At 48.2% G+C, this 107853-nt stretch overlaps 5 protein-coding genes across 11 annotated transcripts; 4 read left to right on the top strand and 1 right to left on the bottom strand.

Moving 5' to 3' along the window:
• The first annotated feature begins 14928 nt into the window (after nucleotides 1-14928).
• On the top strand, nucleotides 14929-55321 carry ZNF592 (zinc finger protein 592). 6 transcript variants are annotated; one of them, XM_061349845.1, is made up of 10 exons: nucleotides 14944-15030; nucleotides 16019-16130; nucleotides 19060-21380; nucleotides 37627-37805; nucleotides 42432-42608; nucleotides 44465-44624; nucleotides 47500-47778; nucleotides 49190-49302; nucleotides 52764-52899; nucleotides 54226-55321. In XM_061349845.1, exons 3-10 carry the CDS (start codon nucleotides 19068-19070, stop codon nucleotides 54742-54744), a joined length of 3876 nt encoding a protein of 1291 aa, XP_061205829.1. In that variant the 5' UTR covers nucleotides 14944-15030; nucleotides 16019-16130; nucleotides 19060-19067; the 3' UTR covers nucleotides 54745-55321. The 6 variants fall into 6 exon arrangements, 5 of the variants coding, with proteins under 5 accessions (XP_061205828.1, XP_061205830.1, XP_061205831.1 ...); XR_009724945.1 differs by lacking the exon at nucleotides 16019-16130 and having other exon boundaries at nucleotides 14929-15030; nucleotides 52764-54143; nucleotides 54226-54348; XM_061349844.1 differs by lacking the exon at nucleotides 16019-16130 and having other exon boundaries at nucleotides 14929-15030.
• Nucleotides 55322-56190: 869 nt separating this feature from the next.
• On the top strand, nucleotides 56191-63437 carry SEC11A (SEC11 homolog A, signal peptidase complex subunit). Of its 2 annotated transcripts, XM_061349849.1 has the most exons (6): nucleotides 56191-56346; nucleotides 56437-56546; nucleotides 58426-58575; nucleotides 62263-62382; nucleotides 62922-62979; nucleotides 63141-63437. In XM_061349849.1, the coding sequence occupies exons 1-6, from the start codon at nucleotides 56296-56298 to the stop codon at nucleotides 63189-63191; spliced, it is 540 nt and encodes a 179-aa protein (XP_061205833.1). In that variant the 5' UTR covers nucleotides 56191-56295; the 3' UTR covers nucleotides 63192-63437. The 2 variants fall into 2 exon arrangements, with proteins under 2 accessions (XP_061205833.1, XP_061205834.1); XM_061349850.1 differs by lacking the exons at nucleotides 62263-62382; nucleotides 62922-62979; nucleotides 63141-63437 and adding an exon at nucleotides 61629-62095.
• A 12737-nt stretch (nucleotides 63438-76174) lies between these two features.
• Nucleotides 76175-80463, top strand: NMB (neuromedin B). The gene is made up of 3 exons (XM_061349812.1): nucleotides 76175-76349; nucleotides 76711-76913; nucleotides 80183-80463. The coding sequence occupies exons 1-3, from the start codon at nucleotides 76214-76216 to the stop codon at nucleotides 80228-80230; spliced, it is 387 nt and encodes a 128-aa protein (XP_061205796.1). The 5' UTR covers nucleotides 76175-76213; the 3' UTR covers nucleotides 80231-80463.
• A 9618-nt stretch (nucleotides 80464-90081) lies between these two features.
• Nucleotides 90082-96793, top strand: LOC133210441 (dual oxidase maturation factor 1-like). The gene is made up of 7 exons (XM_061349813.1): nucleotides 90082-90251; nucleotides 91052-91215; nucleotides 92105-92162; nucleotides 92743-92877; nucleotides 93030-93243; nucleotides 94471-94685; nucleotides 96212-96793. The coding sequence occupies exons 2-7, from the start codon at nucleotides 91069-91071 to the stop codon at nucleotides 96424-96426; spliced, it is 984 nt and encodes a 327-aa protein (XP_061205797.1). The 5' UTR covers nucleotides 90082-90251; nucleotides 91052-91068; the 3' UTR covers nucleotides 96427-96793.
• A 3478-nt stretch (nucleotides 96794-100271) lies between these two features.
• On the bottom strand, nucleotides 100272-106244 carry DUOXA2 (dual oxidase maturation factor 2). Its single transcript, XM_061349814.1, has 7 exons — nucleotides 106123-106244; nucleotides 105035-105198; nucleotides 104847-104904; nucleotides 102898-103032; nucleotides 102515-102728; nucleotides 101239-101453; nucleotides 100272-100791 (listed from the first exon to the last, which is right to left on the bottom strand). Exons 2-7 carry the CDS (start codon nucleotides 105179-105181, stop codon nucleotides 100676-100678), a joined length of 885 nt encoding a protein of 294 aa, XP_061205798.1. The 5' UTR covers nucleotides 105182-105198; nucleotides 106123-106244; the 3' UTR covers nucleotides 100272-100675.
• Nucleotides 106245-107853: the final 1609 nt, after the last annotated feature.

Genomic DNA, 107853 nt, shown 5'->3' on the forward strand with positions numbered 1-107853 from the left:
TCGTCATTTGCTTTCTTGGGGTTACGCTGCCTACTGCACAAGTCTGGTTGCTGTTGGGGCTGAGGAAGCATCCCAGAGGTGTCTCCTCTCCTTGAGAGAACTTAGGGAAAGCCCTAGATGGGGTCACAAAATGTCTCTGCCGCAGCAGAATAACAGCACACATGGGGCACTGGCTAAAGCATAATTTCACTGAAGGAGTAGTTTCTGGGGAATGTATGGGGGAATATTGAACCATTTCACTTACTCGCTCAGCTGCCTCCAGCTTTTTGGAACAAAGCTCCCTCACACAAGAGTGAATTGGAATTTACTCTTTGGAAACTGGTAGGTTCTCTTCACTTTACACTTGGTAGAGATTTTCTATAATAACTACTACAGAACTTGCCAGATCATTTCCTACTTTGCATTACGGTGCAGAGCTAGTGGTGCTGTCTACTAGATACACTAGTTTGACACCTCCCACTGAAGCTGCTGTTTGCTGTTGTATATGGCTGCCAAAGTGGTGAGCTGAATGTTCTGTGCCACGGGCCAATCTCAGGCTGTTTTCTGGCCTTTCCAACCGCAGAAGCATTTGAAACTTCGCAACCTTGAGAGTTTTCTTTCTTTTCTTCCCAGGACAGCAGGATCTGTAGAGCTTCCTCATATGCCAACCCAGTTGGTCTGGGCCAGGGTGGCCTTGTATGGAAAGACATGTGCAGTATAGTAGAAAACATAGAGGGACATACAGAGAGACTCCAAGACATAATAATGCTGGTTTGTTCCTCGCTCCCTGGTAGCTTCTCATACACACAGAAAAGATCCTGAAGGCATTAGGTGGCCATTCCTCATTCCTTCCCAGGGAAGGAAGGAGCTTCCTAAAGGGCAGGTTGTCATGTTCTTCAGCAGTTATGCTACCTTTCCTGTAGGCAGTGACTGGATAGGGTGATCTCTTGACCTCAGAGAGGAATGGCTTTTTTTTCTAAAATGCACTCATTAGGTCATTAGCTGAGGGTCACTTCTGGAACACCAGGTTGTCTGCTTCCTGTAAGCATAACAAGACCATACACCATACAGTAGCTGAAGATTTCAGGGCCAGGTTGGACAGGGCCTTGGACAACATGGTCTAGTGGAAGGTGTCCCTGCCCATGGAAGGGGGTCAGAACTAAATGATCTTATGTTCCTTTCCAACCAAACCAGTCTGTAATTCTATGATTCTATAAGATACCAGGCTCAGGACTAGTAAGGAGGTCCTGAATCGCTAAATCCAGGCAGTGCTATCAAAGGCGGTGTGTCACAGATGGCCTTTATCCATCATGCTTTGCACATGGAGACACCCACGGCTGTCCTCTCTCCTAACGTTGGCAGTCATCCTGCTTCAAACAGGAGGTTGGATTAGGTCCCTTCCAGCCAACGCTTCTGTGATTTTGCTACCAGAATACATGCCCAAAAGAGTAGACGTATTCAGAGTGATTCTGAACAGCAAACTGGGAAATGCAAGACTCTTTCTTTGAAATATCACTGGGCCCTGTCCAAAGAGTAAACAAGGACATTGGCTCAGCTCAGCTGGTTCCAAATTTATGGCAGGCCTAGAAAATAAGGGAAAGGCGGTAAAACAGTTCTGTGAGACGGTTCACATTCAATTCTTCCAGGCCTTCCCAACAGCAGATTGCTTAGTAATAGAACTAGGAGAATAGTTTTAAATAAAAGGGGTGAGTGAAGCCATTCACTGCAAAGGCAATAAACCTGAGATTATCCGTATTAAACGGGAGATAAGCACCACTGACATGCATTCAGGCAAGCTACCCCTCTGCAGAGAGCAGGATACCTCTTTGGAAATCAAAGACAGAAGCCGGTTTGGTGTCATGGTGAAGTCTGCAGACTAGGATCTTATTAATGGTGAGAAATTATTGATAGCATGGCCTTTTCATATGGTCCCAGAGTTCTCTCCCTTATCAAAGATGATTTCAATGACTGTTTTGCCATTGCTACTAATCACTTGAAATTAGTCTATGACATCATGTGGCAGTGAAGAGAGAAGCGTATCAGAAAACAAATGAGAGTCCTTGAAGTGCTTGAAGTTGCTTCTTATCTTCACAGTTTGGATAACCTTTTGCATAATAATCAACAATTTCAAGTATATTGGTCATATCAGCTCCTCAAAGAGATGGAAGACACTCTTTGAAATCATAGACCAGACTTCATACACATGAGAAGAACTGACGTGGTGTCACACTATGATGAAGAGCTAATGTCTCTTTGATAAAGCTGTCTTCACTGAGTTAGATTTTCTTGCCAGGGTGTCAGGAATAGTTGACGAGACAGACGTGTTATTAAGTGGTAAAAATAAACAGATGGAAGAGACAAGTGAGAGATTTCAGCTCTGGCTTTCCAGAATGTTTCAGCACAGAATAACCTCCTGATTTACATTCCCTACCAGAGATAAAAAACAGGAGATACTTACCCAAGTGTTGTATAGTCACAGCTCCTGTGCAGCAGTGGGGCACCCACCATAACACTGGACCACAAGTCCCTTGAGCCAACAGCTTGTTCTTACCTGGCCAAAGGGCCCATGAGATGGGGCAGTTTGTGGACCTAAAGAAGAGGTGCTCGTCCCAACCTGCTGCTACTCTGCAGGCAAAGTCATCATCATGGAGACCATTGGTGGATGTCCATGTGTATGCTGACTGCCTTGCTTCCTCATGGGCATCATGACCTGTTTTTGAGACCGCAGCCTCTACACCCTTCCTCTTTTCTCACCCACCTCCCCCATCCACAGTGGTCTCTTCTCCTCAGCTTTCTTTTTGTCTCACCCCTTCCCAGTGTGGAGGCTGCAGCAGTGTGGCCAGGGCTATGCCAGCACCCTGCCTCCCACTGGGGGAAGGACAGACAGTGACAAGCAGGCTGAAGGTTTTTCACCCACTGGACTGCAGCAGCTCGAGTGCCAGCTCCTGAAGAGATGTGAGGGTGAAACAGTGTCAAGTGACAATGTAGTGAGCGTGGAGGAGCATCTGGGGCCTTACCACAGCAGGGCACAACAGAACGTTTTCTTGCCTGTAGAGTTGATAGAAAAGGGGTGTTGCTCCCACACCTGGCTCCTCCCCAGCTGCTGGATGATATGTTACTGGAAATGTAGAGGGCAACTTCTTCTGTGTCCCTCCCACCCCCACCTGCTGCCTTACTCTTCTGTGTGGCTTAATATAAATTATAAAATATTAAATCAGAAAAATACCTTTGACCTTTCTGGATGATAAGAAAAGGCATTGTTCTGCCTTCTAAAATGCCATTATTTTCACTGGAAATGCTAATGGGATTATGTAAAGGTTATTTCAGCCTCTTCTCAAGTCTGGAGATGTGGCAAAATAATCATGGTGTCCTTTGTTTATGCTTTTTTAATGTCTGCTCTTGTCTCAAGGTATCTGAGGCCTCTGCATTTCCTCAGGTCCTCACTTGTGGAATCCTTGGGCTGCTTTTGGGGGGAAACTTCCCGGGGAATATAAATGTGTCTGTGCTGTCATATTGAAATCTGGAAGTGAACTGATGTGGTGAAGAGATCTGGGACTCTGGCAAGGGTTGGATGTGTATGTCTTGATACTTGTAGGCTTGCGCCCTTGTGCATTCTGCAGTATGAGCACCGGGGAGCTCGCGTGGATTCAACGTGTTCCTGTGGTGGGTCTGCACAGCAGTGCCCGCACCGGTGTGCTCTGGTGCACCTCTGAGGTTCTGTCTTCTGGTTTCCTTTCTTCGAGGCATCTGTGTATGAGCCAGTGCAGGATGCATGCATGAACGCGTGCTACTCTCATGATGAGCAAGTGGTGTGGTGCGGTCCCTGTTTGCAGCCTCTGGTCTAGACAGACCTTCACTGCATGTGCAGAAGTGATGGGCTGAGGAAGAAGCACAGTTCATGAGCCAGAGAAAAACAGAGAAATAATCGTGATGGTCCATATGCTCTGTCCTCTGGGAAGGTGATTCCAAAAGCGTGTTTTCTTCTAATTTTTGGTTGTTATTGGGTTTTTGCCCAGGCCTTTTGTTTTTACTAAGTCATTCCCTTGTGTCCCAAAACACACCCAGTGTTTTGCAGGGGGTTTGTAATGGCCTGAGAACCTTTTTGCTTTTCAGAAAAAAGCAGAACAACAAGATAGAATTGTATCTTCTAACATCAGAAACACCAGTAAAGAACTGGTTCTCAGTGGGGGACCCCTCCATGTCCCCACCTCCATGTGGACTGATAAATACAAGTTTTTCAGTTGTTAGCTTTGGGGTCACAGATATCTATGCGTCAGAATCACAGAGTCACAGGATGGTTTGGGCTGGGAGGGACCTTAAAGCTCATCCAGCTCCAACCCCTGCCACGGGCAGGGACCCCTTCCACTGGAGCAGCTTGCTCCAAGCCCCTGTGTCCAACCTGGCCTTGAACACTGCCAGGGATGGGGCAGCCACAGCTTCTCTGGGAAACCTCTTCCCATGTCTCACCACTCTCATTGTAAAAAGTTTCTTCTTTATATCTGATCTCAATCTCCCCTACTTCAGTTTAAAACCGTCGCCCCTTGTCTAGTCACTACAGGTCCAGGTAAAAAAGTCTTTCTCCCTCTTCCTTATAAGCTCCATTTCTATAGTGAAAAGATGCATTAAAAGTGGTCTGAGCAAGTGAGGAGTCTTGTTTTGACCAGGAGGTTGGCCTGCAGATCTCCGGGGGGTTGGGGGGGAATGGGACCCTTTCACCCTAAGTCCTTCAAGGGGTCTATAACAATTGCTGTGAAATTCTGTTTAGCTTCAGTCTTCTGCCTTTTCACACTCTCCTAAAGTCTGTTTTTCACGAGGAAAAGATAAAATCAGAAATGTGGCCAACACAAGGACACTCCTCCCTGCTGAAGCTTCAGGTTGTCCTTGGTCACTGACCCAGTTGGTGGCACAGGGGAAGGGTGTGTGCAGATACCCTGGGGCTGCAGGAAGAGTAGGATGGGTATCTGCTGGTCTAATGAGATTATGCTCTCTATCTACAGCCCTTACAAAATTATACCATAGAATCATAGAATGGTTAGAGTTGGAAGGGCAGGGACACCTTCCAACCTGGCCTTGAGCACTGCCAGGGATGGGGCAGCCACAGCTTCTCTGGGCACCCTGTGCCAGCGCCTCAGCACCCTCACAGGGAAGAGCTTCTGCCTAAGAGCTCAGCTCAGTCTCCCCTCGGGCAGGTTCAAGCCATTCCCCTTGGCCTGTCCCTACAGGCCCTTGTCCCAAGCCCCTCTCCAGGTTTCCTGCAGCTCCTTTAGGCACTGGAGCTGCTCTAAGGTCTCCCCTTCAGGAGCCTTCTCTTGTCCAGGCTGCCCCAGCCCAGCTCTCTCAGCCTGGCTCCAGAGCAGAGCTGCTCCAGCCCTCAGAATCATCTTTGTAGCCTCCTCTGGACTCACTGAAGCAGGTCCATATCCCTTTTGTGTTGGGGGTCCAGAGTCCCTGTGCCTATCAGGCTTTTGAGTTCCTCAGGTGATGGATGCTTATCACTCAGTGAGACAAAGCAAGAGCCTATTTAATGCTCTTCCCTTTGACATCAGCACAGTTAATCCATCTCAACTCCCCCAGCAGGAAATTAGGAAACATGTCAAAACCCCCAACACTTCATCAAACTCCAGCAATTTCCTTCAGGCAATTCAAGTGGCGGGATCAAAGGAGTATCTCTGACACAGGAGGTCCCTGCACAGTTGTCAGAAGTGCATCAGCTCTTCCTGAAGTACTTATGTGATGCTCACCCATCTCTGCTGGCCCTGACTCTGCAGGGCTGGCTCCAAAGTCAGGGTCTCAGCCTGTCTGTAGGGCAGTTCATCACTCCCTGCTTCTGCTCCCTGTCCTGGGAAGGCTGGTGGCTACTGAAGAGAAATGCAGAAGCCTTGGTCTGAAAAAAGCCCACCATCCACTCCAGACCCACAGCACCATGCTTTGAGTGCAGATGTGTTTCAGGCTTGATATGTTGGTGCTAATCCTGAACATGGGATCTACAAGATAAACCCCTCTCTTGGGAAAGTACCTTAAAGATGGGGGTTTGTAGGTGATGGCAATAGCAGTGGCATTTGAGAGCAGCATGCTGATGCTCTGAAAAGATTCTGTCCATCTTGAACAGCATTGCCCTAGGGAAAAGGAATACAGGGATAGAACAGAGGTTCACCGGAAACCCCTTCAGCCCAGTACATTACCTCTAGCAGTGTGACATGGCAAGATGCTCCAGGAGAAGATGAGAAACCTGCTGCCTCCCATACATGCCAATTTCTTTACTGCTCACTTCCTTCCTACCCTAAAGCTGTAGGTTATAATTTTACCCTGTCTACTCCATCATAATTTTATTCTTTGTCTTCATCAATGCTTTAACGAGCCCTACTCAGCCCTTTCATAGCAGGAGGTTTTTTAATCCCCAATGCAATAAGGCTTCTTATTCATTCCTGGCTCCCCTCCACTATTTTCTCTCACAGGAAACGCTTTTGCTTCCCTGTAGGCTGCAATAAGAGCACTCAGCACATCTCTGCTGCACCGGAATGAGTCAATATGAGTTCAACCTTTGGAAAATTGTTTCTTGAAGGCCACAGACATTTGTTTGTCCTTACTTAAATGTCTTTCACTGACACATCAGAGCAACCACAAACCGTCATTTAGGATCCTGAGTGACAGCACGGTGTAACTGAGGGCCCAGTGAACATCTAACAGGACAAAAAACCCCATGAAAATACTCTAATGGCCACAGTTAACAGGGTCAAAGGGGGCCTCCTATGGAAAACTTCATTTTCAGATGACTTTTCTCCATAACAAATCCTACAATTGTTTTTGGTTTGGAGGTTTTTTTTCTGGAAAGCCTGTTTGTCACAGTCCCTTATAGTTTCCTCTCTTTCTTCACCTTTCTCCCAAAGCTTATTTTGCACAAAAAAAGTACTCAGCATCCTGCACCTCTTATGAGATGCTGTGCCTGATACACGGTGTTATTTTTTCCTTTCTTCACACCCCAGGCATCTTTATGGAAAAGTAATTATCTGAGATAGCGTCTGCTGTTAAACAAAACCTTAAAAAGCACCTTTTGGTGCCAAGACCCTGCCATATTTTGTTGACTTGTAGCCCAAACTTGCCAACAAGGTGTAAGCCTAAGAAACCTCTGCTGTGCATCCCCTTCCCAAGGAGACAGGACTTGGGAAGGAGACAGTTCCAAGGCCTGCTGACAGCACTGCAGTTCCACGTCACTGTACTGGCTGTAATTCCTCAGTTACAGCTTGACTCTGTGTTCAGGAGCTTGCTCTTTGAGCTCTTTGTTCCAGGGACATAGAAGTGTGAAGGCAACTTATCAAAGGCAGAGCAGAGACCAGTTCTGCCTGCTCAGTCTTATAATGCAGTGAGAGCCTCTGGGACACACATGACACACCACCAGTGGTCCCAGCTGAAGCCAGGTTTTAATTTAAGGACAAAGCAAGGTGAGAGAGGAAGGAGAGATACGGTGTGTTACCTCTCCCTCTAGGGTAAAAACCTTAAAAGTCTGAAGGAGAAGGAAGAGAAAGTAATTGGCAAAGAAAGATCAATTTTTAGGAAATAAATAGATTTTGCATCTAAAACTGATCCTTAGAAAGCACTAAGAGATCTTGCTGAAGGCTGTGACCTCTCCAGGGAAGTAATTACTGCTGCTTTAATATCAGCCTTCACCTCCAACCTGTTACAGCAAGGTCTACAGAGGGGCATTGAACTATGTCCTATGTAGTCCCAAGCTGAAACGGCTCTGCCCATGGCCCCTCATGTGGGGCAGATGATGCAGAAACTAAAGGTGTTACAGGAGCTAAAGGCAATGCAGAAATGAGAGACAATGCAGGAGGCAGAAGAGATTCAGGAGGGAGAAGGATGCAGGAGGCACAGGACATGCAGGAGAGAGAGGTGATATAGGAGGCAGAGGTAATGCAGAAGGCAGAGGTAAAGCAAGAGGCAAAAGAAATGCAAGAGAGGCTACGCAGGAGGCAGGGGCAATGCAGGAGGCAGGGGAATGCAGGAGGCAGAGCGATGCAGGAAGCAGAAGTGATGCAGGAGGCAGAGGCATACATGTGCCAGGCAGCAGAAGCAGAGGAGCGAGGAAGAAAGCAAGATATGTGGCAGCCGCAGTGATTTGTCTGCAATTATCCCACTGCTACCTGAACGTGGAGTAAGTGAGCCGATGTGGGGGGCTCTTCCCTCATGTATGAAATAATGGACACAGAGATGAAGGCAAGACATTTACATTACTAAAATACAAACCAGAATGAAAATTCAGCAGTTTTGCTGAGACACAGATCTTTCCTTTGATTGAGAGCTTGGTGGAAGGACTAACCAGGGAATGAGGGACAGCAGAGCACTCCTCCAGACACGTTGGGGCACCACATAAGTGAAAACCAGCTCCTAATACAAATGCATGAGCCAAACTGCATTCTGTGTTGATGGGGGATTGAAGAGCCCTCCTGGTGTTGTGAAAGGGTGACATGGATGTTGCTCACTTCCCAGAAAGCAGAGTCAAGCTCCAAGCTGTAGCCTTGCAGTCCATCATGTTGTGGGTTTTCATGGGAGAGTCATGAAGTGCACTGAATGAGTTGCACGGCAGCTTAATATTTCCTGATATGATGGAGACTATCCTGGCAAAGGGAACAGACTGGTTTAGTATATGCTCTTAAATAACCGTGTGATAACAAATACTTGGAGACTAATGATGCAATGAACAGAATTTGTACGTAAACTTTTCCAGGTTCAGCTGTGTTTTCCTACTATTGTGCTGAAAGAGAAAATAATAACATACAATTCTGAAAACAAAAATGCACTGAGTTTTTAAGTTTCAAATGAATGAAAAGGTTTTGTTACTATTTTTCAGGGGGAAAATAAAAAGAAACTATGACAGGGTGGGGATCAAGCATGAAGGGCTTTTGACTCATCCCTGGGATTCCTTGGAACCCACAATGTTTGGAAAGCAAGAAGAAAAATCCTTTGGTTGGTAGCTGTCCTCTTGTCCCTAGCTATGCAGAAAAGCCTCTGCTCGAGACTGGGTAGAGTTTAAAATCTGGCCATGCTTCTCAATGCAGGCTGTGGGATAAAGCTTCAACATGAGCCACTCTGCCTCGGGCTGGAACTGTGGTCATGCAGCCCAACTGCAGATTAAATTGTTCAGATGCCTCACAGGCTCTGGAGACCTTTCACTGTGCCCAGGGGAGGATCAGCAAGTCTCCTGCGTGCACTTGGGAACAGGCCTGAGATCACTGCAACATCAGGAATCACAAAGATGGGTGCTCACCTGTGTATGGGCTATGGCACTGTCAGTGGGGCTGTGCACCAGAAGCCCTCATGTCTGAGCCGATTTATTCTTACTGAAATGAGGTTCTGTACATGATTTCAGTTTTAGCATTTTAAATATGAAAACTCTCTAGCCAGTGAACGGTGCCAGAAGTGTCAGATTCGCCTTAGGATTATCATTGTATTTTCACAGAAAGCAAAAAGTCCTACACTTCATTTGGGGCTACATTGCACTTAATCCTTGTTTGACACCTGGAAACATATTCATACATTCTAAATCCTAAATGTCTCTCCTAGCTGTATGAGATAATTTGCATGCAGTGCAATTTCATCTACTCATCTGTTCTTTCCTACCTTACCTTCAAACATGGTCATATTGACTGCTTGTTCCTCCTGTTGGAAGAAAAATAGTCAATTATAACTAAAGGCTATTGTAACATGCAGAGTCAAGCTCTGCTTCCCCAACAGATCCGTCTTAAGAGGGTAAACATGGAGCTAAAGGGCAGACTGTTAGGGTTTCTGGGGAAGAAAACCCTTTTCATCTGTTTGATGTAAAGATTTTACTGGTAATTGGAGAAACTGATTGAAGAAAAGGCTTTATGCAGAAAGCCCAGTCTTGGGACTGAGCCTGCCCATGCTTGACTGCCCTGTTACTGTTCAGTGTGTTGGCTAAACTATGGGATTATGCAAGGGCTGCCACCAAGGCCTCAACATCCTGTGTACCCCTCAGCTATGCCTGCAACACGACTGACCTTGCACTGGCATCTACCTTACTATCTCTCTTTTCACAAACATGCAAAGCAATCTCTCAGCGATCTTGATGAGGCTTTCCAAAATACAACTGCACTGAAAGTGCTTGGAGGGTGCTACAGGCAGTTTAGGACAGAGAACTCTTACACAGTTATTCTTCTTGCAGCTTTCTCAAGTTTTGATTAAACTTTCTAGCAAAGTTCAGAAGACTTTCCTGGAGTAACATGGGCTGTGGCTTGGTGCCACTGGTCCTTCTGCTCCAGCAGCTTTCCATCTGGCTGGTTCCCATGTGGTAGCCAACCACCCCAGTCTTCACCCACACAACTGTTTATGGGGCTAAGTGCAAGCTAATGTGTGAACTCATAAGTTTAATTTCTTCCCCAAAGAGGTATATAAAGCCTGGATCAGTTCTCTCTGGTTCTCAGAGCAGTCCCACTACCATCACACGGGACAACTGGAGGCACAGAAGCAAGATCAGCTCAAACCAGTCTTGTCACCCTGGGAAACATGGGGAAACCACAATGTCCCCCAACCCCCCCCCCCCCTCCCCCCCACAGTGAATCCAGCACTCACGTGCAGAGCACTGCAAGTGGTTGCATCAGTGCTACTCAGACAAAGCAACATGAAGCCCAGGGCTTTGTGCTGTCTCTACTGTCAGCACAGAGGATTTCGCAAAGGGTCCTTGCTTGCCCAGACCTTGGAGCGTGTCCATACCGCACCAGAGCCTGCAGTTCTCGTGGGTGAAGAAAACTGGCTGGCTGGAAGTTTCTCTCCTGGCTTTCTAGTCGAGTTGTAAAACAGGTTTGCTATTGCACTAGCAGAAAGCGATATGGGAAATACGCATCCTTGCTGTATCAGCAGGCTTTGACTACAACCTCCCCATCAGAAATCAGTCCATCTCAGCACGTCTCCAACTCCATTAAATTGGAATCAGAAGCATGGTAGGGCACGAAGCGGTTCTTCTCTAACAGAATTTTGCCAAACTGGGTTCTTACTTCTATTCTCACCCTTGCTGGGATACTCGCTTTGTTCTCTTTGATTTGATGCAGGAATTTAAGGTCAGGTGTCCATCACTGCGAGTACCACAGCCTCTGACTACAAGCTGCCTTGAGCATGGATGTGGAGTAAAGGCGAGCCTTTTCCATGTTCATGGTGGGTCAGTCGTACAGAGGACTCTTTGTTGAAGAGATGTGTTGGCTCATCAGCATATGTGTCCAGAAGCAAAAAGGCAGGGGGGGAAATCTGTTCAAAGGGCATGCCCTGAGCGTCAGGGACACGAGAAAGCCAGAGTGAAAGGAGTAAATGGTTTTAAATGTATACAGATGACATCTGTGTAATTAATTACCCTTATTTAAGTTATACTGATCATTTCCTGTGTAGATAATGCCAAAGGCTATGCTGTTATCTTAGAGGAATGTTTGTGTCTGGAGATTCATTCTCACTCTGCCAGTAATAAACTTTCCCTGGAGTTTCTGAAACATTAATTATAGTTTTATAACACTCAAGTTTTGCAACCAGCTCACGGTAATTCTCTGTAACATCGAGCTCTGACAGAAACAAATTAATCACTGATTTGAAAGCTGACAGTTGCCTAGGCATGAATGCTCAGGACTTTATTATGTTTGTTATGTATAAATAAAAATAGTCCTCACTGTAGCTGCCAGCCTGCCTGCCTACATCCACTCTTCAACACAGCTAGCACCTGGGAAGAGGCAGTTTTCCCTCAGCTAAGAAGCGAGTACCAACAACTCCAAGCAGGAGAAGAAATGAAAAGTGAAGATCTTGGATGCAGCTGGACATCACTTGAGAGTATTTCATCCAGGGGCTTCCCTCACTGAGGTGTCACCAGGACACAGAGGTTCCACCGCTCCAGCCTTGACACGTCCCAAGAGCTTTGTACCATGTCTCCTTTAGATTCACAGCTTTTGCCTCTTCCACATCAAATCCTTTAGCTCAGATGATGACACAAGCCTAAAGGGACAAATTTAAATCTCAGAAAAAAGGAGGACTATTTTTTTATTTCCAGATTTGTCAAGTTACCACATTGGACTAAAAATAAATAAATAAATGTCAAAAGTGATTTTTAGCTCATACAGAAGAATATAGATTCTCTTTAGTCCTTTTTGTGTATCTGCTGTCTTGAGGAGGGGAATGTAGCTTCCTACACGGCCACTTTAGGGCTGCCTCTCCTCCTTGGCCATCTTGGATGGAGCTAAATTCCCATTGGCATTATATTTCTTCATTAGCACAATCTTTCAAATTACAGTGGCTTTCCTGCAAGCCACAACTTGTTCAGGACTGCAGCAGTTCTTTATAAATTGCGTAAGAAATGTCAGCTCTCTTAATAGTTACAACTTACAGCTCCCCAGACAGCTTTTCATAGAGTAGCAGTTATAATACTGGAAGTGTTTTCTTTATTTCCTTTGCCTTTCTGTTGGTCTTGAGGCAGTCACCTCCAAAAGGAGAAAGGTGATGACACCGATTCTAAACTGAAGTGAAGCTATGAGTGTCAATAAAAAAACCTAAGAAATGTTTTTCCCATGGGTCTGATGACAAGGAAAAAAAGAATTATTTAACTTGATGAGAAACAATGAGTTTTGAACAATGCTGCATGTCCAGTGCCAGGTGTAGATAGTAAAAATGTCAAGTTACAGGAAAAGCAAACTCAGGAAATACTCATCTTTGCTTACAACGGGTGACATGGTCACACCTGAACACAAAATACTTCACATCATCAAATGGTGACTGAGGTGGGAAGACGCCTCCAGAGGTCAATTGATCCAACCTGAAGCAAGGCCACCAGGATGCCCAGGAAATCCAGATGGCTTTCAAAAACCTCTGAGGACGGAGACTTGCAGCCTCCCTGGGCAATTTATGCCAGGGCTTGGTCACACTCACAGTGGAAAAATGTTCCTGGTATTCAGAGGGAACCTGCTGTGTTTCGGTTTCACAGTATCACAGTATCACAGTATGTTAGAGATTGGAAGGGACCTCAAAAGATCATCTAGTCCAATCCCCCTGCTGGAGCAGGAACACCTAGATAAGGTTACACAGGAACGTGTCCAGGCGGGTTTTGAATGTCTCCAAAGAAGGAGACTCCACAACCTCCCTGGGCAGCCTGTTCCAGTGTTCCGTCACCCTCACTGAGAAGAAGTTTCTTCTCAGGTTTAAGTGGAACCTCTTGTGTTCCAGTTTGTACCCATTGCCCCTTGTCCTTTCATTGTTTGCCACTGAGAAGAGCCTGGCTCCATCCTCGTGACACTCCCCCTTTATATATTTATATACACTAATAAGGTCACCCCTCAATCTCCTCTTCTCCAAACTATAGAGACCCAGCTCCCTCAGTCTTTCCTCATAAGGGAGATGCTCCACTCCCTTCATCATCTTAGTTGCTCTGCGCTGGACTCTCTCCAGCAGGTCCCTGTCCTTCTTGAACTGAGGGGCCCAGAACTGGACACAATATTCCAGATGAGGTCTCACCAGGGCAGAGTAGAGGGGAAGGAGAACCTCTCTCGACCTACTAACCACCCCCCTTCTAATACACCCCAGGATGCCATTGGCCTTCTTGGCCACAAGGGCACAGTGTCGGCTCATGGTCACCCTGTCGTCCACCAGGACCCCCAGGTCCCTCTCCCCTACACTGCTCTCTAACAGGTCGTTCCCCAGCCTATACTGGAACCTGGGGTTGTTCCTGCCCAGATGCCCATTGCTTCTGATCCTGGCTCTGGTTACCACTAAAGACAGCCTTCGGCTGTGTAGTCTTCCTTCAGCTGTCTACACACATTGATAAGATTCCTGCCCACCTCAGCCTTCTCTTCCCGGGATGAGCTGTCCCAGTGCTCACAGCCTTGCCTCATCATGAGGTTCCTTCTTCACCTTAGGCACCCTTTGTTGGACTCTCTCTCACAGCGTGAGCCCAGCACAGGATGTAATGCTCCAGGGGTGGCCTTGCCACCGCTTCCAGAGCCACCACTAACTGTGGAAGATGGGAAGCACAAACTGCTGCAGTTCATTTTTCTTTTTAACTGTAGGACTTGCTAGTGCATGCTTGGGAATTTCAGCATCTGAGGAAGATGCTGAGCAATTAGCACCAATGGTCAATACTAACAGCCTACATCAGGTTGTAAGGCAGTGGGAAAAAATCCAACCCTGTTGCACATTTGTGAACAGGAAGTGATTAATCCAGGAGACCTTGTAACAGTCTTCCAACACCTAGATGGGGCTGCGGGAAACGTGGAGAGGGGCTTGGGACAAGGGCCTGTAGGGCCAGGCCAAGGGGAATGGCTTGAACCTGCCCAAGGGGAGACTGAGCTGAGCTCTTAGGCAGAAGCTCTTCCCTGTGAGGGTGCTGAGGCGCTGGCACAGGGTGCCCAGAGAAGCTGTGGCTGCCCCATCCCTGGCAGTGCTCAAGGCCAGGTTGGACACAGGGGCTTGGAGCAAGCTGCTCCAGTGGAAGGGGTCCCTGCCCGTGGCAGGGGTTGGAGCTGGAGGAGCTTTAAGGTGCCCTCCAACCCAAACCAGTCTGGGATTCTGTGATGCTATGAATTCCAGGTCATTTTGCCTAATTGTAAGCAAAATCACATCGGTGTTGATGCAGGGTACAATGAGGAAGGAAATAAAAGACGAGGGGAGGTGACTGCAGTGGACGCCCTTCTACAAGATAGGTTTCGGTGAGAAAACGTTGAAAACGGAGAAGCGCGGGCCCTCGGAGGCGTGAGGGGCCCCCGGGACGCCCCTCAGCAGGCCCTTCCCGAGGGGAGCGGGGCACCGGGACACCGTCTGCTGGCGAGGCTGCCCCGCGCTCCCGCCCCGGGTCACGGAGGCCGCGCTCGGGCCCCGGAGGCCAGAGAGGCCGAGCCGGCGGCGCCGCGGGCCCGGCGCGGGGGGCGGTCCGCCGTGTCCCGGCCCGGCCCCGCCCCGCTCCCGGCCCCGCCCGCTGCGCTCGCCGCCATGTTGCGGCCGTTGGTGCCGGGTGCGGGGTGAGGCCTATGCGGGGCTCTGGCGGTGGCGGGGCCCTCAGAGGAGCCGTCAGCGTGGGTGAGTGCCGCCCGCTCGGGCTTGGCCGCGCCGGGGCCCGCCCCTCCCGCTCGCCCTCCGCCTTCCTTGCGCCCTCCCGCCGGCCGGGCGGGTGCTGCCGCCCCGCGGGCAGGGCGGGCGGCCCCGCCGCCGGCAGACCGAGCCCTGCGCGCCCGCCCGCCCGCCCGCCTGCCTGCCCGCCTGCCTGCCTGCCCGCCGCACCGGCTCTTCCGGCCCGCGGGGCGCCCGCCGCCTTCTCTGCACCTCCCGACCCCCAGCTGCGCCGGCAGCTCTGGTCCCGGCTCTGACTGCCGGCCCGGACCCCACGGCGGTGCGGCGCTGCGCGGCCCGGTCCGGCGGTGCTGGGACAAACTAACTTCGGCGGGGTTTGCCCACGTGCGGCCGGGGCCGCGGGGCCGCGCCGGGTGTCAGCGCCGGGGGGAGCGGGCGGCGGCCGGGGAGGCCCCAGGCCTTTGTCTTGGGTGGGTCGCGCGTGGGGACAGCGGCAGCGCTGCCACGGGCGGTGACCCCGAGTCCCCGGCCCCGATCGTACCAGGGATCCTGAACCGGGCTCCCGCAACTTCAGTGGGTGTTGCAGCACTGGGGACCGTTTGGAGCCTCCGGTTTAATCTCCCACCAGCTGCCGTTCCCTGTTCCTGTACTTTCCCCATGGCCCTGACAGCCCCTGGGCGGTCTTTGCCTTGATCTGCTTTGGCTGCTGCCAGTTGGCATGTACTGCTTGCGCTTCCTGGGGCCCTGCTCCTGCCATCCCTGCCTTCCCAGATGATTCCCTGGCAGGGAAACCCTCTCCATATCCCTTCTGCATCCCTGCAGAAGGTGCCATCCCTTCAGGAGGAAGACCTCTTATGGGCTGGTAAGAGGAGCCCTTGGCCGACGTTTTCCCATGTACCTTACCGCTGTTTCACAGATTTACCAATATTTACTGTTAACGTTATTTTCCTGTATTATTTAACCTTGGTATAATTGCATTTTCATGCTTTCCTTTTAGGTGGCAATCTTGAAGCTCCTTCTTGAGCAGCATGGTACGCGCTGGTTTGAAAGCTCCAGAGGAGCTACTGCAGAGCTCTGAGAAGCCCCAGGAATAGCACCACTAGCGAAAGGTTTGTATGGTGCATGTGTGGCATGCTGGTCCTGTGGTGCCTCTGCCTGGTTGCAACATCTTGAAGCTTAGCCACAGCCCTGAGGTTGTACAAACAGCCTCAGGCAAGTTCACAGGGGTGTTTTTGATGGCTTGGAGGCTTCTAGGTTCCATGTTCCTTGGAGAAACGTGCTATACGGAGGCTGGCTTTGCACACTGAAATACATGTGTTCCACTCTGTATCTCCTTCTTTTCTCGTTTTATTCACCTCTTCTGTTGCTTTGGAAATCTCAACCTCCATGTTTTCACAGGCAAGCAGAGAAAGAAAATTGGATTTCAAGCTTGGGTTTGAAGGCAAGGCCTTTGCACAAGAAAGATGGAGGTTTCGTCTTTCCTCACAAAATAGTTTGCAGGAGGCTTTGACATAATTTCCCTTAATGTGCTTCTGTTTGTTATCTGAGAACAGAAATAAGTGGTGTTTAGTCAAAATTTTAAATTTGTTTCACTTAAAAGTCACTTTTGTCAGCCAGGCACCTACTTGGTCTTCTCTAGAATCAGAGTCGAGTTTTGCTTTGAGAATTTTAGCTTCATGTATGACGTGTTTAAGATGCAGTTTTGAGGAGAAATGCTTGAGTAGAGACTTGTGCTGTCATAATAGCAGAGTTTAAGCTAGTCTTTCATAGGACTCAAAGATATACACGAAAGCTTCTGAAAATGCACCGTTTCTTCCAAGAAAAGCATATTTTGTAATGGTGCAGATACCTCGGGTTTATTTTGTCTGGTATTTTAAAGTAGCACTGCGTCCAAAGATGCGGATAGGTGGAAAAGTCAAGAGCTATTGGCAAACTCCTTTTTTCTCTATATAAAACTTGAGCATTACAGGTTACGGATGAAATGTCTTCCTTGTGGAAGGGTTTGTGTGCCAGAAATTTTGGGAGCTCAGTGGCGTCTTGCTCTCTCCCAGCTGGCACAGATTTTCTCACCAAAGGAAGAAGTTTTAGGTCAACATTCTTTGCCAACTGCAGTAATCTGTGATGTTTCAGAAGTCTTGATTATCAAGTGCTAGTGATGTGAAGCATATGGATAATCGTCTGAGCTTCCAGGGATGTAATGCACAGCCGAGCTACCTTGTTTAGGGATGCGATTGTAAAGTACTACACAGCTGTCTGTGGACATTCATATTTGTGGTTTAATTTAAGAATGAGAACAAGTTTAAGCTACACCACAGTGAGCCACTCTTAAGCCAAGTAAACCTCCACAGAATGTTTTGCAGTAATTAACCAAAGCAACACCTATGGGGATTGTCTGGAGGCATGGCTAAACTAAAGCTCAAAGACCATTATGTCCTCTTGTTCAAAGCTGAAGTGATTTTTTCCTGGTCCAGCTCTGTAAAGTGTTCCTCATACCTGCAGTTTTAATGTGACGCTTCACAAACATTTAAACCCAGTTGTAAATAATGAAAGCAGCCTTAAATCAGTGGCCTCTGTCAGACAGCTCCTTTGTCTCCCTCCGCTTCTTCTCAGGGTCCTTCTATCTGTGCCTCTCCTCCCAGCCCTGCTCCCTTCTCCTGGGCGCTGTCTCCCTCACTTGCCACTGCCATTGGCAGCTCTGATGCAGCCCAGGTCGAGTGTGGCAGGACTTACCTTGCCTGTGGGTGCTCTTTGCCAAAGAATTGGTGCTCTGTTGATACTCTTTATTGGGTTTTGTTTTTTTTTTTTTCCCTCCCCTGCATACAGCATGCATCAATTCACATAAATTTGGGGTTTAAATGGAACATGTATTAAATATTTGGGAAGTCTGTATATTGCCCCAACTTGAAAATATCTTGATTAAGCAGGGGAAAACCACTGTCCCTGACAATAGCAAACACAAATGTTCAAGTAATTCTATGCTGTCAGTTTTCATTATGCATCTCATCAGAGCTTCATTATTGCTGTCATAGGTTTCTGTGGTGAGCATCTAAGTCCCCACTAACCTTCTGGAGGGCTTATAAAGAGAGAGCTGGCTGGGAACACCATTTCTTGTTATGAATTGAATATGATCCTTTTTTCTGTCTTTGGGCAGTTTTGCCTCACATCCTTCCTTAATTAAGGATTGCCTGTGTTTCAGATAAATCCTGCTTCATTTACCATGCTTTAAGCTGCTGTACTGAAATATTTACTGAAGACTTCTATTGTACAAATTGCTCTGGGTGGGAGTCATCTCGCTTTTCTGGTCTGTTTCTCTTGGGCCACCTGTTTACCGCTGCCTTTGTTCCTTGAAGCAGGACTGAATTCTTCAGAGAATCTGCTGAGAAATCAGCAGTGATTGTTGCCTATTAGCTCTAAAAAAAACCCAGCCAAACAAAAAAGAAACCCAGCACTGATGTACTTCTGGATCTTTTCTGTGGAAGCTCATGTCAGTGGCTGTTTTGGAGTAGAGTTGCATCTGACAGGTTGCAAAGATGTCCCCTGCACAAGCTTGGTGTCTTTTAAAAGGTCATGTTTGAACAAGCTCTGTTCTCGGGGACTCGGCATGTTGCTTGAGCACCAGGAGCAGCTTTGCTCACAGTCCAGAGGGGGCAGGTTGTATTGCATGACAGGATTGAACAGCTCCTGCCATTCGTCACCTGCCCCTGCCAGCTTGAGCAGGATGAGACCTGAGCTTTTGCAGATCCTTCATGTGCAGCAAGGGCAGGAGAGGTTCCTTCCCTGTAATACCCTACAAATGGCACTTCTGTTTTGAAAGCTGTGTTGAAAAAGCTGGGCTGATATTTCTGTGTATAAACAGTCAATCTTGGAATAGTTAAAATGGAAACAAGTGTCTGCTGCAGATGTTTCTAGCCTTTGTACCCGCTGCGTTAGTGTTTTGGGCAGTTGTGTTTTATCACATATTTATGCAAATTAGTCTTACAAAGTCTGTCCTTGGGGAAGATGTACCTGACTAAGAATTTTTTTGTATTTTAATTCTAGCTTTCATAATGGGGGACATGAAAACCCCAGACTTTGATGACCTCTTGGCTGCTTTTGACATCCCTGATCCAACAAGCCTTGATGCCAAGGAGACCATCCCATCAGCTGGGGAGGAGAATGATAATCACCTGAAGTCATCAGGAATCTGCATTGATGAGAATGTGTCCTTATCCCACTCTTTGCCTCCCTCTGATGCTCCTGTTGTGAGTGTGATAGTGAAGAACACGAGTCGCCAGGAGTCCTTTGAAGCAGAAAAGGAGGGGAATCACCTTGGTACTGGTCTGCTACACAATGGGTTTCGTGGGTCCGATCTGCCATCAGAGGCTCACGCTTTAGTCCATAATTATGGCAAGTTTGAGTCAACTTTTATTAATGGTGACAGCTCAAGAAGTTACTCTGATAAACTGGAGCAGTCTAAGTCAGAGCCTTTGCCAACATTTAGTCAGTTTAGCCCAATTTCCAGCCCTGAACCAGAGGATGCATTCAAAGAGAACAGCATTGGTGATAAACCCAAACATGCCCAAACACCCTATTTTCCACCACCTTCAATGTATATACCAACAGGAGCTTCAGTACTAGATCATCTTAGAAAGCTACCAGAGCCTGAATTAAGCATGTTTGATCAATACTGTAAAAAGGAACAAAAGATGGAAATCCACTGCCAGCCGGCAAATAGGCCAGAAATGGGCAGGAGAGAACAAGACAAAGCAGCAGAGAGGTTTTTGGAGTCAGGCAAGGACTTGGTAGATACCAATAGCTTTCTTGGGGAAGGCTTGGTGTTTGGAGACCTCCCTCACAATAATTTAGGAGAAAAGGGGTCTGTGCCTGAGCAGAACATGTCTTCATCGATACCACCTCGCCAGAGGTTAAAGCCAACTCATTCAAAGTTGTCATCCTGCGTGGCAGCGTTAGTAGCTCTTCAGGCCAAAAAGGTTGCATGTATTCCAAAAGGCGAGCAACCAAATCTTACCAAGGAACCTGGTCCTTTTAAAGACGGGATGAAGGGAAGTCCAAAAATGCCCAAATCACCAAAGAGTCCCCGAAGCCCTTTAGAGGTGGTAAGAAAGGCCAGCAAGCAGCCTGAGAGTCCTCAAAGCGTGTGCAGTGACAGCAGTGGGAAAGGCTCTCCTTCCTTGGCAGCTGGCTCTCCGCCAGCTATTCCCAAGGTTAGAATAAAGACTATCAAGACATCTTCTGGTGAAATTAAAAGAACTGTAACTAGAATTTTGCCAGAAAATGATGAGTTGGGCAAATCTTCAGAAGAGTCGCCTGTGGAAACCTCATCTGCCGAAGAGTCTATCAAATCTTTTCCATCCCCTGACACTAGTGTAGTTATGGAAAGTGAGGCCAGCAGGAATTCAACCAAAAATGGGGCTACTGTGGCTATCCAACTGTCAAGCATAACAAGTCCTTACACAGATAGCATGAAAACAGATATTGCTGCAAACAGCATGTGTACTGTGTCTTTATCTCCACTGCCAAACTGCGGCAGTGGTGCCATAAAAGTAGGTGTTAAGAGGCAGCAGCAGGGTATCGTGATGCAGCCATCCAGCGTCACCACCTCTAGCCTTCTTCCCAAAGCTGTGCACTTGGCAAATCTCAACTTGGTCCCACATAGTGTTGCTGCTTCTGTTACGGCAAAGTCATCAGCACAGAGGCGAAGTCAGCCTCAGGTGACACAGATGTCTGTGCCCCTGGTGCATCAAGTCAAGAAAGCTGCACCCATCGTCGTGGAAGCTTTTAATAAAGTACTACACAGTGCCAATCCAGTGCCGATATATACTCCAAACCTTAGTCCTCCACCTGATACCAGTATTAATTTACCTGCCTCTGGGTACTGTTGCCTGGAATGTGGGGACTCATTTGCCTTAGAGAAAAGCCTGACTCAACACTATAGTAGACGAAGTGTTCATATCGAAGTCATGTGCACTCAGTGTTCAACTATGCTACTTTTTTTTAATAAGTGTAGCTTGCTTAAACATGCCAGAGATCACAAGAGCAAAGGATTTATCATGCAGTGTTCTCAGCTGCTAATGAAACCGATTTCCTTAGACGAAATGTTTTCACCTTCTCCTGTGAGCTCTTCAGCCTCTCTGGCTCCTCAGACTTTGCACTCGCCCTCTCCTTCGCGTAAGCCCAGTGCTGCCTCAGGAGGTGGGGTAGGAATTTCTGCTAACATTCAGCCAGCCTTGCCTCTCTATACGGACCCATGGAGACTAATCCGTCATGGACTTAAGTGTTTAGAGTGTAACAAGCAGGCACAGGATTATGTTGCTTTAGCAGCTCATTACCAGAGAACCTCAGAAGATAATGAGAGACTGGTAAGTCATCATTTTAATGTTATTAGTTAAATCTCTCTTGAGTTTAAAGAGATTGTCCTCTCGGGGAAAAACAGGCATTGTGGTGGCTTTGTCTAAAAAAGTGCTTTTGGAGAGGACTTGGGATACACACAAGCCCAGGCATGTGCGCATGAAGAGCGTTCAGTGTTGCTTGCTTGTCCTCTTTTTACCCTTTGCGCACAAAAAGAGGGTAGTAAGGAGGCAGTGGAGATCCTTGAGCATCAAAGGAAGGTGTTGGAGATCAAAGATCACTTGGATGAGGTGTGCAAGAGTGCTGCAGGGGACAACCAGCAGAGAGTTACCTGAAACAGGCTTTTGTGCTCCGAGCATGGCTGGAGGAGTTCTGACACAATTTAATGTTACCTTTTCTAGAGCTTGTGCCAGAATTTGTGTAACACTGCGAACACTGGGAGCTGTTTCCCGTTAGTGTGGTAAAGTGTATATTGGGACAGAAGTGGCTGAGAGGCAAGAGGTGCGGTGTGTAGGGTAGATGGTTGGTTTTGGTTGTTTTTGCAACTTTGAGTGAGAGAGGGACAAGTTGTGTTTCTAAAGGAGGGCTCAAGAGCCTTGTGATGTTTTCCTGCCTTGCTCCAGTACTGCCCTGCTTGGGTGTCCATCACCTTTAAGGACCTCCCTCATGGGTGCAAATGCAGGGTCTGAATCCTCTTTGAAACTCAGTTTCTACTGATGAAGAGGAGGAGATGCTGTTTGTTCTGTACCAAGACCATACACATTGTTTATGTTTTCTGCTTTGTAAGATGGGGTCAATCCTGTGTGAATGTAAGCCAACTTCAAATTGACCAGGAGGAGGAATCATTTCTCCTTATCTCTTCAGATGAGGTGAAAGCTTTCCATGTTGCTGTGGCTGCCAGCAGAGATGGCAGGCTCCTAGTGCAGTCTCCTCCACAAGCTCCACAAGCAAGAACTCTGTCAACATGAGACATTTGGGGAGATGACCACCCATCCTTGCCATGACCACTGAAGTACTTGCATACTCCAGAGCTTCCCTTTGCTTGTTAAACGGCTTGCAGGAGTGTTGAGGTTGCTGTGGTCACATTGAGATTTTTTGTTATCTTCCTCTTAAAATCAGCACCATAAAAAAAAAATAAAAATGGCTGGATGGTTTTTATGTTGTAAAAGATGGTGAAGCCAGAAGGCACCGGCACGGCCAGAGTCGCGCTCTGTGCCCAAGGCAGAGCGGCAAGCGCTGTGCTCTGCCAACACCCAAACTTACTCTTCAACTTTAATGCAGTTTTAGGAAATGTCAGCAGTCTGGAATCTTCACCTTCAGGTGATGGGATATAGTGAACGCTCCAAAATGAGCTAAAATGTTAATCGGTCACATTAAAAATGTATTTCCTATTTTTGTTGTGGGGTTATCAATTCAAGAGCATTTTAAAGAGAGAAGGAATGTCTACTAGTAAGTATTTTTAGCTTGTAATAAAATAATTTATTCTGTAACTTAATAAAAGAGTTTAACCCTCACTTCAAGTTAGCTCTGCTAGATGGGAGATTGTTTTTGTAGTATTTTTCTGTATGGAAGCATTGACAAACTGGGAAAAGAGGCAATGTTAGATGTTGTGAAACTGTCTCCTCCTCCCTGTTTGATCTTCCCATGCTTATACTCAATGGGATGCATGCGTTTCTCTGGGAGTCCTTCTCCACTGTATCTGCTGTCCTCCAGGCTGCCCGGTGGTCTCCATGCTGTTCCCAGAACATCTGTTTCAGCAAAGCTGTTTCATTTTTAAAGGAAATATGAGTTTGTACCCATATGCCTGTAATTGCATGCCTCCAGATTTAGCAGTAGCTAATGGAAACCATCCCTCTGCCTTCTAGCAGTACCCAGGGTATTTGGTGTCACTGGACTAAGAGGTAAAAGGATGGGTAAAATTCAGCGGTCTGCAGTAGATGGATGTCATGCTCTCTGAGCGGCTCAAGGGAGAGGGTGTGGATTGCCAAGTGTCTTACTTAAGTAGCACACTGCATAACAAGGCATGAGAAGCCAAAGGTGTTGCAAATCAGGGGTGTTAATGAACTTCAGTCTGATATTAGACATGGTTTCAGAAGGAGATAGACATACAGGCTGTTGGAGTATGCATCGCAAGCTCCTGAAACAGGAAAACATGAACTGGCTGAACCCATTCCAATTAGATGCTGTGGACATCCGTAACTTTGCATTAATGATGCTGATTTCTTGGGTTGCTGTGTTTAATTTGGTCAGAAAAAGGAGGAATATTGGTAGGAGGTGGAGGTTATCAGTGAGTGTTTACAGAACACTTTTTTTGTGGTGGAAGTGGTTGAAAACTCTGGTTTCCATCTCTAGAGTGGCAGTGAAACTGTTGCTGAGGAAGGCATGACTGTAACATCTGTATTCAACATAGCACATTCTTTGTGCCCCTGTAGTGGATCAAGCCATCATGTCCGCATGGCAGAAGGTCTTGATTTCTGTATTGATACTTGTAATTAAAAAATAAGGTACAGCAGTGGTTGTTGTGTACCCAGGCATGATCTGGAGCACACTGCTGTTGCAGGACAATCTGCAATGGCATTAACAGTTGTGGGCCAGGTCAGATGTGAACTGCATCCCTAGATCTCAGGAGACTATTTAGTATTTATCATGATTTTGCACATTTGAGCAAAAACTAGTGTGTGTTTCTTCCTTCACACCTGATGTTTTTCTCACTATATTCAAACACTGGTTTAGAAGCAACTATGGGATTTGAGGGAGAGATTGCAATAATTTCTTAAAGCTAACAAAAATTGCACTGTAATTTTTTTTTTTTATTTTTAATTTCTTAATCCCAGAATTTAGACACAGGCACTTTGCCATGCCTTCTTCTCCTTGAGAAAGTATGGAGTATCTTGGCATTTTCTATACAAAATTATGGCTTGATTAATGCTTTTTTAAGAGCTTCAAGAGGTAACAGGGCAGGTCCCCACTGTATTATGGCCTAAAGCTTACCTGTGACTATTCAGATGCCTGGTACCAGACTATACCAAAAAAGAGGAGTCTTGGGAAGGTTAGGTGGATGCATAAGGGAAGGAGCATCTTTGGCTGAAGATGAAGTGTGAAATTGATTTATCTGCAGCACTTGGGTTTGATTTAGAAGATGGAGACCCCTGACCTATGGAAAATAAACTAGGTGGATTTTTGATTGATGTTCTTAGAAGCTTTTCTGCTAAATGATCCCAAATCTGGATTATTAACCATGACAGGCATATCTAACGTGACCGTAACTTGAGAAACTGAGCAGACTTTGAAGTGATCAGTTACAGTGCTTTTAGCTCAAAAACCTTTATGAATGGGTATATCACCTTGTTAAGAAGGAAGGGTTGATCCAGTGGGCTTGATGAAGAAAAGAAATAGCAGGAAAAAGACTTATTTTTCAGTATGATGTCTTCAGTTACCTAGAAGCTGAAGGATGAGCAAGCTGCGGTCAGAGGCAGCAGAGATTGGACTGGAGAGGGGGAGCAGCCTAAGCTGGCTCTGCTCCATGAGAAGACTTATCCTGTGTTGATACTTAAGGCTTCTCACTTCAGCTGGCATTCCTTACCATGACTTTGTGAATCACTTTGACATCTTTACACTTCCCTGTAGCTGTTTTAAAGGTGACTGTTGGGTTTTCTGTTTGTTCCAGTTGATGGCTTGGGAAATACTTGGTATTACGTTTTTGAAGGGCCTCGAATAAAGCCCATATTAATAGGATAGATAAGGGGTAAATGACTTTTCCAGGTGTGTACAAAATGAGAATGACGTGGCTGGTTCACAGTTATTTTGGAGGAAAGCAAAGATAGGTATGTGGTTTGGACAGCAGGGAAAGGAGGAGATTTGGAGCAAGTGAATAGGAAGAGAGGGGGATGATGCTGTGGTTAAGAAGGTGGAGTGGAAAGACATTCAGAAAAATGAGAGCTTGTGGTGGCTACATGATTGAAGTTGTTCAGAGTACGGCAGGGGAATCCTACCTGGCTAATTATTATATCAAATATGTATAAGATTAAGGCAGTTCTTCTCAGCCGAATACCACAGTGGGATCTCTGTGGCTTACAGTAAGGATTCAGGCTTTGAGAACTGTGAGTTAATCCACTTCAGAAATACAGAGAACTGGATTTAGTGGATGTATGTTTCAAGTGGATTGTCTCAAGGGCTTTTAGTTACTTTGCCTTTTTTTGGAGACTGGTGAGGCTAATTTTGCAGTTTTTTGCAAGCTTGTGAATCAAGTTGCTCGATGGGTTTACTGTTTTTCGATCATAGAACAGCAAGAAGAAAGCAGTATGTGAATTCGAATATCTGGTAGGTTGGACTTTGTTCAAACTAGAAGCTGTGCTTTATGCAGACATTGTGCTTTCCCAGATGTTCAAAAGGTGGTGGTAGCAGATGTTTGGTGTAATTTCAGGTCTGTTTGGTCTGACTACAGCAGTATTACATTCTAGAGCAAGATTTTTATATTTGGGGGGGGGGGGGGGGAAGGATTATGAAATAGGTGTAGTTAATGCCAAATCAATGCTACACATCTTCTAATTTAATTTTGGAGTAGAGAAGTGAGTAGATACTAATCTCCTTGATGTTCAGTGAGCTGGTCGTTAGAGTGCCATATGGGGAACAGCCGTACTGAAGAAGTTGAATCATGAGGAGCCAGGAGGTGGCTGATCTCTTCTCCCAAGGGACGAGTGATAGGACTAGAGGAAACTGCCTCAAGCTGCACCAGGGTTTAGATGGAGCAGTTCCATCCAGGAACAATTCCTGCCCCAGAGGTGCTCAGGCATTGGAACAGGCTGCCCAGGGCAGGGCTGCAGTCACCGTCCCTGCAAGTGTTCACACAGCGTGGAGATGGGGCCTCAGTGCCATGGGTTAGTGGTGGCCTTGGCAGTGCTGGGGAATGGTGGAACTTGGTGAGCTTAAAGGGCTTTTCCAACCTGGCTGATTCTGTGATTCTATGAGGGTTTAGAGCAGAATCAGGTAAAAGGGAGATAACTGCAACTGTGAGACCTCTCAAGCGATGCGTATAGGATACCTCTGCAGTGAATGTTTGTGTTAAGGACCTTGGAGCATGAACATGTAGATCTAATTTGCTGAACCAGCAGAGTAAAAAATAATGGAAAATTGGGAATATTTTACAGGAGGACCTAGGTGATCCTGATAACAGAGTAGGAATTGGGATGAAGGAACTGAAAAGCTTTTGTTTGGTCTGAAATAACTCTGACCTGGATGATACTGATGCAGGGGATTTATGTCAACCTGCAGAACTAGTCCAGGCTGCATTAATACTCCCTGTCACCACTAGAAATAACCTAGCTGAAGAAAAGTGTATTGTTTTGTTTGTTAGGGATAATCTGGAATAAGTGAGGGAAGAGTGACCAGAGAGCTGCAAACAGGAACTCTGGAGAGGAAATTAAAGAAAACCACTTTGAGTTTAGCTTGGCAAGGGCCTGGTAAGTTAGGGTGAGTTGCCTTCAGTACTGAAGGGGACACAGTCTTAAGGTGAGGGTTGTGGCACTTTTCCTCCACCAGAAACTGTATCTGTAAGAGCTTCCTGCACTTGCAGGGATCTCCCTGGGTAGTTCCTTAGCATCCAGCAGGTTTTTGTAGCTTTCTCAGGGCTGGACTCAAATTACAGGAGATGAACAAAACCCCTGTAGCGCCTGGTGCCTTCATCTTAGATGTGGTTTTCCTGATGGAGAGTGGATACAGAGGACACTGTATCTAGTATGATGTTTATATAAAAGAGCTTTTTTAAGCTTGGGGGCAAGAATGATATAAGAACAGACTGAAATAGATTTACACTGAAAATTAAAGGATCGTCAGCATTCATCAGAGGAGTGAATTCTGGAAAAGGTTTGCAGCAGAAGTAATGAACAAAAGCCACAAACTGGTTTTGAGACAGAGCTCGTTTGGTTTTTTGACAAGGACAGACCAGTGCACAATAACGTACAAGAATTCAAAGTACTTCCTGACCCTCTTGGGCATAATTGTCCATCTACTGGTAACCAGAGATGTTTCATACTTTTCTGTGTGTCTTCTTTGACTTGACCACCCAAAATCCACCAAAGTAGGTAGGAACTTGAATGAAGTACAAAACGCAAACCTCTGAAGGACCTCTGAATTTTCTTGCATTTTTGTGGTTTTGTTCTCCCTGGCCCCCGTTCTTCTTCTGTCACCCTTTATTTGTCCAATAAGAACAGTTCAATGAGTCGTGACATATCCTGTTTATGTACCACCTACACTGGAGTTACTTAAAAGCAGTTTTATATCTGCCTTTTGTTTTTATTCTTCCTTCTCCTTCTTAAATCAATGTTTTATAATTTATTGGCTAAAACTTGCCAGAAGCTAGTAGGACCACATGCTGCAATGGTGATTCCCCAGCAGCAAAGTAGAAGGAGAAAGACAGCAGGCATACCCTTCCTCACCTGTAACTCTCTCCTCTCCATGTTATGTTTTAGTTTAGAAAACTAGAGAATTGAAAATCAGCAAAAGTTCCTTTGGCCCCATCAAGCACCGCTTTCTCCCTCTCCCAAAGCAAGGGTGGTCAATGCAGTTGCTGGGTACAAGCGAGGACAGAATTTGTTTTATATGGAAATTTTCCCTCTGGATTTTGCAGAAGGAAGGGGATGGAGGGTGTTGCAATGAAATCATGTTGAGGGAATGGAGCTCCAGGCAGAGATCGCTGGGAGCACAGACAAAGAGATGAGTGGCAGGATAGGAGCCAGAGCTTGCACTGAGCATCAGGATGAGGTGGATAAGTGGACAGGGAGGAAGAAAACTTGTGTGCAGCTCAATGGTCTGCTTAAATCAGTGTGTGATGACTTCCACACAAGGCTACAGTCCCACCCTCCTCTTCCCCACCCAGGCTTGCTGGCCTGGCCCTGGTGGTCCTACAGCCTTTGGAGGAGTGAGACCAGCTTGGGGGAACAAAATGAGCATGGGTGCAAACTGGGATCGAAGGCATGGCAAAGAGCAAGGAGGAGAACTGGAGACAAAAACGTAGTCTGTCTTGGATAGGATGGAAGCTGATGTTGGAAGCTTGTGTCTTCTGGCACTGAGACAAAAGCTCCTTCTCTCTTGTTCTTCTTCCATGTGGGCATCAGTGATGCTGCCAAAAGCAACCTGGAGAATATCAAAGCTGATCACAGAGCTCTGGGAGAGATGGGCAGGGGATGAGAGCCCAGGTGCAGGTCTGCTCAATGCTGTGGGAGAGGGAAAAGGGTGCAAAGAGGAGATGGTCCTCTGAAGTTGCTAATGCACACAGCATGGGCAATAAACATGAGGAACTGGAGACCTGTGTGCAGCTGCAGGGTTTTGATGCTGGCAGCACAGATGTGGTGGGACAGCTTAGGTGACTGAAGTGTTGTGATGGAAGCATCCAGGCTCTTCAGGATATAGGCCAGGAAGACAGGGAGGGGGTGTTGTCCTTCATGTGGGGCAGCATCTGGAGTATGTGGAGCTCTTCCCTGGGAATGGGTGAGGAACTTATGGGTTGGGATTAGAGCAGACCAGTATGGGTGACATTGTAGTGGCTCTCTGCTATAGATACATACACACACACGTATATATGTCACCTGACGAGGTGAAAAAGTGGACAGCTGGAAGCAGTTTCACATTAACAGACCCTGGTCCTAATGGGGATCTTCAGCCACCCTGATACGTGCTAGTGGGACAGCCCAGCAGGGTGTAAACAGTTTGGGAGGTTCCTGGACAGCACTGATAACAAATTCCTGAGCCATGTGATAGTGAAAGCCAAGGAGGAGAGGTTCTTTGCTGGACTTCCTGCTCACCAGTGAGAAGGACCTACTGGGGATGTGAAGGTCAAAATCAGCCTTGGCTGCAGTGACCATGAGATGGTGGAGTTCAGGGTCCTGAGGACAAAAATCAAGGTCACAACAGTGGACTACAGATGATCAGGCTTTGGCATCTTTAGGCATCTGCTTGAAACAGTCTGATGTGATAAGGTCCTGGAGGGAAGAGAAGTCCAGGAAAGGAGGTCAATGTTAAAGGGCCACCTCCTTCAGGCTCTAGAGCAATCCATCCCAGCAAACAGCAAGTCATGCAAAAATGCCATCATGTCTGCATGGATGAACAAGGAGCTTTTGGCAAAACATTCCCAGCCTGACCCCAAGCAGTGACTGGCATCTTGCAGCCAACTTCCCCCCAGTTTCTGTACTAGGCATGATGTTCCATGGTATGGAATACGCCTTTGGCTAGTTAGGGTCAGGTGTCCTGTCTCTTGCTTCCTCACAGTTTCTTGTGCCCCTCCTCACTGGCAGAGCATGGGACACTGAAAGGTCCTTGACTCAGGTAAGCACTGCTCAGCAGCAGCTAAACCATCACTGTTACCAGCATTGTTCTCAAACTGAAGCCAAAGCACAGCACAGCACCAGCTACTGGAAAGAGAATTAACTCTATCCCAGCCCAAACCAGGACTCCATACAAGGAGGCAGAGTAGTTCACTGTTGGGTGTGGTGGGTCAGTGTTGGGTGGGTGCATGCTCGGTCACCCCATTCTCAGTAGGCCCAGGGGAGAAAATGCAACCAAAGCCTTGTAGGCTGAGTAAAGGACAGGGGCATCGCATACCAACCACCATCACAGTCACAACAGGCTTGTGTTGGGGAAATGAATTTATTGTCAATGAACTGTAGCAGGGTAGGATAGTGAGAAATAGAAGGCAAGCTATAAACACCTTCCCCACCAGTGAGGAGTGAAGAAAGAGTCAGGAGTGAAGCTGAGCCCCCTTCTTGCTGGGGTACTGCGTCCCCTGAGTGGGGGGTTTGTGGTCAGTTTATAACACTTTATCTCTGCTACTCCATCCTCCTCACATTCTTCCCCTGTTCTAGCGTGAAGTTCCTCACACAGAGACAGTCCTTCACAGACTTCTCCAGTGCATGTCCTTCCCACAGGCTGGAGGTCGTCACAAACTGCTCCAGTGTGGTTCTCTTCCATGGGTGCATCCCTCAGGAGCAGGCTGCTCCAGTGTGTGTCCCACCCATGGGGTGCATCCTTCAGGAATGCTCCAGCATGGGTCCTTCCCATGAGGTCACAAGTCCTGGCAGCAAACCTACTCCAGTGTGGGCTCCTCTCTCCATGGGGCCACAAGTCCTGCCAAGACAAGAGCCTGCTCCAGTGCACGCTTCCCATGGGGTCACAACCTCCTTCAGGGTACTTCCACTGTGGTCCTTCATGGGTTACTGGGGGACAGCCTGCATCACCATGGTATTCATGATGGTCTGCAGGAGAATTTCTTATCTAGTGCCTGGAGCACTTCCTCCTTCTTCCCCCACCATGGTGTCTCCTGGCTGCTGGGCTGTCTCACATCTTCTCACTCATCTCTCCCAGGAGTTGCAAGCATTTTTTACTCTTTCTTAAATATGTTACCTCAGAGGTACTGCCCTCATCGGCTGCGGGCCCAGCTTTGTCCAGTGACAGGGCCTTCTTGGAGCTGACACTGTCCAGCATGGGGGCAGCTTCTAGTGTCTTGTCACTGTGGACTGAGAAAATTTTGAATTAAGCTTCTTTGATGTGAAATTGTCTAAGATCTGTGATGCTGGTGGCTTTTTTCCATTGCAGTTCTACTTTGTTTCGTAAAACTGTCAAGTTTCTAAGTCTACACTGACACTTTAACCAGGGATTTTTTTACATACACAGAAACATATTTTGTGTTTATTGAACAGCCTTATTTTCCAGCAAATAAGGTTTTAATTGAATGCCTTATTTTACTGAGGCTTAAGCATCCTGGTGTCCTGGGATGATTTAAATGTGTGTGTGTAGGAGTCAGTCTTGGTGAAGGTCTGAGGAGGACACAAAGTTTGTGAGTGTGTTGGGCAGTGAGTGAGGTGCAGGAATACAAATGAGGGTGAACAAGGTTGACAAGAGGAGGTGGGATGTACTGATGAGGCGGAGAATGAACAGATGAAAGGGGGAGTAAGCTGGAGGTAGCAAAAGAGAGGACGAATGTGAGAAGTTTTGGATTGAAGATTGTCTTGTGGTCATGTCCTTCAGGCTGAAGGCCAAGCAGACTCCCTCAGTGGCATTGGCTCCACAGGCTGATGTCAATCTTAAAATAGGCAACTATGACCAAGGAAATAAACTGTCTTTGCTGTGCATGGGTATGACAGCATAAGAGTGTATAGGAGTTAAGGACTGGACTTGACATGTATTCTGTCACTGAAACTTGAATACACTGGTTTTAGCTTGTCAGTCAGGTTCTGGATTTTTCTTGCTCAAATTAAGAATGTTGAGTTTCTGTTGCAGGTTTTTTTCAGCTGTAAATTCAACATGCTAGTGTGGTGATGCCTGTTCATTTAAAGAGAGCCTGGGGTGTGGTATGGTTTAGTTTTTACAATGACAGCAAGAGAAATTCTCTGCTCACCACTTCTCACATTGGTAAAATTTTGTGTAGCAGCATTGTAACCTGGATGGTTGAACTAAATCAAGTCAAAAATGATCTTCCAAGCATCTGGATCTTGGCTGTAGCGTGGCGCAGCAACAGTCATACTGGTGGAAGGTAGCAAAGATGAGCACAGAGTTGTAGAGATGAAGGTGTTGAGACCAGCTGTGCTGCCAGAGCCAGCACATCACGCTGCTGCATGCTGGAGATTCTGGAGCATCTACAGTGAAGGATGCAGGTTCCTGGCATTTATTCCAGTGAGGCAGCAGGTGAAGGCTAATATGAAGTTAAAGGTTAACTTTAAGTAGTATTTCACTGCTGTTTTTTTAACAGCAGCAGCATTGTGCTACTCTCTGTGACCCCTTGGTTGCAGAAGTATCAGCTGCTCCTGCAGCTCTGCCTACAGTAGAAAAATCAAAGCTCACAAAAGGCTGGATTTGGGAAGAACTGGCACTGTGGGGCAGTGCTAGCAGGGGATTTTTGGTTTGAATATGTAAAGGGCAAGTGTTCTTTAAAACATTTACATTCCAAAAATATAATTTCTCTTCCCCTCTGACTGTTTCATTTTGAGTCCTTAGCAAGTTTTTTTTTTCCTTTTAATTCAGAGATGGTTAGGCTTATGAATCTTTTTTTTCTTTCATAGCCTTGATCCCATGTCTTAGGGTTGGTGCAGCCCTGTGTTTTTAGCTGAAGCTGCACTGCATGATGATCATATCAAGGAGGATCTTTGTAGTCTGGAATAACCTCTTTAATAGACATGACATTCATTATCATTTGACTCTATAACAGCAAAACCACTCTAAATGCAAAGTAAAGTTTCTGTGCTTGTGCTGAAGCCATTCCCTTTCCTCTTGTGCATTACGTGTAAGTGAAAGCAAAGAGTTTCATGCCCCGAGTTAATTTTTCAGTGGTGTGTTGAAAGGGATCATGCTCTTGCTACTCACAGGCTTTATCTGAGTGAGAAAAGTGGCCTCAGGAATTCTGTGGTGATCCTGCATGTGAGAAGATGGGAGTTGCTCTGTTTCTCTGATCTAGTGGTGGTTGAAAGAAAACATGCTCATGAATGGATCAAATTTGATGCCAAGTTGTGTGATCAGTCCTGTCAATGAAACAGAAAGGTTACTGGTGCCACCTCTACCCAGCCACTTTGCAGAGCAAAACTTTGTTCACTATAAATTTCTTGATTTACAAACACGTCTGTGGCCACAGGGTTGGATTTAACAGATGAACCTTTCTGGAGCCGTGGTTTTTTTCAACCTTCATTCTACTTCAGTGAGTATTTTAATTTTTTCCCCCTTCTGAAGAAGCTTGCAAATAAAAATGGGAATAAAATCAAGTATTCTGCCTCAGCTGAACATGTGAGCATTTCTCTGTGTGTCGATGTGTCTTCTGGAAGAAAAGGCCAAATGAGATGTGGCAGGCAAACCAGAATTAAAGAAAACTTATAATAAATAACTCTTGATTAAAGCGTAGATTATGGGAGTATATGAAAAACACAGACATTACACAACTCAAAATCATATCCTGGTAACATGCTTTAGAAATAACTGGGTAATGGATGTCTCAAATTGCTGCCAGACTTCTTTGAGAAGTCATGGAAAACTAGGAGAGAGATAAAAATGTGACATCTGGAACCAAGTTACGATTTCTCATAAAAAGCAGAAGAATTGCAAAAGAAAAGGCTGCTCCAGCTCCAAGATGAAGCCTTCAGTGATGGAGCCCACAGGAGCTGCACATTTGCCCTGACAAATGCAGCAGCTCCTGGCACGGAGTGGACAACTGGGCCCCCCTGTCATAACCCTGGGCAAGATTTCTGGCCTCGCGTCTTCTGCAGGTGTTAAGAAAATTATAAGTGTGAGCATAAAAATGCTGGTTATAATTTTTAATCTCTACTGCACGTTCTCCAGCTCTTCTGTCTTCCTTGGTTGATTCAGTAAAAAAATCCAACCTGCCATTTCTTTACCTGGTCATTCAGTCCTCTATGGTCTTTTTTCAGTTCTTTGTGGTCAGCCCTTATCTGTAACCTCCTGAGTTACTGGGTTATGATCATCAGTCTTTGCCATTTCACTTCTCATTTTCCTTTCCCAGATACTTTGAGACTATTTCAAAGAGCCCAAATTCCAGCAGAGCTTCCTGGGGGCCCTCCTCCATCAAAGAACTGGCTGTTTATGCCTTTCTTCTTGCCACTTATTTATTTAAGCACAAACCATCCTCATACTGTGGCAGTTTAGTTTCCTTAAAATCCTTTCATGAAGGGTGTTGCAAAACGATTTTGGAGATCCAGGTAACCTGACCCATCTGCAGGTCAGGTCTTCCTTACCCACATGGTTGTTGACTCCTCTGGAGAGCTTGGATAGGTTTGTGAAGCAGGAGGAGAGAAGCTTGCATTGACTTCCGAAGTACAGAAGTAGTGCTTGTTAAAGATGACAGTTTTCCTTATTCTTATTAATGTGTCCTGTGACTCACCACTCTTCATTTTGTCTGTTTACTCCCCAACTTCTTGACACTTCCACAGGAAGATCTGAACTCAGAGGCTTGGACTAGTTTTAGTCCCCCCTGCAGAGCGTGGGATCAGCATGGGAATCTTCCAGCTTCTTCCCCAGCATCTGCACATGCAAAAAATTAATTTCTTTATCCTTGCAGAGTTTTGCTTTTTATTCCCATGTCATGTGTACGCACTCTCTGGCAGGCTTCCTGCTCTAGTGGAGCCTTAAGAAAATAACCACTAGTTTTGAAGCCTCTTGCTAGCTGTCCCCAAACTTTTCTGCCTTACACTGACATGGGTTTGGTACCTGACAAGCCTTTCATGTAACAAGGGAGGAGTAGTGGGCTCCCTTTTGCTGGACCTGACCAGCAAAAGGCAGCTGAAGCTGCTTCCTTTGCTCCTGCACTTGCTGTGCAGGTGGCCAGTGGCATGGACCTGGCCGTGCTGTGCCCCATGGGCCATGTATTCCTGCATCCTCCACTGTGTCTGTATTTGTTGTTATAAATGCCATTTGGAAGTAAATTCTAGTGGCTCTTTTCCACATCAGCCCTGGCTGCTGTGTTTAATCGTCCTGGGTCTACTGAGTGGTGCTGCTGAAATGCCGTGTTTCTAACAGGCACCAAACACAACTAAATGATCAGCTTTGTGCTCTATCAGCAGAGCTGGCATATTAAACCTTTAATTAAAAGTAGTTTACAGAAGAATATTACCCATGACAGAGTGGTATTTGGAGTCTGTTGCCCGCTTGTACCTTGGTGTGTGGCACGGTCAGCTGGTGTCTTAAGTCACCCCTTCACTTTGGTTGGGTGGGAGCACAAGCGCAATGCAAAGGGTGTAGGATTCATCTTTTCCACCCCAGCAGCCCATAAGCTAAAAGGACCAAACACCGTGAGATGATTTCGTTTCCCCAGCTGAAGCTTACTTTATGCTGACTCACACATGGCAGTAGTTACTCTTCAGACATAACGGTCTGACAGGGACACCTCAGAAAATGAGGGAGTTGTTCACAATGTCAGGACCACCAGGTCTGCTGCATCCAAACACAAATCACAGAGCAGTGCTGAAGCTCAGGTCTGCGAGCTTACCGCTGCTTTGCACATCCCCAAGCAGCAGTGCCCAGGCCTGGAGCCCATTAAATATGGGGTGATTTTGGCATATTTCAGATCCAGCACAAGCACACATGACAGTGAAAATTCAGGTCTTTGTGTTGCGTGCCAGGGTGCCTTTGGGGCCACGCTGGGGAGGAAGAGATGAGCCCCAGACTGTCTCTTCACAGACTTAAAATCAAAACTAAATTGCCTTTGACAAGGCAGGATCTGGACAGGAAATGTATCTCACTAAGCTACAAGGGCAAAGGTGCTTTCAACTTGTGCTTGTTCTGAGTTTGCCTTGAATGCTGGGCGGGATCAAAGCAAGGGGAGTGCTGTTTTGATAAGGCCAAGAAGTTAAATTTCCCGTTGCAAATCAAAACTCGATTAGAAAAAACAATGCCATAAACCACAATAAAACTGCCCTGGATATTATTTTCTTCTTGTACCTCTTATTTGGAGATGATTTGAGAGAGCTCTGGAAAATGTAAGGTCCTGTTCAGCAGCTCTGAGATATATCCTGGGGGCTTTTCTATTTCCCATGTTCCCATTTCTGCTTATATTTCACAGCTCAGACCATGGCTCAGTAGTGCTGGTTTTCTCTGCTGAAATTAAGGGGCTTCTCCAAGCATTTGGGGAAGGGCTGAAATACTGTTTAGTTTGTTTGAATTGCATTTGGGTGCAGGCATGGGGGTCCTATAATGCAGTTTCTTCTGCCCATTTCTCTCTTTCTTGGGGGAAACGTTTTCTCTAAACTTCAGTTGTAGCATGTCTTGGGTCACGTGTCTGAGGCTTCTGATATGTTTGGCAATTTCTGCAGTTTCCTCCTTCAAGAGCCTGGTTTTTTAAGCCCTCCCCTCCCTCCCTCCTGAACCTTTTTCAGTTTTGTCATAGCTTTTATTGCAAATGATGCTTTCTGTTACCTGCAGTGTTTCTGACAGTTCACTGGTGGATGTTGTATAGTGGAGCATCACAAAGATGCTGCATAGAACAGCAATGATACAGAAAATGGAGTTGGCTCTTAATCTTTTGTCTCTGTCAGATTTGGGTGCTTCTTGCCCAGGTTTCTGAGCCCTTGTGGCCAGCAGTGAAGCCTGCAGGACTTGGTTTGGTCCAGCTGTGTAGGCACATGCTACATTAAAAGTTTTGGTTGACCATGTAGGCGTATGCTGCGGTACAACTTGTCACCATATCTGAGCTAATGAGCCCTGTAACCTTCTTTAATGATAGTGGAAGAAATGATGTGTTTAAATTACCTGATGTGATAATCCATAATTAGCTGCTTGCTGTAGTTCCTTCTTAAGCAGGAGTTAGGAGCAGAGGAATTGTGTGGGTTTTAATGACAGAATAGAGTTTGAGCTCCTAGAAGGCTCAAGGCTGGAGGTCTGGCATCTGTTCCAGCTTTACTCCTGCTTAGGCATCAAGTAATATGTACCCTAGAGAGGATAGCTCCTGGGCTTTGAATGAGTACAGAGGAGTTGAGTCATCTGTGAAAGGGTGCAGAGGTTTGACAGCTGTTGAAACTGGGGTGATATGTCCACATAAAACACTTTACACGTCAAGTAAATGACACTTCTTCTGCAAAGTGGAATTGATAGTACGTGTGGCTCTTGGAAGGGTAGGGAAAAAGGTGGATTTCGTAAGGAGTGCAGAAATAGGGAGAGAAAGAATCCTTGCATCATTTCTAGTTGTCATGTTTCTATAAAGATGTCATAGCACACGTAGTTTGTGGTCTTTGAAAGTTCAGATTTCAGTGGTCCAGAGAAATCTTTCAAGAGACACAAGTGTGGTTTTGGTGAAGGCTGCTACATGTCTGGGCTGCATTGTGTTCAGCAGTGAGGATTTGGAGATGGGGTATAATGGAGTTTTCATGCTATTTTGGTGTGACCTTGGTGCAGGGTGGGGACTGGTTGAGAAATGTGCTTTCCTTCTCAAATGCCTTAATGCAGAAATGAAAGCAGTGACCAAGCATAAATAATATCAGCGGAGCTAAGGGTGAAAGATTTTGTTTTCCTTTTTTAAGAGAAAAAAAGGAAGTAATCCACAGAGAACGTGGCTTAAGAATGGATACTGCTGTTGGGAATGGCTAGTGTGGAAGTTGTTAGGGTTGTTGTGGAAAAAGGTGCTGAGGAGACTAGCCAAAGAGCTTCGTAGAGTTTATGTTTATATTAGAGGAATGTGCTGGAGTTTTCTCTAAACCTGAAAGTTTTCTAGGGTGGCCTGGGGGGACAAAGAAACAAATAGGGGATAACTAACTAATGTAACCTTCCTCTCATCAGACGTGTCAAGTGTGCCAGATGATGCTGCCCAACCAGTGCAGTTACTGCGCTCACCAGAGGATCCACGCTCACAAGTCTCCATACTGCTGCCCAGAGTGCGGTGCTGTCTGCCGCTCCGCCTACTTCCAGACTCACGTCAAGGAGAACTGCCTGCATTACTCCCGCAAAGTGGGATTCAGGTTTGTGCAGGGCCAGAGGGTCTGTGCTGACATGACAAGAAGGAATGAGAAACTGGGATTTAGATCTTTGGAAATGTGTTTTCCTTGCAACAGAAACAAAAGAGGATGTAGCCAGGAGCTGTTGTGGTTTGCTGTGTGATAAAATGTATTTCAAAATGGGGAATTACTAAATGGATTTAAGAGAGGTTTCTGGGAGCAGAAATTATTTGGAGGCATTTAAGCTGAAGGAACCTTGTGTTGAATTGAAGTTGCAGACAAGCGTCTCAGGATTGATATTTCCAGCAAAAAGATTGCAGATCTTAATCCTCTAAGTCTCTTTAAGGTTTGAACTTACATTTATGTACGTTATAATGGTCTGAGGGATGTACACCTGCATGAGAAGAGGATAGAATATTTTCTTATATGTGCCTACAACTCTCCAAACAGTTCTCATGAACTGAGACAAATGGAGGAAGGCTCCCAAGTCTCTGGATGTGGTTGTGTGTATGTGCCTGCATGTGTTGTCTCTTCTCCAACCAAATTGATTGCTTTAATAAAAGACATTTTAATAAAAGACTTTTCCCTACAAGGCTTTCCTTGGCATGTTTAGATCACCTCAACTGCAGCACAGCTCTTAAGACAGAGACTGTTTTACTTGGGAGATGAGACTAGTGACCTTTTAAGTTCTGTTTTTTCTCTTATTGCCATTGAATACTTTGAGATTTAAAATGGATAGGGCAATTTTTGCTCATGGAGTTGTTCTTTTAAGATGGCTGCAAATTCAGGAAGCCTGTGTGGTTTGTTCTGAAATCACACTTAGTTTTTCAAGGGCTTTTTCTTTCAACTGTGAAGACAAGAAACACATAACAAACTGAGTCTGAATTTAATTATATACAGAGAAGGGTCTTTTTATGTGGGATCTGATTGGAGGGGGCATGGCCCACAACAAAGGATTAATTCCATAGCAAATTAAATGGCCGTGATACTTGGGCTGTTTGAAAATGGGTTAATCTGAGAGAGGGAGGAAAGCTGAAAAATAATGTTTTCCCTGAAATGGAAAAATTAGAATGGAGATGTCAGAAAACTAACCATGTGTTTGGTGCAGTTCTTTGGACTTCACTGGCACCTAAGAATCCCAAATGCAGGCACAACTTCAGCATGCTGAGCTGCTTGTGCATCATCCCCATCCCTCTTGATGCCTGGATCAATAACGTGTCACAGTTACTTTGGCCCAAACTGCAGTATATAGGAAACTCAGTCTTTTAGCAGTGATCCAGTGCAAGTCCTTCTGCCTCTAAGTGATGGGCTTGCAGTGTAGAGCAAAGCTTGATCCTGACTCTTAAGTGTATGACCTGGCATCTTTTCCAGATGTATTACAGTAATATCCTTATGATGCTGTCAGCAGCGAGAGCTTGTACAGGTGTCATTAGCAAATGCCTTCTTTCTATGTCAAGGACATTAAAGAAGATTTAAACCAAGACAGAGCTTAAGAATGATGCTTGCAGGGTTTTTAGCTTCTCTAGAAGCTAAATTTCTTTAACTTCTCTAGTTTGCATCTGCTCAAGCTCATCTGTGAAAACTGGGTTTACCAGACAGGTAAACTTCTGGCTGTGCTATCTTTGTTATCCTGCCTGTCACTGCTCTTTTGGGAAAGGAAGAAATAAACTCTGGTTGCAGAACCATATGTTGATAGTCCTTGGCATCTGCTCTGTGGTCATGTAGCAACTTCGTTTCTTTCACTTTTGTTACTTGAAGGGCTGAAAAGCTGAGAGGTTCTTTTAAATCCTTCCCAGGATCAGCTCTATTTTGCTGCTTCTTGCTATATCCTTGTTTTTATTGATTTTCTGATGTGTAAGTTTGGGGTTTGTTGGGGTTTTTGTTTGTTTGGGGTTTTTTTTGTGTTCAGTCCTTATTCTATCTCCTTTCCTCCTAATACCCCAATGTGTTCAGTGAAGTTTCGAGTAAGATTGTTTTATTTGGGTTTTAATCATGGCAAGTGATTGCATTGAAAACGAGAAAGGCCTTCTGCAGTTAAAAATTAAAATCACCAAGTCTGTCCTAAATGCTTCTTCCACTTGGCTCGAAGTGTCACCTCCTTGCCTTTTCCAAGCACCTTCTGGCTGTCTCCACTGCTCTGGGGCTCATTTTCCTGCTTGGTGCCATCTGGAGAGTTGAGAGGCTGGAAGGTGACAGCACAGGAAATGTTCAGAGGGTTAAGACAACATCTTGTAGCTTTATCTTCTCTTGCAGGCTGCTTTCCAAGACTTTTACACCACCCCTCCTTGCCCTGGGGCTATCCAAGAGTCTTTGCTGGCATATTATTCTCCCTCCCCTCCTTCCTGGGGAGATGATAGCGGAATCTGCAATTTGTAGAAATTAACATGGCAAGCCTCTGACATCCTCCATCCACTTTGTTCTGCTAATTGCTTTACTTTATCAAACTTCGTCCTGCTGGCACTGGAATTCTTGATTACAAAGTGCCTGTTGTTTAAACTTCCATTTACTGTAAATTAAATCAACTTGTAATCATCTGACCTTGAGCTAGTACTTACTTCATCCCTAATTCTAATTGAAGTACTTACCAAAACTAAGCAGAATGCAGAACCATCTATTGTTAGTTCAGGGAGCGCTTGTGGAAGAAACCTGTTGGATATTCCTGGATGTACCAGCCAGACCTTACTGTCAGGATTAGCACTTGTGCTTCCATTTATACTTGGGGAATTTATTCTTCCGTAATAACATGGTTCCTGATGTTACTATCCTAGAAAGTCTCTCTCTATGTCACATGAGGATCACGCTTGAAGGCAGAGCTACCTGGGCAGGATGTTTCCATGCTTCCCCAAAGATGACACCAGCTGTTGTCATCGCTTCCCTCTCTGAACTTAAGAACACTACATCTGTTTGTAGATTTTGGGAGGGAGAGGGTTCGGCTCCTTCGGGCTGGCTTCTGCCTAATGATCTTTTGAAGTATAACTTCAAAGCATGGGCTTGATTCCTAAACACTGTTGGGAGGCTCGTTTGGAGGGAAGGATAATCTAGCGGCTTGTTTGGTTTTGATACAGGCTTGGAGCTCTTCCAGTTGCTCGGTAGCTGGGGTCCATCTGCGATGGCAGCATCTGTGCTGCGGCACTGCTGAGCACACAAACGGCAGACCTGAGAACGAGGCAAAAAAGATATTTCTAAGGTGACTTAGCTCCAGGTTTACTGGAGGAAGTTACCCTTGGGTGCCCCTCACATCCTACAAGCACAAGCATTGGCTCCATGGATTGCCCAGCTGAGCTCCACTGTAATGGTCTGCATGTGCAGTGCTGGCTCAAGTGGAGGTCTGCCACTAGTCATTCTGAGTGACTCTTCTTAGGAGAGGCTGTTCTAGTCCCTGATTAACATAGGTGCTTCTGTGGGCATGGTGAACCCCATGGCTGGTGTGGCCAAAGCAGGCGAGGACACCGTATCTTCATGAGCCCTTGCAGTGGTGTGTGGCTGCTCTCAGAGTACAGCAGGTGGGTGGGTTCTTGAGAGGAATATTAGTTAAATACAGTAAGGCTGCTGGGGGTTTCCATCGTGGGGGAGTACCAGGCAAGGTCTGTCACAGAGTGCACTGGGAGGAGAGGCTGGCTGAGACCAGTGACGTGACCCTGGTGCTCTGCCTGGCCGTGTTTTTAGCTGCTAAGAAGAATCCTTTGGCTCCACATGCAACCTCTGCTCTTCCCAGAGCATCCATCCAGCTCCTAGGCAACCACTTCCCAGGCAACACCTGTGTGTTAATGATTTTAATGAGTTTAATCAGTTCCTTCCATGTTTCTGTTGCCATTTTCAGTATCTTTGCTGTTGTCATTATTTTCTGGTGCTTAGTGGGGAATGAGAACCAATTATACAGGGTTACTGAGGATTCTGTACCTGAATATCCTTTTTGTTTTGTACTGAAGACTGACTGGTATTTATGCTGAGATCTTATCAGATACTTTTACTTTAGTTCTTCACTTTCATCTGTGGCAGAGTTGGCTTTCACAGATACAGGGCTGGTGTTTTGCTGAACCACATTTTCCTTTATTCTTCCTGGGTTGTTTTAGTTTCTGAAGGCTAATTTTATAGATCCTGTCACTAGCATCTGACAGTGACATCTGCCCAGCCTGTGAATTCCTGTGCTGTGGCTTAACCCCAACCAGCAGCTCAGCCCTATGCAGCGTCTCACTCACCCTTGCCCAGTGAGATGGGGAAAAGAATCAGAAGAGTAAAAGCGAGGAAACTCATGGGTTGAAGTAAAGACAGGTTATTAGGTAAATAAAAGCTAACACAGAGGCAAAGCAAACTGAGGAACTTACTCCCTGCTTTCCATTGCAGGCAGGTGTTCAGCCATGCCCAGGAAATTTGGGCTCCGTCACACATAACACACATCCCTGAATTATCCACACTGTTTTCAGCACAAATCCAAAGCATAGCCCCATGCTAGCTAGTACAAAGAAAATTACTCTATCCCAGACAAAACCAGCACACCTGTATTCCTTCTTGACTCTTCCATGTTGCTACTGAAGGTACTGAACAAGGACCCACCATAGCCTGGTGCTTGCCTCTGCCTGTGCCACTTTGTGTGTATCTTGGAAGCAGCACTGTGGCTGTAACTTGGCTCTTTCTTTGTGTGTCCCCTAGGTGCATCCATTGTGGAGTTGTCTTCATGACCCTCGCCATGCTCAAAGTGCACATCCATGAGAAACACTGCGAAGTCTTCCACAAGTGTTCTTTTTGCCCGATGGCCTTCAAGTCGGCCGACAGCACCACGACTCACATGACCAGCCAGCACCCAGCAGAGCCTCACAAGACTACTCAGTAAATATTTCAGATTTATCATTTCCTCTTCTTCCTTGCTGGGTAGCTCCAGGATTCCTCCTTTACCTCCCTTTTTTTTTTTTCTGTTTCTGGTTTCTGTCCTCATATGAGAAGAACTGCTGCTTTGTCTGCTGGTGTGGGTCTGTTCCTAACCACAGTGTGCTCTTCTTTGTACAGACGTGGTCCCCTGGGTAGGAGAAGAACTTGGGCAAGAAAGAGCTGACTATCATAGAATTATGGAATCAATCATAGTATGTTTGGGTTGGAAAGCACCTTAAGATCATCCAGTTCCAACCCACCTGCCATGGGCAGGGACAACTCACACTAGACCGTGTCACCCAAAGCCCTGTCCAACCACACTTTGAACACTGCCAGGCATGGGGCATTTACCACTTTTCTGGACAGCCTGTTCCAGTGCCTCACCATTCTCACAGGGAAGAACTTCTTCCTGAACTTCTAACCTGAACTTCCCCTGTTTCAGTTTAAACCCATCACCCCTTGTCCTGTCGCTGCAGTCGCTGATGAAGAGTCCCTTTCCAGCATCCTTGTAGTCCCCTTTAGACACTGGAAGGGGCTCTGAGGTAACCACGCAGCCTCTCTTCTCCAGGCTGAACAGCCCCAATGTTCTTAGTCTGTCTCCATCCATCAGGGGCTCTAGCCCCTGATCATTCTTGTGGCCTCCTCTGGACTTGCTCCAACAGCTCCATGTCCTCCTTATGTTGAGGACATCAACACTGCATACAGTGCTGCAATTGAGGTTTCATGACAGCAGAGTAGAGGGGCAGGATCACCTTCTTTGGCCTGCCTAGGACACAGTTGATTTCTGGGCTCAAGTGCACACTGAAGCCAGCTCACATTCAGTTTCTCATCGACCAACACCCCCAAGTCCTTCTCTTCAGGGTTGCTCTGAATCTCTTCTCTGCCCAATCTGTAGCTGTGCCTGGGATTGCCCTATTTTGCTTGGCTTGATTGAACTTCATGAGGTTGGCATTAGCCACCTCTTCAGCGTGTCCAGGTCCCTCTGGATCCCATCCCTTCCCTCCAGCATATCCACTGAACCGCACAGCTTGGTGTCATCACAGACTTGCTGAGTATGCATCAATCCCACTGTCACCAGCAAAGATGTTGAACAGGATCGGTCCCAACACCGACCCTGAGGGACACCACTCATTACCCATCTCCAGTTGGACGTTGAGCTGTTAACTGTGACTCTGTGTGTGGCCATTCAGCCAATTCCTTATGCACCGTGTGGTCTATCCATCAAATTTATGTCTCTCCAGTTTAGAGACAAAGATACCTGTAAAAGGAACTTAACTGTCATCTCATTGTGCAGCAGGACCCACAGTGACATTTCTTGGTAGAGGGCTCCAGAGTAATTGCTGCATCTGGAACTCAAAAGAGGAGAGTTACGCCATGCATCATTGACCCAAAAATCACTAGAGAGAAACCTCCTGTGTTTTCCACTCTGTAGCTCTCCCCTCCAAGGCTTGAGCTAGTGCCAAGATTGTACGCTTTAAGGGAGGAACTATGGAAAGGTGGGATTGAAAGTAATGCGTAGCTAGCTGGTATACTTTGAATTTGCTCCCATCTGTCTGCGCTTACACGCACACACAGAGTCATGCATATGCATAGAAGTAAACCTATTTTTAGAAAGCTGTGGTATGTGCCTGAGGCATTTTGTTGTTCTTCCTAGTTGAGTTAATGGTTAGGTTGTCCACGTGGGTGTGTGTTGACAATCCATTGAGAGCACAGCCCTTCTTAGAAACCTGTCCCTTTCTGAAGTTGCTGAGATAACTTTCTGCACTGTCTTCTTAAAATAACTAACAGAGACTGAGTTTACATTTTAATTGTTCCAGGGTGATCTACAAATGCTCTTGTGAGACGGTCTTTAACAAGAAGAAGCTGCTACAAGAGCACTTCCAGCAGAACACCAACAAGTTGTTGGTGGGAGTGTTCAAGTGCCCACAGTGTCAGCTGGTGTATATGCAGAAACAGCAGTTAATGCAGCACGTTAAGGTAGGTAATGCCCACCATTTGCTGATAGCAGATCCTCTTATTAGACTCCACAAGAGTTTATATCAACTGCTTGAGGAAATAGATTAAGGAAGTGGAAGGTTCTTGAGGAATATATTAGTGGAAAAATAAGACTACAGTGACTTACAGTATTATCTGGAAACATCAGTGGAGCATTTTGTGTTAGTTGGTAATAACGCAGGCAGTTACTTTCATCTATATGTGATTTAACCTTATGACAAAGACTCATTTTCTGTGAATACATTCATTTGATTTTTAACTGTTCTGTATTAAACCCAAGGAAGTGATTAAGCCAGAGTGGAAGCTTTATCACTGGTTGGGAGACAGGGAGAAGTATTGTCTGTCCACAGTGTTACTCAGTTTATAGAATGAGAGCTGAATCTTCCTCTTCTGGATGCTCACTAGAGAGTTCTGACTGCTTGCAGCTGCCTCAGGGAGGCTGCATGGCATTTAACATCCCGCTTCTCTGGCTGCTCCTCTCACCTGAGAACTGCACCAGATTGCAAAAGGGGAGTGCAACAGAGGCAGAAGTGATTGCTCTGGAGGTGTACCAGCCCTGGGGAGGTGGGATCCCCACTTTGTCTGTCTTGGCACCAGTCAGGCTGCTCCAAGAAGGTGGTCTGAAATGGATAGTTGTGTGCAACCCCAAAACCTGGGTGGAAGTGTCTGGAGCATGCTTTGCACCTGCTCTCCCTCAGTAATGGCTCGTTTTGCAGTAAGCACAGCAGTTGCCTCACTGTCATTCATCGCTCTTTTACACGTGTGAAAAATCAGTTATTATCCATTTAGTGGTGTTTCTGGCAGGATGTGTGTGAGGACTTGCAGATTTGCTTATCCCATGAATGTGCTATGCCACATTTTTCTGTTGTCTTGGTGAATGTGTTTCTATGGACAGTGTCTTAACAACACCGGTGTGGAAATCCTCTCAGATTTCTTGGTGCCATTCTGAAGCAAGAGCTCGCAAAGTCTTATTGCCTGTTGATTAGAAAAAAAACAAAAGTGACTTTTTTTTTTTTAATCAGTAACTTGCCTGTGTTTATACTTGCACTTGAAAAGTCAAAAGATTTATTAGTTTGCTGCTAAAAGCAAAAACCATTGAAAACTACTTCTTTGCTCTCTCCTCCATGCCTTTTAACTTGCAAATCTGGAACTGCTTTGCATGCAGTAATGAATTAAATTTTGAAGCCCTCCTATGAAGTTGATGATACCTAATCTTCCTGTATTATAGCGAGGAAAATAGAGTTGAGATTAAGGCTGGGACCTTCAAAGAGGCATTCAACCCCAATATTAAAATGCAAGCTTGAGTTGAGGTACACAACTTGCTGTGGCTCATTTCCAAATCCCCCCCCAGGGACCTGTGTGCAGCAGTTTGTGCACCAGCAGCCTGACATCTCCATAAAAAACTTTTTGTCTTTTAACTGAGAGGCTGTATTTGGCCATCAACATGTCTTTGAGATGGTCATTGCAGACAGCTTTTTGGCTGTGTCAGGACAGTAATTGCACTAACCCATCTCTCCTCTCCATCTCCTCTCCTATCGGATCCTGCTCCTTTATGCAATGGAGAGTTTATAGTCTAATGTGTGCCTAGATGCAAAATAAAGAAGCCATGTGCCTCCTCATCCTTCCTGGCTTTCCACTGTTAGTGCGTAAGAGTAGGAGTTAGAAGGTCTGGTTCCCGTTATTGATTCTGCAGAGAACACAGTTCATTTTTCTGTGCTCCTTTCTACCACCTCCCCGTGGTGTAATAACAGGAGAAATGGAGTAATGGGCACTAATGTACACTGCTTTGAAACGACTCTTGAGATTTCCGGATGGGGAGAAAGGTGAACTGTTCCTGTTACCCTGGCAATGCTGTGGAGCTGCTGTCATTGCCCTGCCATTGCATGACAGAGCTTCTGTGAACATAGCTGGATCAGGTGCAAAGCACATGGGCTTCTCAGATGAGACACTGTCTTTTGACGTTTGTTTGGTGTCTAACCCCCAGAAAGACTTCCAAAGGCGTGGGGCCTTCCTGTGTTGAAACTTTACCCGTTACTAATTACAGTGCACAATTAAACCTCTAAATTATTCTTTTGTGTGAATGAACTGTTCTTGTTCCTAGGGGAGTGTCTTGAGGTTTCTTTGGTATGTTGCTATTTTACTTGCTTTTGCTTTCCCACAGCTCTTTGCTTCTGGATTATTTTCCTTATGTTCAGTTTTCTTTGTTGAAGTAACTTCTGGGGGGATCCTGGCCTGTTGAACAACCAAAGAGCCTGGAGACATGTGCCTTGTAAGGCTGGTTTCTGGCTTTATGCTTGCTTTTATTTGTCAGGAACCAATATTTGAACCGTGAAAATGTAAATAGCAATAGATGGTGTGGAATTGAAGAAGGTGGGGTTAGAGAAACTGAGAGGTTGTCTCTTCCTGTCCCTTGAGCAAAGATGAAGCAGCTTTGGAGCCCCAAGATAAAAGCAGATGTTTCCTTCAGAGCTTACCAAAGCTCAGTGGTTTTAGAGCTTAGGCTCTTGCAATAATGACAATTAATATTTCTCTTCCATTACATCTTCCCTCTTTAACCAGAGTTCCTAGAGCTCATCCAAAATATTAAACAGGCAGCACCAAGGAGTTGCTGCTGTCATGCAGGGAACATAAATAGAAGCTTCATATTTCTCTGGAAAATCTCTTGCTGGGGAAAGCACTGTAGCCAGGTTCAAGGGGGAATGGGAAGATGTGTGGGAGCAAGACATCAGGATATTGTTTTGGGGGATGGGTGGGGTTAAATTATTAATCTAAATAGTAAACGTTATTTATAAATAAAGATGTATAATATGAATTTCATATAAATGTTACACAAGATTCCTTTATTATTGTCATCTAGGGTGTTCATGGAGTCCCCCAAAATCCTGAGGAGCTCTCAAACTTCCGACAGAAATCTGAGAAGGCATCAAGGAACCAGGTTCATGCCCCAGCAAAGGAGCTGTCAGTGGCCAATGGGACTTCCCACTCCCCTCTGATGAGGAGGGACATGAGGGTGGAAGGATACAATCCCAAATCCAAGGCCAGGCTGAGAAGAACTGGTTGGACTTGCAAGGAATGTTCACAGTGGATCCCTGATCGGGAAACCTATGTGTCCCACATGAAGAGAAGTCATGGAAGGGTAAGGACTCAGCTGAAACACTTCAACTAGGGAACAAGATATTTTGAGCAAAGGAGTCTGGTAATTGTTAATATTTGGGGCAGAAAGAAACTGTGAGTCTGTCTGCAGCTCACTGAGGAGTAAGCTAAGGGTCAGAACAAAGAAAAACTATGTAGCCTGTTGTAAGTACATTTTCTGTCCTTGATGGTATACTCTACAACCTGCATACCTCATCCTCTTTGCTGCTCCCCTCCCACTGCATTTCATATCAGGCTTCCTCTTCGACTCACCTGGGTAAGTGGATAGAATGTCATATCTTCTCCATCTTCTCCATCCTTCTTTGTCGTATCTGCTGGTTCAGCAGTCTGATCTAAACTGTCTGTACTCAAAGTTACAGAACGACACACAGTTTCCTCACGTGCTGTATTGTTTGGTAGACATCGCTACACCTAACTGGGGAAGAGTTACAGACTCATACAGTGTGCAGAGCCCTTTGCTACAAGAACTGTAAATCTCAATTTGTTGGTTTCATCCAGCTCAGGCCTTGCGTTGCCTTGACCTACATCTGTCAAGCTAATCTTCCTGGCAGAACATAGGCCAAGATATTGTGTGCAGCCAGGTTTCTTAGTACTTTGGCATCAGGACTTCTTGTTCTGTACACTGACTCACCCTTCTTGAGGCTTTCCAAATGTGGATCATAGACTTTGATTCCTTTTAGCTTTACTTGGGGAGTGGTAGATTGTTCCACTTGATAACTATCCAGACTATGGGGACAGGCTGAGAATGCTGTATTTCCTATTTGAATTCACTAGAAGTAGGAAATTTGCCAAATATGGAAGTTGAATACATATATGTATTTATTAAGTTTACGAAGACATTAAATGGAATGCATGCAGATTATATGAAGGACTGGAGGGAAAGGAGGAGGTTAGTAATGGGGCAGAGTGGTGTAGGGGGATGAGAGGAGCATACATGGCTAACAAGTGGGACTATGTGGTGCTATTTAACATCTTGCCCTTCTATTGTGCTGAATTAGGAGGAGAGAGAAGGGTAAGTGAACTTGTACTTCACACTGGGGTCCTGTACTTCACACCTGGGGCAGAAAGGTGTTTCCACTGAATTAATTCTGCAGAGGGTCCTGCAGTGAAATGAGGCCCAGGAGAAGCAGCTAATGCAATTCCTATTAAAAATAATAAATAAAAATCAAGCACGTGCTTTAAATAGTCCTGGTTTTTGTAAGATCAGTGCTAGCATTAGCCAGTGGTTGGGCTGAGTATAAGTGGGACCCCAAAAATCTCAGTGATGTTTATCAGTGGAAGACAGATTTTTTGCACCCAAGAGGTAAGGTCAAGCTGAAGATCATGGGAATGTTAGAATCCAGCCAGTGCCTTCCTCACCCTGTTATTAAAAGATATTTCTGTTCTTCTGCTAGTCTGTGAAGAGATATCCCTGTCGACAGTGTGAACGCTCATTTAATGCCTCCAACAGTCTGCGCAGACACATCCGCAATAATCACGACACAGCAAAGAAAGTTTATACTTGCTGGTATGTATTGAACACCCCTTTTGATGTTTGTTTTCAACACCAGGCTAAGCCTTCGGGTTTGGAAGCCTTTTGTAATAGATTGTGTCTGCTGCTCTCTGCTCCAGGCTATAAGTTACTGAGGGAGAGGGAGAAGAAGAGTATATTAAACATGAGAGACTTGGCTAAAATAAGTCCTTGCTTTTGACTGCAAAATGCCCTTTGGAAACTTAGGATAAGGTTTGATTTGAGATCTGCAAGTGCAAAATTCTAATTATATTAGACACCCTAGTGGAACATCCAATGTAATATTGGGCCACTCTTTTGCTACTTTGTGGTTGATGTGGTCGTTCATCACTCTTGTGCCTTTCCCATGAGAAAGTGGCACAAAAGGTATGTAAAGTCTTAATGAACATGGGCATGGGTGCTAGATCTTGCCACCACTATATACAAGCAGAACTGACTCCACAAGCTGCAGAGCAATGGAGAATTAAGCCTGCTGGATTTGCTTGAGAAGATGCACCTCAAAGTTGGATAATGGATTTGGAGACTTGAGATGAGCTTTGTGAATCAGCAGTGAATGAAAATCATTGCTGGGGAACGTTTTTTACTTGTGGATACAGTCTCAGTTCAGGACAAATCCCAGTGCTTACAAGACTGCCTCTAAAACAGCTGCGTTCTCATCTGCTGTTGCAGAGTAAGTCGTATGTGAGTGACTGTGCAGACTTGCTTCCTGTCTCATTCTGACACATCCTTCTGAAAAAAGAATTAAACCCCCACATTTGTGTTGAAGGGAAGTTTGAAGAAATGGAGGTTGGGGGATTTTCTTTATGTAACTAAGATTTTGGCTTAATGCAAATGTTTCTGAAGAGCGTCCTGTCACTTTACTGCACTTAAGTTACTAAAACCCTGTCTTGAAGAGTACATCCTCAGGTGTTTTATTTCTTTGGACTGCCTAGTGAGCTACAGTAGCTTTCAGTAAATGGATAAAGTATTGGCATCACCACTGGGGCCTGATAAGAATATATTTCTGATGCATTTTTCAGACAGGACTTCTAAACTTTTCCATTTCTTGTAACTGTGCTTTTGACTTGGAACCTCTGGAGAAGGTGAAATGTTGGCTCTCAGTATGTTTGATGACGTGGCTGATGATCTTTGGAGTTACGTGCACCTGATTCGCATCTGTGTATTCTCTCTGGATCAGTTGTTTTCAGAGTGCAATGTATCAGAACCAAAATGAACCTAAGGCCTATCTGGGGAGAAGGATTTGTTTAATAGCCTTGGACGTGCCCGCCTGCTGTCTGCATTAGCTTGTACAGGCCCTGGAGTCCAGCTTCTCTATTATGCTTCAGAGCAACACACAGTTGTGGATGCACACATTCACAGCAGAGAAGGCACAGCTAGAAACTCTAGTGAATTGTCATTGTGTTTAATTATCAGGCTTGTAGTTGCTCCTTCTCAGAATCTGTTGATGAAGTCTTAACTGGAGAGTGGTTGTGCTCTTTAATCATTGTAGCGGGAGACTTAGTGAATTCACAGCACTCTTCAAACGAAACATCTTGGAATGCTTGTCCTGGCATCTCCAACAGCTGCTCTTTGTCTCCATCTGAGGTGTTCTGTTCAGTCTCGCCTTGGTCCCTCTAAGTTTGTCCAAAGTGCTGTTGTAAAAATCTCCTCTGTGACTCTTGATTGCAAATCCTCCCATTTCTTTGAATTCCTCCTCAGCGCCTTGTGCTCTCTGTAAGGCATCACATCTTTGCTGCTCCTTTTCTTCTGCCTTGGTTGCCGGTGTCTGTTTTCGTTTTTTCCACCAGGCAGTTTGTATCAGTCTCACCTGTTACTCCCTTCGGGACTTTCGATGCTTTAACTTCTTGGCACCCTTTTCTCCTCTCCTGGATTTCCATGAGTAAATGAGTAAAATTTGTCATTGATCCAGCAATTGAGTATTTTGGTGACTTCAGCATGCTGTCTGGTAGGTCACCTCCCTCTGGCTTCTAAACTTTCATGCTGTGATTTCCCCTTCTCCCCCTGCTCTACTTAGGGCTCTGCCTTCTGTTAAATTTGTAGGGAGAAACCAGTGATAGAGGACTTGCTTGAACACCCTCCTGCCAAGCTTGTCACTGGAGTAATTCAGGTTAGGAAAGTATCTTTCTCTACTCACATGAAAGGAATTCTAAATTAGGACAAATTGCAGAATATTCTGATGTGTATTTTTTTTGCATAATTCACTTGGTTATTGTTACGAGAACTTGCTCTCATTTTCCAAGGCTTAAGTACAGGCTGTCTGGAACGCTTGATTTTCAACATGTTTATTTTTGATAAATATCACTTAATAACCTCTCATCTTTCCTCCATGAGGAAGAAAAAATCCATCATTATTAAATATTGATTTATCATCTAAGCAGTTCCTGTTTAAAAAAAGAAGTATTCAGGGAGCACGTCTGCATTTTCATATCATTACTGTCATTTAATTACTGGAAGCTCAGGAGGAATCTTCTCTCCTTTTAAAATATATCTTTGTTGCCCAGAGACGCTTCATCTCCTTGCTGATGCTTTTCATCCTTTGCTGCCTGCGTTTCAGCTGCAATTTGTGTATTTCAGAGAAGTCCAGTATAATTTGCCTCGTTGCTCAAGTCAGTGTGTAGCTGATGAACCTTCCCTGTCTCACACTGCAGGCAGCAGAAGGGTACAGTCAATCTAGGGTTTCACAGAGACCTCTGTGTACTTCACCATGCTGCAGGGGGTGGATTACTGTGTCTGCAAGACATGGCACTTATTTCCAGTAGACCTTGGTCATCTGGGAGTCAAGGTGACACATCCACTTCACATCTCCTTTTGAAATGGAAGCTCTGGAAGCGGCAGCTCTTAAGTCCTACGAAGTTTTAACATGAATAGTTACATACATGATGCATTCCTGAGTGCTTCTGCCTACCTTATTATTGAAGTTGGAAGTTCAGCAGCTATGTAAGAATTTTCAGTATGCCATGATACAGATGGTCTTGTGGATGGGATGCTGCCGTGGGCTCAGGAACACTGGCTGCGGAACCTGGTTCTACTGTCAGCCTCCTTGACGTTACACAAGTCATGAGGTCCCTCTGTGCCTATGTCTCTCATTTCAGAGTTGTTTCCCCCACCTGCGTTTTCCATCTTGATTATTTATCTTCTGTAGCATGTATCACAGCCTGATCTCCACTAGTCCCTGTATTTATTTAGTACTGGACTGTACCTAAGATATGCCCTACTTTCATTCCCATTCGTGCTTACTGTGGTAAATCCTAAACTGTTCTAGATTTCTCTCAGGGGCAATGTTTTCTTATTAAACCAGCGATTTGCTGCATATTTTGGTAATCTAATCGTACATTACTGTCCAGCATCTCCACTCCAGTGACACCTATTGGTTTGGCACAATACAAAGAACTGTTTGAATGGAAACAAAGAGCTGGGCATTTCCTCTAATAAACTTTCTTCCTTTTTGTATTTCCAAGGTACTGCACAGATGAAAATCAGACATTTCCTCAGCCGTTCATGCTGGAGAATCACATCAGCCTCATGCATGGCATCAAAAACCCAGACTTATCCCAGATGGCCAAAGCAAAAGCTCCAGAGAGAGACACAGCAGAAGTAACTGATATATTTTCATTGAAAAATAAATGTACCTGGCGAGTAGCTATTCCCTTGGGGTGTTATATCAAGCCCTCTCATCCACATGGCAGATTTTCTTGTCCTCCTCTCAACTCCATCCAGTTTGCTTCTCTCTGGCAGTGTCAGGATCAGCTGCACTTCAGCTGAAAGTGCACAACATGTCTTGCATTTTTGAGGATATTCCTGAACATGTGGCCTTATGTTTTACTGGCCTTTTTGCAGTCTGCTTTGTAACCAGGTCTAATTTAGATTATTACCCTTGTTTGCCCCTGCCGCCCTGTTCGTGAGTCTGATACATTTTTCCTCTTTCTCCCTTGTTTTTTTTCTGCTAGTTACAAAAGGGTTTTTTTTTTTTTGTCTTTAAAATACTTACTACTTAGATCCACTCCCTACGTGAACTGCCTTCCTCCTGAGTACGACTGTGTAATTTGTTTTCAGCAAGCGTAGCTGGTCAACTGATTTGATTTCGGGTCAGTTTGGAGTGGAGGGTTGGCTGATGAAGCTTCTTTGCTCCATTTACTTTAAAAATAGATGTACCTTTTCCATATCACTGTTATTTATCATTCACCTGATTTCTTGAGGGATTACAGCCAAGGCTGACTCTCCTCTGTATTTATGCTGTAAGGAAACCTGGGGTAACCCAAGAATTCATTTCCATGAGCTGGCGGCTGCTTCCCCAAACAGAGCCACATGGCTAACCAGGGACTGCCAGAGGCTTCCCATGGCTCCAGCAGGTCTGCAAATACAAGCCTATAAGCTGTATTCTAAACAAAGACGTCTCAGTGCTGCTGGATAAGGAGATAAGAAAATCATGTGAAGGGATGTATGCAAGTGTGCCATCCGCACGGGAAGAGAAGCACACTGTGGGATGAGGGGATGAGTTCATTAGAAACGCCATGAAGAAAGAGCCTGAGTGGAGAATGCTTGGAGTTAAACCTGAGAAGCATTGTCTGGGCCGATGACAATCCCCATGTCCCTCAGCTGTCTCTGCGTGGTGGGCTCCTCCTTCCCACACCAAGTTCACATTCTCTTTCCCCATCATGTTCCTGCCCAGGCACCCCTTACCAGGTCTCCTGTTGCAAGACAACAGTTGAGATCATGCATGTTGGGGTGAGGGGTTTGGGTGCTGGGTGGAAAGGCCAAGTGACACACGAGTCCTGTGGCACAGCTTTGTCTAGTTTGTTTCCAAATACCGATGTGGATTCACCCACAGGTGTCTTCAGGTACGCGTGTGGAATTGAGCACTTGGTCTTCCCGGGGCTGAAGCAGGGAAGTAACTTTTTAATCTCTTGTGTTCTTTTTAAGGCCAAATCTCCAAAGAGGATGGCAGTGGATGAGCTGGGTCAGGCAGAGACCGCTGCGGGTTCGGGCACGCCGCCAGCCAAAAAACTGAGAGCGCACTGGAAATGCGCCAAGTGCGGATTCACGACAGACGTCAGCACTGAGTTTCAGGAACACATACCTCAGCACAAGACAGACAGCTCCACCTACCAGTGCTTGTTCTGTGGCTTGTGCTACACCTCTCACATCTCTCTGAACAGACACCTCTTCATTGTTCATAAAGTAAAAGATGAGGAGGAGGAGGAAGAGGAGGAGGAAGAAGAGGAGGAAGAGGAAGATGCAAACCAGAAGGTAGAAAGGGAGATAGGTGAGAATGGACACGAGGGCTATAATGGTGAGATGAACACTACAACAGAAGAGGAAAATCTGAAATGTAAAGAGTGCGAAAGTGACTCAGCTCTTTGTGAACACAGTCAGACGTGTGGCGCGGAGGGTCCTAATAGCACCTCACAGAACAATCATTCAAAGTCTCTTAAGACTTAAAAAAACCCCTTTTGGTTGGCTGGGGTTTTTTTTGTTGGGGGTTTTTACTCAAAATACAGGGTGGGGATGGGGCGAATCTTTGAAATATTCTGTTGATTTCTTGGAATGGACATAGCTTTCCGTTAACCTCTGTTTGTAAGGGAAATTTAAAAAAGAAAAAACCCAACCCTGCTATTGCATCCTAAGCACTAACTCTCTGCCAGACCAGAGAGGTGAAAAGGGAAAGCAGGGCAAGAATCCTTGCTGGAGTTTGTCCCAACTCTTGAGGATCAAGGAGCACTTTCTGCAGCTGCAGTTTCCTTAAGATGAGCTCTCTTCCAAGTGTGCACTGCCTCAGCCTCTGCCCAGAGCCCGAGCCTTCCCTGTCGCTTTCTTTCTCCTATTTATGGCTTATTTTTTTTCTTCCCATCCTGCCTTTGTTTTACTCATTTTAACTCATAACGCCGTCTCAGCAAAACACGCTTGTCAGGACCATGCTGGCTGATCCGGGATCTTCTGTGTTACATGGGACGGGTTCAAGCTGTAAGTTTTGCTGTTTTTTCTTTAATTGCCAGAATAACAACCTTATTTTCCAAAATGCAGTTTAATGAAATGTCTCAGACCTGAATCATCCTGAAAGAGAATTCTGTAGCCCACGTCCTCTCGGGTGAGCACAGCTCAAAGCCACGTGTCCTGTTAAGGAGGGCCTGGTCCCCTTGGGGATGCGTTGGCCACGTGTCAGTGGAGTTGTGCTGCTGGAAGTTGTCCCCGGGGTGGGAGCAGCAAGGCCTGGTGCCTGGCAGCTTGTCCCAGAGGGGAGCTTGGGCAGCACAGGGTGGCAGGTTGGCACCATCCCAGCAGGGGAAAACATGCCCCCACCCCCGAAACCACCACAGCGCTGTTGCCAGCACTGCCCGGTGCTGGTGCTCCCTGCAGCTTGGGCTGAGCTGTGGCAGCAGACGGGGTCACAGCCCGCAGGGGGGCTGCCGGTGCTCCATCTGTAGCTCCCGACGGCTCAGCATTACTGCCACTTGGTAGATGTTTCCTTCCGCATAGTCATATTGACTCTCCCTCCTCAGCTGTTCCCCCATTACACGCGCTTTGTGCAGTAGAACCATCTCCTATGCCATTATTTTTTTAATTACATTGAGCCAGAACCCCGCTCATTATTGTTTATTATGACGATGTTTAAATAATTTAAGAACTATTTATCTTGTTGCATTCGGATCGCTCACCCGCTCGTCTCGACGTGTTTTGATACGAACAGTTTGGACTCTTTGTATTTTTTGATACGGTGTACGTTAGCCTAGGGGATGTTTTACCAGGTAGCCTACGTAGAACTAAGGATAGCAGGGGGCACCCCCAAGCCACCACGTATCTGTTTAACCCGCAGCGGCGCCCGTGCCTTGCTATGATGTTTACTTCGAAATATCACAAATAAAAGCATCCAAGGGTCCCTGCCTCGCGTCGTTCTTCCCCATCCGGGGCGGGCCCGGAAGCGGCGGCGAGGCGGGCGGAAGCGAGCGCGGAAGCGGGGCCGGGCGGCCTGGGGCGGCCGCGCTTGTGCCGGCGATGCTGTCGCTGGACTTTCTGGACGATGTCCGGCGCATGAACAAGCGGCAGGTCCGGGCCGGGGAGGGGAGGGGAGGGGCGGGGGGGTGCACTGAGTCTGCCCGGGCTTGGGGTCTGACCGCCCCCCCCCCGGGTCTCCAGCTCTACTACCAGGTGCTGAACTTCGGCATGATCGTGTCGTCCGCCCTCATGATATGGAAGGGGCTGATGGTGGTGACGGGCAGCGAGAGTCCCATCGTGGTGGTGCTGAGGTAAACGGGGGGGTTCGGCAGTATCGCTCCGGAGAGGGGAGGGAGGGCCGGAGAGCCGCGGGCCGGCGGCGCTGAGCCCGACCGAGGGGGTTTTCCTGAGGAATGGGGCAGCGGGAGGCTCCGGTCCCGGCCCTGGCGCACAGAGCTCGCCCTGCCGTGTAGCGCAGAGCAGCAGGCGAGGGAAGAGGAAGCAGGTAAGCATGGCCGGCAGCCTGCAGTGAAACCAGCATCTTTTCCTTCTGCGTCTGTCACTGCTGGGTTGTACCCTAGAGGGGTGGTCCTGAGGATGGGTGAAGGGGAGGAAGGGCTTCAAAGAAATAACAGCAAGAGCGAAACTCTGGATCATATCAAACCTCGTGCAGAAATGCTCGGTGGTGCAGGTGAAAGAGCCATGAAAAAGGCGTTGAAGCAGAGAAGCGTGGCGGGTGGGGGTGGGGGTGTGTTATCCCTGTATAAACACAGTGTTTGTGGCAGACCGCATCCTCTCATCAAGGGTAACTGCACTTCCCATAGCAGAAGGTGTGGTAGAACACTGCAGCGCAGTGGTATCTCCATGGTGCTGGCTGGTCTTGCCACATGGATAGGTGAAGTATCAAATGAGTCTTGGTGAGTGAAAAGGAAGTTGATTTGAGACACCAGGGAATAAAGTTTTACAATTAAAAGGATTTGCTGTTTCCCTGAAATGCCTGGGGAGTGTTATTACATGTTACAGTTCATCCTTAAAAATACTCACTAACACATCTTTCACAGTGGCTTGGTTTTCCCCTGGCCTTCCAGTAAGCTATAGCATGGCCAGAGAAAGGGGAGCCTTAGTTGTAGGGTTATGCCTCTGTGGCTGGTATGTTTTAGGTATTGCACGTTGCCCTCACAGAAATGCAGTGCAGTCGGTACCACTGGTGCTACTCCCACGCTCCTACTGCCTGGGACAGATTCCTTGGGCAGCTGTCAGCCGCTGGTGTGGATAGTGCCCAGGGCCTGTTATGTGGCTGCGATGCCTTCTCTGTGTGTTTGTGTGTTAGTGGTAATCACCATATGCCATTTAACAAAACTCCCTGCCAAAGGGTCTGTAAGTACAGGGGAGATATCCGATGCTGTTCCTGCAATGAGTAAGACAGGGTCACGTCCCTTCTTCAGCAGTGTGATCTTCTGAGTAGCACCTTCCGTGCTGCCTCAAGATAAGCCATGAATATACGTGGTACTTAAAGTTCATCGTTTTGTTTTGGACTGCATCATTTATTTGGAATGAAGAAGGTTAAGTATTTTGTAACAATTGCCGTTTAGAAGACAGGACTAAAATAAATGAATGGCAGTGCCTGAAATGAGATTGGGAAGCAAAGCCATGGATCACGGTAGCAAATTTTTAGCACACCTGTCTGTCTGTTCCAGACGGGAATACAGAGCCTGTGCGTGTTCAGAGCTTTGTTAGTGAGGGGGATCTACCTGCCTACAAAAAAAGAAACCAAATGAAATAAAAAGATTGGACTTGATGATGTTAAGGGTCTTTTCCAGCCTCACTGATTCTATGGAAAGAAGATTCCCACCACTGTGGAAGTTCTAACACGGAAGAGCTCAGAAGTCAAGAAGCTGCTGCTTGTCATCAGCTTTCTGTTACGAAGAAAGCAGAAGGGTTTTCCCGTTTGGTGTGATATTAACACCAGCTGCTGGCAGGGCTCTTTTCCCAGCAAATCTGAACTGCTGGTAGGATAGGGATTTAAAATCTGATTGTAATAGAGGTTCAACAGTGCCTGGTCTCCAGGGTGGTTTTCTTAGGAGCTCTTTGTTGAGTTTCTTGTGAGATTTTTCTTAAAGGACTGTAACCTCCAAAACCTGATTCTGAGTGTTAAATATTGTTCAATTGCTCCTTTTCTCTTTTTTTCAGTGGCAGCATGGAGCCTGCGTTTCACAGAGGAGATCTTCTGTTCCTCACAAATCGAATTGAAGATCCAATCAGAGTGGGAGAAATCGTGGTCTTTAGGATAGAAGGAAGGGAAATTCCTATAGTCCATCGTGTCCTGAAAATTCATGAGAAGTATGTTAAGAATCTGGGGGGTTGTACTGCAGGATGTTAAGCTAAATTATATTTTTCCTCATCTCCTTGGTTAAATGAACGGGTGTGATGTCAGTAACTGTTATCCAGGTGCTGTAGGAAGCAGCACAGAAGTTTCAGACAGACAAAATCTGCCCTCCTCGGTTTGCTTGTAAAGGTAATCCAGCAGAATGCAGAAGGTCTGTGCAAGTAACCTGGACTCCCCATGTCACCTAATGTCTCCTGTGCCATCATTTCCATCCCAAGGTACATCTATTGTCACCTGTAGGCACGGCTGCACTTCTGTGTGTGGTTTGTGGAGGTAGATCTGATGGAAGAAAGGTATTTTGTGTGTAGGGTGCATTATTTTAAAGTTTGCCTTTGTGGAAGAAAGCAGAACCCTCCCTGGCTTCTGCTGTCATGCAGAAGGAGAGTGTTTCTTTTCTGTAGAAAGTATGGCGGTGTTACACTTGCAGTCTCTATGCACTGGGCTGTCCTTGTCCTGTTCGTTCTCTGAACATCTGTCAGACTGCATGTCTGAAGGAATGAAGCACAGTCACTCTGGTTTGATTGCTGAACAGGGCTTAATTTTCAAGCAAGGCTTCCTCAGCAGCCACGAGCCTTTCTGTTTTGCTGGATGCTGTGACTGCTTTGGGCCAGTCTGGGGGGAAAATGAGCCTTCCCCATGAGGCATTGGAGCAAAAACTAAATCTTGCACTGCATCCCTGGCTCTTCAGGCCAGCTCGGAGAGGGCAGCAGTTGGATGGGGTCGCAGCATCTGTTTCTGCAGAGTAAATGCCTGGTGGAAGATGCATGAACTGGAACTACACCGGCACTTGGAGATCTGTTCCTAGGTTAAGGGAATCACTTGAATCATGTGTAAAGGTGGCATTTGATGACTGCTCCAGTCAAGTGAGGTTGAGGGGATAGAGAAAGGTCCCTTCCCTCAAGCATTCATGGCAACCACAGCTGTTGAGACACCCAGATCATTTGTCTGGCCCAACAAGGTCAGCCAGGTTCATGCACACAAATAGTCCAGCTGAAATCCTGGCTATGAGAGGGTGGCACCTCTCCCAGCAGACAGAGCAGTCTTTGCTGTTCATATTTACTCTCAAATCTTTTAACAGTGCCAGTTTTCAAAGTACCACTTTGATACCAGTAATTCAAAAATAAGGTCAGTATAGTTGATAAATCTGTAATCTAATGTTGTACGTGCACTTTTTGGGATGTCTTGGGAACTCTTACATGAAATGCTACTTTCCTCCTCCCCTGTTGCATGCTAAAGGCTCAGCTGGGCTCCAGTGCTGCTTGGGCTGATTATTGAGGAGGCAACAAAGTTCAAGGTCTTCTTTCTCCACTCGCAGCCACTATCTAGGAAGGGGAAACAGAAATGTGCATTCTATGTGTCAGTTCATCTCCAGATACTACCTACCCTACACTTTTTGCTTGGCTCTGTCTCAGCACTATAAAGGTATCCAGGGCTTTTTCTATTTTAAGTAACAGGCCTATAGTGCCTGTCCTTGATTCTGTGAAGTAAAATCATTCTCCAGTATTTTAGATTTCATTTAAATAAAACAACCAAATACAAACCTGAACTTTATGTTAGGAAAGATAAACTGAAAAATCCCTACAGTGACCTTAAGCCAGGAGAGCTGGAGGCAGGGCTCAGGTATCAGTTGCTTTTTTAATTATTTAAGAATACTTTTTCTGGTGCCAGTTTAGAGTTTGGGAGTATCCTCTGAATGGATGGAGTTCCCCATTTCTTCTTATAGTCATGGACTCAGTATGAAATGCAAAAAGTGAATATGAATGTGAAAAGTCTGCAAAAGCTGACAAGAGTGTGAAGCTGAGGGAAGACAGAAACCCTGTTCTCTGTGATCTTCTAGCAGTTTGGGTTCCAGTTCACATCAGTATTGTTTCAGGGAGAAAATGTTTTTTCCTTGCTGGTCTTTTTTTCTTTGTTCAGACTGAAATTGAATTCATTCTTTATCACTAAACACAGTCTGTGGTCAAAACTTCCTTGGTGGTTTTGGTGCAGGACAGCCAAAGCAGGTTTTATTCACCTTTTAGACAAAGCAACTGTGCTGTAGGCTTCTTGTGCCAGTTCATTATAGACCATTGAATCTGTTCAGTAAGGTGGTGTGCTCCTACACCATCAGTCTGCAGAGATAACTGTTTTCTCGCTATATTTGGGTATCTTCTTTTTCCAGACTGTAAGTTCTAGAGTTTGTTGTCCCTACACAGGGAGACAAATGTGCTTTGAAGAAAGATCTGTTCTTTCCCCGCCTTTTTTTCCCTTTCAAGCTTCTCCTATTGAGTAAGTAGCACATGCTGCTATTCAGGCATGAGGAAAACAGCACGAGCTCTGAAGACCTGCATGCTTTCCTGTGTTGCATTTAATCTGTCATTTCTGTGAGTAAGCTGACAGAGTCAAGCATGGAGAATGCTACTGCTCAGCATCTGCCTCCAGATGCCACAGGGAAATGACAGTGGTCACTGAACCCTGAGCAGTGGCACAGGCTGCTGCTTGGAAGACAGCAGAGCTGACTGCCCAGCAAACTGAATGGAAATGACTGGGGAAGGATGCACAGTGTGGTATGTAGAGCTAGAGCATAACAGCAGCTGTTTCCAGGTCAAAGGTTCATCTGCTCCAGGATCCTGGTTTTGGCAAGTTAACTAATTAATCTCAGGATGAATTAAAGACTAGAGAGAGTATTTAGTGATAATTTCCCTGCTTTAGCACATTATGATTTCAGGCACAAAGTCACAGTTAGTTATTAATGGCCTCCTTTGCTTTTTCACATGGAGTATCTGGTCACTTTTTGAATTGATACAATTTTTTGGCATCCAAAATACCCTTCCAGTGAGATGTTTGCGCTGTTGTTAGTTCTGCTTAGCACCTTCTCTGGCTTGTTTTAACTTGTTATCTCTGAGTTTCATTTGATGCCCTCTCAGTCTGGTATTGGAAGAGGCAGTGAAAAGCTGTGTTATTGCTGTTGTCTGTGGCATTCGTATTGGACTACCAGCATATCTCCCATCAGTTCTGTCTTTTCCAGGCTGAAGAGTCCTGGTTTGTTGTTTCTTGTGTGGAAGTGGTTCCAGACCTTGTTATCCATTTCTGAGCCTTTGCCAGTTCTTCTCTCCATTTCGAAAAAGGATGTAGGGGGTTCAGAACTGCACAGAGCATTCAAGATGTAGGCACATATTGAGTTCATGCAGTATCATAATGGTATTGTTTGCTTTTTTTTATCCCCCTTTCCTAATGATTTCTAAGTTTCAGCTTGCTTCTGACCATGACTGTGTAGAACTGTATGCTTTAACCTCAAATCTCATTTTGGGTGGTAGTAGAGAGCCCAGCACCCAACATTTGTATATGAAGCAAGAGAAGCATCAACATGAGGGAGGGCAAAAGCAAAGAGGCAGTAGCTGCACCTTTGCTAGAAATGTCTCATCCTGCTGGTTCTGTTCTTCAGCTTTGCTAGAAAGCTTGTCTGGGGCCAGAATTCATTCTTTCATTGGCAGTGTTTCTCCAAACTGCTTTCCACTGCATTTGACAGTTTCCCTTTTTCATCTTGCTTGACATGTAAGACGATTGCTTCTAAAACCTTTGTGTTAGTCTCTATGTGCTCGCTCTAGAACAGCTTTTAATGAGTTATTCTCTGACTTACCTGGCTGCCTTTCCTTCGCTAGGCAAAACGGTGACATCAAATTTCTGACAAAGGGAGACAATAATGCTGTTGATGACAGAGGGTTGTACAAACGAGGGCAGCACTGGTTGGAGAAAAAGGATGTAGTAGGACGGGCAAGAGGGTAAGTGAAGCTGAAAAAGATGCTGCTTTTTACACTGCCCTCCCCTGGTGCCATCTGTTAATCCCTCTCTTCCTCTTGAACTCTCCCTGCTGGGTTTATGTGACCTGCCTGAAAGCATTTCAAAAGGTACTGTAGAGAGTTAAAAAACAAAGGTAGTTCAGTTCTTGGCTGGGTTTAAGTGAAGGTATCAAGCCCTGAGCTGCATCCTGAGGTTTTGATCCTGGGTGGACACCGATGCGAAGTCCACGCAAGCTTAGGCATGACTGGAATTCCCATCAATGTCAGTCTGCAAGGCACAATCTTTGCAGGCAGGTGAGAGCTGAACAGGGCAGAGGCTAAGACATCCTCTGGGGCTGATTGTCACTCGGCTCCCACTGCCATGGCTTCCCTGCTTGGGAGGAAGAAGTCCCAAGCCTGTTAAGCCTGTTTCCTATAGCCCTCAGCATACTTAAGTGTCTCTTCATTTGCTGAAGTACCAGGGCAGTGCTTCTCCAATATGCAGCTTTAAATAGGTTTTAATAAAAACTTTCTTCTTGTAGATTTGTGCCCTATATTGGAATAGTGACTATCTTAATGAATGACTATCCAAAATTTAAGGTAAGAGCTATTTTCATTTTCTGTCTGCTTCTCCCACCCCAGCTAAAATTACTTCATGCGAACTTTACAAGCACAGGCAGAACTATTTGCCCTGTGTGTTTGCTGCTGCTACTGCATCTTTAGATGTGAGTGTGCGTTCTTGTGTCTCCTTTCTCTTACAGTATGCAGTCCTTTTTTTCCTGGGTCTGTTTGTGCTGGTCCATCGAGAGTAGCCTCTTGAACTGAAGTACAAGGTGAAGGTGCCATGGATTTTTTTTAGAACTATGAAAGATGAACGTTTGAAGTAGATGGTGGTCTGATGTGCCAGGAGGAAGAAGAAATCCATCCAAGAATTTCAGAGCTTCTTGGGTTTGTTTTGTTTTTTACTGCGTAAGGGGAAATGTTTGTCACAGTATTTCCAATGGTTTGTCACATTTTAGCATTTTTAGTGAATTTTTATATTAAAAATTTAAGCCAAACTGGTCAGTGTTTGTACTTTGAAGCTGAGCTTCCTCTCGAAGTGCCTACAGGACTGCTTCCAAGTCTGTGCCTTCACTGGGCAAGCATGACCTCTCCCTGTGCTTGCTGAACTGTCAAACACTGGCTGTGGAGGTGGTGTTCTTTCCAATTCAGAACTGGAATAAAGATTTTGCATCTTGCCCAGTATGATCCCTGCCCCATTCTTCGTTACCGCTCTGCTGAGTGCAGCCTCCTTGCCCTGGGAGGTACCTGGGCTTTACCATTGCACGATGACTCCTAGAGCCTCGTGAACTAACTTGCCCTGTCTTTACAGAGCAATAGCAGCTCCTCCTCATTTCTTTATGGAGAGTAAGTGGTCCTGAGCCATAGATCCATTGATATTTCTATGTTTCTGTAAATCACACTGAAATAATCTGCTTGAAGGCTGCAAGGTGTTTTGGGCAGAAGGCAGCAAAGGGTTACTTCATGCATAAGCTGGCATTGCAGCACTAGGTAACAGAAGAATTGAGATGGGAAGTAGCTGTAGCTGTTGGTAGGGACAATTTAATAGGATGCAATAATAAAATTTCCTTAGGTTTGGAAACATGTTTGAGGTCGTTGATGGTCCCTGCAGCTAGCCACCTCAGGAGCTCACCTGACAGGCACAGAAAGGCTGTGCTCCCATTGCCCTGAAGTCTGAAAGAAGTCACTTGTCACCATGTGCAAAAGCTTTTTTCTAGGCTTCTTATTCAGGATGGTGATCTTGCTTGCGTAGATGTGGTGTCACAGCAAAGCCCAAGGAAGAGAGCCTGCAGTTAGCAGCTTCAGTCTAAACTTGTGCCACTTTCACTGGGTGATTGACCATTATAACTCGTGTCTGTGGTGTTACACTGACTCATGAAACCATTTTGCTTCCCCTTCGCCAGGGCAGATCTTCGCCAGGGCAGATCTTCACAAGAGCAGGCAGTGGGAGCACAACCTCCCTCTGAGGCTGCCTGGCCCCTCTCCAGCAGTTTACTTTCTGGTTGTCTTGCTAGAACAGCTGCTGTGTGTTACTTCAGGTGCATTTCACTGCATCTTCCATTCCCTCTTCATGAGTGCTCCAAGAATCCACAGCAACAGGAATTATCATGTTTGATCATTGCTGCCCCACACACAGCTAGGGGCAGTGTGGAAAGCAGTCAGGAAAGGCAAGGACAAAACCCAGCTGGGTATTTATGGTCTATCTATGTTTCTTGCATGTGTACATTAGGCTTGTCAGGCCTGTCCCTCCTATGGAGGTGAATTGTGCCATTAGTTATGTTTGTGGGACCATTTTGCTTGATGTTCAGAAGCTGGGCTGACTTGTAGTATGCCAAGATGAGTCAGTTTAACCAGTTTAGTTTGTAACCTGAGTAGCATGAAGCTAAAAATCATCTTATGTTTGACACACTGCAGAGTATATGAACAGGTCCAGCCCCTATCGCTGAGCTTTGGGCCTGTGACTCTGTATAATCATAACTCAGTAATAAAAAATGGTAATAAAATCCTTCTCTCCCAGTGCTGGAGCTCTTGGGAAGAGAATTTGGATACCGTTTCTCCAAAATCCTTGGGTCACAGATGGAATATTTTGTTTTAAAAGCCAAACCTGGGCAGCAGTGAGGGAACACAAAACCACTCATAGAGCTGCTCTCACTGTGGAGCACCTTCCTGAGGACTTAGAGCAACATTTCTGCCTTTGCAGGTCACGCTGAGGCCAAGCCTCTGTTCCCTACTTTGCCTTTAGCTTAAACTGCTTTTGTGCATAAATTGGTTTTTAACGGGCTCACACAGAGGACTGAGTTGAGCTCTTCTGAAGTCTGCTAATCAACACCTCCCAGTGAAAATGTGAGTGCTGTTGTTGCTGTTCTCCAGGTCCTCTCACTTTCACACCTTTTAGCAAAGATCAGAGCATGCAGAAGCAGTTGTGCTACTGTCAATGAGTTAATTTAACAAAAAAGTCTAAAATAAAATGGGTTTATGATGACACAGGAAGGATCAGCTCCATAATCCTCTCTCCAGAGCAGCTGCTGAATCCCCAGTTCTGAGAGGAGAATCAAAAATTGGTCATTTTGAGATGCTAGGAAATGGTAAAGTCCCTGTCCAGCTCACAGCAGGGCTACTCTGCAGTGTCACTGGCTATGGGCAGTGTGGCTGAGGGCCATGCTCATTGCAATGTGGGTGCACACCTATGCTTGGGCGTTTGAAGGAAGGTACCTTGTGCAGCTCTGCTTTTGCATGGTGCTTTGTGAAGGAACTGAGCAGGAAGCGTTTAAAAGCCGTTTGCTTGGACTAAAGGGTGGGATGAAGCCAGCTACAGCCCCATTTCAGCAGATTGCTCTCTTCTGGGTTTGCTGGCACTTTAAGAACAGAAACTATTGCCCTAAATCAGGGGCTGTGGTGTGAGATTTGGGAATTAATCTGTGGCCCATGTTCAGCCTATTTTCAGCTCAGTGTAGCTGAGAATGTGCTTCTGTGTTATCAGCAGTCTTGAACTGAGGTGTTGGCTCTAATTAAAGTGAGGATAAATAAGCAGTTAATCCACTCACAGCCTGAAAACCAACCAGCTCCCACATTGCCTCCCACATCCCAAACCACATCCTTGTAACGCCTTTCCTGCTACTGTGGGAAGAGAGGGTGCTAGGGATGAGCCTGCGCAAGCTGGAACCAAGGGCATGGGGGCAGGATGACAGAGTTGCTGCTGGTTCTGTCCCCACCAGATTTACTCTGCTTTGCTGAGCAGAAGAGCTACAGAGCGTGTGGGATCTGGTTCAGCTGGGCACTAATGCTGAAATGCTTGGCAAGCACTGCTGTGCTCCTGCAGCGCCAGGGGGTTTGCTCTTACAACTTGATATATCTCTGGATTTTGTTTCAGTTTTATTCTTTTTGGGTTTTCTTGTTAAAGTGAATCTGCCTGGCCAGCTCCAGCAAAGCCTTTGAGACTTAAAGTGTTGGAGATGGATGGAGATCTTTGTGTCACAACAGGAATGAGATTTGTTTGTAAAGTGTGTGTTGAAAGGGCTGCTTTATAAAGGGAAAAAAAAAGAAGATAAAATTCTGCCAGGGCCAAGATTGCCGCTGTCTCTGTTGTGGTTACAGCTAAACAACAGTTTTTCTGGTTGGCAGTTTCATTGCTTAATTACTGTTCAGTTACATCCGCAGCTGAGGGCACAGATTCCTGCACGAGCAGTAGCTGCTTCACACAGCAAAGCAATCTGTTGCTAGCATTTGGTTGGGTGACTCTTTCATATCAAAGCCAAATGAAGAGTGTGGTGGATGGGAGGTGAGCTGTGAGGAGCAATGTGCTGAAAGTTGAAGCTCCTTGGGACAAAGGCTGTCTTTGTATATTTATGATGCTTGAACACATGGTTGTCAGTTAAACAGTAATAAGCATTACACTGTTTCATCCAGGCCTGGCACTGTGCTTTGCTTACCTGGGTTTCTAGGGCTTGAGTCTGTAAGATGATCAGTTGCATGCTTTCTTCAATGAGACTGTGTAATCTCATGGTGGTTTTCCTGCCCCTAAAATCTGAACAGGACAAACTTATTTTTTCAAGGAGACTCTGCAAGGTGAGGTCTTGTTTGTGCATGGCCAGAAGACCACTTCCTTCTGGAGAAAGTCAGGAATGCAGACTTAGCTCCTGGACTGGGCTCAGCTCACTGGGCAGGAGAGGAGACTTAGCCAGAGTACATCACTTGGGGTGGCTCCTTTGCTGGAGCGGGGGGAATGCAAAGCAGAGGTTTATGTATCCCAGGCTGAAGACCCACATGATGTCAGTGACTCAGTGGCTGAATCAGATGAGGAGTGTCCTGGTTCCAGTCCTCAGACTACAAGATGTGCCTGGGTGATGCCACAAAGGCACAGCCCTTGCAGTTCCTGTCAGTGTCAGCAGCTTCTGGTGGTACTTGATGCATAATAGATGACTGATGTGACCGTCTCATCAATGGCTGCTGGGAGAATAGCACCTACACTGTGCTTTGAGCCACTTGAATAGTGTCCTGCCCCTTTTACCTTCTCCCTTCCCTTGCAATACCTCCATCCCTTTGTCATTTGCACCCAGGTGTTGCTGCTTGCTCATGCACCAGGAATCTGCAGATCTCTGCAGAGATAGTTCTGCCAGCCTGATGTATGTTGGATTCAGAAGGGGCACAGTGGCTTTCCTGGCAAACCTAGCTTGTTGGATCTACTTAGCCATAGTTGGTGTCTTCACTGCTGGTCGGTAGTCTGCCCAGCCAGACTGGGCAGCAGCTTTTCTGCTAATGTGTGGTCATCCCTGCTTACCCCTAAGCTTCTGTAAGAAAACCACCAGCTCCTTCAGACACAGCCCTGTGGAGCAGGGCCTGCCAACGTGCTGGGTTCTGCTGGTTGGGCACATCATGAGTTAAATCTGTTCCTGCTCATAGGGCAATTTGTACACGTGCACAATTCTAGCAGGTCCTCTGAGTGCTTGATTTAGTAGGGCTAAACTTTGGGGGAAAACAAGTATCTCCACAGAGAGTATCTGTACCCAGCAGTGCATGCTTGTGCCCAGAACCCACCATGTACTGGGCTGTATCCCCAGAGCATGAGCAGCAGGTCAAGGGAGGGGATTTTCTCCCTCTACTGTGCTCTGGGGAGAACCTCCTGCAGTCCTGATTCAGCTCTGGGGCAACAGCAAAAGAGGGATATGGAGCTGCTGGAGCGAGTCCAGAGGAGGCCACAGAGCTGCTGCAAGGGCTGGAGCAGCTGTGCTGTGGAGCCAGGCTGAGAGTGACCTGGGTTCAGCAGTAGCAGTCAGTTTCTCCTTCTTAGTAGCTGGTGCAGTGCTGTGTTTTTGACTTTCAGCCTGGGAAAAGCACTGGTAACACCGATGTTTTTAGTTGCTGCTCAGTGATGTTTACTCTGACCAAGGACTTTCTGAGTCCCATGCTCTGCCAGGGAGGAGGGGAAGCCAGGAGGAAGCAGAGACAGGACACCTGACCCAGACTAGCCAAAGAGGTATTCCATACCACAGCACATCATGCCCACTATATAAACTGGGGGCAGTTATCCAGAAGGGCTAGATTGCTGCTCGGTTGGGCTGGCTATCAGTCAGTGGTTGGTGAGTGGTTGTATTCTCTTCCCTTGTTATTTCCCTTATCATTATTATTATTATTGGTGGTAGCAGCAGTGGTTTTGTGTTATACCTTAGTTACTGGACTGCTCTTATCTAAACCCAGGGGAGTTACATTCTTTTGATGATTCTCCTCCCCATCCCGGGGCAGGGGGAAGAATGGGAGGGAGTGAGCGGGCGGCTGTGTGGCTCTGAGTTACTGCCTGGGCTTAAGCCATGACAGAGAGCTGGGCTGGTTCAGCCTGGAGAAGAGAAGGCTCCTGAAGGGGAGACCTTAGAGCAGCTCCAGTGCCTAAAGGGGCTGCAGGAAACCTGGAGAGGGGCTTGGGACAAGGGCCTGTAGGGACAGGCCAAGGGGAATGGCTTGAACCTGCCCGAGGGGAGACTGAGCTGAGCTCTTAGGCAGAAGCTCTTCCCTGTGAGGGTGCTGAGGCGCTGGCACAGGGTGCCCAGAGAAGCTGTGGCTGCCCCATCCCTGGCAGTGCTCAAGGCCATGTTGGACACAGGGGCTTGGAGCAAGCTGCTCCAGTGGAAGGGGTCCCTGTCTGCAGCAGGGGTTGGAACTGGGTGAGCTTGAACGTCCCTTCCAAACCAAGCTGCTCTGGGATTCCATGGTATGTGTTCAAGAACAGTCTAAATCGGGATGGAGTAGAAATGCCCCCTCTGTTATCCAGGATACAGCAGACTCTCTGCCTCCTGCTCTCTCTGCCCAGCTCCTCATCTCTCAGCTTTCTTTGCTCCTTCTGTGTGCTAATTGAAAGCCACTTTGTGGAGCTCTCACTGCTGCGCAGATTGATACCACCTTTCTTTCCTGTCTCTCCTTCCCCTGTCGAAAATAACCTTGTGAGGGTTTCAATTTGCAGAGACAGAAGTAAAAATAATGTGGAGAATATGAACTTCAGTCATAATGTCTCTGAAGCTCAATAGAGTCAAAGTGGGATGTCAGATTTCTGCCATGTGATTCTGGCTGGGATGCTTCTGAGCTGGGTCGGGATTTGCCTGCAAGGAAAGATTCTGTTCGCTAATTCTTGCAGAAGTTATTTGTACAATGTCCAGTGGGTGCGGAGTGAGTGGGAAACCTCAGGGAAAACCACAGCTCATTTACAGCTTAGATGAACACTGAAAACAAGATGTGTGAGATTTCAAATTTTATCTTTTATAAACAACAGTTGTTGCCTGTGGACGAATGAATGTAACAGAGGGATTTAATCTTTGTAAACAAGAGACAAATGCATCCAAAGGGACCCACAGGCGTATGGCGAGACTTCAGATTTGACCTGGCTTTGGAGAAGCAGTGAAGAGGCTGAACAACTTAACCACTATGAAGAGGTTTATTGGCAACAGGAGCTCTGTAAAGGGACAAATGGGGGGGGGTTGAGGCTTTGCTCTTTGTATCTGTTTCTTATTAGAGCTATCAGTTTTGAGAATGCATTTGCCTGCCTAGGTGGGTAGCTGCAGGGCCTGGGAGTGCCTGAGCTGTGTTTCTGGAGCAATATAGCTCAGTCTCTCCAAGGCTTTACTCTGGTCACCTCTCTGGGAGATGCTTTAGTCAATGCCAAGGTGTCAAAGCATAATTGAACAGAGAAGAAACAAAATGGACCTTGCTTTAAGACAGTATCTCCACCTTGGTCTGTTCTGTTTGTCCATTATTAGCTCAGCATTATCAAGGTTTTAGATGTGTTTATTTTACATAGTTATGGAAAGTTCTTTTTTTGTCTGGTGAAATATTTCTTCATCTTTAGGTACATTTGGAGGATTTGCTAATAGTGCCTGCTTCACAGGTCTGTTACTACTCATATTAGCCCTACATGGACAAAAGTTGCTCTTTGACAAGGAATAGGACACCCCATGTGTCCTATGCTGCCATCAGCTCCTGGACACCAGTAGTGGAAGAGCCATACTCTGAAGAGACTCACACCTGAGGGTGTTTACCTATTTGCCATGGCAAGCACCCATTCTGTCAAGCCCACTGTAGCACCAAAGGACAGGATGGTGGTTGAGGTGGAGATGCAGGGATCTGTGGGCTATAAACTAGATCTGTGGACTGGAAAGGACTGCTTTAAAGAGTAGACTTGAAGCTTGTTGAAGGAGTTAGGAGGTGTGTGGGCGAGGTGAGCCTACTGGGATTATCCACCTGGATTTCCAGAGGTATTTCGCAAAGTCTCTCAGGAAAGGCTCTTAAAGAAGGGAAGCAGCCGTGGAATAGGATGTGAGGCCCTTACAGGGAGAAATAATTTGCTAAAAGTTAAGGAACAAAATGTAGGAGGTAAAAAGCTGTGCAGCAGAAACCACTAGGGAGCTGTGCAGGGGCTGCCTTCAGCATACTCAACAATAAACAGCAAATGCAGGCAAATACTGAAGTTTGCTGCTGATACAAAGGGTTGTGTGGATGAAGGCCAGCTGTGGAAAGAGAGTGGGCAATAAAAAAGATGAAATTCAAATGTACATAAATATAAAATGGTGCACAGGGGGAAAAAACAATTTTAACCCTATTTATAAAACAACGGGTACTGAGTTAAGTGTTACCATCTGGAACATTGGGGCTGGAACAGATTGTGCTATGAAAATGTCAGTTCAGTGGTCAGTAGCCGTCGAGAAAATAAATTGTGTGCAAGAATTACTAGGGGAAAACAGAGCAAACTAATCACTGCTTCCTCCAGCTGGAGGCATCTGGGAAAAGTAATGGCACAATTGAGGATCCCTGGAGCTTTGAGGCTGTTTTGGGTGAGAGGGACCTGTGCAGGGCTGCAGAGAGGTGGCTGCAGGCTGCTCTCACCCAGCTCTAAGAAGTTAATCCTACTGGGAGAGGGGATGGTCAGCTCTGTGGAGTATGCTCTGCCACAAGGACATGCCCATGTTCCACAAGCCTGGTGTTTTCTGAGTCATCCCTGTCCTTCCCTGGCTCCGTCATGAGGCTCTCACCGGAAGCTGGTGGCCACCAGGCTGACCTCCTACACCACTTGCGGAAGCCGGAGTGGTGACCTTTGCAGCAAAATCAATTTCTGCAATAGAATTTGTAATGCCTGTTTTGATAGATAAGCTGGGAAATTCCTTTGGTGGCTGGGAACAGTTGCGGAAGTGAGAGAGCAAGCAGAGGAGGAGCTCTGCAGTGACAGTTCCTGCTCTGGGTGCTGATTGTCTCAGTGGGCTCCAGACCAGAGCTGTCAACTCAGCAGGCTCCAGCCTCCTCTGCCACCGAGGGCTGTCCCATCACTGCGTGGCTGATGGGGGTGCAGGCAGTGAGGGGAAAGCAGAGGCAGAAAATCTATCACAAGGCTGGTGACCGGGAGTTGCAGTTGAGGTTGTGGTGGGTCCAGGGTGCCAGTTACTTTTCCCAGATTAGGAACAACATCACCTCTTACAGACTAAAACATCCAGAGGAAACCTGCCCTCTGTACGAAAGGCCACTTGTATTGCCACCACCTTTCAGGCTGCATTTGCCCAGACTCAGGGTGACGAGGGGACAGCTCTCTTGCTTTCCCAGGAAGGGAGGAATTTGGGCACTGTGCAATCAGCCCACTCCAAGTCCCATACGGCTGAGATGTAGTCCTTATTCCGAGGTGCAGGAAAACACTGTCTGGATGGATCCCACTCATCCATGTCTGCCCAGGGGCTGCTCAGCACCACAACATGTTCACTCGTAAGCTCACTCAGCTATGACACCACTGAAGAGGGTGAACTGCACTGAGCCTCCTGCTCAGGATCTGTCCGTGTCTGGGGCTGGTTTGTAATGAGGCTTCTGCAGAGGATGGAATAAGTGTTCTCAAAGCCCTGCCTGCATTACAGCCATGCAGTTTCCTTTAGCACCAACACTGTTGCACAGTCCCTTTCACAAGCTGTATTTTACCACAGAAGCCTCACTGGGTGCCCTGAATCGTGCTCCCACTTCCAGCCTCCACAAAGTCCCTGAGCAGCTATTCCATTGCTCTTCTCAGGCTTGAAATCGGTGTTATGGGCTTGGATTTCCCACACATGCCCCGTCTGGCCAAGCCTCCATATTCAGCAATTAACCCAGCATCCTTTCAGGAGCCCCCTGATTTCCTCTTCTCAGACTCTTCCAAACATGCCTTGAAGTCCCTCATCAGAACTACAGAGATCAGAAATAGCTGTTCCCCCTCTCCCAGCCTGACGGAGGTGAGGCATACAGCCTGCAGCTGCCAGGTGAACAAGAGGGAAGCCGTGTATCGGTTTGGTTGTGTATCTAATTAAACTGAGATCAGCACAAAAGCCTTCACCCTATTTGAAATGCTGTGCTGATTGCCACTGTCCCCTGTCCCTGGAGCTGCCTGCTCCCAGCCAGTTAATCTCCAAGGAGCACTGTGCTGCCCTGCAGGAGCCGGACTTAACCCCTGTCACGCTTTGGTAGGTGCTGTAATTGCCTGGAGCTCTTTTCTCTCTCTTCTCTGTAATTGGTATCACTTTATCCCTGGCTTCATCCTCCATAATCCTACAGGTAACCCATTGTCTCACTTTTTCCTGCTTCTGGCTGCTGGTGTGCAGGGATGCAACAGCTACAGCAAGCACCCGATAGACCCAGCCCTGACGCACCACTGTGCAGCCACCTTGAGTGAAGCCATGGCATTTCGGGGAGAAAAGCAGTGGACAAGTTGTTTGCATGAGCAGTGGAGGCAGCAGCTGCAAAGCACCGGTGGAGGAATGCAGCTCAGCTTCCCAGATAACGCCCCTTCCCCAGTCTGAGGAGAAATCACTCTTCTATGCTGGTGCTGGGCAGTACCAGGCTCCTTCTTCATGGGCCTCACATCCTCCTCCTCCTGCCCTGGCAACATCCCAAGGCTTCTCCAGACACTCCAGATTCCCAAAACTTTTGCACCATGAGTGAATTTAAAAGGTTAGGAAAAAAAAGTTTGAGATCATGTCAGTCCATTTCAAGCCATGGTTTATCAGTACATAGTGACAGTGCAGAACATTGGAGGGGGGAACATGGTCTGCAAGAGAAAATAGAGAAGTGTGTGTGCACATGTACGTGCATGCGTGTGGCAAGCACTGGCTGCTGCAGCAGCCTGCAAATACCCAAGCCTTCTGCAGAGACTGGGCCCTGGCCCTCCGGACATCAGCCTTGGTGTTCCTCCTCTCACCCCCTGTCCACGGGAATGTGTGCAGCCTGCAGCTGCCAGCTGAAAAAGAGACCAACTCCTTGTCACTTCTGGTTGCGTGTCTAGCCCAACATCGGATCCAGGTGGAATCATGGGCATCACCTCAGGCAGCCCAACCAGACACTGGTGAAACTGTCCCATAAGGCTTGTGAGCATTAACAGGGGACGGAAGAGCCCAGGCAGTGCTCAGAGCCACCTAGCACCACCAGGACATAGGGCCTCAGGTCTCCTCTCTCAGCTGACTTGATGGAGGAGATGAACACGATGCAAGTAGGAGAGTCAGGCCTGCGGTGCTGCAAATGCAACATCCACGGTTGGGCATCGTATTCACACACCCCATGGAGTACATGGGGAGCACCCAAAAGGGCCATCTCCTTAGGAGGTGAGCAAAGACTTGGCTCAGCACTGCCCTGCTCAGCAGTACTCCTGCTGAATGTGTTCAGGGGAGGAGTGTGGTGAGAAAGTGAAGTGAGATTCCACGTTGCATCCCAGGCCCTCCAGCACACGTAGACACAAGGTGATGAGCAGAGGCAACCGCCTCCCTCATGGGTGGCAGACCAACTAGAAAGCAGTATCTTCTGGTTGGCCATGCCTATCCTCATGGCACACCCCCCAGACAGTAAGGGAGTACATGCCAACTAGCCAGGTAAGCACCAAGGGGATGCGCGCACTGTCTGGAAGGATGCACATCTAACATGGGAGTACATTTTCGTTGTTTTCCTCCCCATAGCATGAGAGCTGTGTTTGCAGTCTGGACTCTAACCCCCTGCTCTTGAGGGGGAACAAACCTCCTCTAGCCCTCTTCTCGTGAACAGCAGTAAATGCTGAGGACACTGCTAACACATCTGCTCTGTGCCAGTTCCCCAAAGAACTGGGTCACCTCAGGCACAGACCTCCCCCACCAGCCAGCACCTCCTTGTAGAGTTTAGAAGCTGGAAACTTGGCAGAAGCAGGTGGGGCCCTGAGGACACTGACAGGCCTGAACGGGTCTCACCTGGGGCCTCCACCCCCATTTAAGCTCAGGCCTGGCTGTTTAGTATCACACTAACCTGTCTTGTAGAAGCATTGGCTTCCAGCACAGCAGGGCCTGCCTGCAGGCTGGCTTCACCTGCCTCATCACTGCGGATTTCTCTAAGCTGTGTCTGACCCTGGGTACCCTGCTAGACCTTGTCCTGATCTGCAGTTTTTCCTGGGGTCTGTTCATCATCATGAATATTCCTGATGACCTGGACTTCCTCTGAGACTGCTCTGCTTGCCTCAGGTACTGTGGCTGATGAGAGCTGCCTTGCTGGCCACTGCTGAGCCTGGTCAGCCCCCAACCCTTCAGAACTTCTGCCTCCAGAGAGTGGTCTGTGTATGCAACACAAAATGGAGGTAATTTTAAGCCCAGCTTTGCTGGGTGAGATCTCTGGGTGCTCTTACACCTTTCTTCTTTGCCATTTCAGACACACAGGCTTTCCCCACAGCAGTCTGAGAGCACCCTACAAGGATGCAACCTGGAGAAGTCTGAAAGTCCCTGTGGGCTGCAGGCAGGTGACAAGAAGAAACAGCACAACCTGTGTCTTGGGGCCCTCTGATCAAATGCTCCAGTCTTACATGGATTTCATTTCATTTGAGCCCTGGGTATACGTAGTCCATGTGTCAGGCCCCCGCTGTCTCTGTCCATGGCATGGCTGAGCACAGTTCCTTTCAGGCTGCTGCTGGGAATGCACAGCTCCATCCTATAAATGGAAAGGGAGGAATTGTTCTTCCCTGTGAGGCTGGTGGGAAACTGGCACAGGGTGCCCAGAGAAGCTGTGGCTGCCCCATCCCTGGCAGTGCTCAAGGCCAGGTTGGACACAGGGGCTTGGAGCAAGCTGCTCCAGTGGAAGGGGTCCCTGCCCATGGCAGGGGTTGGAGCTGGATGATTTTAAAGTCCCTTCAACCCAAACCGTTCTGTGATAGTAATTCTATAGTTACAGAAGTACTACTTCAGTTATAGAAGATCTGATGTCCCTTGCACACCTGACAAACACCTCTGGCTGTAGAAGGGTGAAGAAGGAAGCTCTTCTGTAGGGCACCACTGCAAAGGGCAGTGGACACGGACAATGCTGAGGTACTCCATGCCTCCTTTGCCTGTCTTCACAGCAAGCGCTCCAGCCTGTGTCCCCGGCTTCAGAGAGAAGCAGGAGCAGTGGACAAGGCCCAGGGTGGTTGTTCCAGGGAGAGCTTGGCCCGTTAACATCTGTGAGCCCCGAGCGGCCGTGTCCAAGTGTGCCATGGGTGCTGGCTGCCGTTCCGGCGAGGCCAGTTGTAGCACCGTGGAACACTTCGCTATGCAGAGAAGCGGCAGGTAACGGGGAGTCGGCAGCCTGGGCTGAGAGGGGTGAATGGTTCCTGCGATGGACCCATGGGTTTGTGAGCACAAGCAGCGCAGCCACAGCCTTCACTTGGGCGGCGGGGGACAGGGAGCACCGTGAGCCGCCCGTGGGGCTCCGAGGGCTGCGGCTGAGGGGAGGGCGGGGCGGGGCGGGGCCTGTCCCCGCGCTCTATAAGGGCGGGCGGGCGGCGGCGGGTCCCGCTGGGGTGGTGATGGCGGCGCTGCAGTGCCTCCTGCTGCTGCTGTGCGGCGCCGCGCTGGGGCGCGCAGTGCACCTCGACTTCGCTGAGCACCGCAGCCAGGCGGCCAAGATCAAGGTCAACCCGCGCGGGAACCTCTGGGCCACAGGTACCGATGGGGGGAGGGAGCCCTGCAGGCACCTGTGGCCGCTGCCTTCGGGACCCCGCGGGGCGGAGGGGGATGCTCACAGGCGCGGGGTGAGCAGGAAAAAGGCAATCTCCTCGCGTGTCCGGCACTGCTGCAATCCCAGAGGTGCCGGCGCAGGAGGGGGAAGTTTCCCAAGTGTCCCGTGTGGAACGAGGACCTGGGATTTCTGGGGTTCTCACTTCGGTGTACTTGGCTAATTCGTTAGGTTTGCTCGGTGTGCCTTGTTGCCTTGTGCCACTGTGAGGTGAGGTAGGAGGTGACAGCTTCTCCAGAGCCACTCTCCCCCTGTGCTTGTGCAGACACCCAAGTGTGTTTATTGCAGGTCACTTCATGGGGAAGAAGAGTGTCACGGGCTCCCCTCACCTGGAGCCGCCAGAGGAGCCTGCAGTGCCTATGGTCTTTGGTCCTTCTCTCAGAGCCTTGCTGGAGGACATGATGGAACTGCTTACCCGTGAGCTCTTGAAAATCCTCTTGCAAGAGAGGCTTTTGTATGAGAATCAAGGAAAATACGACCTCACTGACCAGGTGAATACTGGCTAGGAGGGAACGGGATGCTCAGAATAGGGAGGTGGTGGAGGTCTTAATCTGTAACAGCCAGTTTAGCTGGGAGCATCTGAGCTGCTAGAGGTGTATTTCCCCCCTTTCTACTCTTGTTAATCCTCCTTAAACCTCTGCTTAACACCAGTCATAAAGGGACAGAAAAGTCTCCCTAGGCTCGTGCCTAGCTGGGCAGCGGCTGGTAGTCCTGAATGCTTGGGAAGGGTGTGAGGATGAGTAAGAGATCCTGCGATGGAGCTGTAGCAGTGGTGATCTCTAGCGCAGGGTTTGTTAATGAGCTGCTGGGTCTTCCTTGGGCAGATGCAGACTAGGATGGCTGGCCACTGTGGCTGTGAAGAAAGGTCCCCTTTTCTAGTCACTGTAGGGGCTGGAAGATTCTTCTTCCCCTCTATTTCTTTAGAGAGAGGTCAAGAGGGACAGAGCTCCGTATGTGAAGGGAAAGGAGTCTGTCTTGCAAAGAGGTCTTGGGTTGAACCCGACTTCCCCATCTTGGCTCTGTGTTGCTATGATCAGGATCCCTCAGTACTGAGCAGCACATAGCTCTGTGAGCGTGCCTGGCAGAGAGGAGGTGTGTGTTAGTTGTGCCTCTGCAGAGCGGGTCTCGGGGTGCAGGCAGGAGCTCCGGTAGTCCCGCTGTGCATCAGCAGGTCTGCAGTTTTGGTGTGGCTTTTGCCTCACACAACTCTAATCGAAAACCTGCCCCTGGGGGCAATGCACACACACAGACCCTCACGCAAGATGGAATTGCTCACTCTTCGTGGCGCTGCTGTCGGTCACCTCATGCATGCCTCCCTGGTGTCTCGCCCTTTCGAGTCACTGCAGGAAGTAACTGAGCGCCTAAAAGGGATGGAATCCTCTTAAGTGGGTCCTATGCGTGCTGTCCCACTGAGCTGCTGTACTCTAGGAGCTATTCATTAACACTATACGTGGGTAAAACTACTTCTGTTGTCCAGGTGTAGGCAGTGCTGGCTTCTTTCCACTTTTTTGGGAAGGAAGGCACAGGTGGAGCAGAGTTGCAGGGCTGTAAGCCTGAGTGGCACTGGTTGTTCAAGTGCCTTCTTGACTTGGTTTCAGTAGACTAAGGTAAACTGAGGCTTTTGAAGAGGGCTTTCTCCAATTAGGATACAGCACAGCATGAGCTGAAGACACCAGCCTTAAAATGCTGTGTGCTGTGGCTGCTGTGGCTTTTACTGCTTGGATGCAGCTGGAAGGGGAGAGAGGGCTATGAAAGTCCTGGACCCTCCTCCATCCTCCCTGAGGATCCTTTGAGGAGAAGGATGTTTGCTGTGTTACCTGCCCAAGATGATGAAAGGGCTGGTGGATGTGCCACTCTGCCCTGTCCACTAAGATGTTTGTGAGCATGTGGTGTGAGTTTGGTAAGTGGTCCCTGTGGCTCTCCTCTGTGTATGCAAGTCCTGTGGTTACTGCTCGCAGTGCAGACATGTTTCAGTGCAGGCTGCCTCCAGCACTGGTGCTCTACCTTAGGCGGCCAGCTGGGTGCTGGTGCCTTCCAGCACTCACTGGCCAGGGGTAGCTACCCCCTGGCCAGGGGTAGCAGCCAACACTGACATCAACCTTTGGCATGTGTGTGCTGGGTGTCAAAGCTTGTCACTTTGAAATCGCAGTGGTTTCATCACTGCCCTCATGCCTCCCTGATGGGAGGTGGGATGTTCTGAACACATGTGGCATCACAGTTTAGGTGCCTGATGTGCAGCTGCCTCATATCCCTCACCTTCTCCCAGCCTCTTGTTTTCCTTGGCCAGTGCCCTGCTGTGCTCATCCTTGTGGCTGTGGAGAACTTACTGGGTGATAGGTCTGGTTCTGCCCTTATAAGCACCTCATGAAACTCAGCTCCTGCCCTCCTGCTCCTTTCTGCACCACCCATTCCCCAGGGCATCCTTGCTTCTGAGCTACTGGTTGATATTGCAGGACTGCTTCTCCTGGTGCTTTGAGTGCTGTGTGTGTTCTGCTTTTTTGATGGGACCTTATTTTTCTTGCATCTGAGAGTGACACAGTGCTAATGTGAACTCCTGCCATCCTGGCAACTTTTCCCCTCAGTGTGATTTGTTGGACATGTGGGGTCAGCATCCACTCTGTGCTTGAGGTGGTCTGTGTGCTGTGTTCACCACCTGCCTGATAAGCCTGTTTAATAGCTCTGCCCTGTTAAACTCTGTCTGCCCCCAGCTCAGGACCTGTCACTTGCATCTCAACTCAATTTAGAAAAACAAAGGTGCTTCTCTCTTCCTTGCCCCCCATTGTCAGCAAGGCAGGAATGAATGTGCTGTCCAAGTGCTGCTCTGCTACTGCAGCAGCACAGAGGATCAAAGGAACTTTTGTTGAAAAACTGAGTGGAATTTTCCTTTTCTGAGGGTGTCGCTGATATTCACAAGTGGGTTTCTGCATTCTGAGGGGTGCTTCTAGGCATGAAATAAACCTCAGGGCTTGATCTTTTTGCTTGCTCTCCCTTCACATGGGTTAGTCCTGCTTGTTGCACTTTGGTTTTGTCTCAGGATATTTCCCATGCCTTTGCAAGATGGGAGTACACATGCTGGTCCATGCTTGCGATGGCAGAAGTCAGACAGAGCAGAAGGGGTTTGCAAACTGGGGTTTCTGTTTTGCCCATTTAACCACATGTGGCAGGCAGGGCTCAGTTCTCAGTGTGGTGGGGCTTCATGGTGTCTTCCTGTTGCTATGTGTGACCAGGATTTGGCTGGCAGAGGAGGATTGTCCCCATCCTTTGTCACCTTCTTGGGTGTAAGGCAGTATTTCTGTAGGAGATGGGGCAAGACCATGTGTGGAGTAGAATAGCTCTATGGGTGTTTGGAGAACCCCTCTGCCTGAAGGTGCTACTCTGCACAGCTCTGGGATCTCTGGGCAGTACTCAATCCCAGAAAATCCCTCTGTAACAATTCCTTGCTGTGGTTTGTGTCTCTCTTTGCCTTCTGTGCTGAATTGAGCCCTGAGACTGCTCTTGTTCCTGAAGCCCAACCTCAGTGGGTTGGTGAAGTTTGCCTCTGATGTCTGTCAGCTGTGGTCCAGCTGATGGAGCACAGGATGGGAGGTGGGAACCAGGCTTCTATCTCCTGTCCTTTCCTTCTCATACGGTGTCCCCAGCCACCCCTGATGAAAGTGGTCCAGTATGGGACATTTGTCTGATCTTCTGCCCTGTGGTACCCACAGATGAGATTGGTATAAGCTGTGTGTGAGTTTTCTCACCCTTGTGCCTTTTCTTGTAGGAGACAGGGCTTTTAACAAAGGTGCTGGAGAAGTATTTTTCAAGCTAAGGAAATACAGCCGTGGAGGATGAGATCTGCAGCTTGGCCATGAATTGGCACACAGAGGAGAGCATCGTGCTTGTGGGTCACTGTAGCAACATCACTTTTTATTTATTCTCTCTGTAATACTGTTTCTAGTGAGTGCTTGTGTGAAAAGGGGAGCCTCCCTGTATATTGCCTGTGTGTTTTCTACATTCCTCATGTTTGATGCACCCCTGGGAATAAAGCTGGCTCTTTGCACAGACTGGCTCCAATCTTTCCATGGGTGTGGGAAGGTGGGAAGGCTTGTTGCAGGGAGCATGGGGAGAGGGAGCAGCTCGGTGGGTGATGGAGGGAAGCTCCTAGCTCTCAGCAGCCAGGAGGGGGGTGGATTCAGTCCCTGCAGTCTCTGCTCACTGAAGGAGACTCTAACTACTGCATGACAAAATTACAAGCTTGGATGAGCTGATTCCACCACTCACTGCTGGAGCATCTTTATAACCCTCTTTGCTGGAAAGATTATCAGCATTACGAAAAGCATCTTGGTGATGGCATTGCTGGGATTTCTGGTTCAAGCAGTGTCCCTTCCTTGGGAGACCCCAGGATTTACTAGGGGCTTGTTGGCCTTGGCTTGCTCCTTGAACCTTCTGCTATCCCTTGTGTGCTGAGGCCTCTTTATGTGCCTGGTTTGGGAAGGCTGCACCTTCACCCTGTGCATGTAGTTAAGCACTCACAGGGGCAGAGGTAGAGTTTGGTGGGTAAACCTCATGTCTTACAACTCGATTGCCCTAAACATTGCCTGCAAGAGCTGATGCTCCCCATCAAATGCCCCAGTGCTAGGGCCCTCATCCTTCAGGAGAGCAGGACCAAGCTAGTTTTCCAGGAGCCATGGTTCAGATCATGCCAAGCATGATCTCTGCCTCACTGGAGCAGTTGCACAGCAGCAGCCCTTAGGGAGAGTATCGCCTTGCTACCTCTTGGAGCCCTCCCAGGTTCTCCAACCTGCTGCTGAACACTAGCCTCTAGCATCACAGCAGTCTCTGTTGCCTTTTTGTATCCTTTGTGGTCCCTGACCCACCAGCTTCACTACAAGAGGTATCCCACTGTCCTGCAGCCACTTGAGCCCAGGACAGCAGAACCCTTCCTCCAACCTATGTTGTTTTGCCCAGGCTTGCTGATGTGTGCTGGGATGCGGGTGACCCCCAGCTTGCCTTTCATTAGCTGTAGCAAAGCCTTGGCTTAAAATTAGTTAAAAGCAACAAAAGTAATGACATAAAGTATTGTGCTTGACACTGGAGCAGACCAGATGCCCCTTAGCCAGCAGTGTGGTGGACTGACAGACTAATGGCATTCCTGTCATGCTGTCATGCCATAGGGCTGCCAGCTCACATCCCGCCCAAGCAAGCTTATGGGAGGGCAAGCAGGTTTCTGACCATCACAGGAGAAACCTGCCATGAGATACCTGAATGAGATCCTCATTCTCCCACTCACCTAGCAAAAGCCTGTCTGTCTGTCCCCCATGTCCTCCCATCGCTATCTTGTGGGTTGAGCTAAAGATGGGGGGGGGGGCACTGGGTAATTACTGTCATGGGCAAAACAGACTCGAGGAATGAGTTTATTGTCAGTGAATATACCATGATTATTTGAGCACTGATTCAGGTTTTTGGAAGCAAGCAAAACCCCAAGAATTTTCACACCTCTTCTCCAATTTGCCAGTCTCACCATTGCCCCAGCACCACTCCTCCTTCTGCGGGTTACATGCAGTCACGCTGGTGAAGGAACAGGCAATGGCAGGGGGGTGCAGTCAGGCCACAGTAGGTTCCTCTTTGCTGCTCCTTCCTTCTTGCTGTTTTCCTGTGACCGCTCAGCACATATCTTCCTTTGGGGGTGTACCTGTTCTGTCATGGGCTAACCCACAGGCTCCAGCATGGATCCTTCATGAGCAGCAGTCCATTTGTGGAGTGCCTGCTCCATCATGGAGCCCTGCTTCATCCTTCTCTGAACTGCTATGTAGATGGCTGGAGCAATGTTACCCCCTGAGCCATGTGTTACTGAGAAGCAAGGTATCCAGCACCTGCCTTGAACACGAACCTAGAAGCACAGGATAACTCAGGCTGGAGAGGACCTCAGCTGAGGTTCAGCTCTGGGGTCAGACCAGGTTACTCAGGGCTTTGTCCCATCAGGTCTTGAAACCTCCAGGTATGAAGTCTGGGTGACCTGCTTCAATGCTTAACTATTCAGTGTTTCTCCTTCTCCCACACAGTCAAGCAACCACTCAAGCCCAAACCCACCAATCCCTCTTCAATTTACATTGCAAACTGAGAGGGACAGAACAACTTCAGAGGGATGCCATGGTTTGGCAATTTGCCTGCTCTGCCCTGGCATCTGCCAGCACAATGCCGCATTGCTCACTAGGTCACATGTGTTCTTTGGGGATTTCCAGGAGCAAAGCTGGGGAAAGGGGCAAATTCTTCAGTTTGTTTTTTGGTTTGGTTTTTGCCCCCCCGCCCACCCCAGTTCTGCTGCTGTAGTTCAATGCTCCTCTGTGCTGCTGCATGGACACCAGAACTGGCTCACAGTGGTTTGTTGCTTCTGCGTAGCACCATCAGAGATGCGGCGAGGCCACTGACTCAACTGAGGTAGCACAGAGCGTGCAGCACAGATCCTCAGCAACAGTGACAGTTCAGAGCATGGATCCATGCTCCTCGCTGCTCTCCCAGACTTCCCCACAGCCTGTGGCCATGGTATGACCCCAGGGGTGGGAATAAGGTGTAAAGTGACATAATAGAAATGGAGTCAAGGCACCTTCACGACATTAGCTTCTGTTTACTTGTCAGACTGCCTCCTGAGGAGGAACTGGCTCAGAGGGATGTCTGTGAAAGGCCACTGCCACCACTTGGTGTCATTGCTGACCCAGGCTTAGTGAAGTTCTTCCTGTCATTCATTCACACAGGACTGCTTCTCCCGCTATGTCCTCAGCAAAGCCATCAGACTCCATGCTGGTGTGCTCCTTCCTCTGAGGTGTCTTGAGACCTCTGTTCATAGGAGGCCAACAAACTAGGCAATGAAGGAGGGCAAGAAAGAGACAGAAAAGAAATTAGGTTGCTATCAGGAAACAAAACGAAGGTCCCCTATGTGACCCTGCTCAGGAGGGTTTTTGTACAGCGTGTGTGCACCAAATGCTGCTACTTGAGGCTAGAGAACTGCACAACCTTTTTTATAGTCTTTCTTTGCAGCACTTCATCCTGGCAGGCATGACATGTTAGTCCTCAATGAGTGAAAGCAGTTCTAGGGCAGTAAGACAGAAACCAGCCATGGAGCTGGGTGAGAGCCCTCCTGTGATAGGACCTTCTACACAGGGCTCCAAAAACCATCAGGGAGAGGAGGTCTAACACAATCTCACTTCGATTTTCTGGTGCAATAATTTTAACCTTTGTATGGTGCTGAGAACCAGTCAGGAATGAGGTGTTAATATATGAAGTAGTAATTCAGGCTCATGGTGTATAAATTATAGTGAGCAGGACATTGTAACAGGAAATTGCTTTACACTGGTAACAGGCTCCTGTGCTCCCAGACAGGAAGGTGACATAAGCTGAGCCCAAATGCCAGCCCTTGGACTCCTTGTACAATGCTGAGGTTGTACCAGGACTGTGGAGCTGGCAGAATTTCTGGGTAATTGATGGCTGTTAGAAGGCACATGCAGGCCAGAACTGCTACCCTGTGGTGTTCTCCTGCTGTGGGAAGACAATCAAAGTGGTAATTCAGGCAAGTCCCATTTTGATGGACACAGTAAACCCCCTTCCTACACCATGTAGGATCTAGTAAGAGTAAACTTAGGGCTTTCCTTTCTTTCTGTTTCCAGTTATCAATGTGCCTATGGTTGTGGCATCCTCTATCCTCTCCTGTGCAGGAAAAATTTTGCCTCCAGGAGGAAATTGGCACCTGTTCCAGGTGTTTTCAAACCAAAACCTATTGCACAAACTGGCCAGGGTGGTGACACTGACCACGAGCCATCAGCCTCCAGCACCCCCTCAGGAAGCAGCTCCAGGCTGTCCGTGCTGCTAGTGTGGAGGGCAGCAACCTGCTCCAGGACCTGGATGCAAACACCATGGGAAGCGAAGGGACAAGATAGATGCCAGCAGGGCAGGAGGACTTGTGGGAATACGTATCTGGGACTTGGGCCAAGGTGGACTCTGTTCTCCTTTCCTGATACCTGTGACAGTGCTGAACCTCAAAGACCATGTCCTTTCATGGAGGGCCAGCTTCCCAGCTTCCTCACCAGCCATGTGCCCTTTCTCCAGAAGGAAGAGAGCAGACGCTCTGAAAGGCTTTAGGGAACCAGCTGGGAGGTCTGTGAGACAATGGAGGGAGGAACAGGGCCACTAAATTTGTGTAAGTGCTAGTGCGAGGACCTCTGAAGGTCTCCAGTTCAACCTCTCACTCACACCAGGACTGTCACCAACTGCAAGACACTATCCCAAGGAGATGGTTGGTAGGACAGGACCACTGGGCAGGAAGAGCTCTGCAAGCCTTTGTGATACCTGAAGCTGGTAAAGGGCATGCACATGAGACCTGGCCAACCTCAGGCCTGGTCTTAGACATCTGTCTTAGACATCTTCCACCATAGTGCTTGTCCTCCTGCTTCAAGTCTTCAAGCTCATCCTAGCGGTGGGGGTCCAAGTCAAAGTAGAGGGACTCTGAGTTTGTAATAGGTCCTTGGAGGGCTCTGGGACAGCAAGGGGTTCTTTCAAGACCTAAACCGGTTGGAAGGTGATTCCACAAACCCTACAAAAATGTGTACTGGTTCCAGCTGGACTGAACTATTTGTTGCACATAAACTAAGGCAAGGCCACCTCTGCTTGCAGGCTACCTTCACTCCATGGATTATTATTTTAATATTAAGCAAGTGGTGGGTTGTGGTTTATCTGAAACTACCTGACAGGAGGTTGTAGTGAGGTGGGGTTGGCCTCTGCTCCCAAGGAACAAGGGATGGGACAAGAGGAACCGGCCTCAAGCTGCACCAGGGCAGGTTTAGATGGAGCTGAGGAACAATTCCTGCCCCAGAGGTGCTCAGGCATTGGAACAGGCTGCCCAGGGCAGGGCTGCAGGCACCGTCCCTGCAAGTGTTCACACAGCGTGGAGACGAGGCCTCAGTGCCATGGGTTAGTGGTGGCCTGGACAGTGGTGGGGAATGGTGGAACTTGATGAGCTTAAAGGGCTTTTCTAACCTGGTTGATTCCATGATTCTATGATCTTACAATACCTCTGCCCACACACTGCAGACCAGCCCTCGAGCCTTTCCACTGGTTTTCAGACCCATGCATTATTCCTTACTGCACCACCTGCTTTTGGCACTTTTGCCTGGATGGAAAAAACAGATCAAATGATCTTCTCCCCACAGCCAGGATACAGGGTGCAATGTGCCTGTGTGTGCTCACACACTGCATTGCAGTCCAAGGTGGAGTAGCGTTGCTTTGTGCATTGATTCCAAGGCTGGCAGGGAGACACTGGATAAAGGAGTTCCATGGAAATATGTGTACCATTTTAATTAGGCCTGTAACAACAGGGATTACAAGGGAAAGCTTCTCTTGCAGCCTGGGACCAAGCAGTGCATCATCAACAAGCCCTGGCAAAGCCTGGAAAAGTTCAACTCGCTGGTAGTTACGTCAAAGTGGCAAGAATGGCTGTTATCTGTGCGGACAGGTTCCCCAGGCTGGAGTGGCAAAATCCCTCATGAGACATGGCCCAGCACTCATGCCAGGGCAGTGGAGCTCTGTCACAGAAGTGGGACCCTCAGTTGAGGTTGGGAGCCAGTCTTGGAGCTGACAACCTCATTTGCTCTTTAGTGGAGAGGCAACATCTCTAACATAGATGCAAGATAGGCAGTGATGCCCTCCCCCTCTCCTGCATTCTCCCAGAGTATCAGGGCCCTTGCTCATGCTCCTCCCTATATCCCTCTGCTCTAGCAGCTGTTGCAGAGCTGCAGTGCTGGGATCAGGGCAGGCTGGAAGGGGCTGGGCACATGGGGTCTGTGAAACAAGAGAAAAGTGATGGACCTGCTGCCCCTCAACCAGATTGGGCAATCCCAGCAAGGGTATGACACTTGGAAAGGAACAGGGACCAGCCCGAGCCCCACATCAGGGGGTCTCTTTGGCTGTCACAGGCAGGTGTTTAACCCCCACTGGTGCCCATGGGGTCTCTGGGCAGGATGGAGATATTCAGAAGGGCAATGGAGCAGCTGGGTTTCTGTCCTCTGGATTTCTGACAGCATGTAGAAAGCTGCAACAGCACTGGCGGTAGCTGAAAGCTGCTTAGGGCAGGGAGCAAAGATGATCAAGCAGTTCCAAGTAAGATGATCTTCCTGGCATGTGCCTCTGAAGGTCCAGGCCATAGGAGACTTGTTTCTCTCCTACATGATGCCTGTTGGAAGGGGCAGAGGTCTGATCACACAGCACAACTTCTGGATGAGGATTTCCTCAAAGTGTTGCTGAAGCCTCTGCTGTTCCAATTCCTGCTAGGATGACGGGTGGCTCCTGCTGAGCTCTGCATCCATGTCCTGGCAGCCTTCTCTGTTGACCTTGAACTTCCTCCATGATGAGATATGAAAGCCAGCTCACTGAGTAATGTAGTGGGCAGCAACATCTTCCCCTTCTCTCAGAGTCTTTAAGTAACTTCCAAGTAGAGATGGAAAAATACATCCTTCTTGCAAATATATCTAGGGCCAAGTCATAGACACAGCACTGTGAACTTCTCTACTCCTCCATCTTTCCTCCTGTTCCTCCCTTCAAGGTGTTTCATTACTGGTCATTCAGCTGTTGCGAAGAATTCCAGGCAAGGACATGCATCCAAGTGTCTGGATGGGACATTGGATGGCCTTCATCAAGCAGAGCCTCATCGTGATTCAGCAGCAGCATCCACCACATCAGGGACCAGGCTAGAAGTGTGATAAGGACAGCCAATGGGGCTGTCCATGGACACACACACCATGTCTGTCCCACTGGCACCGATGGGTCAGGCAGAAATCCTCTGATCAAAGGGTGGCTTCTTGGGGCTCCTGCTCCATCCCCCAAATTGTCTCCTTGCCCAGGCATGTCCCCGTGCCTTCCCCGCCTTGGTTCCTGGCACCATGAGTGATGGTGGCTGATCCAACACTGCATGGTTGCTTGTGCAAGAGGTGATGGGTGCTGCTCCCCTTGTCCCCACCTCCCTCAGATGACCTGGATTGGGTGACTTATCCCTTATCGCCCCATCCATCCCTCACAAGCGAGTGAGGCAGAAGCTGCCTGATAAAACCCCTGTTACCATCATGACCTCAGGCTTTCTGTAGAACCTCTTCATGGATTCAGAGTGCTTAATGAGGGGTAAATCCAGAAATTTTCCCACGCTTACCAGCTCACAACCCCATCAGCACCCCAGGGAAGTGGAGGATCCCACCACCCCTGTCACACACTGTTTCCATCACTGCTGGGGACAGATGAGAGAGCCAGAGCAGTCCATGGGCTCCCCCAGTGTCCTTGCCTAAAGATGTTGTGTTGTGGGATACATCCTTTAGAGAAGGAGGGAAACTTCCCCCCTGCACACTTTCATTTTTGCCAATAGGGCATCTACCCGAAAGACACATCTGTGATGCTTGTCTGAACAGCACAAACCTCACAGGGCCTCAACCCCTTCCCCAGGAAAACCCCATACACTGGTTTGGCCAAGCCAGTGCAGAGCCCTGCTGCCTCTCCCAGATCCAGGGAGTGCAAGGAATGCTGGCCTAGTCCCCGGCCAGACCACTTCTCGTCCCGCACACCACCCCACATGATATGTGGGATGAGGATCTCAGTAATTAATCTCATCCCACCAATTATCAGGCACCTCCTCAGTTATCCCTGACCCCTGCTGGTATTTCTCTTTCCAAGAGGTCCAAAGCACCACTTTTCCACTTAGTTGCCCCCAAGGATCTGTGCCATTTGCTGTGAAGTCCAGATCTTCCTCTGCTTTGCAGATACTTCCAGAGCTGATGCCACATCGTCAGCATTACCTGCATCAGCAGACACCTCTGCAGCACAGCTCTGCCCACACTTTTCCCAGCCCCAGGAGCATTCAGTGTTCAGACTGGGTAGCACTAGCCTGGGACTTGAGAGGAAATAGCAAAGTCTTTGCCCAGAAATGCCTTTATTTCCTGTTTCACATGAATTAAAACTTAGGTTAACCTCCCCCTGCCAAGCACAGCTTTCCAGGGCACCTGGCCAGGCCTGCTGCTGGGATGCAGAAAGAAGTACCTAGGGGACTGCAGTAGCTGTGCCAGCTTTGGAGGAAAGCCCCAGATGTGGGTCAGGAGAGTGTTTCTGCTGACCTGGGATCTCTTGGCATCAATGCAACCTGCTGCAGCCAACCGGAATGCCAAAGAATGAGAGCAAGCCCAAAAAGCTTGAATCTTCATGATCTCCCCACCATGGCCAAGTGAGTAACTTGGGCATCTTCTGCGTAACAGGGCACTTTGACTACCTGAATCACACTGGGATCCCCTCTAGATCTGTGCCTCTCTGCTGGTCCCCTTGGCCAGCCTTCTCCAGTGACTGGCAGGTCAGCCAGGACCTTCCCAGGGAATATACCTGGGGGATGGAGTCAGGAGCAGGGTCAATGAAGTGACTGAGCAGCCACAACCAGCTAGATGACCTCAGCGGGAACACTCCACTGGGCAGTGTAGGCGAGGGCTTTGAAGCTCCTGGTAGCACCACAGTCTTCATGTCATAAGGAACGGCTGGACTTTTCACCACTCTGCAGGAAAAACTGAGGAAAAGAATCATAGAATCGTGGAATGATTTGGGTTAGAAGGGACCTTAAGATCATCCATTTCCAACCCCATGCTCATGGGTAGGGACACCTTCCACTAGACAAGGTCACCCAATGCTCTGTCCAACCAGGCCTTGAACCCTGCCAGGGATGGAGCATTTACCACTTCTCTGGGCACCCTGTGCCAGCTCCTCAGCACCCTCACAGGGAAGAGCTTCTGCCTTAGATCTAACCTGAACTTCCCCTGTTTCAGTTTGAACCCATCACCCCTTGTCCTGCCCCTGATGAAGAGCCCCTCTCCAGCATCCTTCAGACACTGGAAGCTGCTCTGAGGTCTCTACGCAGCTTCTCTTCTCCAGGCTGAACAGCCCCAATATTCTCAGCCTGTCTCCATACAGGAGGTGCTCCAGTCCCCTGAGCATCCTCATGGCCTCCTCTGGACTTGCACCAACAGCTCCATGTCCTTCTTATGTTGAGGACACCAGAACTGCACACAGTGCTGTAAGAGGGGTCTCAAGGATTGCAGAGCAGTCACCTCCCTCTGCATGCTGGTCACGTGTGGAGCAGTGGTTATTCTCACGAGGGCCTGCACAACCCAGGATTAGAGCTGAGTGAGACAGCCTTGAACTCTCTCTGTCTCAGCTGAGCCGGGGAGGCCTGGGGTCGAAGAAAAGTAAGCAGAACGCTGAAACAGGAGCTTGCTGGCCACAAGGAATGCACCGCTTATCACAAGGCACGCACCCTGCTGTTGCAGAGATATGTGTGTAAAACTTAGCTTAGCCAATAGCAATGTATAGACAGGCGCGTGAACAGGTTTATGTAGCCAATGAAAGATGTACAGCTGTCACATAAACTATCACCAATGGTATAAATTAGGTGAGCCTGTGCAATAAATCGAACAAGAAGCGTAACTCATATTGGGATTGTCTTCTTGATTCGTGTCGCTCCTCCAACAGTCACGCTAAAAACCAGAAGGCAAACCCTGCCTGGGATCCCTCACCTCAGCCACGCTGCACAGTGTGGAGCCAGCTGCAGCTCCCTGCCTGCCCTGGGGCTCAGCAAAGGCACCAGGGGCCGGTCAGCTGTGGGTAAAGCTGGATGCAGCCACCTCTGGAGGCGGGCACCTTAAAACACTGGGAGAAACACTGCTGTGACACACTGGTCTGGCTTCTTGCCCACAGCCCTGGGAGCAGCGCAAGCGAGCAAGTAGCATCCCGGAGCACGCTGCGGCTCCACACGGCAGCCAGCCCTCAGGATCGGAGCAGCACAGGTAGGATCAAAGCTGGGAAGGGAACCGGGTGTTTCCGAAGCTGCTGCTGGAGGGTCCCCATTCCCTGGGGGATGGTGAGCAGCCCTTTCCTAGCAGGGAAGCAAGGAAGAACAAGGAAGAGACGTTGGCCAAGTGCCATGGCAAAAACCCAGGGCTGGCTTCCTGAGCAGCATTCCTCTGCCCGCCATGGCACAGCACTGCCTCAAGCCAGCTCCTGGGACAGAGGGTTGGCACCCTGATGCCAGAGACAGGCAGTTTCTCTGTCCCCTCTGGGTTATTCCTGTTCCTTTGGACGGTGAGGAGTTACCTCCAGCCAGGGCTCAGTGAGGAGCACCCGATGGGGTGCAGCCTGTGTTTTCATGGTGATTCACCAAGCGCCCTGAGCACAACACCCACAAGCAGGAGCCAGATTGCTTGACAAAGAGCTGAACCGGGGAGGGTGGAGGCACAGGCAAGAGACCAGGGTGGAGAACAAGCAGAGGAGGGGGACGAGAGGCCCAGCAATGTGTGCCCATATTCTTGTCCCATCACGGGGACAATCTGAGCGTTGCAGCACGTGTCCCAGCGGCTTCAAACCTGTTTTGCTCTGGGATGTACTCCCCATCCCAGCCCCGGGGAGACGGAGGGCTCCTGTGGGAGATGCCTGAGTGAATGCCCAGATGCAGGACTGCAATGTGAACAGGCACTGGGGATGCACATGCTGGCAAGTGGGCAGCAGATGGGTCTGTGGAGAAAGCTGGGTAGGGTGGATGTGAGGAGGTAATTTTCTCCCCGATGTCCCTCTGGGTGTCTATTTCCAGCCCGCACAGGCAGGAGGATGACGCTATGGAATGGCTCCTTCCCCTTCTACCCCGGTGCCAATCCGTGCTTCCCCTTTGACACCACCTGGGCTGTCATTGTCTCCATCTTCCTCTCCATGTTGGCCACTTTCATCATCATCCTGCCAGGGATCCGGGGCAGGGGGGTAAGTGGAAGGGCAGGGGGAGCTCAGCCATGTGGTCCCTACCCTGCGCATCCCAGATGCTTCCTCCTTCCCAGACTCGAAAACAGACTCGGGGAGCAAACATGCCCACAGGTTCATGGCCAGGCCTTTGGGAACTCTAGCAAGCCATGGGGGTGAGCTCCAGCCCACCCCAACCCAGCATGTACCCCCATACTGGAGCCACTAAAATCCACCCAACATTTACAAGGCACCCAGATCTGCACTTGTCTGGATTTCTCTGTGAGCAAGCCTGGGTGACTTCACAGAAGTGGATAAATAGGGTGAGGCTCAAAGACTTTGCTCCATTTTCCCCAAAACCTGAGTAGAAGAAGGAAAAATGCACTGTGTGTGCCCCAGCACTGATCATGGGGCTCTGTGTGGCCAACAGGCCAACACCCTACATGCTTGTCACATGCTTGGCCCTGCAGTGAGGCTGGCCAAGAGATGGCTTCCCCCAGGGAACACACTGAGAACCCACAGCAACTGCTTTTGTCTCCAGATGTGGCCAGCTGCCAGCACACCTAAACACATGAGGTTTGGGGAAATGTGGAAATCCCAGCTCAGCACTATTAACGGGAGTGTCTCCATCCTCCTTCGCTGTAAAGGGGACAGAATGACTTCCCAAATGGGCTAGTTTTGACCTTCTTTCTCTGCCGGGATCTCCCAGCTGCCTCCCGTACCCAAAGACAGGGATCCTCCAGCCCCGTGTGTCCCTGACACCACCCGCTTGCAGAGCCTGGGAGGCGACTCCCGAGGGGAGGGGCAAGCCTGTTTCTCACTGTCTGACATTCCTAAATGGCACACTTGGTGCTCCGGTCCCCGTGGCACAATCTGACTGAGACCTGTCCCCCTCCCTGTTCACCCCTTGCAGCGACTCTTCTGGTTCCTGCGAGTGGTGATGGGTCTCTTCGTGGGAGCGGTGGTCCTCAGTGAGTACCAGAGTCCTGCGCGGGGAAGCTCAGGGATGCCCAAGACATGGGATGAGAAGCAAGGCAAGGGAGGGTGAACAGAGCAGCCAAGCACCAGCTCCAGCCCACAGGATGAGTTTATGGGGAAGACAGACGCCCATATGTGCCTGGGACCTGGCTCCAGCAAATTGTGGGAGCTGCGTCTGTCTCATCTCTGAAGGCTTGCAGTATGCATAGACCACCTCCTGCGCAGTCACTGAAAGCCCACCACCAGCTGCCAAGAGCCAGACAAACTGGGAGGTGCTTTCATGAAGACCAGTTCCTAGCCAGTGCCCACACATCAGCCCTATTGCCTCTAGGACTGCAGACTGCACTGGGTCTGGGGAGAAACCAACCTAAGCAGGGATACCAGGGCCATGGATCTGGGTTGATATTGGGGAAGGACATATAAGGCTCCTTGGGGCTTATAGCCCAGGCCTGTTCCTTGGGATGGGTTAGATGATGTTCAGGCTACTGTGGCCATCATGGCAGGTGCTTCTAGCACTAGGTGTCTCACCACCAGACTATAACTAATTAACTTACTATAACTAACTCTTCACAGCCATACAGTTCACCAGGGACTGGGAGACTGGCTGGGTGACAGCAAACACCTCCTACAAGTCCTTCAGCCGTGCCCTGGTAAACGTGGACATTGGGCTGCACATTGGCCTGGCGGGGGTGAATGTCACACTAGTGGGTGAGTGCATTTCACACCAGGAGAGGATTGGGTGCAAGTCCAGCAGCCATGCACCTGGGTAACGGGGCTGTGGGCCCTTGAGGTCCCACACCAGGAAGTCTTGGAGCTGCCCCCAAGGCTGAGAAAGGTCCTTAGTCTTCATTATCTGGCAGGAAACCCAGTGCGTCAGCTCAATGAGACCATCAGCTACAATGAGCACTTTGCCTGGAGCTTCGATGCGGACTATGATCACAGCTATGATGAAGGCCTGGAGAAGGGGCTCCCCAGTCCCATCCTCTACGTGGCGGAGAAGTTCACCTCCCAAAGCCCCTGTGGCGTGCACAGGCAGTACCGCATCTCCAGCCGCTACGCCTCCCTCACACTGTGGTAATTCAGAGCAAGAGGTCAGCCCTATATCTGCTCACTGGGGAGGTGGAAAGAACCAGGTAGAGCACAGGGAGCTTGATAGAGCCACTCTCTTCCCTGTAAAGCCATGTCAAAGCCTTGGCTGGTCTCTGTCACCCACCGTTTTGCAGAATGAGGGATGCTTCCTGCACTGCCTGTCTCCCCAGAGTCCTCTTCTGTGTTCTCTGGCCTGATGTGCAAAATTGCTGTTGGAAAAGAACTATTCCTCATTTGAAGGAAAGCAGATGCAGTTGTGTAGGGTGCAAAGTCTTCTCCTAAGGAAGATGCAAAACCCTAGTAAGATGTGCTGGGGTTGAGGGGATTTCCTCTTACATCCCAAAGATGGCATAAGACCATCACGAGTGTGCTCAGAGGCTTTCTTGTGGCATTGAGCTGAGAGCTCTTGTGTGTGCTCTCATCACGGAGTCTCAGAGCATCTACATGTGTCTCAGAGGTCGTGGGAAAGGCACTGCAGGCGAGAGTGTGTCCTACGATTCTCCCTCTAGACATAGGCCCCAGGTCCCTGCCACATCTCCTTTTTTACTTCCAAGAAAAACAACTAGCCCTGCCCAAACCTTCCTGCCATTGAGAAGGAGCATTTCAAGGCAGGGATGTTGATGTAAACTTATTTTTCATTATTATTCTTGGAATCAGAACAATTTGTTAGGGTCACCTCCCCAGTGAGCTAAAGCCAAACCCCATGCACAGGGCAGGGCTGGCAGCTGGGCTCCCTCCAAGTGCTGAATCAGATGTGGGCATGGCTCCTTGTGTGGTTCTCCAAACAAAGGCCTCCCTTGTTGCTGTTCTCCCTTTGGGTAGGTGAGAACTGCCAAGTTGACCACAAGAGTCAGAGAATGAGAAAGAACGACCTCTAGAGGTCTTCAGCCCCCTACCCAAAACAGGGCTCATGTCAAAGCCATATCAAGGTGCTTGGGGCTTCGTGAACTTCAATACTGGATGTCCCCAGGCATGGAGAACCTTCTTGAGCACTGTGGGACCTGTCCTGCATCTCCACCATGCATGCAATTATGGAATTGTTTGGGTTGGAAGGGACCTCCTTAGATCAGTCCGTCCAGCCTACCTGCTCAAGCAGGACCAGCCAGAGCAGGTTTCCTAGGGCAGTATCTTTCCATTAGGATGTGGAGAGGAGACCCTCAGAAGAGGCTCCAAGCATGACACCTTCTGCTCGGTTTTGTGGTCCTTTTTCAGGATGGCCTTTTGCACATGGCTCGTTTCCATCCTGTTGTTCTCCATGCCCATCCTGCTCTATGGTGGCTACATGCTTCTACTCACTGCCGCACTGATGCTCTTCTCATTGCTCTTCTTCTTCACTGCACGGAGCACCGCTAAGTGCCCCATCCGGTTTGGCACAGCTGCCTTGAAAACAGACTATGGAGGATCCTTTTGGCTGACATTAGCGACGGGTGAGTGCTCAGCTTGTTCCTGGGGTTGTCATTCTCCATCCCTGCAGCAGTGATGCTCAGTGATGCTTCAGCAGCACCTCATCCCTTCTGTTTCCATGGCTGCTTGAAGAAAATCATGTTTTATTTTGTTTTGATTTTGATTTTTTTTTCCCAATGAAATACATGAATTCAGGATAGCATCATCAAGACTGGGAGAAAAAGAGCTGAGCAGCCATGACACCCCAATGGCCAAAGCTATCTGCATGAAGGTGTGCCCAGTGGAGTGCTATCGAAGTCAGAACTCAGAGTCAGGGAAAAACCTGGCCTGGAAGGACCCTTGAGGGTCTCTCTCCCAATCCCTGTCCAGAGCAGGGCTAACCATAAAGCCCTATCAGCCTTGTTCAGTCTGATGGTGTTTGTCCACATGCCTAGAGACCCCCTCTGCCTCTCAGGACCTGCCCCACCTGGTCCCGCTCATGGGCAGCAATTGTTTCCTTTTCTCAAAGTGGAATTCCCTGTGTTACAACTGTGCACCTCCGAGAAGGAGAGTGGCTCTTTGTCAGTAGCAGAAGGTGGCGGTTACGTCCCCTTCAAGGCTCCTCTTTTTCAGGCTAAACAAATCCAGCTCCTCAAGCCTTTCGCCATAGCTGGTGGGCTCCAGACCCAACTCTCTCAGCCATTTGCCAAGTTCATTGACTTTTTTGGTACCTCTCATGAAGGCGTAACATTTAGATCCCATCAGAAGCACTTGGAACTTTATATCAGACCCTAATCATGAGATACTTACTGAGTCTTCTGCTAGAAGTACTGAAATAGAAATTGAGAAAGTTTGTGAAGTTTAGAAGCCAGATAGGCTGCATCCAACGAATAAATGATAGAGAAACAATAGAGCTAGATAAGGAAATGACTCTTCAAGGAATTGTAAAGAAAATAATTATATTGTCTAGTATCATATATCGAACCAGAAAATCCATGGAAATGCCAGAGGGAGCAGAGCAGTACAGTCTGGCAGACACTGAAATGTCTGTTATAATCTCAGCCCTTTCAGATAAAGAAGGAACATTGTCGAAGTAACTTCCAAGTTATCTGGTAGCTGTGTAAAACCAATCACTAGAACACATGAGAATCAGGTCTATGCATTGATTAGTACTTAAGTAGGGCCAGACTATTCTGAGGTCATTTTGTAGAGGAATCATGTTTGGTAATTCTCTTTGCCTTTAGTTTCTCCATCTGTTAATAGGGATAATTTCTTCAGAGACCTGGGTTAGTGGTGGTCTTGGCAGTGCTGGGGTAATGGTTGGACTTGATGATCTTAGAGGTTTTTTCCAACCTAGTTGATTCTATCATTCTATTCTATGATTCTCTTTTGTGCTGGGGTGCCCAGACTGATGGCAGAGTCCATATGTGGAGATGAAAGCAACATCTTCCCTTGGTCTCCTGGCTGATGCTATGTGCCACTGGCCTCCAACCCCAGATCTGGATCTGGGTGGGGCTGGGACACAGCAGGGCAGAGGTGCTAACATGTCTCCCCATGCTGTGCATTGCAGGGCTGCTGTGCCTGCTGCTGGGGCTGGGTGTCATCATCTTCAACTCTGTGCAGCCAGAGAAACTGAAGCTTGTCTTTAACCTGGACGAGAGAAAGGGAGAAGAAGAGGAGGGGTGGGACAAGCCCTACCTGCCTGCCGAGCCCAGTTCCTCTGCGCAGGACATGCTGATGGTGCCCCTGAGTGAGCTTTGTGAGGTGACAGCCACCCAGCAGTAAGGGCAAAGCCCGAGGACATCCCTTCTGAATCCACGCTCCTATCCAACTACACCAGGAGCACGGGTGGGAAGACACATAAGAGCTGGTTGACAAGAACATCCAAGCCCGGAAAACGGTCTCAAATATGGCAACTTGCCCTCTCTTTTTTTTTTTTTTATTTTTATTTTTTTAATGTTTTTTTGTTTTACTCACCAGCAGCTGGAAGAGGTTTTGGGGTAGAGACAATCCAGCCCCATCCCTGATTGTCCAGTCACAGGCACTGGGCTACTGCAATTCCCCTTAGTCCAACCCCAACAAACCTGAAGAGTCCTAAAGCAGACACTAAACTAGAGCAAACAGGAGAAACCAAGTAGCTGCAGATGAATAGATATGAGTCCCCAAGAAGTCCCCTCTGCTCAGGGATGGTCTTTCCAGCAGTGGTCAGGAAGACTGAGGGGAGCTGTGCTCACCAGGGTGCCCTGTACCTGGTCTTGACTGGAGAGCAGTTTGGCAAGGAGGCCCACGATTTCGTACAATACTGGAGGCACCAGACCTTGGAGGACTCCTGAATTTCAGTCCCATACTGACACCCCACAGCTCAAGTTCGATGCAAGTCCAAGATGTGCTGGGCTGTACACTGGGCTGGAAATGGCACAGTCACGGAGTTGATTGGTTGGCTCCTGTTTCTTACAGTGCTTATAAACACCCTAAACCACAGCCACCAGCCTGTGAGCAGCCTGGGAGTTGTTGGTGCTTTCATAACCCTATGATCAGAGGAAAAGATGTTTCGGTGGGAGGGAAGGAGAGGAGGAGATGGGAATGGAAGTGCTGCGGTGCCCCAGGAGTGGCTGTAATCACTTAACAAGAGGTGAGCATCACACCCAGCCTGGGAGGGAGGGGAGGAAGAATGTTTCAGGTTTGCTCCCCTTTAGCTCTGTGCAGGTTTTGCTACAGTTTTGTTTGTTTGGTTTTTGCTCACTTATTTTCCCTTCTATCTCAATAAAATAAATTGAACCTAGTCTTTCTCTTGTCTGTTGATAGAGGTGTCCCTCTGAGGGGTGGCTGGCTGGGGATGCTCTCTTACTGTGACATGGCAGCCATAGGGAAAGAAAGAAGGCCAAGGCAAATGCAGAGGCCAGTTTTGGTCCCATATGGGGCATCTGACCATGGCTAGTAGGCACAGTGCAATACAGGCAAGTCAACACACAGTAAATAGGGTAACAGAGCACCTCCAGGAAAACAAACAGGGGCTATATAGGAAGGCTTCAGCTCCTGGAGTGACCCTGGCAAGCGGAAGGCTTGATGGGAGCAATACCCAGCTAAGCAGAGAAGTTTGCAGAGGGACCACAGTGAGGCATGGTGTGCTCAGATATGGCATCCTGCCCCTTCCCACTCTGGATGGAAGAGCATTCAACCTAGAGGACCTACAGGACTCAACAAGCATTTAAGAATAGGTTGGAGCTGAACAACAATGGCATCTATGAGGTGATGCTTCAGCCTACAGATGGACTAGATCAAAGTGCAACAAATCCCTTTTATTTCATAGAATCATAGAATGGTTTGGGTTGGAAAGGACCTTAATATCATTGAGCTCCAACTCCCTGCCATGGACAGGGCCACCTCACGCTAGACCATGTCACCCAAGGCTCTGTCCAGCCTGGCCTTGAACACTGCCTGAATTGCCTTGAACACTTTACTGAACTGAAATTCAGCCCTCATAAACTTCTGCCTTTCCTGGCATGTTCCCCTGGCATCGAAGCCTGGAGCAGGGGAGCTGGCAGCTCTGCATGCCCTGGTGCAATGAGTACCTCCAGGAGTGGGGACCGCCATCCTTGCAGAGCTCCAGGCTGTAAGTTCTGAGTTTGCTCCACTGCTGGCACTGACTCCCTGGTTGGACCCCAGATTCCTTGGATCCTGTGCGGCCAGAAGCAGCCTGGGCCAAGAGCCAGGGATTTAATGTCAAGTATTTTACATCTTGTTATCTAGGAAAAGCTCAGTCCAGCCAGGAAACGGAGCCTGGAGCTGAGGTGGACAGAGGAGGTAGGACCTGCGGCAGCATAACACAGGGGCTGTACAGCCACAGCTCTTATGGTGCATGTGAAGAAGCTACTATGACAACATGTAGTGAGGAACATAATCACTCCTGAGCAATGGCCCTCATGTGTGCTCCTCCCTGTGGTGGCAACAAAGGAAGTCTTCAACTTGCAGGTTCCAGCCCCATGACACAGCCAGCCCCTGTTGGCCTGGCAGTGTTCAAAGGCAGGCTGGATGGGGCTTGGAGCAAGTTGCTCTAGTGGAAGGTGTCCCTGTCCATGGCAGGGGGTTCAAACTGGGCGAGCTTTAAGGTCCCTTCCAACCCAAACGACCCTGGGATTCTGTGATTCTGTGATACCCTGTTCTTCACAAGACACAATGTGTGAAGGGGTCTCTGCATCCCCCCTCATGTCATTGCCTCTGCTCAGTTGGCCCCATGCAAGCCATGCTGCAGAAATCCCAGCTGTCCTGTGTTTGCTAGGAAGTGGGCAAGGCACACAGAAGTCTGATGTCTCTGTGCTTCAAACAGATTGAATGTTGTTTGTTCTGTTGATTTGGATTCAGGGCCCTGTATGGCTGATGCAACAGGACAAAGCTTTTCCTCCAGTGAGGATGCTATTGGGGGGAATCATCCCTAAAGGCAGGAGGTGAGGTTGGAGAGTCCCAGATGCAGTGGCAGAAAGAGTGGGCCCCCCAGCCTCCTGTGCTCTCAGGGGACAGGATCTGTCCCACACCAGCCCCAATAACTTGTGGTTGCTTGTAGCATCTTCCCACAATGCCTCTGTACATGGCTTGCATTTGGAAGCAAGAAAGACTTGAGGAAGGATCCTCCTTTTCCTGAGGGAGTTTTGTTGGTTTAATCTTGCAGCTTCTGTCCTACCACTAGGCTAGTTAAAGTCCTTTCAAAACTCCTACATTCTACAATGCACTGCTCTCCAATACAAGGGTTTCACCTTAAGGGTTTCAAAGACCCTTGTGCTTCTTTGGGGATACCTCTGCCAGGGCAGCTTCCCCCATGGGAAGGTTGTGTCTGTGGGGGACTTAGCATGAGCCAAGCCTCACAACCCCACTTGAGAAACCACCCCCTGGAATGCCCAAAGTATTTCAAAGGAGTGGGTTTTTAACAAAGTTTTATTAAAAATAACTGATGCCCATAAGAAATCACATTAGTGCAACACAAATAGCACATGAAAGAAATCAGTAACTTAGCTTTTCTCAGAAAGAAAAGAGCCAAAATACTGCAATTAGGTCCTTTACAATTAATTGGACTGAAGTGGCCCAGGTCTCCAGCATTTAGATGTGGAGATCTCTTTGTGCCAGCCATGGAGACTTCATCAGGCTGGTGGGTTAGGACCCCATCTTCTGTTTGTAATAAAGCATCTTGATGCACTTCATTTCTCCCCTTGGTTGGGTTTGACTCCTGGCCTTGTCTTACATTTTATGAAGAGCCCAGCCAGCTCAAGTGTGCTCCCGTTGGAGAGGGGCAGTGTCATTCTTCCGTCTCCTTCCTTTCCTGTCACATTTTTTTGGCCCACACTAGACTACAAGTGTTACCTAAGAAAACCCAAGTTGGAAAGTGAAAACAGCCACATCACCACATTCCTCACTGGCAAGCTCCATGGCATGTTCACTCAGTCTTCTGCAGCGTTTGTTTTACTCTAGCTCATGCAGCATCCAGCCTTATGGCCTTTGGGTCTCTGCCTGGCCCTTCTAGGAAGGCCTGAAGGTCTACACTGGATTTAATCACCAGCTTTTTGAATTGCAGGTGCTCCCCGTAAGCACCAGTGAGCTCAGTTTCTGGGGTGAGAACTGGCCATCAGAGAATCACTGCACAAAGCTGTGCCAGGGATGGACCAGGAAGGGCATTTCTGTTAGAACAGAGATCCCCAGATGAGTGTGCAGCTCGACCCACCAGAGCTGGGAGCTGCTCCGATGGCAGCCTGCTGGCTCCCTGCAAAGACTGCCCTTTCCAGAGGGCATGGTCAGGGAGTCACAGTCTGCAAAGGCACTTCTTAGCAAGTACCCATCCCAACACGGATCCGTGCAGTCTTCAAAGGCAGTTGGATGGAAAAATGGGTCTCTGGGGACATCAAGAAGTGTTTGTGCTCTGCCCTTTCAGGCCCACTTCAGGGAATGAGTGAAAAAACTTTCTTCTAAATGATATTGGGGTTGAGTTTGGAGGGCTGAGAAGGAGATAGTGCCCTGTTCGCAAGATGAAAGTTGGTGTACGCTTCAGTCACCCCTGGAACTCTTCTGCTTTGTCCTCACGGAGATCAAAGAAAGTTTTCAGGAGGTCCAAGTTGCAGTAGTGCAGTGTGACAACACTGATCCCAGCCATGAAACAGAGCAAGCCTGGAAGACACGCTCTCTAAGAACATCCCTGTCAACCCCAGCACACTTCCCCACTGTAGCCCTCCTTTGATGGTCCCCTGCCAGGGGACAACACCTTCGCTTATGGAAGATGGCCTTCTACTTCATGAGGTAGCTTCCACTGTTATGCTGGGCATCTTAAAACCCAGGTATGGGTCTTAAAACCCAAGCAAGTGATGCCCATCTTTTTTTTACTGCACCTCAGGGACTAAAACTCCCTTCATCACCCTTGCGATGGGGATGGTGTTCCCCAGCTGCCAGCCCTGTCCACATCTCTGCCAGGATCTGTTTTGCCAAGGCCCAGGCTGGGTCTCTGGTGGGCTGCAATCCCCAGACTTGCTCACCTCCCCTACTGGAGTGAAAGCACTGGGACTCTGGCACACCCAGAGAGACAAGGTGCTGTGCCCTGACGTAGCTTGCTGTCCTTACCAATCGCCAGCGTGATCCAGAAGGATCCTCCATAGCCTGTGTGCAGGGTTGCAGTTCCAAACTGGATTAGGCACATCGGGGAGTTTCTCACAGTGGAGAATGACAGCAGCGAAAGGATCATGAAGGCCCCTGTGAGGAGGAGCATGTAGCCTCCATAGACTAGGACAGGCATAGAGAAGAGCATGTTGGAGATGAGCCAAGTGCAAAAGGCCACCCTGGAGACAAGAGAAGACCAGTGCATTAGTTGTGCAAGTGCCACTCACTAGGATGCTCTGTGTGAAGATTTCCATGCAGAAGGAGGAATCTGGGCTCCTGGTTGCACTGTATGAGGCTCAGAAGCTCAGTGGCACGCTGCAGTGATCTTGAGCCTCTCAGGCTGAACAAGCAGATGTGCAATGCTCATGCTGCTACATCCAGCAGTCAGAAGCAAGGATTTCTTCCCATTGCTCATCCCAGAGACCATGCCAGCCCCAGAGAGGCTGCAGCAACCCACTGAGTGTATCTAGACCATCTCAGCTCCCTGTCCTTCCACGTGTGGGGCACTGCAGACCATAGAGAGTAGCTCAGCAGACTGGGATGATTGCAGAAGCAGGCACAAGTCATTTTCAGCAGCTCTGGACTTGGCTGAAGGGCTGGGTGACAGGGGAGGAGCTCTTGCTCCCTTTCCTAGCTTCCTCATCCCTGTTGTCAGACCCAGAGCAGGGGGAACAGCACTGCAATGGCCCTTGCCCTCCACTACCCATGGTAGAGGGGACCATCTCCTAGTCCTGTGGACCAGCTCTCCCTCAGCCCAAGTGAGCAGAATCATGTTGCTGCTCAGCAGATCCTGCTGAAGAGTTGAGATTGGCCACAAAATAACAGCATTATCAGCTGTTCGTCATTGGTCCCACTCCCAGACATCACATACCTTCACAGATGGGAATGAGAGAGTTCTGCTCATACCCATGACCCCATGGCCACTAAGGACAGCAGCTCCGATTGCCTCCATGGGGATGGACCCCTAATGTCATCACTGCATCATGGCAAGGATCTACACCACATTCCTCTCTTCTGTGCCCAGCTGTCATGGAGCTGATCAGCAGAGAGAACCAGGACCTCCTACCTGCCCACAGTGTCACTGGTTTGACAGCAGACCTTGCAGAGGTCCCTCCCTGCACATAGCATTCCTCTTGGCAGTGTGAAATCACTATCCATCTCAGAGGCCTAGGGAAAAGGCAGCAAAGCCCTTCCCACATCCTTGCATCCCCCCTGCCTGCTCCAGGAGAGAAAGGCTCACCAGAGAGTGGCCGATGCATAGTGGCTGGAGATGCGGTACCGCCTCTGCATGCTGCAGGGGCTTCGCGTAGTGAACTTCTCTGCCACGTAGAGGATGGGCCTGGGCAGCCCCCGCTCCAGTCCCTGGCTGTAGCTCTGGTCATAGTCTGCATTGACGCTCCAGGGGAAGTGCTCATTGTAGTTGATGGTCTCATTGACCTGATTCACTGGGTTTCCTGATGGAGGGAGAAGAGCAAGGTCCTGCTGTGTCCCAGCATCCAGGGTGCTGCCAGTCAGGAGCATGGGCACCTCAGGGACAGCAGGACTCAAGAAGCCTCTGTGCAGACCAAGGGTGCCCAGACCTCCTGGGGCCATCAGAGCTGCAGATGGGGACATCAGACTCACCCCTGAGCGAGATGTTCACCCCCACCAGGCCAATGTGCAGCCCAATGTCCGCGCTCACCAGCGCTGGGCTGAAGGACTTGTAGGAGGTGTTTGCCCTCACCCAGCCGGTCTCCCAGTCTCCCGTGAACTGCACAGCTGCCAGGAAGAGTAAAGCTGGGGTTAAAGTGGGGCTGGTCTCTGGCTTTGCCGTGCCTCAAGGGGGGAATCACCAGTGAGCAGACGCAGTGTTCCCACCGCCGCACTGCAAGGGAGGGTGAGGAGGGCAGGACTGCTGACTCAGCCGCCAGGACATGCCTCAACCAGCTCCCACGCCCTGCAGAGCTCCTGTCCTTCCCTTGCTGATCATCCACTCCCTGCATCCGGGAGCGGGAGAGCTCAGATCCCCAGGGACGAACCCCGTGACCTGGTTCCTTCTTGGACATCCTCTCCAGGACTTCCCTGCAAGCTCCCCACCACGATGAGCACTGCAGTCCCTGGGACAGGCCTCTGAAACGAGCCCGTTGCTCAGCCTTGGGAACAGGTGAGTTTCATTCCAAGTATTAAGCTACCTGATTGCACTGCGAGTGAATAGTGAGAAGATCCCTGTCAAACGGAGGGGGTGAGGGGGTGGTGAGTGCTGTCACAGCTCTGACAGCCGTTTCAAGCTGGGGAAAAAGGAAAGTTTGGATCATTTCAGGTATATATTCTTTGTCACAAAATACCCTTTCCAGAAACACTTTCACGTTGCAGTGGGATTCATTTTCCAGCACTGAAAAGAGCTGAAAGTGAATGCAACGATTTAAGCTCAGGCTGAACAAGAAAACCTACCCAAAAGTGAGCTCAGGTGCTGAATCAACTTATGGGGGCACTGATCCAGTAGCAGCTCTGCAGGAACATTTTCTAGCTGCCGGGTTGAACATGCCCTGCTGCTGCCAAACAGAAACCTGGATGCCAGCTTTAAAACAATGAATTCCTCCTGTGTGCCCAAGCAGCTACTGGATGCATCCTTGTAACAGGAGTGGTGCTGAGGGGTTCTCCAGGGCTGGGCTGGTTAAAGCTGTGCAGCAAGCCCTGATCTCCAAACTCCGCCATTTCCAGCCTGGCACCACGTTCCTGGGTGGCTCTGGTGGCATCTCCCAGCACATGGGCATCCCTCAGTGGAGGGCGAGCACTGCGTGCTGGACCGTGTGTCACCTGGCCGAGTCCCATGGCTGGTCACACTTCTATCTACTTCTATTGCCTGGTCATATCAAGGCTGCATCATTTAGGTTGTGCTTCATGACCAAGCAGTCTTATGATCTGCCTTGTCCTTCACAGCAGAATTTCTTTGGTTTAGAGCCAGGGCTGGTTGCTTTCCCTGTCTGGCATCCTCTGTCTCCTTAGTACATCTTCCACTTACATACCCGGTCTGAGTCGGAAATCCCACAGCCTGGTTTCCACCACCAGTGCCATTTATTGCAACAGATTTCCTGGTTTATACTAAATCAAATAATCTCCTCCATCTCCTCCCTCCTGCCTTGCTCTTGGAAGGTCATTTACTGCTCCCCTGCACCCACCCCACCCCCCCCCCCGTGCTTTATTTCAACCTGCTCTCTTCACATCACAAGGATCCTCTCACCCTCCAAACACAGCCGCCCGCTCTCTGAGCTGTTCAGCTGTGCTCACTCAGCTTGTATGGTCAGAGGAACATGGGGCTGTGCAGCCCACCAGAGCTGGGGCTGTTCCACCTCCGTGGTAAGGTTACAGCCAACAAAGCTCCCTCTCGATCCAGGAGCGACCTCAGCATCACCAGGTGCCAGGGATGGGGAAGCCCTTTGGGGAAGCTGTGCCACAGCTTTGCAGGATAGGTGTAGGGTAGACCCTGCAACCAGCCTCAGCTGTGACCACCAGCTCGCATATCCCAGGCACAGACCCTGCCCAGGGTTTATTCCTGCCCCAAGCCCACCCTCCACGGGATGAGCAGCACTTACTGACGATCACCACTCCCATGATGAGGCTGAAGAGAACCCGGAGAGTCCAGTACAGCCTCTGAGGGACACATGACATAGAACATCAGGCAGGAAGGATCAGACCTGGCTCACCCCAAACCAGCCAGGAGTGTCCCAGCACCCAGGCTGGGGGGAGCAGATGCTTATGCCCAGGGAGAGGGGTCACGCACCACCCGTCCACGGATGCCTGGGATAATGAGCAGGAAACTGCAGGCAAATGTTAGGAAGACCACGAGCACTATGATGGTGCTGACATCAAACATAGAGACTTTTCTCTGCTGCATGTAGAAGGGGTACACGCCATCAAGGAGAGTCATTCTGCACCTCCAGGAGCCTGCGGGAGAGAGGTGGTCACAGCGGGCATCCTGCAGTGGCCTGACCACTGCCTTGAGCCTGTGGTGGCTCAGCTCTAGAGCAACTGAGGTCCACCTCAGGACTCCCCAGAGGGACAAGGAAATGTGACATCCCACCCCCTTTTCCATGCCTTCTCCTCAAGGCTTTTCCCCAGGAGCTGCAAAGTACAATCTGGGAAGGAGCCAGAAGCAACCCCTAGAGCTGGGGTGTGGGTCCGAGGACCATACAAACATCAGGAGGTTAAAGGAAACATATGAGATAATGAAGTGTGTAATTCCCATTGGCAGCTTTGAGCTCCCACTGACACTTCAGTTCTAGCAGTTAGGGAGCTCCCCCCATTTCTGGTTTAGATCTTTTCTACCAAAACTGATTACATGCTTAGTCCTTTTGTTTTGCTTATTTAATGGCATCTCTGCATGTAACTACCCCAGGAAACCATCAAAAGTCAGGGAATGCCAAAGCTGATATGAGTCATGACCCAATACAATTTCATCCTGTCCCCACATGGAGGAGTTGATTCAATTCTCATTTTCTGAAAACAGTATTCATTGTAATTTTAAGTAAGATACAACCCAGAGCAATTCAGCCACGAAAAATAGGGTCCCAAATCCCTAGAAGTGGGTAGAGATTACAATAAATATCATAACACCATTTACCTGGGCAGTTTTCAATGCATAAATCAATATTTGCTTTCAGAATAATTCCTGTTCAGCCACCCAGATCATTACAGCAATCAGTTTAATAGAGACTGGCTGGACCTGACCTTTTATTTACTCTCTTCTCTGGACTAACAAAGATGTCATGTCTATTTACAAATCTTGTTCTGGGCCATTTTGCTGTAACTGTTTTGGGCTATTTCCCTGGAAAGCCAGGCCAAGAGAAAGGCAGCTTTCAAGTGCCGTACCTGCTATGATTACCTGGCAAGCAGGAGCTGGAACTGATTCCCAATACTACACTGTCAGACTGAAGTCCAGCTTTGGGGTCCCGAGCCCAGCAAACATGCCCATAACACTGTCTGAGTGGCTGTAAGAAAAGAAATAAATGAACAGCCTAATGTAAGGCAAGTTAAATCTTGATCACTTGAATTCCATCAGTTTTGTTGTATCTTTGCCCAAATTTCCTATGAGAAGAAATGAGGGCAGGAATGATTTCCAAGCCTGTATTCACTGAAACATAACTCTGCAGCTTTAAACAGATCAACAACTGAAAGCCCAGAACATAACATGGAAAATGTTGACTTGTTAAATCTAAATTGAACTTTCAAACAATATCAAGGGATGTTGGCATTTCCTCTATACTCTGCATCTGCTGGGAACAGTTTTATAGAGAATATCCAGGGAAACAACCCTTTCCTTTGCTGCCTGCCCAATCTTTCTTGTTCGATTAGCTTGCACGGAAGACCAGCTCCTTGGTATTTTTGCAGCTTTAAAGTAGAAAACTGGTGCCTGCAGCTCAGGGCTGGAGAAACTGAAGTTGTTGCACCTTGGAAAGCACCCTCCATGCAGAAGCATGCCTGTGGCCCTAGAAGTCCTGTGCTTTCTTCTCTTGCAGTGTATGGAGGGGGAAAAGACTAGAGACATTTTCAAGGAAGGATAAGTATTTTAGCAGAAACGGACAACTTCTCTTCTGTTTAAAATATCCTGCACTGCCAGGAGAGACAGGCAAAGGAAGCAGGAAGTTTCTCCTCACAGAAACCCTATTTTCCTGCCCCAGAATGAACCAAACTGGAATTGATCTTTTGGAAGTGCCCAGCCAAAACCTTCTTGCAACAGCAGTCCTGGATGGGGTTGCTCAGGGCTGCAGATCGGTATTTTCAATTGAAAAAGGGAAATCCCCTGGAAACGAAATAATCAGAGATAGAATTTAGGGATGGGGCAGGTGGGGAAGGGAGGGAGTGGATTTCCCTTCATTTTCCTGCTCCTGTGAGGTCAAATCGGGATAGGAAAAGCAGCCGGGTCAACTCAAAGTGTGGACGCACCCTCTCCTCCCACACTCGCCTGGCACCCCTCCAGCTAGGTGGGCAGCATCCATGGGCTGCTTCCCTCAGGAGTGGGTGAGCAGTGGGGCACAGGCAGGACAGTGTTGGGGGGAGCAGCCCTTTCCTTCCATCTACCCACCTTCCTACCTACCCCTCTTCCTATCTGGTTTTCTACCTACATAACTACCTATCTATCTGTCTGTCTGTCTGTCTATCCCTATGTACCTGCTTACCTACCCTATCTGCTTGCTTGCTTGCTTGCTTACCTACCCTACCTACCTGCCTGCCTGCTTGCTTGCTTGCTTGCTTACCTACCTACCTGCTGGCGGTGGCGGTGACAGCGGCAGCAGCGGGGCTCAGTCGGCACCGGCCCGTCCCGCGCTCTTATAGGCGGCGGTGGGTGCGGAGCCCTATGTAAATCCTGGCTCGGCCCGCCCCGTCGAACAGCCCCATCGCACAGCCCCTCCGCACCGCCGCACGGCCCCACACTGCTGCACCGCTGAACTGCCCCTCCGCACCGCTGAACTGCCCCTCCGCACCGCTGAACTGCCCCACACTGCTGCACCGCTGAACTGCCCCACACTGCTGCACCGCTGAACTGCCCCTCCGCACCGCTGAACTGCCCCACACTGCTGCACCGCTGAACTGCCCCTCCGC

Source organism: Neopsephotus bourkii, unplaced genomic scaffold (genome assembly GCF_033783945.1).
Source record: "Neopsephotus bourkii isolate Nb327-2 ecotype Australia unplaced genomic scaffold, CSIRO-AGI_Nbou_v1 NB_463, whole genome shotgun sequence".
NCBI lineage: Eukaryota > Metazoa > Chordata > Aves > Psittaciformes > Psittacidae > Neopsephotus > Neopsephotus bourkii.

Bases quoted from the DNA above. Each gene is read 5' to 3' on its own strand.
- ZNF592 (XM_061349844.1), top strand. From the start codon at position 14,982: ATGCGGGGCTCTGGCGGTGGCGGGGCCCTCAGAGGAGCCGTCAGCGTG. The intron at 15,031-19,059 runs GTGAGTGCCGCC...TTTTAATTCTAG, and splicing joins CAGAGGAGCCGTCAGCGTGG to CTTTCATAATGGGGGACATG. The intron at 42,609-44,464 runs GTAAATATTTCA...TAATTGTTCCAG, and splicing joins GAGCCTCACAAGACTACTCA to GGTGATCTACAAATGCTCTT.
- SEC11A (XM_061349849.1), top strand. From the start codon at position 56,296: ATGCTGTCGCTGGACTTTCTGGACGATGTCCGGCGCATGAACAAGCGG. The intron at 56,347-56,436 runs GTCCGGGCCGGG...CCGGGTCTCCAG, and splicing joins GGCGCATGAACAAGCGGCAG to CTCTACTACCAGGTGCTGAA. The intron at 58,576-62,262 runs GTATGTTAAGAA...TTCCTTCGCTAG, and splicing joins GTCCTGAAAATTCATGAGAA to GCAAAACGGTGACATCAAAT.
- NMB (XM_061349812.1), top strand. From the start codon at position 76,214: ATGGCGGCGCTGCAGTGCCTCCTGCTGCTGCTGTGCGGCGCCGCGCTG. The intron at 76,350-76,710 runs GTACCGATGGGG...TGTTTATTGCAG, and splicing joins CGGGAACCTCTGGGCCACAG to GTCACTTCATGGGGAAGAAG. The intron at 76,914-80,182 runs GTGAATACTGGC...CTTTTCTTGTAG, and splicing joins AATACGACCTCACTGACCAG to GAGACAGGGCTTTTAACAAA.
- LOC133210441 (XM_061349813.1), top strand. From the start codon at position 91,069: ATGACGCTATGGAATGGCTCCTTCCCCTTCTACCCCGGTGCCAATCCG. The intron at 93,244-94,470 runs GTAATTCAGAGC...GTCCTTTTTCAG, and splicing joins TACGCCTCCCTCACACTGTG to GATGGCCTTTTGCACATGGC. The intron at 94,686-96,211 runs GTGAGTGCTCAG...TGTGCATTGCAG, and splicing joins TTGGCTGACATTAGCGACGG to GGCTGCTGTGCCTGCTGCTG.
- DUOXA2 (XM_061349814.1), bottom strand. From the start codon at position 105,181: ATGACTCTCCTTGATGGCGTGTACCCCTTCTACATGCAGCAGAGAAAA. The intron at 101,454-102,514 runs GTGAGCCTTTCT...TCTTGTCTCCAG, and splicing joins TATGCATCGGCCACTCTCTG to GGTGGCCTTTTGCACTTGGC. The intron at 100,792-101,238 runs GTAAGGACAGCA...CGTGTCTTCCAG, and splicing joins CTGGATCACGCTGGCGATTG to GCTTGCTCTGTTTCATGGCT.